General features: G+C 42.2%; 1 protein-coding gene across 1 annotated transcript; it reads right to left on the reverse strand.

The window, feature by feature from the left end:
* Positions 1-455: 455 nt before the first annotated feature.
* Positions 456-78,361, reverse strand: SMS (spermine synthase). The gene is made up of 11 exons (XM_065402689.1): positions 78,207-78,361; positions 51,663-51,783; positions 36,321-36,414; positions 33,888-33,952; positions 31,718-31,893; positions 30,006-30,160; positions 29,116-29,205; positions 27,889-28,003; positions 24,487-24,566; positions 4,175-4,290; positions 456-3,382 (listed from the first exon to the last, which is right to left on the reverse strand). Exons 1-11 carry the CDS (start codon positions 78,256-78,258, stop codon positions 3,340-3,342), a joined length of 1,107 nt encoding a protein of 368 aa, XP_065258761.1. The 5' UTR covers positions 78,259-78,361; the 3' UTR covers positions 456-3,339.
* Between the last annotated feature and the right edge of the window lie 36,294 nt (positions 78,362-114,655).

The raw sequence follows: 114,655 nt of genomic DNA on the forward strand, positions 1-114,655 counted from the left end.
TCCTTCTAAAGCCATTTTGCCAACCCAGCATACATACAAACCATCAACTTCCATTTAAATCCTTTCTGAATAGTCACTTCTACAATTTCTCCTACGAGTTAACATTACATATGTATAAATAAATGCAGTTTTGCACTTGCCATTGTCAATACCAAGTAACCATACGATTATACTGTTGGAACCCATGTCCTCCCACAGTCCTGTTGTTTTGTTTCCCCATCACAGGGCAGGCCGGAAATTTTACTGTAAGCTGTTCATGGCAGGGACCTCTTCTTTTATAGGTCACAATAAAGTTCCTAGCACATTCTTGCGTGATGGTAAAAAAAACAAAAAAACTTAAATTACTGATCATGAGAGGCAGGAAAAACTCCTTTAATGTCTCAATAAAAGGACACAAACTCAACAATATTGTGCATATATATTGGGTGGGGATTGGAAAAGAATGGAGACACATTGATGGTCACCACATTAGACCATTGCATGGTCTTTAATACTGAATACGGGAATCCACAAGTGAATTTAACAATTCAGTCATACAGATAATAAGAGTGTACCTTTATTTTAACATGTGCACTGCACTTGTGCAGTAGATACAATGCCAGCAGTCTTCTTTCAGCACAGTCAAATTACTACCAATCAAGTTTTTAAATATTTAATCACATTTCTTGGTGGAAGCAGCATTTAGTGCAAAGAATAAAAACCATTTTTTCAGTCTCTGTTTCCATGTGTAGTGAGGCACTCGTAACTATGTCCCAACTGGCTTTAAATGTAAGGTGTTGTTCAACTATAGCAAGTTTCATCTGACATTCACATGAAGCTGATTTTGTTTCAAGTTTACACTACAGAAATAACAAATAAATAATGAACGACAGTGCTTTAAACAAGGTAGTAATGTAAAGAGAAAAACAGCAGTGTTCAGTGTTTGCCAGTCTGTTTTCTACTACATCTATCACTTTAAGAAAGTCTACATAAAAACATTCCAAAACAAAATAGTTACACTCCCCACCCTCTTTTCACAATATCAATATAAGAGGAAAAATTGTCATATGTACTGATCAGCTTTCAAAACAATGCTTCCTCTCACCTCCCCATCGCCCACCAATTTAAGACTCCTCTCCCTCACTGAACATTCCAGGGACTGATTTCACAGCATCTTTCCACGTTCAAACAGCTCTACTTCCATGTAGCTATGCAAAACAAAGCAATAGTCTTGGTGCTACAAACCTATCAAGTGTATTAGATCATGTTCTAATCCACAAGCTTGGGGGGGGGGGGGGGGGGGGGGTGGTAGAATCACTCCAAACATCAAGACATGGGCTATCTTAAGCCTCAATCCTGCATGCATCCATGCATGCACACTTAACATTACATACATGAGTCATCACAACCAAGGCAACGGTACACGTGAAGTTAAGCACGTGTTTTGGCAGGATCAGGGCCTTAGTTTTCACCCCATATATAATCCCACTGACTTCAACCTTCAGCCACAAATGCACAATTACAACTGTTCAGGGTCTAGCAGTATGATCACTACGATGTTCTGTGCTCTGGATGTGACACTGCCACGAATGCCTAGGGACCAGGAGAAGGCTCTTTCCACTTTCCTACAAGGAGACTATTCTTGAAGAGTTGATAGGACTGCACAGGCTGTAAATCAAGGAGTGATTTGGCCCCAGGTGTATGAAATAAGTAATGCTGCTTGCAATCACTTAAAGCGGTAAATTAAAACAGGGAATACAAAGAACTTCACTTAGCTTCCGAAGTTAAAGTGGTCTCTCGAATAGCATAACCATACATACAAAAATATACACCAAGTGAAGAGCAAAGGAGATTTTTTGCAAGGGTTCTAACTAATATCATTTTGGATTTCTTCAGAGGCTACTTACATTCATTAGTAGTTTTGACACATATGATAGAACACACCAGTTGTACTGTTTCTTCAGAGTGTAATAATTGGAAATCTAGTTTTTTGACAATCTGAATTCATTATTAATGGGGGGGAGAGGAGGGGAGGGGAGGGAAACCACTTTGCCTCAAACTATAGTACATAGGAAACCTGGTGTTTAAAGATAGTCTCATTTTGGTCCACGATGTTGGATACTCAGGGAGGGACAGTGAATTTTTTTATTCTCTCAGACATACCAAAGGGTTAGACTTCTTACCTCCTCTGAGGTGGAATCTTTTTAATGTTCTGCTTACAATAAAGTTGGCAATCGGTAAATAGCAAGCTTTTACAAAAATATAATTTCAGATAATGTGCAGAAATATTGAAGGGCAGAAATTTTTTTCTTTAAAAAATCCCACAAAAAATAATGCAATCTTCCTTCCATTGGAATTTTGACTTACCAGTGAATACTATGTCTGGGCCTAATCCTGAATTAGTGTCACTGTGGACACCTGAATCCATATGATCAGAGTTTAACCTAGTGAAGTGAATACATCTAAACACACACAAAATATGAATGCACAAGGACCTAAATCACTTTCTCTCGTCTTCCCTTTTTACGCGACTTTCATTCTCTATGGACATAATGTTCTGCCATAAAGCTAAGTAAGGAGTGTCTGCCTACTAGAAGCCTCATTACACATTTCAACATCCCACATTCTGGTGGGAATGAAAATAGGCTTTAATTTTCAAAGTTATGGTGCTGAAAATGCCTCTATAACCTACTTTTAATCCATATTAAAATCAAACTAATAAATGTGACAGGGCTAAGTAATTCTAAATGGTGACACGTCAGAGCTTTGTCTGCTGAAGAGACTACAGTAGCATGATGAATGAAACTAAGGCGTAAACAAATGAAACCTCAAATTAGCTCCTTCCCTTTATAACTAAGGGCATAGGGTATTCTTTAAAAATGGTATGCCCTTCACATTTTCTGTAATGGAAGCACTGTGGTATTCACTTAAGAGAAACCCGCCATCCTTTAAAAGCACCATAATCTATAAGGGAATTAATATCTGGAGAAAAAAAATACATGGACCACCCTCAGGAATGAAATGCTAAAGATGTCTTTTTTTAATCAGTTTGTGAAGATCTACAAAAAAATAAAAAGGATCACATTCTAAAGGTTCAGTGCATTCAGCAGCTATAGTTTTGCTGCTAATTCATCTTTAAGTTGACTTTCAAAAATAACACCCTACCTCATCAAAATATACATTTTCCATTTGCTTTTAAATTAAAATAATAATAAAAAACATTTAAAGAATTCACAATCAATAGCATGACTAAGTTTCAGGATCATCTACAGCATATAATTTAAAGGTTCAAGATGCCAATATGCAGCACGCGGCAAGCCTATATGCTCCATGCAGCACACAATTAGAATATCTTGATCTTCACACTTCAGTTCTTGTCTTCCAAATAGCGTAGAACACCCATCTGAAGAAAAAAAAAGTCAAGGAACAAAGCAAACTGTGTAGTATATTGTCAAAGAAGCACTTTTAGAACTAAAGTGAAATAAATCTCCAAGTAACCCATTTATTATAGCTCAGAAAGATAGGATGGGTAATATCCCCACCATTCCTTCTTTATCCCTCCCTCTATGGAGCTGAAAACTTGGGCAGCCTTTTCATGCCTCAAACCTCTTCCCTTGATGGGGGAGAGGGGGAAAAAACATACAAGAAGCTCAGAGGAAACATTTCCTGACCCTCCTTCCTCTGTTTCTCCACAGGAAGTGGCTATTTAGACCAAGGAGGGGAAATAATCATCAAAGTGAAGGGACAGAGACAAAGACAAGTTGAAGGGATGAGACTTGAGGGGAGGGAGGAGCAGCTTGCCCTGGGCCTTGAAAATCCTGCTGAGTCCCTGCCTCCTTGATTTTTCATTCTCACAGGTTTATGAGTTTATCCTGTGGAGGTATGCCCCACAACTGACAACTTTATAGGAGAGTTTAGGAACAAGTGGCCCAATTTTGAAAGGTGCCGGGCCCCTCTCATAGGGACATCAAATGGGAGCTGTGCTTTTAAGCCGTTCCCTCCCTCCCACCCAACCACTACTACAGTAGTTCACTTCCTGTTTAGTAATTACAAAACGTGTTTAGATTAGGGCATTTAAAAGTGTTGTCTTGTTCATTTAAAGAAAAGAACTATTTAGTTCACTCCAACCCGACGAACTGGGGTTGTTTGGTTTATTAATCATACAGGCTCAACCTTTTATATTTGTCAAGGATACAATTCCATGTATGAGGGTACACATACAGTTTCCTTTGAGAACTCCACAGGGCAATAAAGCCTGCCGAGCTGTTCTTCATAGAGGGTCAAGGCTTCAGTCAGATTGATACAGTTTCCCTGAGAGGAGGACAAAAACAAAAAAAATATATCAAGTCCTAGTTACAATGAAGTAAAGAAAAAATATAGGTGCACAGGCACAAACACATGTATACATTAATTCTAGGCTGCTCTACACTACCGAGATATGTTTGAGCTCTTCTTAATACACAGTGCTTCCAATGTTAAATGCAAGATGAAGTCTGAATAACTTGTTTTTCCATCTCACTTACCCTTTCATGGAAAGACACCTATCCAATCACAATTTGTAAGTACCAGAGGAATGTCTGACTCCCTTCTCATTAGCAGGAGCATTCACTGCATCAGTGCTTCCAATTACAGCAGACATTAATGATATTTACATGAACAGCATCTACTCCATAATCATTTTCTTTATGATTGCTTCCATACATTAGTAAAAAGCATTATAAGTCAGGTTTTTCTTAATTAAAATCTTAACCAGACTATGTTGTATGAGTCAATCTACGTTTAACAATTTAATCTACTCATCCATAAAACAATGTTGAAACAACAGAGATTCAGCAGAGGGATTTCTGCCTTACCTTCAGTTCCTTTGTGTCATGCTACTGAAATGCACGTGCTTCCCAAAGAATACTTTTTTTGGTATCTAAGCAACCAACAGTGGTTTTCTCCCCTCCAAAGATATTAGCAATTATTTGCTTATCAAAAGAAAGTAAAATCTAAATGACCTGCTATTATTTCCCCTCATAAGACTATTGCCAAGACACCACCACCTCCACAGAAGGACAAACTAAAAATTATATTCTTCCATTCCAAGTAACAAACTCCACAACAACCACCCACCCCCAACCAGCCAGGCAGTTCTTGGGGTATACACCCTTTTATGAGACTAACTTGAAAAACTGAAAAGCCATGGTTTAAGAATCATACTCTTCAACAGGCAATTGAGAAAGTGAGATATGAGGTCACCATGTAAAGAGGGTGGTAAGTGGAAGGCATGTAGCCACTTCTCTGTACCTGGTTTGGAAAAAATTAGGGATAAGTCAATCCCTTCTGAACATCTCAGGAAAAGAAGGTAAGTCCATAGTGTAGGCTATTATTTTAGGTAGTAACTGAAAGTCTAAGGGTATGTCTACACTACGAGAGTAGTTCGATTTTAGTTAAATCGAATATGTGGAATCGATATTACAAAGTCGAACGTGTGTGTCCACACTAAGGACAGTAATTCGACTTTGTGAATCCACACTAACGGGGCAAGCGTCGACATTGGAAGCGGTGCACTGTGGGCAGCTATCCCACAGTTCCCGCAGTCCCCGCTGCCCATTGGAATTCTGGGTCGAGCCCCAAATGCCTTCTGGGTAAAAAAATGTGTCGAGGGTGCTTTTGGGTGCCTGTCGTCATCCGTCCGTCACTCCCGCCCTCCCTCCCTGAAAGCGCCGGCGGGAAATCAGTTCGCGCACTTTTCTGATCAGTGACAGCGCGGACGCCACAGCAGTGCGAGCATGGATCCCGCTGCGACCATCGCTGCAGTTGTGGCAGTTCTCAACGCCTCGCAGCTTCTCATCCACCTTTACCAGAGGCAGCTGCAGAGAAATCAGGAGAGGAGGCTACGGCACCACCGTGAGGGCATGAATTCGGAGAGTAGCTCAGAGCTCTCAGAAACCACGAGACCCTGCGCCCAGGACATCTCGGTGTCACTGGGTCTTGTGGATACTGTGGAACGGCGATTCTGGGCCCTGGAAACAAGCACGGACTGGTGGGACCGCATAGTGCTGCAGGTCTGGGATGAATCCCAGTGGCTGCGAAACTTTCGCATGCGGAAGGGGACTTTCCTCGAACTGTGTGAGTTGCTGTCCCCTGCCCTGAAGCGAAAGGACACCCGGATGCGAGCAGCCCTGACTGTCCAGAAGCGAGTGGCCATAGCCCTCTGGAAGCTTGCAACGCCAGACAGCTACCGGTCAGTCGCGAACCACTTTGGTGTGGGCAAGTCTACCGTGGGGGTTGCTGTCATGCAAGTAGCCAAGGCAATCGTCAAGGTACTGCTATCAAAGGTAGTGACCCTGGGAAACGTGGAGCTCATCATAGATGGCTTTGCCGAGATGGGATTCCCAAACTGCGGTGGGGCTATAGATGGGACTCACATCCCTATCCTGGGACCGGACCACCAGGCCAGCCAGTAGATTAACAGAAAGGGCTACTTTTCTATGGTGCTGCAAGCACTGGTGGACCACAGGGGACGTTTTACGAACATCAACGTCGGATGGCCGGGCAAGGTTCATGACGCTCGTGTTTTCAGGAACTCTGGTCTGTTTAGACGGCTGCAGGAAGGTCTTTACTTCCCGGAGCACAAAATAAGTCTTGGGGATGTGGAGATGCCTACAGTGATCCTCGGGGACCCTGCATACCCGCTAATGCCCTGGCTCATGAAGCCCTACACTGGCGCCCTGGACTCAGAAAAAGAACTTTTCAATTACCGTTTGAGCAAGTGCAGAATGGTGGTGGAGTGTGCCTTTGGCCGTCTCAAGGGGAGATGGAGAAGCTTACTCACTCGCTGTGATCTCAGCGAAACCAATATCCCCATTGTGATAGCTGCTTGCTGTGTGCTCCACAATCTGTGTGAGAGCAAGGGGAAGACCTTTATGGCGGGGTGGGAGGTTGAGGCAAGTAGCCTGGCTGCTGATTACGCCCAGCCAGACAGCCGGGCGATTAGAAGATCCCAGCGGGACGCGCTGTGCATCAGGGAGGCTTTGAAAGCTAGGTTCCTGACTGAGCAGGGTCTCCAGTGACTGTTTAGTTTGTGGACACAGATGCTGAACCTGCCCCCGTTTCTTTACCCAGTTACTGTTGACTATCCTTCCAAGTTACATACCCCCTTCACCACCTTCCCAACAAATAAAATCTGTTCCGTTTTGTTAATGAACAACGTTCTCTTTCTTACTGTTTTCGCGGGAATGTTTTAAACCGGGGACGCAGACTGTGGCGGGGGGCGGGTTTAGTGTTCTGATGCAAATGATGCTTCTAAACTCCGGGAATGACAGGCTCCGCAGTGGTGGATTGGTTGTTTCAACGGAGCCTGCCAGCAGTCCTGGGCGGGACTGCGTGTATGTGTCGGCCAAGTGACTTTCTGGCAGGGGGCGGAGGGTTACAGACCCCCTGCTGCGTGGCTCTGTGATCCAGGATAAGGACCGCGGCATAAGTTCTCTAACTGCCCTCCCCCGCCACAAAGTCACAGATCAACCCCCCCGCCCCCCAGAACATGAAAACCACCTCCCAGACTCACCAGGGTAACTGGTGACTGCACTGTGTATGTGTCCTGATGCTGGACCTGCCCCCGCCTCTGTAGCCTCCTTAAGGTGACTGTCCTGTCCAATTACCAAACCCCTTCCCCCCCTTCAGACAGAATCTCCTCTAAAAGAAAATCTTGGAAACAGTACTTAACAGAAACAAATATTTTATTATGAACCGCACATGAAAAGGGGGGGGAGGAAACTTGGACGGGGGCTTGTGTGAGATGGGTAGGAAAGGACTTTTCAAACTTTGTGGAACGAGAGCCTTCTAGTGCAACAGCAGTCTGCAGGGGTTGACTGAAAGTTTTAACGGCCCTTGCCGCCCCTCCTTCTTTGGACTTTTGGTGAGGGGGGTGTGGGACTTTGTGGCGGGGGAGGGCGGTTAGAGATAGACTGCAGCGGGGCTCTGTCCTCCTGCCTCCGGTCTTGCAGAACATCCACAAGGCGCCGGAGCGTCTCCGTTTGCTCCCTCATTAGTCCAAGCAGGGTTTGAGTAGCCTGCTGGTCTTCCTGGCGCCACCTCTCCTCCCGTTCCATGACTGCTCGGTGCATTTGTGACAAGTTCTCCCTCCACTGTGTCGTCTGGGCTGCCTGCGCTCGTGAGCAGTCCATAAGTTCATAGAACATGTCCTCACGCGTCTTCTTCTTCCTCCTCCTAATCTGCGCTAGCCTCTGGGAGTGTGAAGCCAGGCTGGGTTGGGAGACAGTCACAGATGTGTCTGTGGGAATGGGAAAAAGGGAGTGAATTCCTGAGACAGATAAATGAAGTTGCTAACAAAGAACATAGTCTTTCTCTGTGAACAACACCATGCACTGCACCTTTCACATGCGCACTCAGGACAAGGTCGAATTTTCGGCCCTCGCCTTCAGTGCCTGGGGTCTTGCAGTTGCGATCTGAGAAGCGTGGCAGGACACCTCTACTTTTGTAGCATGAAAACATGGTAAGCCGTAGACTTGTGGCAGCTTAAAACTTTAATAGTAGCACTGGGCTCCTTTCGCACTGAAAGCAATGCCACTCTCTGCTGGCAGCAATCAGGGAAGCATGAGCTCTGCCCCTGTCCCACCACCTCGCGGCTGTCCCAGGGAAAGGTCCCTGTATGCTGCCCCTCTGCCGCCTCCACCGCGTGGCTGTAAAGCAGTCCCAATACTAACATTCCCCTCCCTAATTCAAAGCAGGGCGTCATGTGCGACATCACGCTGATGAGGATCTCGGAGAGCGACAGGGGACGGATGCTTCGGGAGAGCATGCAGAAGCCCGGGCCGTATGCCGCCATGCTGTGCCGTGCTATGATCCCGGACTACTTGATAGAGTCATGGCGTGGGAACGTGTCGTACCACGGTGGACCTAACAAGATCGCCCTGCCAAGGAACCTGATGCGCAGGCTTGAGCAGTACCTCCAGGAGAGCTATGCTGAGCTCTCCCAGGAGGACTTTGTGTCAATTCCCGGACATATAGACCGTATTTTGGTGTAACTGCACTGGAAGGGACTACAGAGTGGAGCGTCCTGTGGTTGCCTAATCATGAAAATCCGGACATTATTTGATTTTTTTTACATAGTTGGGACTAAATAGTTGCCTAAGGCAAAGAAATCATGAACACCCAATTGCTGATATTATTAATATTCCTGTTGTCTTATAAATAAAAGTTTCTATGTTTAAATGAGTGAATGAAAACCCCATTGTTAACAATATAAATATTCCAGTTATGTTAAAAATAAATGTTTAGATGTTTAAAGCACTCACTGCTTGATCCTTCCCCTGATTCGGTGTCCGGGGTAACGGATGGGGACGGTTGGTAGGGGATCTCGGTAAGGGTGATGAAGAGCTCCTGGCTGTCGGGGAAATCAGCGGTGCAAGCGCTGTCGACTGCCTCGTCCTCCTCATCTCCTTCCTCATCTTCCCCGTCCGCTAACATTTCCGACGAGGAACCGGCCGTGGACAATATCCCATCCTCAGAGTCCACGGTCAGTGGTGGGGTAGTGGTGGCGGCCGCACCTAGGATGGAATGCAGTGCCTCGTAGAAACGGGATGTGTGGGGTTGGGATCCGGAGCGTCCGTTTGCCTCTTTGGTTTTTTGGTAGCCTTGTCTCAGCTCCTTGATTTTCACGCGGCACTGCGTTGCATCCCGGCTGTATCCTCTCTCTGCCATGGCTTTAGAGATCTTCTCGTAGATCTTTGCATTCCTTCTTTTGGAGCGCAGCTCTGAAAGCACGGACTCATCGCCCCACACAGCGATGAGATCCAAGACTTCCCGATCAGTCCATGCTGGGGCCCTATTTCTATTAGATTGCACGGCCATCTCTGCTGGAGAGCTCTGCATCGTTGCCAGTGCTGCTGAGCTCGCCACGCTGTCCAAACAGAAAATGAGATTCAAACTGCCCAGACAGGAAAAGGAATTCAAATTTTCCCGGGGCTTTTCCTGTGTGGCTGGTCAGAGCATCCGAGCTCGAACTGCTGTCCAGAGCGTCAGAGTGGTGCACTGTGGGATAGCTCCCGGAGCTATTACCGTCCATTTCCATCCACACCTAGCCTAATTCGATATTGCCATTTCGAATTTAGCGCTACTCCTCTCGTTTTCGAGGAGTACAGAAGTCGAATTTAAGAGAGCTCTATGTCGAACTAAATAGCTTCGTGGTGTGGATGGGTGCAGGGTTAATTCGATGTAACGGCGCTAAATTCGACATAAACTCCTAGTGTAGACCTGGCCTAAGAAAGAGTTCCATATCAAAAATGTTTGTCATTTGTTCCATGGTAGCAGTTCATTTGTTTTCCCAGCTAAACAAAAACATGCTCTCTCATCACTTTAACTAGGAAAAGCTGTAATGTTGCTAGATAAACAAATTTATTCCGTGATTTTTGCTGGAAATGTTTATATTTTATTCCTGAAAGATATATTGAGCATATTAACAGTCCAACCCAGGCTTGTACCCATTGAAGGGACATGGGATGAAGATTCAGCAGAGGCATTTCCTCCTTCAAGAGACAGATACAAACACACCATACATTTGGTGCAATCTGCTCATTCTAAAGTTCTAGGGTTTTTTCCTTTTGTTTATTTTTAAAGGGTTCTTCAGAAGTATTTTTATGACTCCCAGAGATAAGTCATCTGACAGGGATAGTTTAGCAGCCCCCTAGACTCCATCAGAAACAAGAAAGTCTTCATTTAAATTTGGTTGTGCTGGAGATTTACCAAAAGGTTTCTAGGAGTCCCATTCAGCACATCCCTGTTAGAGAAAAGTCAACTGGGGAACTAATTCAGGATCTCTACTGTCTCAAACAATCAACAATTTCCTCCACAACACGCATATATTCTATTTTAAAGGAACATCTAAGAAAATGGTCTATAACAAAAAGTCTATTGGTTCTTTACAAGTAGAATGTTTAGTTATTCCACACTAGTAAACACTCCCTTTATTTTTCAAATCAATCTTATGTCTGGACTCTTATGTTAGCATTCAGCAGAGTATCTGAGTGCATCTTATACTTCAAAAATACTCTTAATTGGAAGACACCAAACATTGCTTTAGATGTCATCTGTTGACACGCTAAGAATACTAAACCAAAAAAAAAAAGGAAGTTAGTCTTGGCTGGTCTGCTGAGGTCTCTCAGCATTACAGCCCTTGGTTAAGGAAATTCCCTTTTGTTATGAGTTACATAGAGGGTAAATGCAAGGTTTTTGTTTTATTCAGTTTTCTCCTCAACAGATTAATACAAGAAATCTTTATTGGCACATTCTTGCTAAAGGTAAATTTGAGATCTCTAATCTTTGGGGTCAGCTTAGTAAGATTTTACCCCTCCTGCAATAAACTAAACCTGTAAAACAAATATTAGCACAGTGTGTGTGTGTGTGTGTGTGTGTGTGTGTGTGTGTGTGTGTGTGTGTGTGTGTGTGTGTGTGTGTGTGTGTGTGTGTTTGGGGGGGAGGAGGGGAGGGGAACATGGGAGGGCACTTGAAAAGGTGTTTCTTCTTCAAGGAACAAACATAGCTACATCGGACTTAGACTTGTATGAAATACAAAAAATCCAGAGGGTCCAAGTGAGAAAAAAAAATGAACAATAAAACCTGAGCTGGCCTTATATATATATGTATACATATACACACGCACACTATGGGAGGGGGGAGGAGTGGTGTGGCTGAGGATGCAGTAGTGATTCCGGTGCAGGCCTGAAACTCTGGAGAAAGGATCCATCCCCTTCTTCTGATCCTTTTTGGAAATCTCCAGTAGGGAGAGGGAGAGAGAGTGTGATGTTATTTATATATAATTAAATAACATATAATATAAATAAATATATATAAATCAATAACATCACACACACACTCTGAGCCTGTACTGGAGATCTCCAAGAAGGGTCAGAAGAAGGGAATGGATCCTTTCTCCAGATTTGCAGACCTGCACAAGGAATCACTACTGCATTCCTTCCCCCCCGCCCCCAATCATAATGGCAGGTGATCTATACAGTTGCAGACTCAGCTCCCTTATTTGCTCCTCGTCTGGATTCTGCCGACTCTGCAGTGCGGCACAGGGAGCCCAGGACCACACAGGTAAGTAGATATGGTTATCAGCTATCTAGATGAGGACTGGAACAGAAAACCTTCCATCTAAGAGAGAAAAGCTACTTACCTCTGTCACTTAAACAAAAGGCAATGCTACCTAACTTTGTGGCAGGAAAAGAGATTATATTTTGCAGACCTCCAGTCACTAGAAGCACGAACTAACAGATCTTCAAGTCTACTTTCAGTAGCAACAATAGCTTTTTAACTCTTTTATAATTTCCAATGGATATGTCACATTTATCATAGAAGACAAAAAAAAAAAGGAACTTATATGTAACAGTATAATCAAATCTTACTGACATATGGTCTGAGCAAAAGTCCCTAAAAACATGTTCCTAAGAACTAAGCCTCAACATTGTCACTATTTACTGTAGAGCTCATAATAATAGACCATTAGTCTTAATTAAACAGACACTAAGCTGTATTCTAATCTTTCAAACATTTTAAAGAATTGGATAATTCAACCATCAGCACCAGCTTCACAGTTTCTAGAATGACCTTCTCCTTACATGCCCCAAAACCTACCCATCATAACCCTAGAAGACCTTTAAATCTTAAATTTGCATGGAAAAGAGACAAAGGCAGAAAAGCCTAAAGTAACAAACTCTGCCTAAGCAAAAGCATTTTTTTTCACCTGTTTTGAGAAACTTTTGGAGTAGTCTGAGATTTAAAGAGATTTAAAAAAAATTAAGGTATCTTCTTTTTTTCCTTCCAGACTACTTGCATGATTTGTACCTGACTGGAAAGACATGAAATACTACCACTGCTATATATCTGGTTCTCATTCTAAAGACTTAAATGTCACCCTTTATTGGGTATTCTCAAAGTCCTCTCATCTGAAGCGGATCAAGCTCTTTTAATGACTTTGATGATAAAAACACAGAATTAATTAACACAGCACTTTCAAATGATCTTTCACATAACAGTATTCATATGTTTTGCTAAAGCATTACAGAGTTTTGTTTTCTGAGAATAGACTTTACTTAAGACACCAATGAGAATTTTACTATTGTGTTTCTTCTTCCAAGACAACTTCTAATTTGTTAAAAAATAGCCCTAACTTAATATAAGCTTATTTTTGGACACAGACACAAAAGTCAGCCCGAACAACAGACATACATAATGAGAACAGACTGAACCAAGCAGATCTTATATTTAATCTAGTATAGTTGAGCAGTTTCTTTCAAAACTGTTTCTGCTATGTGGCAGCCCCAGATAATAACTAGAAAGTAAGCTCAACCTGTCTGTTTTGACTTTGGGAATGAAAAGGTATGAAACAGTTTCTTTGCTTCCTACTATTACAAGGATCCTCTCCACTATGGTGTATTTGAAACAAATCTGAAAGTGTTCAGAGAAGTTTGGAAGGGAGATAGGGAGAGATGCCATCCCATTTTTATTTTATTGTACCTTGACTTTTTGCATTATACTGTAAGTTCCATGGATGGAATAAAGAAAGTTTTCTGTCTTACAAAGTATTTTTTTAATCATCATCTTTTACCCTCACTTTCAATTTGCTGGAATGCCAAAGAGAGTTGGGTAAAACAGTGATCATTAAAACTGATATGATATTTCATTTACAAACACACTCTTGATTACATGGCCCAAGACTGCACACGTCACATTGCAATATTTCAAACTTATTTCTGAACAGGTTTACGAATACTATAGGTATCAAGAAATGGAAAAGAAGAAATTTATAAAAGGTAAGAGTTGGGCACTTTAACTTAGCACAACTGTATAAAGCAATACACTGAAGAGACTACTGTAGTACTCGTTTAGTAACCTATTATTATCCAGAGGACTGCAGTGGTTATTTGGTTCAGCTGTCCTTTACCAACCATATAATTTTGTTTTGACATCAAATTCAATGAGTGTACCAAAACAGCTTGTGTGTGTAATTTAAGATTCACAAATAGAAAATAGCTCTTGGTAATTTATGGAACATACCACCATTACGGAGGAAGTTTAATGGTGAGACCAATAAGGCACACAATGACACACAAAAAATATATATATCGCTATAGACTAGTTTCCCAGACTGTCATCTTAGTATCCAATCTCTTCTCCTGTCTTCATATACGACAGAGGAATCACTATAGCCAATGTGGCAAACAAATTACAGGAAAGAACAAAACACTTCAGTGTGTAATTTCTACATTTTGTCAAACCCACAAACTCCCACTCCTCAAATCAAGACTTGCCCTAAGAGTGGTCAGACACATTCCATTTTACAGTATTTTTAACACCCTCTTTGAATTGACATATAGAAATGTAGGTTTTATATTGCTTTTGTTTCAAAGTAGTTGTCTACTTTTATTTAACAAGCCAAAAACAATTAAAAAAACACTGCCTAGAAAATTTAGATATGGTTATGCCAATTATCAAACAAATTATCCAAAAACATCCCCCCTCGCTAACAGTTGACAGGCAACCAGAGTTGACAGGCAAACAGAATAGTTTAACGAATTGTAGCAAAAAGTTTCACTTAGATTACTTCTAGGTTGCAGTTATTATGCCAAGTTAGAGCAAATTTAGGAGACGTTCCTGCACCACGGAAATTATTCAGACAGGGATCAAGACTAACACACAAATGACCATCTTCAGTCAGATAGGGGAAATAGTTAAAAAATGAGTGTAGGTTTAAGGAACACAATTCAAGGGTGTAGCAGTACACTTTTTCTTCCATCATTTTGTATCCAGTAATGGGCAATATTAGACAAAGCGAGAGGCTTCATTCCATCTCACTTATACTGAGTTTAATGCAGTTTAAACAGGTTGACTAATGGAAATACTCCTGTTTTATACAGTAATATGTGAGATCAGAATCAGGCCCTTAATTTTTCCCCTTTTTGTTCAGCAAAAGCTTTCAGCACACCACAGAGTTGGAGAAGTCTTTTCTATTTTGTACTGTAACCGTCTTGAGGGAAGTTTTCCCAATTTATTTTGGTTTTGGCTTTTTCTTTATAGGTGCCACGATGAGATAGCTCTGCAGCTTTCTGAACAGGAGAGTACCTACCATGATTTGTAACTCTCAAGCCTATTAGACATGGGGAATTTTAAGTAAGCTTACTTGCATTATAAAAAGACTACATATTTCTATACAGTAAGATTTAAACACCCCATACATTCTTACATGGATTAGAATACTTACACCTTTCACTGTCCATGCCTTTCCCCAAATGTAAATTGTCTCACCTTTTAGAGACTGTAAGCTCTTTGGGACAGAGGCTATCATTTATTATACGCACAGTGAAGAACCAGCCAGGCTGACCTCAAAGCACTATTGCAATATGAATAGCGAATACAGAGAGGGTCAAAACTTTTCATGAAAAGTTTGTCCCTTTCTTATGCACCATACCCTACCTCACCCTGCCTCCAGGAAGCTCCTCAAAAACCTTCAACCAGCTCCAGTTAAATCCCCACCACATACACAATATTAGTGTCAACAATTCCCCACCTCATATTTTAAGATAAACCTATCCCTTGCAACATTTTTTCTTTCCTCTGCCACATGACTGCACACACTACCACCATGCTTTGTGTGGTAGCAGCCAGCTTTCCTATTAGAAGGAAAAAGGAAGGGTAATATCAATAGCTCTTTTCTTACATGGGACTAGGACAAAGGAAGCAGTTGAATTCGGCCAATATTCCCTTTCCCTTTTATTTCAGCGTGACTAAGGGCCAGAAGATATCTATTCTACAGCAAGACAGAAAATCATTTTGGCTAAGTAAGTGTTTGTGTGTGGTGGGAGATTCCATATATGGGTGTGCATGGTGCACATGCATACCCATGTGTGGACCACACACACACACACACACACACAGGAACCATGCCTCAAAAGTAGTAGTGTTGGTCAGAAGAATTTTGAAAGAACAAACTGACAAGAAATTACACACACACAGATGAGAGCAGGTATGAGGCAATGGCCCAACGGGTCTGAAGAATCTACAAGGGCAGCCTTCTATTATATTGCAGAGTGGTTGGGAAGGAGCAGCATGACAGATGGCGACGGGGGGAAGAAATCTGATCCTCACAACAGTAGTTAGTGGAATGCACAAAAACCCACCATAAACATTCTGAGAACATTTTTATCTGGACGGGAAAGATGACCCAGACAAGGAAGTGCAGTTCCCGTACAAAAATATTTTTGAAGTTTTCATTTCATAAACAGGCTCAAGATTACAGCTATTGGCTGAGAAGGTTAGATTGGCAGGGCAAGTATCTGGCATCAAGAATAGTGGCTATCAGTTAAAATGGTTGGGTTATACAAAACAGCCGATGACTGATAATAAAACAACCATCATACATCAGCTGTTAGAGAACCTTCCAACAGGTTTGGACAGCATGCAAAAAGGTAGTTTTGAGGCAGTTAGGACAACTCTGAGTGGGATTTTCAAAAGCACTTCAAAAGCACATAAGTGATTTAGGAGTGGGACTTATGCTCCTATGTCACTTAGGCCAGTGGTTTTTAACCTTTTTTTTATTTGCAGACCCCTAAAAATTTTCAAATAGAGGTGCAGACCCCTTTGGAAATCTTACACATAGTTTGTGGACCCCCAGGGATCCACAGATCACAGGTTAAAACGGACTGACTTAGGCAATTTTGAAAATCCAATCCTATTCCTTTAAGAAAAGGATATTTTACCCTGCATGAAACAGAAACATGGCCCAAACAGCATTGTAAGTACTGAGGTCTGGAAAGAATGACCATATGGGACTCAGTCAGGAGGTCCCAAGTTCTAAGATTGGTCAATGACTCAGGGCTCTATCCTTCAAGATCCTGAGCACCCTCAACTCCCACTATCTCCAATAAGAGAGGAGGGTACTCAGCCCCTCATAGGATCAAGCCCTCACCATGTAGCCTTTGGCAAATCACTTCACTTCTCTGCTTCACAGGGAGAGGAAACGATGAAAGAAACAGTAATTACACCATGGGCCAACCCTTTAAACCCTTAGTACTGCATGCATTCCTATTCAAATCAATGGGACTGTGTTCAGTAGTATGTCTTCAGGACCTTTTTGCTTCTTTATGATATATAAAGGACTGAAAGGGTCTCTCCCCACCTCACAACATGCTGGGGGAAGTTGCTGGCTTGATTTTTTGCATTGGAGATTCAGGTCTCGTGTATGGCTGGAGAACTATGATGCCTGAGGAACTACTGAAAGAGTGAGGTTATAAGAGCCAAGAGTGCAAGCTGAACAACTGAGAGGAAACTGAATAGTTTTCATGTGCTGTACGCATGTGTCAAGCATATTTGGAGATAAAAAGTCACATGGTTACTACTATACTACCACAACTATTAGCCATGTTAAAAATCTAATCCTCTCTTTTCAAACTGTCTTCCATAACTATCTACAATATAAAAACAAATCCTACAACTAGCCAAGTCTGTCCTAGCACTCTTGTTAATGCAAATAAATCCTCAAAATTCTCTCACACAAAACTTTTCCATGGACTCTGGTGTGCTGAGAAGTTGCTAGCCAATATTAGTCTTTTGTCTCCACCTAGTGGTACAAGATCATACTGCACAATACTCAGATTCTCTAAGTCAGTGGTTCTCAACCAGGGGTACATGTACTCCTGGGGGTACTCAGAGGTCTTCCAGAGGTCACTAGATATTTGCCTAGTTTTACAACAAGATACATAAAAAGCACTAATGAAGTCAGTGCAAACTAATATTTCATACAGACAATGACTTGTTTATACTGCTCTATACACTGAAATGTAAGTACAATATTTACATTCCAATTAATTTATTTTATAATTATATGGTAAAAATGAGAACGTAAGCAATTTTTCAGTGACAATGTGCTGTGATACTTGTATTTTTATGTCTGATTTTGTAAGCAAGTAATTTTTAAGTGAGGTGAAACTTGGGGTTCGCAAGACAAATCAGACTCCTGAAAGGGGTCTGGAAAGGTTGAGCGCCACTGCTGTATTCAGTCTCTGAATGTCTAAGGAATGATCAAGCTGTGGAATGGAATGCATGCGAAGAAAAATTTGGAAAGAACAAGTATACTTTGAGAATCTTGAGAGGGCAGTATAACTATGTAAATCACAGTTGTAAAAAGAATGTAAGATGCAATCTAATTTCTACCCCTTTTCATGATGTATTCCTGGTACAACAGAGCCTCCTGCCAAACCTAGAAAAATACCAAACCTGCCTTGTTTAAAAGCATAATGAACAAATCTTACATCACAGACCCTGGCTAAATGTTCCCCCAAATCCTCTCTATTATGCAATTTCTGTTGAGAATAACGTGCAAATTTTGCAGGAGAGGAAAAAAAGACAAACAAATGAAGCCTCACTCCATTTTACTACCTTCATTGCGCCCACCCTCCAAGAGACATACATCTTGTCTGGATAATTCTTCTCTGCAAGAACCTGATCCAAAGCCCACTGAAATCAACAGAAAGCCTCTCATTGATTTCAGTGGGCTTTGGATCTGGCCCCGGATGTAGCTCCCTTTGGAGTCTTTCAACTCCAGTTGGCAATGAAGACCTGAGAGATAAACAATAGACTGCCTCTGCATATATTTCACAACTTTCCTGAAGAACACTGATGGACAAACCCCTAGCCAGTTACACCTACAGTTCCATTTATTTCATGCCCTCTTGCTCATGAGAAGTATACAGATGTATTATCTGCTCAACACAGTCATGCAGAAACAAGGATGTTGGTGTGCCAGTGAAGCTTTCATGAATTTGGAACTTAAGTTATTTAATTAGAAATAGTAGCACGTGACCAGTTTCCCTTAATGCATGTTATACTCTCAAAAAAAAAAAAAAAAAAAAAAAAAAAAAAAAAAAAAAAAAACCCTAAGAAATCAGGGGAAAAACAGCAAGTTCTGATTTCAGAACAAACCAAAGCATTACATATGTACCGCACATAAACAAATTCATAAAAGACTGAATTAACCTGGGAACAGTAATTAGAATATTGGAAAAGGAGGATATTATACAGCTAGATGTGGAGGATAAAAATCATTAAGCAATATCAAGGTACACTCAATTACTACTCTTTCAGACTTTCATCCTGCGGCCTACAGTTATTACCACCTCCCTCCCGCTAGCACTTCTGTATTTATTTACCTGCTAGTAACTGCGGATATTTCTTGAACTTCCCTAGCTCCTGTCAGGGAGCTATCTATCGGATACCCTTGGGCTCTACATCATGTGCATTTGCACTACATACAACTGTATCTGCAGGTGCAGTCTGCTGAGCCTAAAGTAGTGCAATACATGTAATGGTACTGTTAGCTTCTAGTGACACAGTTGTGGTATAGTATAATCAGTGTGTCTACACTTTTTTCTTCTATATCCATCACATGTAAGGTAGTTTTTATTTAACTAATCAAAACAAAAATGTTAAATGCTGTTTTTGTGCCTTTTTAATTGAATGCAAATTTCCATCCAAATTCAGCTTAAACACAAATCACAAGTAAAAAATGAATCTAGTTAATAAGAAATATATCATTCACCATTTTCTAACACAAAAAATATAAGAGTTCAGAACCTTCCTAAACACGTTAAGCTATATAATTGCTTAAATTAACATGTACAGATATAGTGTACCCACCTGGTTAGCATAAAGTTCCTAATTTAGTGTAAAAGACTATATTTGTTTGCAAATCAACATGTTTTAATTATTATTATCCCATGAGAATCAACCTTTCTTTAGGAGAATAACTAAAAAGGTACATATGCAAAACAAAATTAAGAACCAGTGATTATTTAAATTAAGGTTTCCAGCTTGCTGAAAAAAAAAATCAATCCACCCCCAAGTATATTTGCTTTAAAAAGCATTAAGATACTAAAAAGGTAAGCTTTAGCACAGTGAAATATGTACAAATCATTGCTAACAAGTAATCTGAGTCTGTAACACAAGCTAGTCATTGAGAAAGTCATACCCCAAAGTAGATGGAAGGTTTGGGTTTGTAAATGAAGCTATGTTGTTGCAGAAAGTTTGCCCAGACGCTGGGAAGAAACAATATTCTAAACTGACAGCCCTTCATCTGACAGCTTTCCAACTTGAAAGGCTGACTGTACGGAAAGCTTGGCGACCCCTACAGCCAGTGTTCAAACACCAGCACTACAGCACAAAGCACAGCAGATTCCAGCTGGAGCCCTGTAGAGTCAGCTACTGTGAGGCAGCTGGCCAGTAATAAGTAGGAGGTCTACTCCATTATTACACCTTGGTTTCTACTGCGAAGTGTCTGCTCATCACGGAAAAAGCCAAGATGTAACACAGGGAGACGCGACAAGCCAGAATGAATAGATGGGCAAATAAACCATTACTTTTTCTGGTGCCACTTAATACATTATTTTTAGGCTTACCCATAGTTTTTAGCTCCCTGGGGAAGGCAATCTCAGTTTTTACAAATGCCTTCTTTGAGAAAATGAAGATATTTTGCTAAGTAAATACAAGCTACACCATACAGACCCAGACTGCAGTCTAAGACATAGCAAATTGGAGTAACACTATGTAACAGAATCTATAAACTAAACAACTCTCCACTACCAAACCACACAGATTGGCAAACTGCAATACAGAGATGAATTAAAGAGTCAGCATTTATCAACACATCATAGCATTCAACACGCTGCAGTTTTCAACATATGCTTAAACTAGGCTCCAATACCACAGTGGTTACTGTTGGTAATGTTAACTTTTACTAAAATAATTAAAATTGGCAGATTCCTCATGAATACCTAAAACCATGGATACAATTTAAAGTTTACAGTTATAGAAGGCTGATTTTACTATATTATACAAGTGAAATGAGTTAAACTCTGATGACATTAAAGTGGGCAATAATGAAAACCAACACAAAATAAGTGGTGGTAGTGGTGGTGGTGGGTGGGGATTTTGTAGGCCAACCTTATTTTTTTGTGCATTTATGCACTGCAATCTAGCATAAAAGCCATTTCCTTTACAAACACCTAGCTTAGACAGACATTAAGTTCACAGATAGACCAACAAATGGCTTGTTCGCCATTCAAGAATTATTGTAGAGTACTACGTGAAAACAAATATTTCAACATACTACACCTGCATGATAGATATATTAAAAGACAAGTTATGCTGAGTTCATAGGGAGGAAAAAATACCTTAAGAGTTACAGTTCAGATATGTGCTGGAGAACAGAAAATAGCAGCAAACATTTTATGTTTAAAACAATGATACAAAACTGTATGTGCAGTTATGACTACATATTTGTGATAATCAGAGTCCAGACATCCCAGAGGAAGAACAGGGGCCTGAAACCTCCCAAATAAACAACTGAATGCTGTATACAATACTATTTTACTACAGTAACTCCTCGCTTAACGTTGTAGTTATGTTCCTGAAAAATGCAACTTTAAGCAAAATGACGTTAAGCAAATCCAATTTCCCCATAAGAATTAATGTAAATTGGGGGGGGGGGGGGGGGGTTAGGTTAGGTTCCAGGGACATTTTTTTCACCAGACAAAAGACTGTATTATATATGTATAAAAACAGTATAAGTTTTAAGCAAACAATTTAATACTGTACACAACAATGATGATTATGAAGCTTGGTTGAGGAGGTGAAGTCAAAAGGTAGAAGAGGGTGGGATATTTCCCAGGAAATGCCTTACTGCTAAATGATGAACTAGCACTCGGCTGAGCCCTCAAGGGTTAACACCTTGTTGTTAATGTAGCCTCACACTCTACAAGGCAGCACGAATGCAGGGAGGGGAGACAGCATGGCAGACAGAAACACACACCCTGTGAGAGAGACGTGCATTGCCCCTTTATGTACGCTGACCCCACTCTAAGTACATTGCCTTTTTAGATCAGGAAGTTGAGACAGCAGCTGCTGCCTGCAAGCTCCCTCCCTTGTCCTGAGCCCTGTCTTGTTGTCCCTCCGCCCCCTGCTCTATGGAGATAGGATAAGCAGGTGGCAGGGGGAGGGGGACACCCTGATATTAGTGCCCCCCTCCATCCCGCCACAGCAAGCAGGAGGCTCCCGGGAGCAGCTCCAAGGCAGTGGGGGGAGGGACAGATGAACTGCCGGCAATTGATAGCTTGTTGGGCGGCTGCTGCACAGGGAACTTAAGGGAGCAGGAAGCTGATAGGAGGGCTGCCGGTCCACCCTGGTTCCAAGCCCCCACCAGCTAGCTCCAACAGGCTGCTCTTTCTGCAAGCAGTAGACAAAGCAGGCAGCTGCCAAACGTTATAAGGTAACATTGCGCAACTTTAAACGAGCATGTTCCCTAATTGATCAGCAACGTAACAACGAAACAACGTTAACCGGGACAACTTTAAGTGAGGAGTTACTGTATAAATGTGTATTAAGTAAGGTCTTTTATGAAAGCCAGCAACACACTGGTCATGAATATCATTGTGAAATGTATGTATTAACACTGTGAGGAAGCATGGATACTCATTGATATTGTGCATTCAAGTCTGATCAGACAAAGGGAGAAACAGGGTTTCTCTCAGACCGGAGAGAAGGTAGCTATCTCCCTCTCCCTAATGTAAATTAGGCAATATGGAACCAAAACAATGGAAGCTCCATTTACATATGAGTCAACAGGGGGATGGGATGAACAGCAGGGGCTCATCCTGCTTCTGGAGACAAAACAATGAGTTTGGAGAAGTATAAAGAGAAGCAAGAAGCCATCACTTAATGGAAACAGAAATCTGTGAAAGGTGGATCCCTCAGCCACGTGGGTTAAAGACACTGATCTGACTGTAACAGTGAAATTGCCTGAGACCAAGATTGTAATCTGTTAAATTTTAGACATTGGAAAATGTGTTTTGTCACCATTTTCTGTTTCTATTATCCTTGCTTACTCTCACTTACATCACTATTCTTATTAATAGACTTACTTTTGGTTTTATCATAAAATCATCCCAGTGCTGTGCATTAAAGTGTGGATCCTCAGCTAAATTAACAGGCTGGTGCACGCACTGTCTCTTTAGAGGCAGTAAACTTGGTGATTTCTGTGAACGTCCAGTGATAGGAGCTGGATACTGCAGAGGAACGCTCTCCTGGGGGTTCAGGAACTGGGGTTCACTGAATGTTACCTGCAAAGCTAGGTTAAGACTGAGAGAATCTCAAGGAGTTTGTTGGTGAGGTGGACACACTGGTGTGCCAGGGAGCTGACACACAGTTTAAGCTCCAGCAAAACTCTGGCCTGGTCTACACTACGACTTTAATTCGGATTTAGCTGCTTTAATTCAAATTAACGCTTGACCCGTCCACACAACGAAGCCATTTAATTCGAATTAAAGAGCCCTTTAATTCGATTTCTGTACTCCTCCTCGACGAGAGGAGTAGCGTCAAAATCGGTATTGTTAATCTGAATTAAGGTTAGTGTGGCCGCAATTCGATGTTATTGGCAATTAGATGTTATTGGCTACCCACAATGCAACGCTCTGGAAATCGATGCTACTACAGTAGCTTGGACGCACACCACCGAATTAATAGTGCCTAGTGTGGCCGAATACATTCGAATTTATAAAATCGGTTTCCTAAATTCGAATTATATAAATTCGGATTAATCCTGTAGTGTAGACATACCCTCTCTCTTGCTGAGGCAGAGGGGTAACAGTGGCTTACGGTTTGGGGCACCCCAAGAAAGCATCACAATATTTAAAAAGTCTCTTCCAGTGAAAGTTTGATTAGAATTACACTTGAAGTGGTTTTACATCAGTTAATATATTAAAGGGCTTTTATATTTTTTAAAAACTTTAAGTTAATAAATATTAGGCCAGAGGTTTCAACATTAATGGGCCCTTGGAAATCAGAGTTTTGCCACTGTCTTCACCTGAAGTGTTTTTACAAGTGCCAAAATTAGACCAGGTTTTCAAAAGTTGCCTCTAATTTTGTGGATGGAAAAATGCAGGCAAAAATTTATATTTGCAAATCTGGTCCTTGAAGTTGGAGCTAGCAATCTAAACATACTATGGGGAGGTGTTCTTTATTAACAACTCTCCATTTATTGCTGGTTCAGCATCCAGTAAGTCAGTTTTCAACTCACTCATGCCTTATGGACAACATAAGTTTTCATCTTTTGTTTATATTACTAGAGCCACTGGCATGAAAACTGGTTCTTTGTTTAACAATTCACCAGTTCTTGCTTTTTTAAACACCACTTGAAGCCATAATCCTCTGTGACAAGCCAACTAGTTCCTGAAGAAGTGTTTATAAATGTCAAGACAAATACACTATGACCTCAGCTGAGAACATGCACCACCAGAAACAAATGAGTCAGCAGCAGCAAAGACCATGTTTCATACAAATATCCCTAGCAATATATTAAAGAAAAAGTCAGCCAGTATTTTTTCAGGATCTGAAAATGTAAGTCACTATATAGAGAGAAGGAATGTAGAATTATTTCTTTTAATCACAGTGTCATACCTGCGTGAAATATTTTCCATCATGTTTCAGGACTTTCATTGAAAGGTCAAGAATCAATCGTAGAAACTCCCACGTAGAATCTGGATATAAAGAATGAATTAGAATCTTCAAGTACTAGTGGCTTGTTAAGCATTACATAACTAATATTTAAGCACTGCTGCTGAGTATTTCAGCAGGATGATTATTTTTCTCTATCATTAGTTTAAATAAAGTGTTGATTACCAGCACTTGGGCTCCTGGGATTTTTGTCAGGTTTTTTTAGAATTTCTGAGAGACTTTGCATAGCTTGTAGTGTGAATTCCCACACTTATTTTCATGAGTTTCCACTATTCAGCTGACTGTGCTTAAAGTCAAACTAAAGTGGTAAACAAAGAAAATTTCAGGAAAAAAAAAATCAAGTCTTCAATGCCAGTAACTGGACTTTTTAAGCCCAGAATGCAAATAGAAAAGTATTTCATTACCAATAAGGTAATGCAGTTTCCACCCAGCCAAGGTCACAGAGGAAGCAAGCATGCAATCCTGAACTATGGAGGTTAGATGCGTAAGTGACATTCCCCCCTCAGCTCTAATTTTTCACACTGCAAGGTGCATATTGGTAAGCAGTTCAGGATGAAAAGCTCCAGAGTCCTGAAAATAAGAAAAATAGGCAGGAGAAAGAATGTAATGGTGATTCTTTAAGTCATTGGATGCATGCATTAAACTAACCCTCGTGAAGATTTAACTTGTTTCGCAAGCATAACTGCAATCGGCAACTCAAGCTAACAGTTATCTGTCATCTTGAAGGCATTACTGGAGAGAAATCTAAAATAGCGCCCCCTAATGAAAATATTGAGATCTTGCTGTCCTTCAACATACAGCACAATAAGACTTCAGCTTCTTCTAGCCATTCCATCCACACCGTGTCTTCTGCCAGGAAAATTCTATTCTCCATAGTTAAGGTATCTTATGTTCCCTAAAGTGTTCCATATCCATATTTTAATAGAATAGTGATATAGCACATAATAATTCTGAAGTCCTCAACTGTTTTGAAAAATGACCTCAACTTTCAGACTTGCTCAGCAACCTTCCATATTTTCTTTTTGTCTGTCTTGCTTGGGGGCTGCTATTGGATTTCTCCGCCCCCCCAAAAATGTCAATCAAGGAATAAGCAACAGCATGGGAGTTTAAAAAAAAACAACAGTAGAATTAGGACCAGGAGCCATTATAGAATGTTTGGAGACAGTTTTTTCATGCTGTGCTATGAAATCAACCCATCTTTCTCTAATATGCACTGAAAGGCAGGGTCTTTTGCAGTTATTCCATATTACTGACAAAAGGGTATTTCCCTAGTCTGCCTGCATACTGTATCCCTACTCAGTGTAATGAGTCATCTGGACTGTAATCCAAATATAGCCGAAAAATGCCCTGAGTTGGTACTATTAACACTGAATCTAAACATATCCAACGTTTGCATTCTCAAAAAAATGCTTTTTAAACAATCTATAAAAATCCTCTTTCGCACAATTTTCTCTAAGTGATATCTGGCCTGATATGAAACAAAAGCAGTATTTTAAAAATAAAAATCAGAAGCTTAAACATTGACCTTTTAGAAATGTATTCTAATATACAAAAGCCAAAAAATTATTACTCCAAAGCAGGGGTAGGCAACCTATGGCACGCGTGCCGAAGTCGGCACACGAGCTGATTTTCAGTGTCACTCACACTGGAATGAGGAAGGACATTGCTGTAATCATTCACTGCATCATAGCTAAATATAGGCCCCGATCATGCAGTTCACTGTGCATGAGTTCAGGGATGTGCCTGATGGGGTAAACTACAAGATCAAGGTCTGAGTCTTGGTGCTATTTAAGGCAGTGGCTGTCTTCAAGCAGAGCTCAGCATACTTCTGGGTTCTGTATAAAATAATTGCCAAAACTTACAGTATGACTACAGTAGTTTATATTGTACCGTCACCCAGAGAGGAAGTAAATTCCTGGGGGGCGGGAGGGAGGAGAGGGAAGAAATGCTCCAAAGAGAAAAGAAATCTGGGCAAAAAATGCTCCAAAAACGTACATGCTAGAGCAGCAACTCAAATATAGTGCGACACTATTATATTTATTTTCAAAAACATAAAACATATCTCCCTTCCTGAGAACATAAAATAGTGTGTCCCCCAATTTCATAAGACCCAATTAAAGAAAATGTACATTCAAGTTCTGTAGGTCACAAATCTATGGCAAGCTGTAAAAAACAGATTTGTGTTTCCAAAGTCTTCCATAGTTTATAAATTAGCTGTACTGTTTAAATTCAACTCGAGAAGTGGAGGTGGGGGAAAATAAAGATCCTGCTATGACATTTACTTCAAAATTTGCAAGGAAAGTACTCCTCACTTCCTCCTTCTCCCAATTCAGGAACTGAATGCTAAAATTTAGAAGTCCTGATCGTCACAATTCTTCTCTCCACTTGCATGCATGTGCACTCCTTTCCCCCCACCCCTTACTTTTCTTCCTAGTGCTCCTAATTATGAGAACATCTCTGGTCTCAAAAGAGCATGTTACTTATAGAAACTGCTGTGAATACCACCCCCCACACCCCTGAATGAGACTCTGACATGGCTGAAATAAACTCTTAGTAAGTGTACAGTTGGCTTCACTGCTGTGCAGTGACTAGGTCCCTGTCACCACCAACATCCAGAAAGGGGGGGGGGAGGGGGAGGGAAGAACGACGTACTTGTGGATATATGTCTACACTACTGCAGGGAAAAAAAGCCATGGCAGAGTCTTAGAGCCCACATCAACTGACTCAGACTCACACTACAGGGGTAAAAATAGCAGTGCAGATGTTCCCACTTGGGCTGGAGCTCAGGCTCTGAAACCCACAGTGGGGGTGGGGGGGGGGGGGTGGTCCTGAGAGCCTGAGCTCCAGCCCAAGTGGGAACATCAACACTATTTTTAGCCCTGCATCAAATGACGCAGGCTGAGATTCACTGCCACAGGTTTTGTTTTTTTGCAGTGTAGATGTACCCCATCGCTGCACTCTGCTATTTAGCTTTTGATAGAACTAGTTGTGACCCAAGAGCCTCACGGAGCTAGGCAATCCAGACAGATGCTCCGGAGTTGGAGTGTGCCTTTCACTAACCTGCAGAATGTCAGCAGGGCTGAGTAGGCCTAGAGGAGTGTGCTTGTGTTGCCCGTGGAGTTGGGGAGCTGACCCATGGCAGGTACAGACAAGGTTTCCTCAAGGTGAAGCCAGGAGTGGGGGGGGGGGGGGGGGGGGCAGAAGGGGTAGCAAGGTTCCTCACAGCCCAGAAGCATCACATAAGGTAAAAAAATCCCCCTCATTTTAACCCCCAAAATAATATTTTGCTGCAAACTGTCAAGAAAGCAAAGTGTTAAAAACAGTTAGTATAAACAAAGAATTAACCTTCTTCGGGAGATGTGGAGATTGGAACAGCTGTCAGATCATTAATTACATAATCAAACATCCTTCCTTCTTTGGCATACCTCTTCAGTACTGGAACACAGTCTTCTATTAGAACCTAAAAAATTATTGTTTTAATAAGTGATCAAAATCCTCTTAAACTGACTAGACTAATATGATGTATAGGAATTAAAATAGGGAAAGGGGTCAGAATTAAGCCTGACTTTAACATAAGGTTCTAATCTTAGCTTTTTATATCTCCATATAGAAGGCAATGCTGGGGGGATGGGGCAGCAGAGTGATGCAGCAGTGAACCAGAATTTCCATTCCCAGCTCTGTCACCGACTGCTGGGTGACCACTTAGATCATTTGTGCCTCTGTTATTCCCCATTTTGTAGATGGGGAAGTAGTTAATAGCCTCACAAGATAATTGCAAGTTTTGAGATCCTTGGATGAACGGCACTTGACACATGCAAAATATCATGCAATTTTTGCTAGTTTTTCTCCAAGAAAACTAGCTAGTGTTCAAGGATATGTCATTAGGAAGAATAACCTTGCAGTTAAGATACCGAACTATGATCCAGTAGATCTGGGCTAGTTTACCTGCTCTGACAGACATGATATGTTACATACCCTTCTCAGTAACCCTGTTTCTTCTTTTTTCCAATGGGGAGGGGGTGTAGAATATTTACTCATATGAATAGAATTTGCCAACAGATTTCAAGCAAATAATGGCACAGATAAAACCAAATTAACCCCCCAATCATGTGAACTATACCTGAGATTCTGAATGATGCACTAGCATTGATTTAAGTTTACGATTTGCATTACTTCTCAGCCAGTTTATACTGGGAGATATTAGATACCATACTCTATTTTTATATTAATATTACCTATTTTCACTCAGCTACTAACAAGGTTTGGTGATGGCAATATGCATTATTATGCTTCAAGTTTCTTTATTATTCCAAGTGTGAGTTGTAAATATTAAAAAAGCAGAGTGGGTTTGGAGATGGAGAGTTAAATATTTCAAAATTAATGGATCAGTGTTTTTAATCTAAACCCTGGTGCAAAATATACTATGATTTAGAAATGCAGATATGGATTAAACCTAAAATAGTAGGAAAGAAAATGTTAAGAAGCCAGATGGCATACAAAAAACTTCCCAAAACAATACATGCCAGATCTAAATCTAGATGTTACTTGCAATGAAGGTAACAGATAAATTACCTGATAGCATTCTCCTTTAAGATTGTCTAAGACATCTCCACATGTTTTACGCATGTATTTTTTACACCCGTCGATCACCATTTGGTCAATGTTTGATGTTAGTTAAGGAGCATTAAATTCTGTTCACCTTTTATTAACCAAAGTTTTGGGTTTTTATTCCCTTTTATCAAAGAGATACAGTCAAACTTATGGAGGAATAGTAATAGTAATATAATTTCCTGCAACATCTAGGTTTAGGAATTAATTCCCAACCTCAATTAGAGGTTTAAGATATTATTTATATTAAAAAAAAAATTCTTTCCAACCAGCACTGTTGGCACCATAATTTACCATACATTTTAAAAGCGTAATGTTTTAGTACAATGATGATAATTATTTTGGTTTATAGCTAATGAAATTTCCTATGTACAGTGACTAACAGCAAATCATATCTGGAAAATGGAACTTTGAAATCTTATTTATGAAGCCACCTTTGGATCATTTTCTTTAACTGATATCTGAGAAAGAGGATACGGTAGACACATGTGCCATCATCATTAAGAACCAAATCCTGAAGTCTTTAATCAGGTGACATTCCCATTGACATCAATGGCTTTAAGTTACCTAAATAAGAAAATCGGGATTCAGCTCAAAGTGCAGAAAATGGTGTCCCAGAGCTACGGTTTGGATTAGGAACTTGGAACTATATATTCCATGGCCAGGATCAGATCTCATAGTCAGTGCCTGCATGCTGCAGTGATTGGGTCTAAAACCATTCCTATTTTTTGGCTTAGAGAGAGCCAGTCTCCCAACATAAGTTCATATACGAGACATTTAATTTGAGGTCCCAAGATACAAAAGGAAGAGTATGCTGTATTGTTAACGTGAATGGTCATTTGTTGAAAGGATATCTCCACCATGGTGACCATCTTTGGTTTCAGTTTGACTATTTCATATAGTATACCCCCATCACCACCTCCTAGGATCAGCACTTCTTTCCCAGTGTAGTCTTCTTTCCCACTGCCCATTATGGCTTGCGTATACGCCAGGTCACTCTCTGCCAGATCTGGAAGGAACAAAGAGAAAGTTGGTCAGAAGCTTTGCATTTTTAAGTCGTTAATCACTAAATACAGTAGACCAGATGCATCTTAAAGCAATGCTGTGTATTGTCTGTGAGAAAACCAGCATGGATTTTATATTCTTCCAGAACAAAAAAAACAACATGCTTACAAATGTTAATGTTATAAAATCCTGCTCTCCAAAGTGAGGACATGCCAGAACTAAGGGCTTTCCCGGCATGGAATTTTTATGGCTACTTCCGCCCCCATACCATCATTTACTCTGCATGGGTAGATCTGCATGATGACCCCTATCAGAGTCAATGAACTCTGTGCAGATGTGACCGCAAGCAGCCAATTGCAGGTGGGGGTATTACTGCATACCCTCTGCTAATTCACTGACTTTTTCTTACACCTCAGTTAATTGAGCAGTTCCCTGGGCTATCATTTTATTAGATATATATCTATATATATCTATATATAGATAGATAGATAGATAGATAGATAGATAGATAGATAGATTATCTACACGATGCCTGCAAAGCACACCAGAGGGGTTTGAAATCACGGCAGATCTGGCAGTGTTCTTTCCTGTGGCCCTCCTCCAGACACTTGAGACAACTCAAGTGAGGGTCGCTGGTAGGCCTAGGCTTGCCACAGGAAGCACACTGTTTAAGCCCCAGTGACCGAGGCATGCCCCCGGTACTGGGGGAGGAACGGACAGCCTCTCCGGGCATGGAGAGGAACCCTACTCCTACTACACTAAAACAACTAAAAACTAGACTAAGAAACTATGTACAGGAAAACTATAGCGAGAACCACTAAAGGCACTTTGCAAAGGCAAAGAGGGCAGTCCCAACAGCCGTCACGGGCAGTAAGAAGGAACTGAAGAGCACAGGCTCAGCGGGGCCCCTTATATCGGTTCTATGTTCACGCAGCACCAGGAGGCGCCAGAGCCGAGCCAACTAGGGGAAAATTTCCGACAGCTGTGCTCAGGGCATGCACACACCTAAATCGGAATGGACATGTACAAGCACTCGAAGAAGTAGTAGTATTGATGGGGAGGTTGAGACCGCTAATTGGCTGCCCCTAGCTGGCCTCAACCAAAGAAAATCAGTTAAAGAGAAAGCAAGTGGCCAAAGGCCCAAATATTTTAAAGGGGAAAATAAGCCATCTAACAAGGTTATGAAACCCTAAGGCAGACTAGGGAAAATCATTTCATTTGTCCTTTAAAATAATGGGCAGTTGTTTAGAAGATGGATGGCTGAGTTTGCTTTCCTGTCCCTTAAAGTAACTGTCAGAGGTTGCATAGCCTGGGAAAGGGTTAAATAAATATAAGAGAGATCTCTTCACTATTCTCTGAAACTTTCTGTTTGATACTTTGAAAAAAATGCCTTTAAAACACACACACACACACACACACACACACACACTCTCTCACTCACTCCCTCCAAAAACTCCACACAACATCCATGGGAAACTAACAAAGGTGTGTTCTGATAAGATAGAATCCAAATAACCTACAGCTTCAGACCAACAGCACATTGTAACGAGACCATACTTACTAACATCCCCACTGAGGATAAGAATATTCCCAAACTGTTTCGAATGTAGAATTTTAATATTCTGATAAGGCGACTCTTCATCATAAACAACCTCATCTATGTCATACTCTACCAAACGCCCATCAGCCGTGGGCCAGTATCTATCAATGGCTTCTCCTCTCACAATTGCTGGCAATCTAAAGAAGGGAAAAACAAAAACTATTCACAATTCAATCTGAAAGTTAACAAACATTCCTCATTCTCCTTTAATTTAGCATAAATGCAGTACATGAGAGATACTCTCCCATCCCCATAGTACTTAACATTTTCTTATCATCATTAGGAACGCAGTACTACATAACTGAATGTAGTGGACACCTACTCAAATACATGTTTAATCTACGATTTTGCAAGAAAATACTATCCAAATAGTATTCATACAAAAAAATAAAAATCTGCTAATGTGATTTTTACATTTTTCTTGTATTCAGTAAGATTGCACTGTCTACAAAGTTATTCCAATTTGTGTGTAATGCTCAAGAAGGTTATTTTAAATATTTTAGCTAGCAGTCAAATATACAAGGATTGCTAGTGTCTACAGGAGAATCTGGGTGTTGGTACTTTAATTTAGCACTATTTTAGCAACCTGTGTGTGAATCAGTCTTTTATAGAGGGGAAGAGGATTTGTGTAACACTAGACACTTAATTTGAAACTAGAAACTGAAATTAATGACACAAATGCAGAGCATGGGCAAAAAGACACCAAACAAGTTTAAGCACTGTCTGCCTTTATTCTTAACGTAGATGTGAAACACATTTGGATGTTTTCACCAGAATTTGCATTCATTTCTGAAAGTCTGGCTCAGATATGTAACCTCAAAGTTGGATGAATCTAATAAGTAATTTTACAATTTCTTAATCGAGTATAAATTCAGTTTTAAAAAATGAGTTAGCTTTAAAAAGACAAATTCACATTCAATGTTCATGTTAAGGTGACACCAAGAGATCACAATGCTTTTGTTAAGCTTCTGTGCAAAAACACTGATTTAATTTGTTTCCTATTGAGGAGAATTAAGCTTTTTGAAAAAATAAATGAATTCATCTTTTGAATTTCCAGTGATTCTAAAGGACAAAAATCAAAATTATACCTTCTGAGAGACACTAGATGGCAATACACGGTGGGAGAAAGTAAAAAAATAAAAAAATATATATATTACACACACATACACACGCACAAATATGAGAAGGCAAAAAAAAAAAATCAGGAACTGCAATTTCTGGCTGTTCTGCGTCCAGAGTGAAAGACCTTTGCTGTCCTTATAAAATTAACACACATGGACAAGATAGCCTCACCATTTGAGCACATCAAAATATCAAACAAATTAAAATACTATTTTCTCCACTTTTTTATTTATTCAACTCAATTGTTATGAAAATATTTCAGACTACTTTTTCTTTATTTTGGATTCCCTTTCTCTCTTCATGCACCATAATTATTACATAGTATACAAAGGATTAGTATTACAGAATGGCTTAAGCTATACACAATTTAACAAGCCTAGTGGCGATATTTATCAATTCTGAAATAAAACCACCACATTTGTAGGAATTGAAAAAGCAGACATGCTCCCACTAATAAATATATATATTACATACACACACTGACTATTTATAGTTTTTTATAAAGGCAATAATTTATTATTGGTGATTTTAATAGCCTCTTAGAAACTTAAAACTGAGTTTCCTTACAAACTCCACCACAGCACTATAGAATGGGTCTGGGAACCAAAAATCTCTCATTTAAAAAAAAGTCGTGGAATTTGCTAGATACAAAAAAGTCAATTTTGCACCTACCAATCTTGACAGTGTTTCTTTGAACAGGTATTTATTGTAGAAATTAACTGCCATATGAAATTTTCAAATGAGTATACAAAAATATATTTACATATACGCATCTGTTTGAATAAATCTGAGGATTAGAAACAAAAATTAACAGTAAATCAAAAGGTACGTCCACAGACCTGTCCACTACACTACAGGATCAAAACCAAATTGCGTCAATCCAGAGTGATTCCCTGACTTCAGAAGAATTGGGCCCTACTTACACCTGTGTAACAAAGCAGGATTTGACTCACTTTCAATGTTAATATAAATCAAGTTAAAAGGTGATGATACATTAAAAATAACATACCGCTTTACCCTTTTGATACTGCTGTGAAACAACTCTTTCATTTTTTCTTCTATCTTATTTAGTAACTGTAAGAAACATGAAAGATGTTAAGTTTACAAAAGGTCAGAAATACACTTCCCCACCCCAATACAGTAATTTGAAATAGTGTTAAATAAGGTGTAAAAAGAGTCTCCCTGTGGTGCCTATACAGCTGGGATGGGGCCACTGGCCACGCCCAATTATCACCCCGAGGTCAGGTCAGCCCAGCCCAGCCCAGCCCCCAGCCTTTTAGGGTATGTCTACACTGCAATTAGACACCCGCGGCTGGCCCGTGCCAGCTGACTTGGGCTCACCAGGCTCAGGCTGTGGGGCTGTTCAACAGTAGTGCAGACTTCCAGCTCAGGCTGGCTGTGGGACTCTAGGACCCTGTGAGGTGGGAGGGTCCCAGGACTCAAGCTGCAGCCCGAGCTAGAACACCTCCTACACCACAATTTATCAGCCCCGCAACCCGAGCCCCACAAGCCCGAGTCAGATGGCCTGAGTCAGCCTTGCAGGGCTGAAAACTTGCAGTACAGATGTTCAGGCTTGGGCCTGAACGTCTGCACAGAAATTTTACAGCCCCACAAATCCAAGTCAGCTGACCTAGCCAGCCACAGATGTTTAATCACTGAGTAGATATATCCGACAGGTAAAAGCCCAGAGCCAGCAGAACTCCAGTTAGCAGTCCATGAGTTTCTTAACTTACGGCTTGAGTATCTACACTCATTTGTAACCCCAGGTTAGGAATTGTTGAACCCTGGGTCCCAACCTGCATCTACACTGCATTATGTGGGCCTGAGTCCAGCCACCCAATTTTCCTAGTACCCTCCCAACACATGGCCTCTCTAACCCTTGGTTCATGGTGTAGTGTGGGAAACCTTGAGTGACCACCATACGACTGGCAAGAGGACAAAGAAAGTCAGCACATGGGAGCGTGGAATGCCTTTGGTGGACAAGTTCAGTGGGGCTATGTCTACCCTGTAAAGAAACGGGTCTCAAACCCTGGATCCTGGCTTGACTCAGGCTCGTGGAGTCCTGAGAGCCTGGGTCCAAGCCCTAGGTTAACACAATTTGTGTTTAGATGGAAGGAAGGGGTTAGGCTTGAGGCTGAGTTTGAAAGAGGTCAGTAGCACCACCTTACTTTGGGGGTGCCTGGGTAGCAGCTTTATGGACTCTTGGCCAGGTGGCCAAGCCAGTCTCTCCCTCCTCGGGGAGTGAGGGAGGAGCAAGAGAGGTGTAGGACCTCTGGCATTGGGAGGTTCCTCCTAATGCTTCAGCAGCCACTTCCTTCTCAGGGCTTCCTCCTTGCTGATGACAGCTTCCTTTTTACCATGCATGACTGGCATAGCTACCTTAGCACACAGAGCCCACACTGGCCCTGGCCCTTTCAGTGCGGTGTTTACACACCCTGTTACACTGGGTATCTCAAGAGGAAAGTAATGACACAGCCTTTCACTTGTAAGTTACCAATACAGATCTGGTCAACGTTATGACAATATGAAGCCAATGTGAAGTTAGCAGTCTCAGCCCAATTCCTAGTGAACAGCATCCACATTACAGCAGCTACAATCACAATTGGCACATTTATTGACAATATCAGCCTACGGGCCAAGGATCAAATGGGCATACAGAGGCTCTCTAAGTAAAAAGGTAGTTGATTCTCCAACTTGGCATTCAGACACAGCAGCATGTGGAGGTTGCACTACCACTAAGCAGTGTCACCTCCGGATGGTGGGAATAAGGCGTTTCAGTTGAACAGCAGTTGCAGTACAGCTCTCCCAAACTGGGCATCTGACCTGGCTGCTAACTTAAGGGCATGAAGCTTGACAAAAGTCAGTGGGTTACTCCACACTGCTGCCTTGCAGATATTCCTGAAACTGGCAGAAGACACAGTTTGTGCCCTGGTGGAGTAGGCCTTCATATCTGGAGGGAGAGGTACATCAGCCATCTGGTGACCTATCTAGATAAAATGTCCTAAGCAGCCTCATATGGCCACAAAAAGACATCCTGAAAGATTTAGTTCTATTAATATACTAGAGCAAGTATGTGTATATATACAGAGAGAGAGAGAGAGAGAGAGAGAGAGAGAGAGAGAGAGAGAGAGAGAGAGAGTGAGTTCTTGAGTCTAAATCAGGTAGACAGAGTTAGGCAGACGATTTAGCCAACACTAAGAGGTAGTGGATTGGACGCCACGGTACGGGTGGTAAGAGGTGAGGGGAGGGTGGCAGCCACTTTTACTCTTGCATGAGAGCACAAGGAGGTAACAGGATGCATGGCCAGCCCCAACAGACACTGCTATTCAAAAGACTCAGATCTTGTGGACACATGAACTTATAGTGGGATCCACACTGACATATTCAAAGAAGCTGTTAGGATTTCTTTTATGTGCTTTGAGACGGCTAATGGTATACTTACATGATCAATTTCATCTCTTCCTTTCATATCATCCCTGTGGCTCTGCAGATCCACCAATACTAATCCATGAGGGTAAATTCTCAGATTGGAAAAACTACAAAGCAAAGTTACAGTGATTAGGATTTCATTTATTAACAACATTGTGGTTTACCAAGAGGAAAAACTGTTTCTTAATACAATGCAATTCAGAAGTCTGGTAATTTTCCAGCTCCACTGTCAACAAATGATTTTCTCTCTCTGTTTCTTTCAAAAAGTAACTGAACAACAAAGAGAGTTGACAGAGGCATGCCAGCCACCCTATAAGGATCATACAACTAATCTTAAAACAAACAAACAAACCGCAGCAGTGCATAAAAACCAACACAGACATAACAAGAAGGAAAATGCACTGCACATTATCATATTCAAAGAATAGAGACTGATTTGTTGAGAGAGTTAGAGTTAGATATTTAAAAACAAAACAAGTTTCAGAAAACAATTAGCTATTCCCTTCCCTTTCACTTCAAGAGAACTTAAAGTATTAGAGCCACTTCATGCAGACAGCTTTCATGTTAACAGATTAATGACTATTCATAAGAAATAAAAAGCGTATTGTGGGAGGCGGGGGGGAGAAGATGACCACACACAATTAAGTGACAAAACGAGTACTAAATAAAGAGCGGGTAACTAGTTTCTACAAGTTTAATTACTGGAAACTTTTAAAGTGATTAAAAGTTTCCAGTAATTTTAGCTTTAAAGCGATTACCCTAAAAACTAAAAAGGGAGAGGCCATGGATGACATGAACTGAACCAACAACAACAAAACCATTTGCTCTATTCTAGAGGCCATTTGCTTTGGATATCAGTGGGGTTTGGTTTGTTGGGGTTTTTTAAGCAAAGAAGAGAAGGCCTTTAAGATGGAACTCCAGTCCCTTTAAGAGAGAGCCTACAATGTCTCAGTTCACCAAAGTCTCTATTACAGGACCTGACTTAGGAGAAGGATATGCAGCATAATCCCTTTGGAGTAATTTTTTTTTTAAATCTACAGTAACGTCTATAACAGGGGTAGGCAACCTATGGCACGTGTACCAAAGGCGGCACGCGAACTGATTTTCAGTGGCACTCACACTGCCCGGGTCCTGGCCACCGGTCAGGGGGGCTCTGCATTTTAATTTAATTTTAAATGAAGCTTCTTAAACATTTTAAAAACCTTATTTACTTTACATACATCAATAGTTTAGTTATATATTATAGACTTATAGAAAGAGACCTTCTAAAAACGTTAAAATGTATTACTGGCATGCGAAACCTTAAATTAGAGTGAATAAATGAAGACTCAGCACACCACTTCTGAAAGGTTGCCGACCCCTGGTCTATAAAGTACTTTTAAAAATATGCAGATTTGTAGTTTTCCCTCTGAACCAGGTGGTATCAGAAACAGTCCACCCAAGGCCTTTCCCACTAATATTTAAGACTAACACCATTAAAACCATGGTTCACCAAAGCCACTGGACCAGTCTTTTTCCTCCTACTATCTAGTAAATAACTTCTGCATAATAAGCAACCTGATAGTTCAGTTTGATGGAGGAAAGTAGACGAACAGTGATGTGATAGATCAGCCGTGGCCAAACTGTGGCTTGTGAGCCACATGCAGCCCTTTTACAGTTAAAGTGCGGCTCATGGACCCCGCACGCACCCTCCATTCTCTGCCTACCAGATGGGGGGAGGGAAGAGGAGGGGAGGGAGGGGAGCTCGGAGCATCTGCCCTGCAGCAAGGTGGGAGGATTAGGGGCTTCTGCCCTGCAGGGAGGGGAATCTAAGGCCTGGTCTACACTAGGAGTTTATGTCGAATTTAGCACCGTTACATCGAATTAACTCTGCACCCGTCCACACCACGAAGCTATTTAGTTCGACATAGAGGTCTCTTAAATTCGACTTCTGTACTCCTCCCCAACGAGGGGAGTAGCGCTAAATTCGACATGGCCATGTCGAATTAGGCTAGGTGTGGATGGAAATCGACGGTAATAGCTCCGGGAGCTATCCCACAGTGCACCACTCTGTTGACGCTCTGGACAGCAGTCCGAGCTCGGATGCTCTGACCAGCCACACAGGAAAAGCCCCGGGAAAATTTGAATTCCTTTTCCTGTCTGGGCATTTTGAATCTCATTTCCTGTTTGGACATCGTGGCGAGCTCAGCAGCACTGGCAACGATGCAGAGCTCTCCAGCAGAGATGGCCGTGCAATCTCAGAATAGAAAGAGGGCCCCAGCATGGACTGATCGGGAAGTCTTGGATCTGATCGCTGTGTGGGGCGATGAGTCCGTGCTTTCCGAGCTGCGCTCCAAGAAACAGAATGCGAAGATCTATGAGAAGATCTCAAAAGCCATGGCAGAGAGAGGATACAGCCGGGATGCAACGCAGTGCCGCGTGAAAATCAAGGAGCTGAGACAAGGCTACCAGAAGACCAAAGAGGCAAACAGACGCTCCGGATCCCAGCCCCAGACATCCCGTTTTTACGAGGCACTGCATTCCATCCTAGATGCGGCCGCCACCACTACCCCACCACTGACCGTGGACTCCGAGGATGGGATATTGTCGACGGCCGGTTCCTCTGACATGTTAGCGGACGGGGAAGATGAGGAAGGAGATGAGGAGGACGAGGCAGTCGACAGCGCTTACAACGCTGATTTCCCCGACAGCCAGGATCTCTTCATCACCCTTACAGAGATCCCCTACCAACCGTCCCCAGGCGTTAACCCGGACACAGAATCAGGGGAAGGATCAGTCGGTAAGTGTTTTAAACATGTAAACATTTATTTTTAACAGAACAGGAATATTAACAATATTAACAATGGGTTTTGCATGATTACTTTGCCCTAGGCGCTTAACGTTTCAGTCCTTGGCAGTGCAACTACTGAAAAAAAATCTAACAATGTCCGCTTTAGCATGATTGGTTTGCCCTAGGCGCTCTACTGTTTAGTCCCTGCCAGTGCAGCTACAGTAAAATCCGGTCTATATGTCCGGGGATAGAGCAGAAATCCTCCTGGGACATCTCCACGAAGCTCTCCTGGAGGTAATTGGAAAGCCTTTGCATCAGGTTCCTGGGGAGAGCGGCCTTATTGGGTCCTCCGTGGTACGAAACGTTTCCGCGCCAGGAGACAAGCAAGTACTCCGGGATCATTGCCTTGCAGAGCATGGCGGCATACGGCCCTGGTCTTTGCATGCTTTCCCAAAGCATCCTTTCTTTCTCCGTCTCTGAAATCCTCATCAGAGTGATGTCGCTCATGGTGACCTGCTTTGAATTAGGTAGGGGAATGTTAGTATTGGGACTGCTTGCCTGTTCCTTTACAGAACTGTAACCGGCGGTTTACAGCCACGCGGTGGAGGCGGGAGAGGGGCAGCATACAGGGATCTTTCCCTGGGACAGCTGCGAGGGGGTGGGACAGGGGCAGAGTTCATGCTTGCCGGATTGCTGGCAGCAGGGACTGGCATTGCTTTGAACGTGAAAGGAGGCCAGTGCTATTATTAAAGTTTTAAGCAGCCACAAGTCTACAGCTTACCATGTCGGCCTGCTACACAAATTCCGCTGTCCTGCCCCGCTTGTCTGATCTGCACTGCAAGACCCCAGGCACTGAATGCGAAGGCCAAAAATTCGACCTTGTCCTGAGTGCGCATGTGATAGGTGCTGTGCATGGTCTTGTTCACAGAGAAAGACTATGTTCTTTGTTCACAAAAAAATTTATCTTTCTGAGGAATTCACTCCCTTTTTCCCATCCCACAGCTGCGACTGTCTCCCGACCTAGCCTGGCATCACACTCCCAGAGGCTAGCGCAGATTAGGCGTAGGAAGAAGAGGACACGGGAGGACATGTTCTCGGAACTTATGGTCTGCTCTCGACCCCAGGCAGCCCAGCAGACCCAGTGGAGGGAGAACTTGTCCCAAATCCACCGATCACACATTGAACGGGAGGAGAGGTGGTGGCAGGAAGACCAGCAGGCGACTCAAACGCTGCTTGGACTAATGAGGGAGCAAACGGACACGCTCCGGCGCCTTGTGGATGTTCTGCAGGACCGGAGGCAGGAGGACAGAGCCCCGCTGCAGTCTATCTCTAACCGCCCTCCCCCGCCACAAAGTCCCATACCCCCCCCTCAACCAAAGTCCCAAGAAGGAGGGGCGGCAGAGTCCGTGAAAACTCTCACTCCACCCCTGCAGACTGCTCAAGTAGCAGAAGGCTGTCATTCCCCAAAATTTGATAACTCCTTTCCTTCCCGCCTCACCCAAGCCCCCGTCCCAGTTTCATCCCCCAGTTTCATGTGTAGTTGCTAATAAAAAATACGTTTCTGTTAATTACTGTTTCCATCGTGTTCTTTTAGAGGAGAGTCTGTTTGAAGGGGGGAAGGGGATTGGTAATTGGACAGGACAGTCACCTTTACCAGGGTACAGACGCGGGGGCAGGTTCAGCAGCAGGTCACACACACATTGCAGTCACTAGTTACCCTGGTCAGTCTGGGAGGTGGTTTTCATGTTCTGTGGGGGGGAGGAGGGGGTATGTGACTTTGTGGCGGGGGAGGGCGGTTAGAGATCTTATGCAGCGGTCCTTATCCTGGATCACAGAGCCACGCAGCAGGGGATCTGTAACCGTCCTCCCCCTGCCACAAAGTCACATAGCCCCCACACACAGAGTCCCGAACAGGAGGGGTGGCAGGCTCCGTTGAAACTCCTCGAGTTTAGAAGCGTCCTTTGCATCACTACACTACACCCGCTCCCCACCACAGTCTGCGTCCCAGGTTCAACACTTTACCGCGAAAACAGTAATAAAGAAAACGGTGTTCATTAACAAATTTCAAGTGATTTTATTTTTAAACGTGTGTTGGAAGGGGGGGGAACGGGGTGAACGGGGTATGTGACTGGAGAGGATAGTGAACATTAACCAGGTAAAGAAACGGGGGCAGGTTCAGCTTCTCTGTAAACAAACTTAATAGTCACAGGTTACCCTGCTCACTCAGGAACCTAGCTTTCAAAGCCTCCCGGATGCACAGCACGTCCCGCTGGGCTCTTCTAATCGCACGGCTGTCTGGCTGGGCGTAATCAGCAGCCAGGCTATTTGCCTCAACCTCCCACCCCGCCATAAAGGTCTCCTCCTTGCTCTCACAGAGATTGTGGAGCACACAGCAAGCTGCAATAACAATGGGGATATTGGTTTCGCTGAGATCAGAGCGAGTCAGTAAGCTTCTCCATCTCCCCTTGAGACGGCCAAAAGCACACTCCACCACCATTCTGCATTTGCTCAGCCGGTAGTTGAAGAGTTCTTTTTCACTGTCCAGGGCGCCTGTATAGGGCTTCATGAGCCAGGGCATTAGCGGGTAGGCTGGGTCCCCGAGGATCACTATAGGCATCTCCACATCCCCAACAGTTATTTTGTGGTCCGGGAAGTAAATACCTTCCTGCAGCTGTCTAAACAGACCAGAGTTCCTGAAAACACGAGCGTCATGAACCTTGCCCGGCCATCCGACGTTGATGTTTGTAAAACGTCCCCTATGGTCCACCAGTGCTTGCAGCACCATTGAAAAGTAGCCCTTTCTGTTAATGTACTGGCTGGCCTGGTGGTCCGGTCCCAGGATAGGAAGTGAGTTCCATCTATAGCCCCACCGCAGTTTGGGAATCCCATCGCGGCGAAGCCATCTATGATGACCTCCACGTTTCCCAGGGTCACTACCTTTGACAGCAGTACCTCAACGATTGCGTTGGCTACTTGCATCACAACAACCCCCACGGTAGATTTGCCCACGCCAAAGTGGTTCGCGACTGACCGGTAGCTGTCTGGCGTTGCAAGCTTCCAGAGGGCTATGGCCACTCGCTTCTGGACAGTCAGGGCTGCTCGCATCCGCGTGTCCTTGCGCTTCAGGGCAGGGGACAGCAACTCAAAGTTCCAGGAAAGTCCCTTTCCGCATGCGAAAGTTTCGCAGCCACTGTGATTCATCCCAGACCTGCAGCACTATGCGGTCCCACCAGTCCGTGCTTGTTTCCCGGGCCCAGAATCGCCGTTCCACAACATCAACATGACCCATTGCCACCATGATGTCCTCGGCGCGGGGTCCCGTGCTTTGTGACAGGTCTGTGCCACTCTCAGACTTCAGGTCCTCACCGCGCTGCCGTAGCTTCCTCGCCCGATTTCTCAGGATCTGCCTCTGGGAAAGGTGGATGATAAGGTGCGAGGTGTTGACAACGGCCATAACTGCAGCGATGGTCGCAGCGGGCTCCATGCTCGCAGTGCTGTGGCGTCCGTGCTGTCACTGACCAGAAAAGTGCGCGAACTGATTTCCCGCCGGCGCTTTCAGGGAGGGAGGGCGGGAGTGACGGTTGGATGACGACAGTTACCCAAAACCACCCTCAACACATTTTTTTCCCCAGAAGGCATTGGGGGCTTGACCCAGAATTCCAATGGGCAGCGGGGACTGCGGGAACTGTGGGATAGCTGCCCACAGTGCACCGCTTCCAATGTCGACGCTTGCCCCGTTAGTGTGGACTCACAAAGTTGAATTACTGTCCTTAGTGTGGATACACACGTTCGACTTTGAAATATCGATTCCACATATTTGATTTAAGTAAAATCGAACTACTCTCGTAGTGTAGACATACCCTAAGGGCTTCAGCCCCACAAGGGGGCGGTGGGCCAGAAGCACTGCACCTTAGCAGGAGCCGTCCCACAGGGCAGGTTGTGCACGTCTTGCAGCTCCGAAACTTCTGAAGATTATTGTATGCGGCTCGGAAGGTCAGAAAGTTTGGCCACTCCTGTGATAGATTCATGTTTGTCCTGTAATTCTAAGATCAGCTTAGTCACTAGGATGCTGCTCCATCACTTTAGAAACACTGTGACATTACCACTCTCTCAGGAGAAAGCACTCTCAGGTACTTTGTTCTAATAATAATGGTTTGGTTCTTTCTTCCATATCAACACTATAGTAAAAAGTTAGTGACAATCCTCAATAGAGCAACTTAGTTATAAGCACGTTCAGTGCATTGATGGACATGAGCAATAGCAATACATGCACAGTGAGACTTTCTTCAGCTTTTCAGAAATATATACAACAGTAAAAACCAACCAAGTTAGGCCATTTATTTTTAAAGCAATCATGGGGACTGCAGTCTTCAGATTCACCATCTTTCCCCCCATCCATTCTTATACGGCAGAGCCACCCCGTCAGAATGTTCCCCAATTTTACTTTGACCGCCCTGAACACTCCACCAGCATCAATGCTTGGGTGTAAGAGCTGGTGTTTTTGAAAGATTCTACACACGATAGCATTGCCGTGTACACAAATGCTACAGAAGCAACATCAAAGCCAGGAAACTCTGGAGTAGTTTTTGTTTCGTGAGTGGGATGGCTAGGGTCTGGTAAAAGTTAGCAGGAGATTGGCTTCAGCAAAGCAAGATTTGCTATAGTATAAGCAAGTCTTCGGCTACCAGAAAAGGATAACTCCTCAGTCATATATAGAAGTTATTAAGTTAAGAACCTAGAGATGGTCAAAAAAATTTGACATTCAAGATTTCAGGCCACCTATCGGGGAGAAACATAAAAGACTGAAAACATTTGTGATCTTTTCCTCTTTTTCCCAAAAAACAGTTCTATAAAGAGCTGCCATTACTGTTCTCTAGCCTTTATGCATGTGTGTCCCTAAAAGCATTTTTAGCCCTTTCTCTTGGTCTGTTTCTTAAGGCACTCTGGGCACATTACAAAAGAAACCCTGGCTGGCAACAATGCTGCTGGAAAGAAGTAGTCAAGCATGGATGCAGAAGACTGCATGACAACTTTTTCCAACAGCTGGACACCCTCCACTACAGAAAGGGATTTTAATAAAGTGTGCTTGCCCAAGCAGGGCCGGAGCAACCCATTAGGCGACCTAGGCAGTCGCCTAGGGCGCTACAACTTGGGGGGCGGCGACCGCGGCGGTATTTCGGCGCCTCTGTGGGGGGCGGCACCTTCCGCCGCCTAGGGCGTCAGAAAAGCTGGCGGCGCTCCTGTGCCCAAGCATGCTATAGACTAGCCCTATAGGTATGTACAATGCCTTCAGTCCAGGAGACTACATGGTTTTTGATCAAATACTTAAATGGAAGTACTCCTGTTGACTTTTTAAGTCAATTGATTCAGACCAATCCCTAACCACGACCCGTAGTGCTAGAGCATGTAGCTAGGTGGCACTCTTACTATTCTGTACTAAACCCATGCTCTGACATGGTGCCAGAGAATGCTGCACTATCAAATGTGCCATTTCAGACATTTATCCCCATACTGTAACAATTGGAGGTATTTCACCTCCCGTTGGCCAGTTATTAATTTGGGTAGTCATCTCCTCTACCCAAATTCCCCCCTGCAATTTCAATTTCCTGTCCTAAAGTGAGGCATTGCTATTACGGTTTAACAACTGCCATGTTTCACCTCCAATGTGGCTCATTTCAGAGCTGCAGGAGGTGCTTCCTCAATACATACATATTTTGTACAAATTTTAAAATAAAGACACAATATAAAGGCAAGGTTATTTTATAGCAGGTATTCGAATATAAAGCAGAGGCTTTTCTAGACCTACATGGATTTTATCTATTTGTTATTTTAACTGTTGCCACAGGACCTTTTAGGCTTTACATGAGTGAAAGATTGCTGTCATGCCTCCTTTCTTCCCCAAAACTGGCATCTGAGTGGTTCATAGGGTCCCCCTAATTCAAATTGTAAATCTAACCCATACTTCCTGCCTCTAAACAGAAGACATTCTTAGCCTTTTTCTAAAGGCAAGTTGCACCAGTTTAACTAAAGTTAGTTTTTAAATCTGCTTAGCTAAACTGATGGAAACCCCTGCTGGTTACTGATTTACTTGTTTACCAAGTTAAGCTAAAACTGATTTAAGTGTGTCCACTAACTAAGCAGGTTTAAAAACAGATATAGTCAAATCACTGCAATCATAGGTTTAGAAAAACACCCATTAACAACAGTAGGGCAGTCCAAGGGTGCGGGCAGGAGACTTGCTAGCTTCCTCAGTAAATAAGACTCAGCAAAATCAAAAACGGTTACTATGCATTTCTGTTTAAAGTTCATCCTCTTTCCTAAGGTAAGTGTTCTCTTACTACCGGTCACACTGTGAGAGATCACACTGTAAGTAACCATAGGGTGGCTGCCATCAAAAGCTGTTCAATTTTCTTGAATTGCTAGCATTGCCTCAGTATTTCTTATATATATATATAACAAAAGACTATAGAGAAGGAAACAAATGTTTGTCATTATTAAGTTAGATCTAACTTTGAGTTGGTTAGGCAACCAGAAGGGGATAATTGACTCAATGGGCTAGAGTCCTCTCACTTGTAGGTAGGTAGGGAGGGAGGGGGTGTGTGTGTGTGTGTGTGTTTGTTTTTGTTTCAAAAAGACACACTCACTAGTTCACTAGTTTAACCCCACTGAAGTCACAAAATTATCGGGAAGCAAATGAGAGCAGAATCTAACCCAGTATCTTGTTACCACATCCCACCAACTCAGTCCTCGTTTGGAGCCAGATCTAAAGCTCACTGAAATCAAAGGGAGACATTTCAGCAACTTGAAATGGTATTGCATTAGACCTGTGGTTACTTACATCATTAGAGAATTTTCAAGGTGTCACTTCTAAGATCAGCAATTTTTAAGATTGAAAAGTAGATTAATACTGGAGTTTAAATGTTGTAAGTTCTAAAACAAGACTAATTTTTACATTAATAACGAGACTAGTTGAAAATAGTCAATGTAGTCTGTAAAATAGAAATATTCAAACATTTATTATTATGGTAGCACTTAGAGGTCTATCAGGTTGAGGCTCCTGAAGTGACACTCCCTGCGTACAGGAATATATATACAAAGATTTTGTTTTCCAGTAATTCCAGATGCAAGCAGTTGTTGGCCTGTTTAGATGGTACTTCAACTATTTAATATGCTAGAAGAGTCCACTTGGCAGAATGCTGCATATATAAAATAGTCTGGCCTGTTTAAATGCCAAATTATACTGTTCATATTTTAACAGAGGCAACACATTTTTCATCTACAAGATTATGAAGAAAACTGCTTTATTCTCCTTTCCTACACCTTACTTCTGTAATTAAAATTCAGTTTCAGTGGTGGGGGGTGGCAGTGTAGAGGGAAAGTGAAAAGAGATGAGAAGCAGCCCAAGTCAAGCAAGTCTTTCCCTCCTATAAGGGGTAGTGGAGGTAGAGTCTGAACAGAAATCATCAGGCTCAGCTATGGGGCCTTGGTGCTGCTGCAGCTGTGGGCCTGGATGCTGCCAGCCACCCTTCTCTCTACACAGGTTGAAGGAATCACAGAGTTGCTTGGGGGGGGGGGGGGGGTGAGAGCATGCATACGTCATGGGAGCAGGGTTTGCTTGTTTTATTTATTTCTAACATTTGACATTCAGGTCTCGCCTACGCTGGTTGATTTGTCCAGCCTTCTGCTAGGGGTGGTTGGAGATCTATTAGAGGACATCAGTTCATCAGGTTTCATTTCCTTTACACTTGTGAACTAGGAAGTGACTTATTTATACCGCTTGACGCTGTGGGACAGAGATTTGGGGTCAAGAGTTTAGTTAAGTCCTGTTAAATTAAAAAAAAAAAACTGAAAGAGAAGTCCGCCTTGCGAAGGATTCAGCACCCTCACCCATTCAATTAAGGGTTGAGAGAGGACTATGGGGGAGAGAGGAGGGAGACAACACATCACACCTCCATTTCAGGCCTTCTTTGCATCTCATACAGCAGCCTAAATATTTTCCTAGACAGGTCACTTTTAAAATGTCTTCTGTCACTTAGGTATTCCTCATAATAGGGGAGGGAACAGAAGCCAATCCTGATTGAGACATTTCAATGGTATTATTTTAATAAATCAAACTTTGCACATCTATTAGCATTTCCCACCGAATCTCAGAGCGTTTAACAAACATGAATGAAACCCATCGCTACATCACTCCTGCATAGTAGTTATTTTAGTTATACAGATGGGAAAATGAAGGCATTTAAGAAATACCCAATGTTACAAGAGACAGTGACAGGGCTAGCAAGTGACTACAGATCTGATTATGCCTTCTGACCTTAGGATGATTCCGAGGGTAAACCACACAATTTATAGCCTGAGGCCAGGTCTTCACTACAGACCTATCGTGGTATAAACTAAATTGCTCAGGGGTGTGAAAAATCCACACTCCTGAGGGCCAAAGTTAAACCCACCTAACCCCCAGTGTAGACAGTGCTTTGTCAATGGGAGGGCTTCTTCCCACGACATAGCTACTGCCTCTCACGGAGGTGGATTAACTATACGGACAGGAGACGCTCTCCCGTCAGAGTAGGAGCGTCTCCACTAAAGCGCTGTATGTGAAGACAAGCCCTGAAACAAAGGGTTGGAGAGTGTCCAGACTAGCTTTTTTTAAAGAGATGTTAACATGAGATAAAAAAATATTTCACCATCCTGCTGTAGGACAACAAGGAATCATAATCTACAGAACCACCAGCGTGGTTGACACAAATGCCAATAAATCACAGTGCTCTACTCTGTTCCAAGGCTGAACAGAGGTTTAAAAAACAGTGAAGGTCACTGCTACTCAGAGAAGTATCTCATCTATTTATTTTTTTTTAAATGAGAAAGAGGGATTTTGCTTTTAAAGCAGTTGTGCAGGCAGACCATGAGTGTGGATTTGAAGCAAGTCCTCCCCCTCTCCCCTGCCTGCCCAGACACCACATGCAACTTTCAAGTTTACCCACACACACTATCAAAGCTGCCACTAGAACACAGTAAGATACAGCATTCGTTTACATGGCACCATCAATTAAAAAAAATAAAACTCAAACAGTTACAGATACTATCTTTAGTGCCCCCTTCACCCTGAATTCCGTTGCCAATTTTTGAAGTTTTACATTTTCTTTTCATCATTATTTTCTTGTTCATTTGCTGTATGGAAGGTGCCAGCACATATGCACAAAGTAAAAATACACTGAAAGTGCAGTAATGATTTTCCCTACAATGTCATGTACTACCTGTAATGAGAGTCAGTAACAACATTTCAGGTAGAAATGTGCTGCTTAACACAAGGCACCCTTTTCAAAGTTAATGCAATTTACATAAGTGACTTTAAAGGTATTGATCAGAAACAAAAATTGCTGAGGTCCCACAATGCACTTGTGAGAGCTTTGGTGTATTTGCCGGCTCAGTGTTTGGTCAATGAGGCTGGTACAGCAAAGAAAATATTCATTCACACCACTACTGGCAATGATTTGATTGGTTAAAGTGGGCAGTGTCTTGCCTCTGTGTGGGGTGTGAATGGCTATTTCCCCTACAGTTTGTGTTGACAAAATTATTAGTGAATGTTTTTCAAGTGAGCCTTCTTCAATTAGGTTCTTTGTCAGAGTAAATCATGAATTAAATGGACCAGGTAGAGTTGCCAAATGTGACTTTTGCTAGCTTAACTTCAGACAAAGAAGAACGGGGCTCTGTTATTTTGGCAATGACAACAGGAAAGTGTGGCTTAATCCGCAAATCAGCTCTGATTCATTTAACAGCTGCAGCTTTCCAAAGGGCCGTTCAGATAATGTCTTTGTCAGACAAATTTTTGTCGACAGCAACGGTAATACTCTGAATCTCTAATATACTACAACTAAAGAGTAGCATGCTCATTTTAGAGTTTGTATTGCGTACACAGTGTTTAACAATATTTTTGTGAGTTGTTCAAAACATTTTCGTTTTTCTAGGTTTAGCACTTTTGCATGTGGCCCTGCATTGGCCCAGCTTTCTTTGCCTAGTTCAGGGCATAGATAAGTACTGAAACTACCCAAAGAAATTACTTTGATATTAAGGCTGGCTATTCTCCCTCCTGGGCTTCACCTCCCACTCAGCGTGGAGTGTTTGTGCCTGACAAGACCCAGCAATCCAGTATGAAAGCTCCTTGTTCAGGCCCACAAAGAAGAGACATTGTTCAGCAAGATGGGTCCGATTACAGCACCCTCCACTGAGGCCTTAATATCAGAGTTACAAGGTTTCCTGCCAAAGCCAAAATAGTTTTGTTAGGTAACTAACTCCAGCCACTGCCTATGGAATAATATGAAGGTCTTTTGACAAAGGCCAAACTACAGCTGCATGATAGAACAATGTACGAAGTTACTAACTGTAAATCTCAAGACATCGTCTTACTAACATACAAATTCTACATGTATAATTAAAACAGTACATTCTAGTATATACAAGGCCTTAGGGTTTTCTTAAGTCCAGCTAACATTTGACTAAATGTATAACTATGTCCACGAATGTTTTAATGGGCTGTAACAAAAGTTACAAAATTTGGAGTTTCCTTTTAACCTTTTTAGTAAAGAGGGTTCAGCTTAAAAAAAAAAAAAGAGAGAGAGCGGGAGAGAGAGAGAGAGAGAGAGAGAGAGAGAGAGAGAGAGAGCGCGCGCTGCAGTCTTGCAAGCCTCTAGATAGCAGAAGATTCAAGAAGCATCTTTTTTAGTGGAAGATATAAGGCCTTTTCTGCACTGAGTATTTTTGTACCTGTGTAGCTAAACTGATATAACAGTGTGTGTAAGTTCCTATCACAAACTCCCTGCCATAGTGTAAACCATGATTTTGCACTGGTACAGCTCAAAATTGGGTAAGAAAGAGAGAAAGAAAAGAAGTCCCACAAGAAAACCCCATACAGCCATGGTAACACTTCTCACTTTGCAAACTAGGATAAACTGCAACATCTCCATACTCTGAGCTTGCACCACTGCATTTAGATTAGCATTGCTATGCCAGCGCAAACAAACAAAAATGAAAAAGTCAACAAAACCCACAAAGCATAAAACCCATGTCAAGCTGCACAGCTTTTGGTTTCTGCCCTCAAGGATGAGCCAAAGTTACAAAATGGTCAGGCATGAATGCAGTAAAGCTAATCTAATTGGTGATGTGAAGCGTCAAATAGGCCAATTATACTTAAATATGCAGTCCTTCACAAAAAAAAAATCTATTTCTGCATGGTAAAACAGCTAAGGGGAATAAACTGAGCCTGGTTTTATTAGTTTGTCTCAATTAGATCTGCTTATATGAAAGTGTGTCCCACTCATACCATAACCATTTTTTTTTTTGGGGGGAAATTAATAATGGGTTTGTAAAATAGCCAAAAGCAATGGCAATAAAGGGGCAAAAATACCAAGTTAATACATCTAGAGACACCAGGGGGGTGACCTTATTGGACCAACTTCTATTGGTGAGAGAGACAAGCTTTCCAACTACACAGAACTCTTCTTCAGATCTGGGAAAAACAGAAGCCCTGGGGACTTCATTTTTCTTCTCTCCAGAGAATGCACTTCAGTTAGTACATGTATCATTCACATGCTGTAATTTTCTAAAGCTAAAACATGGTTAAACATATAACAATCTTATCGCTGGAAAATTGAGAATCCTGAGGCTAAAGCAGCAGTGATAAATGATGGCAGGGCTTCAAACACAGTAATCCATGGCAAGTAGGAAGTTCTCTCAAAGGGAGTTGGAAGGAGTGTAACTTTGGATTTCTGCAGAATTTATGATCTCATTACAAAAAAAAACTAGCCATTTTGACTGCAAAGATGGAATTCAGTTCACATTGGGAATGTTAAGTGATTTAATGCAGGTTGTCCTAAGTCTGAAGAGAAACAGTTCCTGGCTGTCTGTTTCTGAGATGTTTCCTATGCTGCAACAGAGGGTAAACTGATTAGAGTGGTCAGTTTTCACTGCTACTGTTCAGAGTTTTGGGCAGCAAAGGAACTGGACAAAGTTTGGGTTAATTTCATTCTGCTACAACAGGAGGACCCCCCTACACCCACCCACACCCACACACAGGACCGGTGGATCAGCTCAGCCGAGGAGATTCCACGTCCCTTTTGGGAGCCACAAGGGAGAAATAAAGTAAGAGAAAAAATATATAGCAAAGGAAGTAAAGCAAGTACTGCATGGACAGGGGAGAAAAATAAGGTTGAAAAACAGGAAGAGACACCCCATGATCTAGAATAAGGAAAAAAACAAATAAAGATAGGGAAGAAGGTAAAATGAAAACAACAAGGACACAGCAAGACACCTTTTAAATTTAATATGTTCAAAAAAGTTTTAGTTAGGTACGGTATTTAAACTACGTCTCAGCCAGTACCCAACTGTTTTGTTCCTTTGGGGGGGGGGGGTGGTTTTGTTAGGGGATGAAGGGTTGGGCAGAGGTTTTCAGATATACAGTTCCTTTTATAGATTGCTTTCAGAAGCTCAGATGGTGTTAATGCTGCTTTTCTTACACAGTTATAACTATGCTCATAGATGCCTTCACTCATCTGGTCAGAATATGAACCCAGGGTCCAATATCCAACTCACCTGCCATTTTTGTTGATGTAAGTTGCTAAGTAACCATGATCCTCCCAGTTATGAATTGTTTCTGTCATTCCCTGCTCTTGAAAAACAGGCTGTAGACCTTTAAGAATGGCATTGCAATCAGCTGCAAGATGAAGGGAAGGGAGGGAAAATACAGTCAGTTAAGACATTCTCAGACAAAGGTAAAGTTTACTACACACGCCTGCTGCTTTATTTATATTTTAAAAAGGTTCTATAGTTCTTGGCTGCAGTCTGGCAGCTATACTCTGGACCGCCCTTGTTCCCCCACTGAGGCAGTGGCTTTTGAGTCTGCAACCTTACCCTATGGGGGTCCTTGTCCCCTCCTTTATGACATCTTTCTGGTCAAGGAAGTTCCATCAGACATTTTTTTTTTTTTAAGATTTGGGTGATCATAGGGCAAAGTGTAGTTTAATAGGATTAATATTACTCAACCACTTCTACCGCCATGAAAGCAAGACTCCAGACTTGTACTATTTTAATTATGATGAGACCTGATAATAGAAAAGCTACTGTACTGGATGACCTCGCAATCTCGGCCTTTTGGCTGAGGAGTGAAAACATTTCTCCCCAGGTTAGGACTTTTAACATTCTCTCCAATAACAATGACTGACTGGGCAAGATGGGCCAACCAATTCCACTCAAGACACAAGTCAAGCTTTTCCTGATTCCTTTTTGGAGCAATAAGACCATTTTCCTCAGGTGAAGAGGGAAGCTCTACGGTGAAAGTTTGTAGCTAAGGGATACAAAGCAATAGTAAGTGCTAATGCACGTTTCTCACCACCACCACCAATACCAACAGTGTTATATTTTTTAATTGACTGTCAAGAAGCCCTCCAACAGAGACTTCAATCTGCAGGTGCTCTCTGTTGGTCATCGCTTTTCTATCAAGAAAATACTGATTTATGCACTGATCCCTGTCTGTGGTACAGAGAGGTCTGTTTGCACAGAACTCAATAAAGGCTCAGGGCCTTAGTCATCAAACTAAAGATGTTCCAGGGTTTAGTGCTTTCATAGGCCAAATCTAAACTAAAATGAAATTACTTAGAGCCTGTTCCCTCAGTTATTTACTTACATTAATTAGACAATCCCAAAAGATGGAGAAGCAGAATTGTCATTCCCTTATTTAAGAGGAGGCCATTATAACCTGCCAACTATAATCCAGTTATTCTGCTAGAGTTCATATCCAATATACATAAACATTTGTCCAAAGTCAACCCTAGTTTGATCGCATTGAGTTTAATGCAAGTAACATCTGAGACTCGTTTGCTCTGTTATCTCCAAAAAAAGAGATAAATCTACTTTTGTAAATCAGTAATCATCCCTTTATAGCTAAAACAATCAAGTTACAGCACAAAAGTCTGGTGTGCATAAAATAAAGAGATTGCATCTTTTGCTTCCTCATTACGGTATTTTAGAAGCTGCATCAGAGTGAAATGCTAAAACTAAATTGTGACTTAAGTTAGTTGACCTTGGAATTAGTTTTCCATGCTAAAATAGTGACTCTGGTAAAATTACATGGGACTCAGTGCAAAACTAGTAGAAAAGCGTCATGCAACTCAGGTTTTGATGTACATTGCATTAAACCTGAGACGAGTTTAAAAAAAATAAATAAATAAATAAGACACCAAGCCCCAATTAAACCTCGGTTGCCCTAAGACCATCCAGCAAGACAGGCATAGCAAAACAAGTAGCTAGTCTACACAGGGAAATGTATTGTTTAGCTATAGTGGAATAATTATAACTATAGCTATGCCAATATAGCTATATGCAGACACGATTCCAGTGTTAAAATGACTTTATTCAACAATTACTCTGCTTTAGATGATCAGTTTCCCCAGGTAGACAAGCCCTAAAATTTAGGAACCTCTATCTTCCACCATGTACAAAGACTACTAGACTAAACTGCCAACCTGATTATTGATTGACATTATGTAAACGCTGTACTCAGACATGTCGGCTATCATCCATATAATTTTACCAAACCAACTGAAATACTAGAGAGGAACAAAAAAATATTTCCCTTATTTTTCTCTGTCAACCAGGTCACAAGAATGATGTGATTCATCTCTCTTGCCAAATGTATTAATCTGGGAAGGCACTGCCTTTTAGATAAAGATCAAATAATGTTAGAGCTAACAAAGCAAGAGCTCACATTTACCTTTTATCTTCTCCATCTCATTCATTACACTCCCCACGGTTTCAATTTATGCTTAATTAGAATTAAGACAAAACAAGTTCTACTGAAAAGCACTGAAGAATTTGTGTGCTGACATGGCTACTAATTTTACTCATGTGTAGTGTTCACATGTGCACAAGTGAAAGTGGACTCTCCTTCCAAACCTCCACAATATGCATGCAGTGTTAAGCGGCAGTGTAAATTCAAACACTTTACTGGGGAGATTTTATTTAAGAGTTTCTTTGGCAAATTAGCTCAATTAACTATTCCCATTATAATGATAGCTGAAACAATCAAATGCAATCTCTACCCTCTCTCCTCAAAAAAACACAACTTTTTTTTTTTGCCTTCTTTCATACTCCACATTTTCTAGGAAGTTTTAGACCCTCTCCCTGGCTCCATATCCACTAGCAATTTGTATACTTCCTATCCAGCAGCAGTACAGATACACCATTGGTGTAAGCACTAGCACAGACTAGACTCAGGAGTTTTTCATGACTGGGTGTTGAACACCCTCCCCTGCTCCTGTTGTCTGCACTGCTAGTACTGGTACAGCCACTCCCTGGCAAGAAAACTGGTTCCACATTTTTTAATTTAGACTCTGCCGTCGGTGTTGTCTCTTGTGTTGTCCATCCCATCCCCCACACATCCTCCCCACTACTACCCCCTCCCGTCATCTTTTCCCTCCCACTTTCTTTCCTTTCTTTCTTGCTTTCTCCTACAAGATCATAAGAGTGCTACAGGAGCATGAAAATGAAACTGATGGGTGCTTGCTTAGTTTAATTATACACACAGCACTTTCCTGGCCAGCAGATTAGAGTGAAAACCACAAAGGCCTGGTCTACATTTGAAAATTAGGTCGGCATAACTACATCGCTCAGGGATGTGGAAAATCCAACCCCCTGAGAAGCATAGTTAAGCCAACCTAAGTTCCGTGTAGAGAGCACAAGGTTGATGGTAGAATTCTTCCGCTGACCTATTTATCACTCTCAGGGAAGTGGATTACTTATGCCAACTGAGCAACTCCTCCTGTCAGAGTAGGCAGTGTTTACACTGAAGCTAAGTGTAGACATGCCCTAAATAAATTCCAGACCTTCACTTGGATGCTGCTGCAGCAGCTGCATCATCATAACCACTGGGTAGCCAAGAAGTATTTGGAATATTGACACCCACCACCTCGTCCCCCCCACCCCCACTCCCCAGTTTTAAAAATAAGTGAACTTGCCCTCCTACCCCAGTTCAGGGCGGGAGGATCAATATAGTGAGCAACCCCCAGGCAAGGCAAAGTGTATCCTCTGACCATAACAGCAACTCAAGTGAAAGAAAGCCTTTCCATTCAGCTCAAATTCTGATGCACGTTCAGGCCAGAGAAATTTCTTTACAGTTCACATGGAAATTTAACAAACTGCATTTATTTAAAATGTCAAGTACAGAATTAATTATCTAAGTATTTGGCATTTATGCATTGAAAGGAAAGGAGCTGCAAGGGATTAGATATCAAAGAATACAAAACAAGAATTACTATTATGTACAATGATGTCACATCTGCGTAAGTTTTAAGCATCCAGTCTGTGCATAACAACGTGCTTCTAGAAGAGGCAGTTTGGAATAGCTACAGACATTCCTCTGAAGTTACAGTTGCCAAAAGGCTGCTCACTGATAAAAATCAATGAATTTAAATGCTGTCTTAAGGCCAAAATGGAAAAAAAGAAGAAAAAAAACCACATTATGATCTGCTAATCTGACCTCTTGCACAATACAAGCCATAGAATTTCACTCTAATTCCAGCATTCAGCCCCATAATTTGCAGCTGAACCAGACCATCTCTTTTAGAAAGACATCCAACCTTGATTTAAAGTCTCCATGTAAGCCAGAGTTTCCAACAACATCCCTTGGTAATCTGTTCCAAGTTTATTACCCTCTTGTTTATTACACATCTTTTTTCCAGTTTGAGTTGTTCCAGTTTTAATTTTGAGCCATTTGATCTTGTTATGTCTTTATCCTCTGAATTAAAAAAGCCCTCTAAATTTCTGGTTTGTTCTCTCCTTGTAGGTACTCCTGCAACACAATTAAGTTGCTTCTTAAACTTCTCTGTAAGATAAACAGACTGAGCTCCTTAAAACTCATTGCAAGGTATGAACACAATTAATGTGATGGTTCCACAAATAAAACATCAACTTCTATCTGTTTAGTTCTTGCTAGTCAGATAAAACAAATTAAATAAGACTGACAGGGTGCAACCAGGGACAGTGGGACCGCTGTGCCCCCTTAACTCACTAATTTGGGTTGTCTCTCACAATGTCTTCCTGGTAGGGGTGTCCAGATGTCCCGATTTTATAGGGACAGTCCCTATTTTGGGGTCTTTTTCTTATATAGGCTCCTATTACCCCCCACCCCCGTCCCGATTTTTCACATTTGCTGTCTGGTCACCCTACTTACTGGTGACAAGCAGCAAACTCCTCCATGTGCTGTTACCACTCAGTACAATTGCATATGGAACCCCACACCCAGCTAGATTGCATGAATGCTCCCAGAGCCACTCATGAATCACAAGAGAAAGGCACCAGCCAAATCCCCCCCGCTCCTAGCCTTGTACCCTAGGGAATATACCATCTTGAACTGCTCAAGACCCTTTCTTGAGCAATGCAAGTTTATTAATTGGTTCATTACTTCATCAAAGGAAAGTGGACATACGCAAGCCTTTGTAACCTGAGCAGATTTACCAAGCACTTCAGTCAAACTCACTGATAAGGACAAACATCAGAATAAGTTTATTGATTACAAAAGATGGATTTTAAGTGTTAAGTGATTGGTAACTACTCTGACTTTTGCCTAAGGAAAATAAAAGATAAACACGCAGTCTAAATTCTCAACTTTATTAGACTAGGCAATCTGGACTAAGCAGTTTTTCTCACCCCACTGGATACTGCAGGTTGGTTACAATCTTTCATATGCAGGCTCTTCCTGTTAGTCTGGGGACTAGTCTCCTCAGCTCCAGCGTTCTTGTTGCCTTCAGCATAGTTGGGGGAAAATACAGGACAAACCATGAGGCCTCTGTCCTCTATTTTATATCCTCATTCCATGTGCTTGGAGAACACAAGTCCAGGTATGTCTGATGGGCAAAGTTATCAGGCAAGATTGAGAAATTCCCTTGGTGTGGCCCTGTGCAGGTGAATCACTGATCTGTAACTCCCTTGCTGGACAACGGGCATTGGTTAGCTCACTTGTTGTTGTTTCTGGGGATCTAATATCTGGGCAATTCCCCAATTCACAGCATATTTTAGTGACAACCATACAACACAGATTTCATAACGTCATATGCGCTAATTATATACACATTTAGATAAAACAATGGCTTTCAGCAGATCATAGCCCTTCCCATGAGTCCTTACCTGGCATGCTTTATATGAAATATCACAATTACATAAAAATTATGAATATGGGGCTTTCAAGGCGCCTCCCCCATCCCCGAGGTATAGAGTGTCACAAAGACCCCACTGTTTAATACCTCTCCAGTTTTGAAGACTGCTTTTTTCCTAAATAAATCCATGGACTAAGTCTCAAAGCAAAATTCATAAACCTAATGTAAGATATGACACTGAATATGCATAGTTTGAAACATCGTACCTATGCAAATACTACTGTATAAGCACACATATTTATGCCAATGGGTGTTAGTATGTATTCACCCTCCACACAATGTGAAAATATATAAGTGCCTGACAACTTGTGACAGTTCAAGGCATTGGATGCATGAGTCTGAACTTGCAAATATATAAAACCAGTGCTCTGTAGTCCATAGTTACATGGCTCCAATAGCAGCAAGTCTAATCCTTTACCACACACTATCATTTGCTCTTACCTTGTATATATCCTATGATATAACAGTGTGGCCCTATGAAATTTAGATCTATAGAGACACTAGCTATGTGTATTACCAACATGTGTATTTGTCAGCACATGTACATTCAGGAATTGGGGTTGAGGGGGAAGGGCAGAGGCCCCCCACTGCACTCTTTTGATTTAGGAAGTGGCAAATAAATCTGTGGATTATGTACGGCTGTAGAAATGGCAGAAATCAAGTGCATTAGTCATATAATTAAGAGGTACATTTTCATTTAACTGATAGCATGCAATATTTCTGACCCCATCCCACAGGTAATTTAGTGCTGTGGGGGGGGGGTGGTGGAAGGAAGGGCAAATTCACCCACTTGAGCAGATTACAGGAGCGGAGCTTATAAAACTAAGAATTTATATACTCTTAGGAAGAGGTGGCAATTTTGGAGGTCAGCCACCTCCAAAGAGACTTCATCTCTAAATGTGATGGTTCTCAGAGCAGCAATACAATTTATTCATTAACTATGTTTCTCATATTTACTTATTTTGAGTAGAGTCTTAAGCTTCCAGGTTTTCTAAGGTTTAGGGAGGCTGTTCGTTCTTGTATTAATAGCTTTTAATTGTAGCTTTTGTTGAAGGGATGTTTTTAAGAAGAAACTGAAGAGCATAACAAATCCCATTCTAACATGAGCTTTCAAACAACTGAGCTACTTTTTGCTTCAAGTTGGTGAAAATATGTCCACTAAAAACAATTGGCCTTGGCAACAAACACCTCCCCCAGTACTAAGTTTAGAAGCATTCTGTTCTCTGAAAGAAAAACACCATAGGAAAATCCTTTGTTTTATGCACACTAGGTCCATGCAGACACAGAATGCAGGAAGCACAGCTCTGTACCAAGACTATCAAGACATTTGGGAACTGAATTTTTAATAATTTCCACATGTGAGCAGCCACCCAATATTTCAAGTTGATTTATATCTCTGAATAAGCAGAATATTCATGAAGCTGGGTGGAAATGACCCACCTATTATACAATTGTACATGGGAAAGTGGATCAACATTGGGTTTTCCTGTGCACCTGCTCTGTTTTATTAGGTTCCTCATGTCTAGAATATGGGAGATGGGTTCAGAGGGCTACATTTCCTTAATAGATTGTCACAGTAGTAGTGACGTTCTAAAATTACGCTACCAAAATAGGAATGTAGAAACTACACAATGTACACAGACCAAGAGTAAAAGTGAATTTCTTTAATACTCATAATGCTTAGCCCACTTGGAGCTTCTAGGAGATAGTGTAATAAAAGTAAGGTGACTGCTAGAGAAAGGGAAATTTTGCATGGAGAAGACCTAAAAGGATTTCTTCTTTGCTTTTTATGTTTGCATGTCTTGACTTCACTGTTTTTGCTGAAGTACTCCTTGGTGGACTGGAGAGGGGGAAAGTAAAAAACAAAACAAAATACCACACCCCACTAGGGAGTGATGTGATAAGACAGTGAAAACAAGAGCAACCCAGAAAGGAAGGAATTTTTATGTAGGCTGTTTGAAATTGAGTTTAAAAAAAAATGATAAAGCCATTGCAGTTGGGAGAACTGCTTTCAGAAGATTACTTTTCAAACTGAGAAATCTTCTACTCCAGTCCTACCTATCCATATCTCCAACCAAGTCACCGAAAAAGAAGTTAATTACTTTGGGGGGTTGGGAGGATTATAATTTGGGTCAGATCTTATTTACATATCATAAGCCAAGAAGAGAGAACTTTTACTTTTTGCAGGTTAACGTTGAACTGCTATTCTACTTTGAAAAGTGACTAAAGGCTTGTGTGCACTTGAAATGCTACAGCGGCACAGCTGCGCTGCTACAGTGCTTCAGTGTAGACACTACCTATGCCAATAGGAGGGATTCCCCTGTGAGCGTAGGTAATCCACCTCCCTGAGGCACAGTAGCTAGGTCAATGAAATAATTCTTTCATCAACCTAGCACTGCCTATACCGGGGGTTAGGTTGGCTTAACTACACGGCTTAGAGACATGGATTATTTTTTTTCTGCACGAGTGATGTAGCTGGGTCAACCTAATTTTTTAGTGCAAACCAGGCCTGTGTAAAAACTGCACCTTAGCTCTGAAACTTTTGCTACCCGTGGGAATTCAGAGCAACATCAGCTTTCCTAAGGGTATGTCTTCACTAGCAACGTTACAGCGCTGCCGCGGCAGTGCTTTAACTTGGCTGTGTAGTCGCGGCACCAGCGCTGGGAGAGAGCTCTCCCAGTGCTGTAAAAAAACCACCCCCATGAGGGGACTAGCTCCCAGCATTGGTGCACTGTCTACGCTACCACTTTACAGAGCTGAAACTTGCAGTGCTCATGGGGGTGCTTTTTCACACCCCTGCACGAGAAAGTTGCAGAGCTGTAAAATGGCAGTGTAGACAAGGCCTTAGTGACTAAAGTTTTTGCTAAGTTTAATTCTCACAAGCAGTGCAAACTGAATATAGTTATGAGACGCAAGCACGATTCTATTCTTTCATGTGTATTGAAACAAAAATGCTTTGATGAGTTCCAGCTACAAGGCCAATATGATACAAATGAGTAGGAGCTACAGGACTGGGACCATTGCCATCAATTCAACACAATGCACATGGACAAGATTCACCATAGTTACGGATCTAGTCTATTTGCATTCCATTATATTACAGATACTCAAGTAGTTGTCTTTTTTTCTTGAATCCTAGTAAGGAAGATGTTCACTTTTCTCTTTGTATTCACACATGAAGGGGAGTACAAGAGAAACCTTGTCTCTTTTTAAAAATGTGACTGCAAGCCACGCTAACTGTCAGGAGGAGATCTGGAGCAACTGTGTGCCTGAATTCCCTGATAATTTTTGTCAACTGAAATAACATTTAAAAACAAAAAAAAAGTCTCTCCCTCCCTTTCCCTCCCCTCCAAGATATACAAATGAGTGGACAGTTGTGAAAATTTAGACATCAGTACATGTAAAACAAAACAAAGCACGACTGTTTAGTTGCTACACTCTGCCTGTGCTCACATTGAAAATACCTTAAGGGGTTGTCAGATGCATGAAGTAAACTGTAAAGGGTCAGTTGAAAAATCCAATGTGATGTATAAATTGATGTCCCTTTAAAGCACATTTATAGTCCCAATTCTCAGATTATAGAATTAAAAAACTGTTAATAATTACTGGTATTAGAGTAGCATCCAGAAGTCCCAATCAGTATCAGAGTCCCATCGTGCTAGATACAAAAGATAGAGGACATTGCTCTAAAACATGAGTGAAAGTCTTGATAATAACTAAAAATGTGTATGTTCACAGTGGCATTAGTTTTGTGAGACATCTAATCACTTGAAGTTCTGCACCAACTGCATCTAATGACTTCGGCTCTGAGAGAATTGATAAAGTGACATGGCAGGATGTATTTACTCAGTCTTTAAAAAGGACACTAAAGGACACATTTCTGTCTGGCTTCAAAGACAAAAACTTCATTTTAAACAAGATGAATGGCAAACTTTTGCCACAAGAACAGTTATCATGGATTAAAATGTTTCAAACCTATACGAGTCATGACTGTGTACTGAGAAACTGGTAGCCAGTCCCCCACATCATAGCCTATAATTAAACACAGTAAAAGCAGAATGTGAAGTCTGTTAGAAACCATAATCCCAGTATCCTGAGGAAATTCCATTCTGCCTATCTAAAGTTTCAATTGGATAGCCCATTTTTTACTTCCCATTCTTAACAATTGCATAGCTGTATAAGCATTGGTTATATAGTACCATAGTTTGCATGGCTCTTTACAGATGAGAGATATGGTCACTGCCCCAACAAGTTTAGAAGCTAAACTGGATAACGTACGACAGAGAAAGCCAGAGTTGCAAATAAAGATGAGGAGACTTAGGCATGATCTACACTAGAAAGTTAGGTCAGCATAACCTAGGTCGCTCAGGGGTGTGAAAAATGCACGCCCGTGAGCGGTGTAGCTATGCTGACCTAAATCCCCATGTAGACAGTGCTAGGTCGACGGAATACCAAGTCAAAGCATCTAGTGTACTATTGGTGTTATTTAAAACATGGGAAATAGTAGTGCAGTGCCCAAATAATGTACCTAAATCTAGGCATTTTGTCTACGGGAGGTGGGGGTAGGGACCTATTCTTGAGACCACTGGTGCACCTCTAACAGTGGGAACACTCGCTTAGACAAGGTGCTGGTGTTTTTACTACTATGTGGCTTAGACATAATCTGCCTAAACCTTGCTTTGAGTTGGTCTATTTGGCTACAAAATGTCTCAATTTTGGCATTAAATACTAAAAAAAACAAACCTTTTCCTTTTGTATGGGGTGTATTTATTGGCCTCTGGACTCCTGCTCATCTGAAGTCCCACCCATGTTTTTATTTGCTAAGCACTGGGAGCTCAGGAGGACACAAGGAAGACATGCTCCCTGCCTTGAGGAGTTTAACCATCTAAAGCCATGATCCCGCAAGGCCGCTCTGAGTGGGCATTAGAGTTCACCATTACAGTGCTCCTTGAAGGATCAGGGCCAGCGTAGACAGACAAATCAAATCAGACCCAAGAGTCACCAGCCCACAGGATGTTTTTTGTAACTGGTCATCACTAGAAAAATCTTCATCCCAATATAAAGTCTGCCTATCCTACAGCCAGTTCAGGATCTAGCAAAGCCAGATTTAAAATACTTTCAGGGTGGTTGAGATTTAAGCTATTTGGGAAGGGAGGGCCATTTGTTTCAAAGTTTGAAACACAAACAAAGGTCACACCTTCAGTATCTGCTTTGATTTTTAGTTGCATAAACATGCATTAGCCTCACTTGTCAGAGATGATAAATTGATCTCCAAAACAGTTGCTTGACTCACAGAACCTAACTACATTTCCTCAATATGAGAAGTACTTTTCCTGGCTTGTGTACAGCACAAATAATATTCCTTGCTCATTGGAATTCAATGACCCCGCTCCATCCCTTTTCTATTTTTGACTCCTCCTACTTAACAGTTGCCCTAATGCAATTAAAAACACACACACACAAGTTGTTTCTTATTGTCTTAAGTACCCCTCTACCCCGATATAACGTGACCCGATAGAACACGAATTCGGATATAACGCGGTAAAGCAGTGCTCCAGGGAAGCGGGGTTGCGCACTCCGGCAGATCAAAGCAAGTTCCATATAACGCGGCTTCACCTATAACGCAGTAAGATTTTTTTGGCTCCCGAGGACAGCGCTATATCGGGGTAGAGGTGTATTTTATGGTTTTGCTTAGTTTAGCCAAGAGGGAAAAGACACTAATCATGCCTGTCAGAATTTGGCATGCTGATTCCATAAAAGGCATACTTCTTGCAAGATAGCAGAGAGAGAGAGAGCGTGCGCGCACTGGCACAGTGACATACCACTTCTTTCATAGACAATGCTCACAGAGACTTGCACCAAAACAAATGGGTGCAAATAAAAATAGAGATTTTCCAAAAGTTTGATATTGACAGAAATAAAGAAAGGTCTGTTTTGCCACCCAACCAGCTGTAATTAGAACAACTGATTGTTTTTTTCAGCAACAGTTTGCATGTAGACCGGTTCTTCAAGCAAGGCCTGGGTTGAACACACCACACCACTATGCAAAAACTACTCAGCAATGGTAAATGGAAAGCTTTTCCCGGCAAGCATGAGGTCTTAAGCCAGCCATTTCTACAGAATCTAATCTTTCATTAAAAAAAGTTTACTAGTCCTTCTGGCTAAAATGATAAACTATCCAAATGTAAGACAAAGCAATGTGTTTTCTGGGCTCGCAGATGGCTCCAGTCCCTTTTGCCATCCTTAAGTTTGCCAAGTAGCAGCAGAGTGAAATTAAATGAGACTGACCAGTTTCCCTGCTGCTATTCAGAACCCTACTGACACCTGAGACATTATCAAGAATCACATCAGTTTCAAGCTACTGATCCTTGGGAAAGCAACCCAGCAGCATCATAGGCAGACACTGGATATGTCCCAGTAAAAGAGAGGCAGGGGAAGAAAGAATAGCCTGGTGCAGACTTATCTCTTCACAAGGGAGGGGGGAGAAAATAATACACTAGCAGAGACCCACGATCTCTCCCTTGCAACTAACAGTTGTGAGAGAGGGATTCAATAACAGAAACCCTCCATCCATTCTTTCAGCAGCTATGAGGCAATGCAAGACAGAAAGCTGCTTTCCTCCAGCAGCTAGGGAAGGATTGAGTTTCAAACACCTATTACCCAGACGCTGAGAGATGAAGCCTCAAGCACCTCCCCCTACCCAGAATCCAAGGTAGCAGGGGTTCTGGCCTTGTTCGAATGTTATTGATCCCCCATATACGCCTGTTGAGCTTCCCTCATCTTTCATATCTACCTTTGACTATCAGATTCAGGCCTTCTGCTAGTAGGCATCCAATAACTTTTTCAAGCACTGGTAGTTGAGTATTCAAGTCATGCCACTGTGCTGTCAACCTCTGTGTCTTGGAAAATAAAATACTGCAAGATATTAACTACTTAATTCCTTTTCCAAGATACAGTGTACCTAAGGGCAAGACCAAGGACTTTACTGTACTATTATATAATTACTTAAAGACAGGATGAATTGATTAACATCGGTGATGAAAGCAAGGTTTCCTGCTTGCTGATTTTAATAATGATTTAAGGCACTTCGATTTTAATCTCACTCTGCAATCGTATTTTGTTTAGGGAAATAAGTACTGGTTCATTCTCATTGGCTGATATAACAATTAAAACTCATTGATATGCAACCAAGTACCAAAATTCGGTACTTTTTTTTTTTTTTGTTAACTAAGAGGAGGCACTATCTATACACATTTAAGTAGTTATATAGTTTAAGTATACATTTATTCAGATTTTTTTTATTACTGTTGGAATATGCATGTGACCCAAGAACCTCTTAAAGTCAACTGAAATGGGTGTAGAGAGGGGTTACACAAATCTCAAATCTGGTGTGCACATTCTAGTTCACCAAAGCATGTCATGTGAGGTTTCAAATGAAAGCCAGTATCACACTGGTCATAAATGTCATTGTGAAATGTATGTATATGTACTATGCAAAGACTTATGTATCTGTACCAGAAAATTATGTTCTTAAGCACATAAGGTAAAAAGTAGGTCATCAAAAGGTGACATGCCTCAGACGAGTTCCTCCAGACAGGAGGTAAGAAATGTGCATCTCTCTGTCGGGATATAAATTAAGCATTGTTAGCTAACACAATGGTTGCCAATTTACATACAAAGTCAAATGTTAACAAAGAATGTCAACAGGAAAGGAGCCCGCAGGAAAAAAAAAAACATTGGAGAGTTATCCTGTCTAGGAGTAAAGACAATGAAACTTTGGGGGGGTATTTCTAGAAGGCAAAGAAGATAACCTGGTATCCTGCACCTATGAAATAAACAGTCAGCATGTTTGCATTCATGAAAGTAGGGGTCTCAGCCAACCTTGGCTGCAGAAGACTTTGGGTGAGAAGCTTCTTTTGACAGGAGGTTAACCTTTTAGTTGAATTTAGTTTCTAGAAAGCATCTAATGATTTTGTTTAAGATGAAGGCATTTCTTTCCACTATTCTTACTCACTATTACTTGAATCTTCGATAATAAATTTATTCTTGTTTTCAATATACATCTATATAACTGTGATGTTAAGCAAAATGCCGATCCAGAGCTGAAACTAACAACCTGGCAAGTGCTGTTCCTTTGTGATTGGCAGATCTGGTAACTGTGTAGAGTGTCCAGTGGATACAGGACTGGACACGGCAGAGATCGCTCCAAGGATTCGGGCGTTGGTGTGTGCCTATCACTACCTGTACAGAGAGAACGAGGACTGCGGAAGCCTGGAAGGTGGTGCTTTTGCGGCCAGAGGCAAAAGATTTTCTGTCCAACAGAAATTGAAAGTACTTTTCCCCTCCTTAGCATCCAACGCATATTTATTTAAATGGTTAAAAGATTATACTAAACGTAGGCATTAATGTAAGTTGTCATAATTTCAAGTTTAATTTGACAGGTTTGTTTTTAAAAAGAAAAATGTATTTAAATACAAAATATGTTAACTGATTTATATCCACTCTGCTTAAAGCAGTCGTCACTTTTCAGAATGTAACATGTGAAAAGGCACCTCATTCAGCATATCTACTACGTGTCTACTCAAGTTTTTATTGATTTCTAATATTTCTTTGTATTGCAATGCCAACACAGCAAAAAGGGGAGCTGGATTCTAATCCTTTTTGTACTTTGAATAGAATGATTGTCATTCTGTTTGCCACCCAGCTACCTTGGTACAACCCCATTGTACACAAGAGAGTAATACAGGTATAAATAAGGAGCATAGCATGGCCTGCTGAGTTTAGCACCAGCATCTCTGTTTCACACTGAGGCAGAGGGGTTACGCTGCAACCTACAGTTCTGGATGCCTCAAGAAAACATCCTGGCGTAGTCAGGAGTTGCACGCCGATATCAGCGAGCTGAGGTTCACACGCCAAACACTTGCTAAGCAGACCATAACAGATTCAAGGTTAGAGTTTTCATTTGTTCCTGTTTATTTAGGGTAAAGGAAATAAAAGAAAGGATAAAGAAGAAGAAAGCAGCAGAAGAGGCAGGTTGAGCAAAGAAATGTGTGCTAAAAAAAAAAAAAAAAAAAAAAAAAGGAAATGCTGTTGGCCAGTATTCCTCTGAGAGCAGGAAGACCGGAGGGAGGGGCAAGACTCTGGTATAGCTAGGAGATGCTGTAGGCCAGAGCTCCACTGAGAGCAGGAAACTGAGGCACAGCTAGAAAGTGCTGTAGCCAAGATCTGCTAGGAGCAGTGAGTCACTAGTACAACTAGGAAATAGCTGGGACCCAGAACTCCACTGGGAGCGCGGAAGACTCTGGGTGATAAAGGGTATGGTTTCACGCCTTCAGGGGTGACAGAACTCTTTGCTGTTCAGGGTGCCCCAGATGGGTGCGAAGCAACGCCTAGGGAAGTATGGATATTAAGGAGGGGGACAGGTGCCCCTTAGTCTACAGCAGTGGTTCCCAAACTTGTTCCGCTGCTTGTGCAGGGAAAGCTCCTGGCGGGCCGGGCCAGTTTGTTTACCTGCCACGTCTGCAGGTTCGGCCAATCGCGGCTCCCAGTGGCCGCAGTTCGCTGCTCCAGGCCAATAGGAGCCGCGATTGGCCGAACCTGCAGACGTGGCAGGTAAACAAACCGGCCCGGCCCACCAGGGGCTTTCCCTGCACAAGCAGCGGAACAAGTTTGGGAACCACTGGTCTACAGGTTATGGGGACTTAGAACCGATGGCTACAACCAATGGCTAATCCTACTGCATCAATGGCAGGGGAGAGGTGCAACATACAGAGACCTATTGGTGGTTCACTACTCTGTGTCAGCTACTCCCATCAGGCCTGACAAACTCATTATACTTAACATATTGCTGTCACAGTTTCTATCTATAAAAGATGTTGTGTGAGATCAAATGAAAACCAGTGACAAACTGGTCATTAATAACACTGTGAAATCTATGGGGAATTACGGATACTTACTAATATTATGCTTAAAAGAGAGAGAAGTTTTATTCCAGACTGGAAGGAGGGTAGTTGCCTCTAATGCAAATTAAGCATTGTGGAACAACACAAAGGAAGTTCCATTTGCATATGAAGTCAACAGGAAAAACAGGTTGATAGAGGGATGTGAAACCAACAGGGAGGAATCTGAACCCCCGGATGTCATCCTGATTCTTGGGAAATATAAGGAGAAAGACATCTCGTTATCCATTTCACTACTGAACGCCCTTCATAGAGGGAGGTGATTCATAAAAAAAGAAGTCTGGATCCTGATTTAATTGAAAAGTCAGCAAGCTTTTCAGAAGGATTCTGAGGGTGAGAAACTGTTTGAGACAAATGATTATAGCCTGCTAAAGTTAAGTTTACTCTCTTAGAAGCATATTATACTTTTGTTTTATTTGTAACCAATTCTTTTTCCACTATCCTTACTCAGTATCACTCGAAGTTCTGCTCTTATTAATAAACTTATTCTTGGTTTCATTATAAACTCATCTCAGTAATATTAAATAAAATGTGAAGCCTCAGCTGAACCAAAGAGGCTGGTGTGTACAATGTCTCTTTGGAGACTGCAAACTTGGTAATTTCTGTGAGTGTCCAGTGACAGGGGAACACTCTTCAAGTGGGCTTGGGAGTTGGGGTGCACCTAAAGTTAACCTGGCAAAGCGGAGTACAGGAGGTTGTTTTGGTGGCTAACAGACTGGTGTGACAGGGAGCTGACACCCAGTTTAGCACCAGCAAGTCTCTCTCAGTGGCAGGGAAGTAAGCATCCTCAGAGATTCACTCTAAAAACTCAGGATGAGTTTGCAGAGCTCGTAGGGTACATCTACACTGCAAAAAAACCAAATCACAGCAGCAAGTCTCAGTGCCCGAGTCAACTGATTTGGGATAGCACTATAGGACAGGAATGTCTACACTGTTATTTTTAGCTCCATAGTGCAAGCCCGAATCAGTTGATCCAGTCTCTGAGACTGGCTACTTGAGGGGCAGAGGGGAGTTGCAGTGTAAACATACTCATAGTTAGCAAACAAAAACAAGTCAAGACAAAAACAGAGTGCCTGTAATCTGAAATCAAGTTTCACACATACTTTCAGCAACTCCTTGGAAGGCCAATCCTGGAGGAGAGCATAGAAACAGCAGACTAAAACACTAGCTCCCAAGCCTGTAGGAGAATTCACTCCCGCTCTATTGCGCCACAGGACGTTATCCCTGCAATGAGTGAAACTGAATAAAACTCAGTTTCTTTCTAGCTGCATCTACGCCAGAGAATTGCACTACTGTAGTTTACACTGGGATGACTGCAACAGTGCACCCTTCCCATCCTCCCTTCCCCCCACCCCACCAGCATTAGCCAACCTTTTGTAAGCAAGCAGTACTTATGAGTCAAGCACTCCATGCAAGTGACTGTACATTGTAACATCTTCTCCACAGTCCTGACACAGACTGCAGATGCCATGGAAAAACATCAGCAGTATCTACTCTAGGCTGTTTTGGCAAAGTTCTGCCAGTGGTTCAGCTCTGCCACTCCTAGCAGGAGCATACTTAGACCTAGGCACCCACTAGCCCTTTGTCCACTGTGTCATCCAAAACTCCTCAGAGCAGGAATACGCAACATGGTGGTTAAAATGCCAATGACCAACTGTCTACACTAGCAGTCCCACCACCGGTGCTCTGCAAATGTAGTCTTGGGGTGGGGAAGAGGAGGAGACGAACACACCCTGGTGGGGGGAATAAACACAAGTCATCCTGAGTTTTAAGACTGGAGATTATATTTTAATTTCTTTCAATTACTGTTCTAATTAGTGGTAGTACTTTAAGGAAATAACCAGTCTAGAACCTTTCAGATCAAGTTTCTTCCTCAAAGAAGTCTCTTTTTCTGCCATCAGATACATTCAAATCATTAGCTTGGCTATGGAGGGAGTAATCACCAAGTAGTACATCATTATCATAATAGGGGAAATAGGCTCTTTACATACAAACTCAAGAGATTATTATTGTCATCAATTATTTTTACAGTAGACAATACAGTAGACTATTGGGCAAGTTTGGTTTTTATTTAATTTAATTTTTTATTTTATTTAAATTAGTCTTAGACTAACAGTCTAAAAAGTATAAAAAAGAGCGTGGCTTGTAAAAGAAAAAAAATGGTTTCTCCTACAATTTGAGTGAAGCTGAAGTATACCATTTAAAAAATGGACTTCAATTTACATAGCATCCTATTACAGCTAAGCATTATTGTTTGTACAACAGCTTCATAATGCCAGCAATGCTCTGGGAAATAGCAGCTAACGGATGTTGCAGAACCAACAGAGTAGCAAGTACTGCTGATGGGCTTCCAATCATAACAGTAGGTATTTTAAAATCATTTCCCCTTCTCTATTTGCTTAGCATTAATAAGCCCACTAACACTTTAAAACTGAAGTATGAATGTTTTTATCATTTCTCCCCCACCCCAAAAGTCATGTGCACACACACACTCATTATTATAGGGTTCTCAATTCTTACTTGGTGGCCTTTTTAACTACAGAGAGAACTTTGTATAGACTTTGCAAACAGTTAAGGAAAAGATAGGTCACATTTTGGGCTAACTCAGTGAGTGACATTATCCTTTTATGCTTTACACATCTAGCCTTATAATGGGCATATCCCCATTTAGGACCATATGGATGGTGTTTGTGTTTCGTCCAATTAACATCTTGCTGTGGGAAGAAGGGAGATATTTAATGAACTCCTACTGCAAGAGACCAAACAGCAGATGGTAAGGGAAAGCCTACAAACTGAACATTTCAAGTCCACTTAGTATTTCAAGTTCTCCAATACCAACATTGGCGAAGGTACTGATGTAAACATGCCTGGGATGTTACTTACAAATCCCAATGCATGAGGAAGAGAATGCATCTTTAAGTGCCTGAAATTCACTGATTGACCAAAGACCAAAAAAAATATTCTCTCGGTATGCTTGTAAATTAATTAGTACAAATTTATAAAATAATTGTGTGCATGGTAAACTCTGCACCTGGCTTCCCCAAGAAACAGTTTCCTGGTAGTAGTGTGCTTGAATGAAGCTCCACCCCACTCCACAAGTTTAACAGATTTAATAGAAGATATTTGCTTCTTCTTGACTGCCACTTGTAACTAGAGCTGATAAAAAAGAATGAATGTTTCACACAGGTTTTCCTAAGAAGCAGAATGTTTTTCCAAACTCAACTCTATTGGTAGACAGAATAGCTCCCCTCCACTGAGTTCTTTAGATCCATGTCTATTCACAGCAGCTGAGGATCCAGCCCACTATTTTGTTATAGCTATTAGCACACCAAAATTGTTCACATTTTACATAATGTCACCTGGCCTTTTAATCAAAAAATATTAAATAGAACTAGCAGACAAAGCTGTTTGATTCAGGACTTTGATATGTCTGTTCATACAACACCAGCTCTATTACTACACCTCTACCCCGATATAACGCTGTCCTCGGGAGCCAAAAAAATCGTACTGCGTTATAGGTGAAACCGCGTTATATCGAACTTGCTTTGATCCGCCGGAATGCACAGCCCCCCCGGAGCACTGCTTTACCGCGTTATATCCGAATTCGTGTTATATCGGGTTGCGTTATATAGGGGTAGAGGTGTATTCTTGTCAGATTCTTAAACCACAGTATTCAAGAGCCTTCCAGAAGTACATTAAGGGCTTGGCTACACTGGCGCTTTACAGCGCTGCAACTTTCTCGCTCAGGGGTGTGAAAAAACACCCCCCTGAGCGCAGCAAGTTACAGCGCTGTAAAGCGCCAGTGTAAACAGTGCCCCAGCACTGGGTGCTGTAAGCTAATCCCCTAGTGGAGGTGGAGTACCTGCAGCAGCGCTTTGAAGTTTCGAGTGTAGCCACAGCCTAAGCAACATGATTAGTATTTGTCATGTCTAGTACTTCCAGTGTTGTAAATGGGCTGCTGAACCCTGGAATGAAGGCAGGCTGTTTGTTGGACTGCAGAGGAGGAATTGACCAATGACACCTGACTAGATTTCCTGAATGAGAGCAACTGGGGGCGGGGAAGATGCGCTAGGTAGGAGCATAGTTCTTCACAGCAGTTGGGGCTGAGCTCCGCTGCTAACTGCAGAAAATCTGGACTGATGAAGCAGTTTACCACTGTAGCGGGACGCATGCTAGGCCCCTCTGGTTTCGGCCCTTGTTGCCCTCTTCAATCAGTCAGGAACGCCTCAGCTTGATGCAAAACCAGTGTTCTTTATTTACAGTTGTTTTCCCACCACCACTTTCCACCTACATAGAGGTTTCACAGCCAGCTTTGCCAAGTGCAGGCCTGACCAGCAACAAACCAGAAGGCTCCCGGCTCCCACCTCCCTCTGTGCCTGGCCTCCCTCCCTGCCTTTATAGCCCTGGCTAATAAGGCTGGCAGGTGCTGCTCCTTACCAGGCAGACACAAGCAACCAGCCCCAATCCATTCCCCTTGATTGAGGCTGGAGTGGCAGGGGCTGATCAAGTGCTTATCACTCAGCACCCTGTCACAACCACCCTGAGCAGTTTATCATGGTTTCTTTAGATGCAAGAAATGTTATCTATTTCTACAATATGTAATAGAAATATCTAACAGGAGGAAGCATTAAAGGGATATCAACTTAAAAATCCACACAACACATCTAATTAAAAACCACTACCATTATTACAATAACCAAAAGAGTAGAGGGCAAAGTCCCTTTTGTTTACTGTGATAATTGACTATGTGGAGTTAGTTTCACTCTTCCTCCCACACAGACACTTACTCCTGTTTCTGTGGGTCTTTCACCCAGCAAGAAGGAAAAGAAAAACCCATTAAAAGAACAGGAAGAGGAAATTATAAAACCTCAAAGGGAATGAAGATGCTAATACAGTACCTCTTCCCTCCCCCCCAACAAAAAAAATTGTTTAAAATAACTAATACAGGTCAGTGTGGCAGAGAACAAGTCCATAAAGAGCACTCAAGAAACATAGATTTGTGTACAGAAAAGAATCCAAGATGTGCCGAATAGAGGGACAAGAAGAAAATGAAAATACTTCACCTAGCCCTCAACCTAACAAGCTTCAAACACCACCATATTTAACGTCACAGTTCTTGTATTAGTTAACCTGGTCTACAGCCAGGTTCTCTACCAAAGCTCTAAAGTACAGTATAGCTCTTGCCATCCCTTTAGCAAGGGATGTGGTTTGTTTTCTGTCACTTGGGAGCCTGGATATTTTTCTGGTCCAGGACTTACCAGACTTATATTATACGGAAGTCGGCCTAGATAACCATAAAATCTTGAATTCCTTGTTTTTCCTAGATGAGGCTCTGGAGGACTAGCTAATTGTTATGTCATGATCCCACAAGCTGGTGGGAGAAGGATGGAGACTTTGCATGTTCTTGTTGACAGGGTTTGACAGGTATTTCAACTGAACGTTCCATCCCTCCCCTCCCACTTAAGAGTTTTAAATACAAAATCATATCCTCTCCCATTTCAAATTAAGGGTGGGAAAGATGGAGATCAGATTTGTCTTTCTGCAATGCCGTGAGGTACAGGAGAAGCTAGATGGAGGAAGCACTGGTCTGCCAAATAAATGCAAGTGTTCATTCAACAGAGAGTTTGTGAACTGCTGGTCCAACAGGTAGCTAGTACTTTATATTGTTTAAATCTCTATGACCCCAATCCTATGAAGATCTATACATGTGCTTAATCATAGTGTGTAAAGTTATGCCTATGCTTACACAATCAGATTTTCATAAATGCCTTAGGGAGTTAGGTTCCGAAATATTAAGGGTGGAATTAACAGGGGGGGAATTTAGGTGCCTACAGGATTAAGCAGTAGCTGACAGGAGTTTTGTAAATGCCACCTTTTACATACCAACATTTAGATACCATTGGAATTCGTAAAAATCCTCTTGGCTACTGCTTAATCCTGTAGGCACCCAGGCACTTTAGGCACCAAAGTTTCCATAGTTAAGAGTCCCTGAGGCACCTACATTTCAGCAGCTAGGCACATGCACAGTCGCCCAAGTTCTGAGATCACCAAGCAGAGAGGGCTGACCCTGTTCAGGCACCTAACTCTATGAGAGGATTCACAACTGTGAACCTTGAGTGGAGGAAAATGTCTCCCTCTGGCCTGGAGTTAGTTGCCTAACACACTTTGAGGGGAAGAGCTTACACAATAATACCCCTCGCCTAGCCAAATGGGAAATGCTGAGTTTAGGTGGCTCCCCACTGAACATGTTGGCTTTTGTTAATCCCTTTCTTAGGTCCTCTCTCCCCATACATTGTATAGCGGGGGCCTGGCTGCCTAACTCAGGATTAGGAATTCCAGTAGGTGCTGCAATGCCTAAATCCCCCACAGGCTGCTATAAAAAAGCCCAGTCTAGCTTGTATCCAGAGGGAAGAAGCCTAAGTATACTTTTTAATCATCTGCTTTATATTGTCTAGGTAGATTTCAGCTACTGCAAGCACTAGATATAATTAGGTATCACACGGTTACTAGATATAATTAGGTATCACACCGTCTTCTTACTTTTATATAAACTGTCCATTCACAGAGAGTCATGATTTTAAAGACTGAACATTACTATACATTAACATTTCCTAAACCACAATATCATTCAATAGCCTGGAATGATATATTTGGGAGTAGGAGACACTTGAAAAGTTATATACTAAAAACAAGACTCTCCAGTTGCTGTCCGATAGCAGAGCAATGTAAGGCGTACCGATAACGCACATTACTCTAACAAACAAAAACAGTTCAAAGATACATCAACAGTTTGTTAGTAGTTTCAGGACATTCCAGAGCACTTTACCATCACCCTGCAACACTGCTAGCTGCAGCTGTTATTTTTCTGTTCAAAAATTGTATTGCCCATACAGGAGATAAAAAACAAGCTAGTTAATAACCTTTGATTCAGCCTTTATATCCAACTTATTTCTATAGATTATATGTACTGGTTTCATTACAGAAATCATACCAATATTCTGTTTTGGGCCACAACTATATTAGAAGTGAAATTCAATATAAAAAAAACCCCACAACTTGAGTTGAGGACACCGTCATCTGGGGAAAAGAGACTCACTCCTCTCCAAAGACTGTTCACCTACTGTTGTTACAGAAACACACAAGAGCAAAAGTAGTTTTCTTCATTCACGTATGTATTGGACAACTCTTCCCTGTTTAGTCAACTTCCCCTTTTGTTGTTAAGGTGAGTACTTCACACACACTAACTGGAAAGAGAAAAGTGTTGTAAAAACAATAGGAAAGTAGGATTTTAAAGACACAATAAGGCAGATGTAACACCTGAAAACATTGCCCCCGTTAACTGGGGGGGAGGCATAGAAAAGTATTAAGATCAGACTATGTTGTTAAGTACACAAACTTTTACAATTATTTTCCCTTCTGTGATATCTTTTCGGTTCTTGATGGTTCACTAAAAATGTATCATCCTGCACTGTCAAAAATGCTATGGATTGCAATGAAGCTTCTAGAATCTATGATATCTTCACTGAAACAGAATTCCCAAAAAGGATTTGTTTAACACTGTCCCCAACCCAAACAGCCTGGAAAAAGTACTCCTGGGGGCATTCTGCACCAAAAAAATAAAAACTCCGTGCAAAATTCTGCAAATTATATTTGTCAAATAAATGTAGAGACTTCAGCGTGGCATTGGGGAGCACAGGCCACTGACTGCACAGAGGTGGGAGATCACTTTGCAGCCCCCCCGACACAGACTCAGCGGTGAGGCTGCACCCAATCCACACACAGCTCAAGGACTGGGCCTGCCCCAGAAACACCCCAGGGCCCAGCCCCTCCATGCCAGGTGCACCAGGTGTGGGCAGGCAGGATCCAAGCATGGAGAGGCTTAGTGTGGGGGGATCCAAGTGTGGGTTGAGGGGGTTCTGTGTGGGGCAATCTGGGTGCGGGCGGCTCAGGGATCCGGGTGTGGGGGGATCTGGATGCACAGGCGCTTGTTGGTGGGTGGAGGGGGTTGTGGGGGCAAAGGTAATGGGACTCTGCAGGGGGGTCCAGCTGAATGTGGTTGGGGGTCGGTGTGGGGGGATATAGAGCTTGACAGGGGCGTCTGGATTGGGGGGCTCAGTGAGGAGTCCACATGCTGGGGGAGTGGGGCTCATTGGAGTGGGGATTCAGGTGCAACTGGCTGGGGCTCAGTGATGTGGGGATCTGGGTGCGGGTGGCTCGTTGGGGTGGTCCAGGTGCAGGGGGAGTGGGGCTCATTGGGGGGTTCCAAGTCAGGGAGTGAGGCTCAGCGGGAGGGTCTGGGTACGAGGGGATCTGGATGCATGGGGGTTGGGTGGATGGGGGAGCAGCTCACTGTACATGGATAGCTCCTCCCATAGCGATGAATGCAGGAAGTGGGGGGTGAGGGTAAGTGTGCAGAGCTTCCTGTAGCTGGGGGAGAAATCTGGGGGTGGGTCTTACCCAGCCCTGGATGCAGTGCAGGGGAAGAGGGAGTCCCATCCTCCCCAGCCCAGCTGGGATTAGCAGCTGAGTCCGGCGCAGGATAAGAGCCACCAGCCAGGTCTTCCCCAGCCCCACCCCTACCTCTCTGACGGCTGCCCCGCAACATACTTCTGGGGAGGGTCGCATGACCGCTCTTGTGACTTCCGTTTGCTTTCCCGTCAGAAAGTCATTTTTCTGCGGGGAAGCAAAGAAAACTGCAAGGGACATAAATTATGCGCATGCACAGTGGCGCAGAATTCCCCCAGGAGTAAAAAAGGGTGCATTCAACAACTAAAAAAAATTATTTAAAATAAATATTGTCAGAGTAATTAATAACTAGCAAGGTAATCAAGTGTTTACTTGCCTCCTTACAAAGCTATCAATTTCAATCTACAGACTTTGATTGGCACTCAAAATTTACTACAACGGTCTCCAAAAGTGAAATATATCACCCACCTAGTTTACCAAATGAAGTTAATACTTTTATTGAGTTTTGGCTCGAACCTGCCTCCCCATCCTGCAACTGACCAGTCTGTGGCTGTAGTCAGTAGTCAAAATCTGATCCCCAGCTCACTTTTATCACTACTTACTGCCAGGAATTCTGCACACCATCATCTGATAAGAAATTCAGGAATAGCTTATAAATTATAATAAATTATGTTGGATATGTGTCCCTCTACTTTGTTTTGACCCAGAAAAAAATCAGCAGGTCATTTCCTGCTACCCCATTTTAAATAAGAGAAAAATGCTACTTTTAGCATTTCACTGACAAGTCATAATAGACTACATAATGAAATGCCACAGGTCAGATTTTCAGGACATCCCATTTTACAGTAATGTCTCCTGCCCAAGGCAACCTCAGAAAGCCTAATATGGATAGGAGATTTTTAACAAAAATATAACAAAAATAAGATGTTTTTAAAAAAGTGAACGGTACAGAGTTTAAGTGTAGAAGTTTCTGGTTATCAGGGAATAACGTACAGATTATCAAGGGGTACGAAGTTCGGTTTAAGATTTGATGGCGTAAGGAATACATAATCGGCAGTATCCCCGATTGGGGGGTCAAAGGTTAACAAAGGTTAACGGGTCAAAGTACAGATATTGAGATAAGAGAGTATGTTGTTCATATAATGGCTACATTCAGGTGTGGAGTATCATGAGTGGATACAATGATGAGGATGGATTGACCCTCATTTGGTGAGATTTAATGTTCAGTGAGTTTATGGTTCCAGTTCATATGGTCCAACAGACAAGTACATACATAAGTCAACCCCACAGACTGAAGTCTTCATGCTAAATCACAGCATGTAAGCCATGAATGCACACCCCCACCAACTCCCTTCCTATAGCACCATAACAAAGGGATAAACAATTAAAAACAAAACTTGAGTCTTTTCTAGCTTAGCTACCCCTGTCATTTGCAAGAGGCCGACAATGCACATTTTCAAATCAGGTCTCCGGAAAATCCGGGCACTTCCTTGTTTCCTCTCTCTATATCATATTGTTGTATTTCCCTCCAACCCTCCCAAACACAAATACTTCATTTTGCCTCGCTTTACTTCCAGACTAGGCCAAGCATTACCTTGGCCAGATCCCATTTCCCACCAGGATAAATGCAGAAAAATAAAAATAACCTCGCCAAAAGAAAGTCACCCAGCCAAGGGACAGAAAAAGGTCATGCACGCGGCAAAGAAATGCTTCATAAAAGCAACATCCTTCCCCCAGACGCACACAATTTTAAGTGACAATCCACTTATTTGCACTAACACTTGCATTAACACTCTAGGCTGGCGAAGCAGAGCTGCACTAGGTGCGTTGCTAGGCTGGCTGCCGATGCCGAGCGGACTTTGTATTTTTTTCCCTACGGGTCGGGGAGATGAATTGTGCAGAGACGGAGAGGAAAGGGGTTGCATGGCGAGACACGAGGGGAGCTGCGCGCCCGGAGTGGCGGACGCATCTGCATGCCTGGGGAGAGGCGGGGGAGCTCCGCACGTACGGAGAGACACAAGGCAGGGGGAACCTGCACGCCTGAAGGGCGAGGGCAATTGCATATATAAAGGACAGGGAGATCTGCATGCCTGAGGAAGAGTTACCACAGGGGGCCCTACAACATGGGGGAGGAGAGCCCACAGGAGACATGCAGGCGGTGGGGAGCAACCTACACGCCGGGGGGAGGGGCAGCCGGATGCCTGCACGGGGGAATCAGCTGCGTGCCTGGAAGGAGTGGGGTGCGGGGGGGGGGGGGGAGATCTGGAAGGAAGGAGCGCAAGGATTTGGGGAGGGAAGCGCTCGCATGTGGCCGCTGGCTGATGGGCAGAGCGCGGCGGCGGCTGGAGCAGCAGGAGGGCCTGCAGCAAGGAGCGGGCCGGGGCCGGCTCCCCCTGGCCCGCTGACTGGCCAGAGGCGGAGCACCAGCCGCCGCTCGGGGCGGGAAGGTGCAAGCGGGGGGCGCTAGCAAGTGGGGAGCGCGGCGGGCGGGCGGGGGCGCTGACCTGGGGCGCTGAGCAGGAAATCCAGGGTGCTGTGTCGCGCTGCTGCTGCCATGGCGAGGCGGAGCCCTGTGCCATGCCTGGTGGCGGCGGCCGCTGCTGCTGCGCTGCGAGTGCCACTGCCAGAGCCTGTGTGCGGCGTGGGGCTGCTGCGTTGCCGCGTGTGCGGCGGGCTGGGGGAGCGCAGGGGGAGGGACCCGCCAGCGCCGCCCAGCCCACGCCGAGGGGAGCGCAACCGCGGCGGCCTCCGGGGGCGAGGCTGTGCTGCAGGCGGGCCGCGGAGGCCAAACCGGGGGGGTCCCCGCCTTCCCCCTTCACTGCCGCCCACAGGTCTGGGAGACACTGGGGAGTAATTAAACAGCAAACAAACCCTGGGGCCCTGCTGCGCTCCCAGCCCAGGCAATATCCCCTCGCCCTCCCTGGCACGCCCACGCTGTACCAGCACCGGGAGAGGGGAAGAGTGAGCGCAATACTTTGGTTCCTTAGGTTGTAAGCCCAGCAAGGAACGAAAGAACAGCCATATTGGGTCAGAGCAAAGGTCCCTCTAGCCCAGTATCCTGTCTTCCGACTGGCCAATGCCAGGTGCCCCAGAGGGAATGAACAGAACAGGTAATCATCAAGTGATCCCGTCCCTGTCCCAGCATCAGGCAGTCAGAGGTTTAGGGACACCGTAACAACCTATAACCATCTTTTTGTTGTGCTTGTTCAGTGCCCAGCCCATGACTTGGGCGCCTATGTACAACAGCACTGCAAAACAAATGATTGTAATAGTTTTATGTGCCTCCTTTGCTGCCCTGAGCCTCTCTTTGGAACATGATGGATTCTAGAGTTGGACCCTTCCCGAACCTTCAGTTGTGTTTGGAGCAGACAGATGGCACCTGTGCTGCCACAACAAAAATACACTCCCACCCCCGAGTTCTCCCAGGGACTTGTTTCACAGAAGTACCACAGAGTTCCCTATGTTCTCCCAGTCCTAACTTCATTGCCTAGCAGGAAGGCTGCTGTCACTCTCCTTCAAAACATTTAAGAAAGGCTGCTGTAAGGAAACTTTTAAAATCTTTGAATAAAATTAGAATTGCAAGATGAGATGCTGCATACCACAAACAGCAGATGAAAGAGGCACCATGTAAACAATGGGTGGTAGTAAAAAATTTAGTTCAAGCAGCTGTGGCTGATTTGACATCCAGAAATGTATCATTTTGTGGCAGCATGGTTACCAAAAACTCCACTGGAACATGCAACCAGACCATAGCGGCCAATAAGACATGTGTCATGGACTAGCTAGCCCTTTGAGGCAAGCTCTGCCCATCATTTAGCAGCTATCCCTAGCTTTACTGAGGAGCTGCCATTAGTTCATTAATGACCCCACTGGGTGTAATGGGGCTCAATTAGAAAGACTGACCCCAGCTGTGGTGGTGAAGCAGGGTGAGTACTATTCAAACAGAGCTGGGAACTCAGAAGAAAGGTGGACCCTAGAGAAAGAAACAAGGGGAGTTCCCCTCCAGGAAGAGTCTGAGGCAGTCAAGCTGAATCACCCGGAGAGGAGAGGATAGGATAGGCTAGGCTCAGGGGAGGAGGGGAAGAGCAGTGAGTTAGGGCCTAAAAGTAGCAGGGAGTTCCTCAGAGGTAAACTGCTAAGAGTCCCTATCAAAGGGAAACGGGGGTAACCCTGCTGGGGAAGAAGCTGTTCAAGAGTGTCTCTACAGGGGCCAAGAAGCAAAAGATTTCATGAGCATTTGAGATGAGCAGAAGTTTGGACACTTTGAACTTTAAATTGGACCTTTAGTTACCCTAGAAAGAGAGTGAATTATTACATGACTTGGCCGGAGGGCTGAGCCGCAGAAGAGTGGTGGTCGTACTACATGTAGGTACCAGTGACAGAGGGAAAGGTAGAAGAGAGGTCCTGGAGGTCAAATGTAGGTTACTAGGTAAGAGATTAAAGTCCAGGACCTCCATGATAGCATTCTCTGAAATGCTTTCAATTCCACATGAGGTTCTGCCTGTCTAACTGGCTCTGCAGGGTCTCATCACTGGATGAGATAATGGTGTTAGAAGGAGGGATTAAGGCTTACTGGGAACCTTTTGGGAAAGAAGGAGCCTTTGCAGCGGAGATGGGCTCCACCTAAACCAAAATGGAACCAGATTGCTGGCATGTAAAATTAAAAAGGTTGTAGAGGAGTTCTTAAACTAATGGCTGGGGGAAAGCCGACAGGTGCAGAGGAGCACACAGTTCAGACACAGACATTCTTTAGGTGAGGATTTATTAAAAGGGATACTCTATCCTAGTAAAAAAGGAGAAGATAGAAGTAGATAAAGTACAGATAGGAACTGGAGAGAAACAGTGAAATAAAAAGAGTCCCATTCAATTATATCTCATGAAAGCAGACAATTAAATGTTGACAAATTTTGTAAGTGCTTATTTATATACAAATACTAGAAGTCTAAATGCTAAGATGGATGAACTTGAGTGCCTGGTATTAAATGAGGATATTGATATAATAGGCATCACAGAAACTTGGTGGAATGATGTTAATCAATGGGACACAGTAATACTAGAGTATAAAATATATAGGAATGACAAAGTAGGTTGTGCTGGTGGGGGAGTGGCATGATATGTGACAGAAAGAACAGTCAAATATAGTAAAAAACTGAAATGAATCAAACAGTACCATGGAATCTCTGAATAGAAATTCCATGCTTGAACAATAAGAATATAGCAGTAGGAATATACTACTGATCAGGATGGTGATTGTGAAATGCTCAGGGAGATTGGAGAGGCTACAAAATCAGAAAGCCCGGTAATATTGGGTTCATGTCACCTCAGGATGGGATGCAGAGAAAATTTCTAGACACCATTAATGACCCTTGGAGCAGTTGCAACCCACAAGGGGAGAAGTAATTCCTGATTTAGGCCTTGGCTACACTGGCGCTGTACAGCGCTGCAACTTGCTGCGCTCAGGGGTGTGAAAACACCCCTCCCCAAGCGCAGTGAGTACAGCGCTGTAAAGCGTGAGTGTAATCAGAGCCTGCAGTGCTGCACGCTATTCCCCTCGGAGAGGTGGAGTACTTACAGCGCTGCGAGAGAGCTCTCGCAGCGCTGGCGGCGCGACTACACTCGTGCTTCACAGCGCTGCTGCGGCAGCGCTGGGAAGTCCTGAGTGTAGCCAAGGCCTAAGGCTTAAGTGGAACACAGGACCTGGCCCAAGAAAATGTAGTTGAACTGCTTGATACTAGTGACCATAAAGAAACTAAATTTAAACATTCTTGTAGGGAAAATACAAAAGAAACCCACCACAGTAGTATTTAACTTCCAAAAGGGGAACTACACAAAAACGAGGAAGCTAGTTAAACAGAAATTAAAAAGAACAGTCACAAGAGTGAAATGCCTTTAAGCTGCTTGGAAACTATTTTAAAAAACCATAACAGAAGCTCAAACTAAATGTATACCCCCAAATAAATAAATAAAACGGAAAAAAAAAAGCCACCATAGCTTAACAATAGTGTAAAAGAGGTGGTTGGAGGCAAAAAGGCATCCTTTTAAAACTGGAAGTCAAATCTTACTGAGGAAAATAGAAAGGAGAATAAATTCTGACAAGTTAAGTATAATTAGGCAGGCTAAAAATAATTTGAAGAGCAACTAGCAAAAGACACAAACTAACAGCAAAATTAAATAAGTAAATCAGAAGCAGGAAGCCTGCCAAACTGAGTGTGGCCACTGGACAATCAAGGTGCTAAATGAGCACTCAAGGAAAATAAGGTCATTCCAAAAAAGCTAAATGAAGTCTTTGTATCAATCTTCAGTGCAGAGAATGTGAGGATGTGAGGGAGATTCCCACACCTGAGACATTCTTTTTAGGTGACAGCCCCCGTGGAACTGCTGTGGCACAGGAGTGCCTGTGGCACGGAGCTGGCGTAACCACCATCCCAAAGAGCCCTAGGAGTAGGCTGGGGAATGAGAGTGTGACTGGAACACCGTAACTGTTTCCAGATTCCAGAAGGTAATTGGGCATAAGGTAAGGGAGCCCTCACCCCAGCACTGGAATCCAAAGTTACCTCTGGCTAGAGTTTGCCCAAGAATAAGACATGAAGATGGCATCTAAATTGTAAGAAGTGCTTTCCTAATTGTGACTTGAAATATATAGGACTTTCCAAAACAACTCTTTCCCATTTGGCATTTATATATATGCATGAAGTATACATTCATTGCCTTCCTAGGAAGATTTTTATATGATACAATTAAAAACATTTTGAATTTAATTATAGGTGGGGCTAGTGGCACCGCCTACTATGAAGGCTATTTGACACTTCCCATTATAAATCCTGTTGTTCATTGTAATTTAGCCAGACTTTAACTGAGTGGGCTGAAATTTTCCATGCCAGGTGTTTTAACAGTGTTGTGGGTTTGGTTTTGTATTTTTAGAGGGGGAGGGTTATGCAGTATACATAAACTATATTCCACTCTGAAGTTTGAAGGCTGCGTATGCATTCAGAATGCTGCAAGCTTCTCAATTTCTCTCGTTATATTACACACACAATACTACATACATTAAAAGACATTATTAAGGTTGTACGGTCAAGCACTTGAAAGCTAGCAAATGCCAGAATTAAGGTTGCCTGCCTCTTTCAGTGCACAGACTGGACCTGCTTTGGGGATGAATCAGGGCTGTGTAAGTTAAGGAGACTACTCCTGCTCCATTTGTTGCAGAAATTAAGTGTGTAGTGCAGGGATCGGCAACCTTTGGCACGCGGCCCGTCAGGGAAATCCACTGGTGGGCCGGGACGGTTTGTTTACCTGCAGCGTCCGCAGGTTCGGCCGATCGCAACTCCCACTGGCCATGGTTCGCCATTCCAGGCAAAAGGTTGCCGATCCTTGGTGTAGTGAATGAGGTAGGGGACTGCAGAAAGAGAAGGGATGGTCTATGGTTGAAGTAGTTCAGTGCTGCCCTAGAGAACTGGATTCTATTCCTGCCTGTGCCAGAGAATTCTGATGTGATGCTAGTCAAGTCACGAAATTTTCACATGCTGTGTATTCCTCATGTTCTCATGCCTGACTTTAGACCAGGGATCAGGAACCTTTGGCCCGCGGCCCACCAGGGTAAGCACCCTGGCGGGCCGGGCCGATTTGTTTACCTGCTGCGTCCGCAGGTTTGGCCAATCATGGCTCCCACTGGCCGCGGTTCGTCCCAGGCCAATGGGGGCTGCGGGAAGTGGCAGCCAGCACATCCCTCGTCCCGCGCCGCTTCCCGCAGCCCCCATTGGCCTGGGACGGCGAACCGCACTGTGAATATGCACTGTGAAGTGTGCCAACCTTTAAGATCACACTAAAATAAGTACTGGTTAGTAATAGAAAAGTGGTCATACCTAGGCTTGGAAACACATATGTCATAACTATAAAGGGAAGGGTAACAGCTCTCCTGTGTACAGTACTATAAAATCCCTCCTGGCCAGAGACTCCAAAATCCTTTTACCTGTAAAGGGTTAAGAAGCTCGGGTAACCTGGCTGACACCTGACCCAAAGGACCAATAAGGGGACAAGATACTTTCAAATCTTGGGGGGGAAAGGCTTTTGTTTGTGCTCTTTGTTTTGGTTGTTGTTCGCTCTTGGGACTGAGAGGGACCAGACATCAATCCAGGTTCTCCACATCTTTCTAAACAAGTCTCTCATATTTCAAACTTGTAAGTAAACAGCCAGGCAAGGCGTGTTAGTTTTCCTTTGTTTTCTCAACTTGTAAATGTACCTTTTACTAGAGTGTTTATCTTTGTTTGCTATACTTTGAACCTGGGCTAGAGGGAGGTCCTCTGAGCTCTTTAAGTTTGATTACCCTGTAAAGTTATTTTCCATACTGATTTTACAGAGATGATTTTTACCTTTTTCTTTAATTAAAAGCCTTCTTTTTAAGAACCTGATTGATTTTTCCTTGTTTTTAGATCCAAGGGGGTTGGATCTGTATTCACCAGGAGTTGGTGGAAGGAAGGAGGGGGGGATGGTTAATTTCTCCTTGTTTTAAGATCCAAGGGGTTTGGATCTGTATTCACCAGGGAATTGGTGAAAGGTTTCTCAAGGCTTCCCAGGGAAGGGAATTAGCTTTGGGAATGGTGGCAGCGGACCAGATCTAAGCTGGTAGTTAAGCTTAGAAGTTTTCATGCAGGCCCCCACATTTGTACCCTAAAGTTCAAAGTGGGGAAGCAGCCTTGACAACATATGACAAAATTGTGGTGCAATGCTCTGATAGAAATCCCATCCCCTTTACACTTCCCTTCAGCTGCAGACATGGGCTTGGCTTTTCACCAGTGATATACCTCTGGCTTTCCAAGTCTTTAGTATTTGCTTCTGGTTCATAGAAATCTGCTAAATTTTTCGGGTCCTGTTTTGGAAGAGAAGGATGTGGAAAAGGCAGGATCTCAGAAGGTATTTTGTGGGGAATTGAAGGTAAAGCTTACAGAGAATTTATAAGCATTTACATATATTATGTCGTGTAATGCGAGAGAGAATTTAAGTAGAATGTATTTTCTAAATGTGTCATCTGTTTAGCTCAAGCTTGTCAAAGAAGAATGGAATTCACTACTCTGACAAAGCTGGGCCTTTAATTTATTAATTACACTGCTCTACAGCCAAAATGCTTCTGAAATAAATGTAGTCAAACTTTACTAATTCTGGGTCACCGAGAATGAAAATGATGCTTAAAATTGTTGATTGGCTCTAGTTTTCAAGATGTGCTATTGGGTCAGTATATACGACCCTTGACTTGGGAATGGCTGAGGATAAGTGAGTTATAAAGGGAAGGGATCTCAATTTAAACCAGAAATGACTAAAATACATCTTTGACTGGATCTATGAATGAGATGCCTTCCCTTTATAACTCACTTATCCTCTGCCATTCCCAAGTCAAGGGTCGTATATACTGACCCAATAGCATATCTTGAAAACTAGAGCCAATCAACAATTGTAAGCATCATTTTCGTTCTCAGCGACCCAGAATTAGTAAAGTTTGACTACATTTATTTCAGAAGCATTTTGGCTGTAGAGCAGTGTTATAAGTTCTTCAGGACACTTCTTCTTGTGTACTTACAGTGCCTAGAACAATGGGTCTCAAAGCTTGTTGGGGCCTCTAGACACTACTGCAGTATAAATAATGACAATAGCAAGTCTTCCACTTCCTTCCGAAGGGAATTCAACAGTTCAGTGCATCTCTCTAGTAGGTGATTTTCCATATATTCAGCCCGAATTTTCCTTAATGCCATCTCCTTATTCTGAATTCCATCCCTTGTATATCCCAAATAATTCTTCTCTCCTCCTCCATCATCTTTCAAATACTTGTAAACTGTTATACCTTCTGAATTGTCACTTAGCCAATAGACAAATATTTCATATTTTTAGTCTTTCCTCCTAACTTTGACAGGCAAGTGCAAACTGGAGGTACTGCTGCTAAATGCAAAGTGACATATTTTTGTGTACATAGCTATCCTTAATGATTAAGCAGTGGTTCAAAAGCTGTCTTTACCCACTGACAAAGACAAGTTTTCTTCAAGGCTATAGATGCAAAATGTATGGAATATCTACTGAGTAGGAGGTTGCCAAAATATTCAAAAAATCTATCAGAGGTTATTGTTATGTTTTATGGATTCTAGGATAATATCAAGAGCCACACCAAAGAGAAATGTTTAAGATATACAAAACCCAGTGTGCAACATGCTTTACTTTCTGATAGAACCCAGGATCTGGAAGGTTTTCCTCAAAAGAAGTGAGAAGCAAGCAAGATTTTTCAAGTAGTATACAGGATTCCTGATAGAAATTGCAATAATAGTGCATTAACAGCAGTTCAGTGGAGGTTTGGGAAGCAAGACAATTAGACATTAAACGAGTAGGCTCAAAATACTGAGGAAGACGCTGTGACCCTGTGTGCCTAGAGCAGCCCTCACTGGAAATACCAAGGTCAGGGCAGGCTGCAAAAGGGAGAACAGATACTCCCAAGACTGGTGGTAACACTGAGGTTAAACTCTCCAACCAGTCACAAACTGTGCTTCTGATCCCCCCCACACTGGTTATCATAGGGTTACCATAGTTAAACATTAAAAAAAAAGAGGACACTCCACGGGGCCTTGGCCCCGCCCCTTCCCCGCCCCAACTCCGCCCCCTCCCCTGAGCGCCCCGCATTCCCCCTCCTCCCTCCCAGCCACGCGAAACAGCTGCCCGAGCGCTACCGGCTTCACGGTTTGCCAGGCAGCCCCCAGACCTCCAGATCCTGCGCCCCGGGCCGGGCGCTTCCCCAGCGCAGCCGGAGCCCGGGAGGGGAAGCGCCCGGCCGGGGGCACAGGGTCTGGAGGTCTGGGGGCTGCCCGGCAAACCGTGAAGCCGGTAGCACTCGGGCAGTTCGGCTCTTCAGCTGCACAGAGCTGAGGTGTCTGGGGGAGCAGCAGCAGCCGCCGCCGCGGGGGAATCCGCCTGCAGCTTGCAGCCTGCCGGAGCCGCTCTAAGGTAAGCAGGGGACGGGGCAGGGATGCCGGCAAAACAAAGCTGGGAGTATTTTCCCGGACATGTTCGGCTTTTTGGCAATTCCCCCCGGACGGGGATTTGAGGACCAAAAAGCCGGACATGTCCGGGAAAATCCGGATGTATGGTAACCCTAGTTATCAAGAAGCAAAGAACAAACCACTGCAGCATTGCTTAGGCCATAAACTGACTATCTAACCTCATCTTGACTTCTACTACATATGTTTCATCTGATAGCATGCTTTGCCAGTGCTTCTTAGATTTCTAAAACTGCATAGTATCCCAGCAAAGTATGGTGAAAAAAGATTACAGACCACTAAAGATAATTTCTTTCTAGTATCTACCATTTACTTTAGATTACAAAAAACTGCCATATGAAATATAATTGAAAAGTTAAGATTTGTGTACACAATTAACTCCCAAGAGAATTTTCCATGTACAGATATTTGTAACCTTTGGTTTCATTTTGGTAATGAGGGAAACCCATGAACTTATTTTCTTATTGGAAGGAAAATATCCGTGAAATATACTCACAATGTTGCCATGCAGAATTAGCAAACTTTAAAAGAAAAAAAAAATTTCTGCATCATATAGTGTTAAGTTAACAAGGGTCTTCAGTTACAGTGCACTTTATAAACAAATATTTATTTATTAGTGCAACTGCATAGATTTATTAAAACAACTGCATGCTATGTGGGGTTTCTCCAGCATGAAATTAATGATGGAAACATTTTTCTTTTGAGTAAGGAAGATTATTACTCTAGCATGGACAACTGCAATAAAAACCAAAACAGTTTTGGATGGCTGGGTTTTGGACAAGTCACTCTGTACTGCTATCTGCTTTTCAGATGTCTGCATGTGTGACACTGTATGGAATCTGGGGGATACTTTAGGATATTATTAATATTGTAAAATTGCAATGAGTTATGCCAGATACGCTGTGTAAGGTATCTGCAAAAATACCTTTTTTTGCAGACTGGACTTCTACATAGATTGCTTCCGTCAACGTGCAAAGGCTGAAATAGTGGAAAAACAACATCACTTGCCCCATAACCTCAGCCATGCTGAACACAACACCATCTACAGCCTCAGAAACAACTCTGACATCATAATCAAAAAGTCTGACAAAGGAGGTGCTGTCATCATCATGAATAAATTGGAAAATGACCAAGAGGCTGCTAGACAGCTCTCTAACACCACATTCTACACAGGGCCGGCTCTAGGCACCAGCAAAACAAGCTGGTGCTTGGGGCGGCACATTTTTAGGGGCGGCATGGCCGGCACCAGAATGCCGCCCCTAAAAATGTGCCCCAGCCGCCCTAGCTCACCACCGCTGCTGCCGCTTGAGAGCCTGGGAGGGAGGGGGAGACCCCGAGTGGCCGCGGCGCGTGCGCTGCTTCTCCCCCTCCCTCCCTCCTAGGCTTGAGAGCCTGGGGGGAGGAGGCAGGGCTGGGGATTTGGGGAAGGGGCGGAGTTGAGGCAGGGGTGGGGTAAGAAAAAAACAGGGGGAGGGGCAAAATTGTTTTTGCTTGGGGCGGCAAAAATCCTAGAGCCGGCCCTGATTCTACAGGCCATTATCCTCTGATCCCACTGAGGATTACCTAAAGAAACTACACCATCTGCTAAAAAAACTCCCTGACAAAGCACAGAAACAAATCTGTACAGACACATGCCTAGAACCCCGACCAGGGGTATTCTGTTTGCTACCCAAGATCCATAAAACTGGAAATCCTGGACACCCCATCATCTCAGGCATTGGCACCCTAACATCAGGATTGTCTGGTTATGTGGACTCTCTCCTCAGGCCCTACGCTACCAGCACTCCCAGCTATCTTCGAGACACCACTGACTTCCTGAGGAAACTACAATCCATCGGTGATCTTCCAGAAAACACCATCCTGGCCACTATGGATGTAGAAGCCCTCTACACCAATATTCCACACAAAGATGGACTACAAGCTATCAGGAACAGTATCCCTGATACTGTCACAGCTAACCTGGTGGCTGAACTTTGTGACTTTGTCCTCACCCACAACTATTTCACATTTGGGGACAATATATACCTTTAAGTCAGCGGCACTGCTAGGCCCCACAGTATGCCAACATTTTTATGGCTGACTTAGAACAACGCTTCCTTAGCTCTCGTCCCCTAACGCCTCTACTCTACTTGCGCTACATTGATGACATCTTCATCATCAGGACCCAGGGAAAAGAAGCCCTTGAGGAATTCCACCATAATTTCAATAATTTCCATCCCACCATCAACATCAGCCTAGATCAATCCACACAAGCGGTCCATTTCCTGGACACTACTGTGCTAATAAGCGATGGTCACGTAAATACCACCCTATACCGGAAACCTACTGACTGCTATACTTACCTACATGCCTCCAGCTTCCATCTAGGACACACCACACGATCCATTGTCTACAGCCAAGCTCTAAGATACAACCGCATTTGCTCCAATCCCTCAGACAGAGACAAGCACCTACAAGATCTGTATCAAGCATTCTTAAAACTACAATACCCACCTTCTGAAGTGAAAAAACAGATTGACAGAGCCAGACGAGTACCCAGAAGTCACCTCCTACAAGACAGGCCCAACAAAGAAAATAACAGAACACCACTAGCTGTCACCTTCAGCCCCCAACTAAAACCTCTCCAGCGCATCATCAAAGATCTACAACCTATCCTGAAAGATGATCCCTCACTCTCACAGATCTTGGGAGACAGACCTGTCCTCGCTTACAGACAACCCCCCAACCTGAAGCAAATACTCACCAGCAACCACACATCACTGAACAAAAACACTGACCCAGGAACCTATCCTTGCAACAAAGCCCAATGCCGACTCTGTCCGCATATCTATTCAAGTGACATCATCATAGGATCTAATCACATCAGCCATACCATCAGGGCCTCATTCACCTGCACATCTACCAATGTGATATATGCCATCATGTGCCAGCAATGCCCCTCTGCCATGTACATTGGCCAAACCGGACAGTCTCTACGCAAAAGAATTAATGGACACAAATCTGACATCAGGAATCATAATACTCAAAAACCAGTGGGAGAACATTTTAACCTGTCTGGTCATTCAATGACAGACCTTCTGGTGGCTATTTTACAACAGAAAAGCTTCAAAAACAGACTCCAACGAGAGACTGCTGAGCTGGAATTGATATGCAAACTAGATACAATCAATTTAGGATTAAATAAAGACTGGGAATGGCTGAGCCATTACAAACATTGAATCTATCTCCCCTTGTAAGTATTTTCACACTTGCTTCTTATCAAACTGTCTGTACTGAGCTATCTTGATTATCACTTCAAAAGTTTTTTTTCTCTTACTGAGTTATGTCCATAGGCATGCCCCTGCATGCCTTGCTGAGTCAAGGTGTATCCCTGGCCTTCTCTCAATGGGTCAATTGTATAGCTGATGTCCCTTGATGGGCCATCAAGCAGGCTAGTCAGTGCTGATGCCAAATTGTCTGGGGATAATCACCCAGATGCAAAGCACAAGTGTGGAACTACAGACATACCATACATATAATTTACAATACAAACACATAAACGAGATTATTACACCTGGAAAATTATAACATTTTTGCAAAAAGAACAGGAGTACTTGTGGCACCTTAGAGACTAACAAATTTATTAGAGCATAAGCTTTCGTGGGCTACAGCCCACTTCTTCGGATGCATATAGAATGGAACATATGTTGAGGAGATATATATACACACATACAGAGAGCATGAACAGGTGGGAGTTGTCTTACCAACTCTGAGAGGCCAATTAAGTAAGAGGAAAAAAAACTTTTGAAGTGATAATCAAGATATCAAACTGTCTGTACTGGGCTAAGAAGTGTGAGAATAGTTACAAGGGGAGATAGATTCAATGTTTGTAATGGCTCAGCCATTCCCAGTCTTTATTTAATCCTAAATTGATTGTATCTAGTTTGCATATCAATTCCAGCTCAGCAGTCTCTCGTTGGAGTCTGTTTTTGAAGCTTTTCTGTTGTAAAATAGCCACCCGAAGGTCTGTCATTGAATGACCAGACAGGTTAAAGTGTTCTCCCACTGGTTTTTGAGTATTATGATTCCTGATGTCAGATTTGTGTCCATTAATTATTTTGCGTAGAGACTGTCCGGTTTGGCCAATGTACATGGCAGAGGGGCATTGCTGGCACATGATGGCATATATCACATTGGTAGATGTGCAGGTGAATGAGGCCCTGATGGTATGGCTGATGTGATTAGATCCTATGATGATGTCACTTGAATAGATATGCGGACAGAGTCGGCATCGGGCTTTGTTGCAAGGATAGGTTCCTGGGTCAGTGTTTTTGTTCAGTGATGTGTGGTTGCTGGTGAGTCTGTTTTTGAAGTTTTTCTGTTTTAAGATAGCCACCCGCAGGTCTGTCATAGAATGGCCAGACAGGTTAAAGTGTTCTCCCACTGGTTTTTGAGTATTATGATTCCTGATGTCAGATTTGTGTCCATTAATTCTTTTGCGTAGAGACTGTCCGGTTTGGCCAATGTACATGGCAGAGGGGCATTGCTGGCACATGATGGCATATATCACATTGGTAGATGTGCAGGTGAACGAGCCCCTGATGGTATGGCTGATGTGATTAGGCCCTATGATGATGTCACTTGAATAGATATGTGGACAGAGTTGGCATCGGGCTTTGTTACAAGGATAGGTTCCTGGGTCAGTGTTTTTGTTCAGTGATGTGTGGTTGCTGGTGAGTATTTGCTTCTGGTTGGGGGGCTGTCTGTAAGCGAGGACAGGTCTGTCTCCCAAGATCTGTGAGAGTAAAGGATCATCTTTCAGGATAGGTTGTAGATCTCTGATGATGCGCTGGAGAGGTTTTAGTTGGGGGCTGAAGGTGACAGCTAGTGGTGTTCTGTTATTTTCTTTGTTGGCCCTGTCTTGTAGGAGGTGACTTCTGGGTACTCATCTGGCTCTGTCAATCTGTTTTTTCACTTCAGCAGGTGGGTATTGTAGTTTTAAGAATGCTTGATAGAGATCTTGTAGGTGCTTGTCTCTATCTGAGGGATTGGAGCAAATGCGGTTATATCTTAGAGCTTGACTGTAGACAATGGATCGTGTGGTGTGTCCTGGATGGAAGCTGGAGGCATGTAGGTAAGTGTAGCGGTCAGTAGGTTTCCGGTATAGGGTGGTATTTATGTGACCATCGCTTATTAGTACAGTAGTGTCCAGGAAATGGACCGCTTGTGTGGATTGATCTAGGCTGAGGTTGATGGTGGGATGGAAATTATTGAAATCATGGTGGAATTCCTCAAGGGCTTCTTTTCCATGGGTCCAGATGATGAAGATGTCATCAATGTAGCGCAAGTAGAGTAGGGGCGTTAGGGGACAAGAGCTAAGGAAGCGTTGTTCTAAGTCAGCCATACCATCAGGGGCTCGTTCACCTGCACATCTACCAATGTGATATATGCCATCATGTGCCAGCAATGCCCCTCTGCCATGTACGTTGGCCAAACCGGACAGTCTCTACGCAAAAGAATTAATGGACACAAATCTGACATCAGGAATCATAATACTCAAAAACCAGTGGGAGAACACTTTAGCCTGTCTGGCCATTCTATGACAGACCTGCGGGTGGCTATCTTAAAACAGAAAAACTTCAAAAACAGACTCAAACAAGAGACTGCTGAGCTGGAATTGATATGCAAACTAGACACAATCAACTCAGGATTAAATAAAGACTGGGAATGGCTGAGCCATTACAAACATTGAATCTATCTCCCCTTGTAAGTATTTTCACACTTGCTTCTTATCAAACTGTCTGTACTGAGCTATCTTGATTATCACTTCAAAAGTTTTTTTTCTCTTACTTAATTGGCCTCTCAGAGTTGGTAAGACAACTCCCACCTGTTCATGCTCTCTGTATGTGTGTATATATATCTCCTCAATATATGTTTCACTCTATATGCATCCGAAGAAGTGGGTTGTAGCCCACGAAAGCTTATGCTCTAATAAATTTGTTAGTCTCTAAGGTGCCACAAGTACTCCTGTTCTTTTTGCGGATACAGACTAACACGGCTGCTACTCTGAAACCTAAAAGAATAAAGGGAAAGCAGCATTTTTTTTCTTCATAGTAAAGTTTCAAAGCTGTATTAAGTCAATGTTCAGTTGTAAATTTAGAAAAGAACAACCACAATGTTACCAACAGAGTTACCAACATTTCAGAGTTATGAACAACCTACATTTCCGAGGTGTTTGTAACTCTGAGGTTCTACTGTAATAGGGGGGATTCAGAGAGTCAACAATCTTTCTCTGCTCTTCAATAAAACATTGGGTCTTCGCTTGTTGATTTTTCTGGACAAATTACAAGTATTAGAAGTCCTGCCACTTTACATTTATTTCCTCATCATTTACAATAAACTGTACCAACAATTATGTTCTTCAATGATTTTAGAAAACTGTCTTCCTTAAAAATATGTAACCGTGAATCCTTTTTAATGTTGCCTGAAATATATAGATTGTGTGATGCCATCTAAACAAGCTAACGTATGTACTGATAATCTAAAAAGAAAGATACATCAACCTTACACACCTCATCCAGTGTTCATATTGGATGCACTAACAAAAGTAAAGTAATTAATTAAGACACAGTTTACACATAAGCACAATGCTATTCACACGACTGGTGTTTAACTGTTAGCAACACTAATTCTTTGTGTCTAACCTCTACAATTTTCCTGAATATGTAAAAGTTTATTTTTGAATGATGAAGATATAAAGTTGTTGTTAGTTGGCGTGTGTGTGTGTGTTCTCTATGTGCTGTCCCAGCTCTGCACAGATAGCTGGCTCAGCAGACCTCCACCCACAGACTTGGTTCAGTGGTGGTGGCACTCGGCCAGGTTTATTGTTGACAAAACATGGTACTAGCTCCCTGGTTCATCTTTAGATACATTAACACATGTATGGCCATCACAATGGTACTAACTGTTGGCCCCTCCGCTGGACAAAGGTGCCCCTCCTCTCATTTCTCTTTTATACATTGTTACAAACACTCCGTATAACACTCCTGACAGTTACCAACCCTAGCCCTTGTATCTGTTGGTTCAAACAAAACATCTCTATCCATTGTCCTGTCCTTGTCTTGCTCGGGGTTGGTGTGTTCCTGTGCCATCTCCCACAATTGTGCTTATGCCATAAATCTGTGTTGGGCTACACCTGTACTAGCCTTCTGGAATGTGTTTGTGAATACCTAGTACTTCTTAGGAGTGCTCGTGTTTTTGCCACACTAGCTGTGTTTTTGCCAAGTTCGTGTACCGGATAGTGAACTTGTAAGCAAGTGTCTGCTTTATGACAGGCCCTGATTTTGGTGACTGTGGTTCAGGCTTCAGGACTTGCACCAGGCCCCATGCTCTCTCTACTACATAAGTGAAATAAAGAAAGTGATAACTGGGTTTTATGCAGTATTTTTAAGCACACTGAGCATCATCTATGAAAGTCTGAGCACAGTTGTAATCATATGTTCAATGGCATCCATAATAAGCAGTGTGCATAGGCTATGTCTTTAATAGTCACCTTTCACTAGTAATCTATTCACATAGTCCTAACTGACTTCACTGTATTTTTGTTTTGTTTATTGTTAGCTTCTTTACAGGGCAAATAAATTACTTCTCTCCAAAATTTAGGATTATTATCTATTTACATATTTTTAAAGGAGATAATTTTGTCAATGTGAGCATAAAGACTACTCATGTAAATAAGGGATTCCGAAAGTATGTTAAGCCTCTGGGGCTAGGAATCCTGTACATGTAGCCTTCTGTCTGGTAAACTAGTTAATCTGAACACAGGACATACCGAAAGCACTGTAGATCAACCACCCTGGTGCTGTAGGGGACAAGGAATCATAAAGTGTTAACATGTGGGGAAAACAAGTTCAGGCCACGAGCTCCCAAAGCTGGTAAGGGAAGGGAGTATTGCAAAAGCAAAGTTTTCAACAGTGTCTGTGTACCGAGGAAGTGCTTCCTATTGCTTTCAGGTGGCCCATTCTAGCCAACTACAGGAATGGCGCTCACTGGGGCCAAAGGGAATTGCATGCAGCCCTTCTGGAAGGATGGGGGAAGGCAAATGGCTCCCAGATGCATCCCTCACCTGCTGCCCCTTCAAAAAGACCAGCAACATAAACCACAATGCCGTTTGTTGCAGAAATGCAGAATTTTTACCTGGGGGGGGGTGGGGGGGCAGACTTTCAGCTGATATAAAGCACTGTAGCTGTATCATAGCCAGGGGAACGATGCTGATTTACACCAGCTGAGGATCTAACCCAGTATTTCTGCTTGGGTCTACTTGAGTGACAGGCACAAGCATCAAATTGCAGCAAACATTTCACAGACTTCTAAGTCCAGACTAGATTATTCCTGATACCTCAAACTAAACTTTCATAGCACTCAAAAATAAAAATAAATGTTAAAGTGGGAGTCACAATAAAAGCCAACAAATTAATTAGTTGTGGCTCCTACTTCTAAGTGTCTAAAAAGTGCAAAAATACTAGTGTCTAGAGTTTCAACCCTGCTATGGTTATTTCTTTCCAGTGGCACAAAACAGCCAGTGGATTCAGACCCCTGCGGATTCTCTCTTCTCTGTGGAAGCTTTGGGTGGCACAAAGCCACTGTAGCAACTTCTTTGCCACTGATATTCCTAACTCCAGGGCAGAGTGTGCCCAGGGGAAAAGGCCCGAATTGCCCTTGAGTGGTGGACAGCCAGGAATAGCCTAACTTGCACACGGGATGGGACTGGCAAATCTCTTAAAACTTTGCCTCCCCGCCTACAAGCTTGTGCAGAGCTTGTGCCAGGCCAGTATGTATCAGATGTATAGAAACATTATTTACAGGAACAATTTGTAATTTCATAGCAACAAGCTGCAAAAAACCACCCTCAGAGGGTGTGAACCAAGAGGGCAGTAAAGGGAACGCAAGAAGACAACATTACTCTTGTAATTCTGCGTCTCTAAAAATGTCATTCTGACAGGATTCCTACACTTGGGTCCTTACTTCATGTAGTGAGACCATATGAATATAATTTTTCCAGACAGACTTTTTCCCCCTCACTCTCAATTTTTCTTAACAATAGAATGATTAAGTGTTCAGAAGACTGGTGGCAACTCTGAAAGCTAAGGGAATTTGCCAGTGAGAGTGTGGTTTGTGTATGTTGGTGTGTTTTTGTAATTCAAGGGAAAATGTTAGATTTTTTTAACTATGTTTCTACATGTTCTTATATAGATTGTTAAAACAAAGAACTGTTAAAATATACATTTATTTATTGACAGTGAAAATAGATTAGCCAGTTTCATTTCATTGCTTATAGACAGTAAAGCTAATCAAATTATCTGTTGCAACTAATAGTAGTTGTAATTTTAGCCCTTTTTAGTTTATGAATCATTCATGAACTGAATCAGATTTCTGATACTTTAATAATTTGGATATTCTGGTTTCCAAAGTATCCACTGAATAGTTTGTGGCAATAAGTGTCAATTTGTAAGTTATTTGAAAACTAATTCTCTTTGACCTTCACTTCTGCTTGTTGGTATTTATATGCACTGGGTCACCTGAGTCATATGGTATTTTCTTCTGTTCTCTGATTGCCAATCTGTTTAAACATATGAATGGTGGTTAGCAAATAAATTTCTAGAAAAATCATCAGGCTAAAATTTCATAACATGTACAAGAGTCACAAATATCCTCAGAAATGTCTCCTGTCAGCAGAATGCTCAGGAGCCCCTCAAAAGTAACCGTAAAGTGAAATATCCACATTTATTCAGAAATCACTTTCTATACTATTTTACCAGCTCTAATATGAGCTGATCTAAAACACAATTAAATCAATGAAAGAAAGACTTCCATCAACTTCAGTGGGCTTTGGATCAGGCCCATCATCCCTTTCCTTTTGACTCTCATGCAGGAACACAAGGGTGGAGTGTTTGTTTGCAAACACTGCAGGAAATGTTTATGTTTAACTACAAACAAAAATCTGTTGCTATAGGCACTTTACAAATATCATGGGGAAATTCCCATTGATATTTAATTATGCAAAACCTGTTTCACAAAACTAACATTGTAGGCTTAAACTGACTTTTAAAATGTGAGGAGAAGAATCTAAAAACGTACATATTTGGTTTGTGCTCTGGCCTGCTCCTGCAGGACGTATAAAGATGTTATCACTCAGCATTTCAGTCATGAGAGAAATGAGCTGGAAAGCCTGTGTTAGGGAGGCATCCAAGCAGAGGTGGAATTTTGTGGCAGGAATGGTGAAAGGTTGCTGTAAAACCAGTCCTTTCCATGGGCTACGTTTGAGGTTGCAGAAGTAACATGGCACGTTAAAAGCAGATTGTACAACATTGGTGTAAATTCAAAAATGCTACGTTTACCTCATAGAACTGAGAGAAAAAAACAAAGATGCACGAAAATGAAAGGAAAGTAGTGGTTAGTTATAAATCCTTTAGTACACCTCTACCCCGATAGAACACGACCCGATAGAACACGAATTCGGATACAACGCGGTAAAGCAGTGCTCCGGGGAGGGGGGGCGGCTGCGCACTCTGGCGGATCAAAGCAAGTTCGATATAATGCGGTTTCACCTATAACGCGGTAAGATTTTTTTGGCTCCCGAGGACAGCGTTATATCGGGGTAGAGGTGTATATGTTTACTAGCAGCATGGTTCTTATTTATCTCCCTTCTGCAGCATCTAGCCCTTGTCATCCCTCTTCCCTCCCACTTCTCTGAGCTCCACACATTGCAGTTCATCTTTCCTCTCTTCCTCCACAGGACCTTCATTTACCATCTCCTCCAACTCAAGACCTCTGTCTTTGGTGCTATGACTTTCTGGGATGCTATGACTTTCTGGGGTCTCCTAACCAGTGAGGTGCTGTGTAACAATGCTTTGCCCTGCTCTGCAACAATGCTTTGCTGATGTAGCTCCCAACCTGGGCCCCTCACAAACAGCACGCAGGCCACACCCTGAGTTTCTGTGTATAGCTGCAGCCTGCCAGCACACTCTAGTCTCACACTGGTTTCCACCAGTCTTGTTACCACTTGCAGGGTGACCCAACACACTCCCAGTCCCAAATTTCCCCCCCAAACTTGTGTTCTGCACTGTCCAGCCCCCTCCTGGAAATTCAGATATTTTAGGTTTGTTGTCCTTTAAGGGGATCAATGTCCAAGAGTTTGCTACTTTAATTGGAGTTACCCACACAATTCAGTTTAAACACAACACTGGATTAGTTCTGATTAAAGAATAAAACAAATTTACTTAACTACAAGAAGAGATTTTTAGTGAGAACAAATATAAGGCATTATAGTCAGAAATGGTTACAAGAGAAATAAAAATAAAACGCTTCCTAATACTAAAATTTAACAGACTAGACTTGGTTCAAGATGAAATCCCCTACCACATGTTCCCAGTAACACTACTGACCAAATTCTCAGGCCAAAATTTTCTCCCAAAGGCTGTTTCTATTGTCTTCTTAGGTGAAAGAGAGATGGATAGGGAGAGAGAAGTTGGTGTGCTTTTGCCCTTCACTTTTGCAGTTCAGTCACCCTTTGAAATGCATTTTCCGGAAGGTTACCTCTAGATAAAATTCATTCTCACTGTGAGGAGAGAGACAAGGAGTCTGGTGGTCAAAGAAGTTCTATGCTGTTGTTTGCTAAGATGCAGAACTGTTTGTTTCTGCCCCCCTTCCTTGCCCAAGAATGACCACTTGACAGAGATTGCCCATCAACTTTGATGGCACCTGGGTAGAGGAGTCAGCTTGTCCTTTCTCTTTGAGAAACTGGCTTACCCAGACTGGTTTGGTAAACACATTTCAAACCTAATTTCAGCTTATAACTTAACATATAATGTTGCTATACACATTTCATCATGGTATTATTGACCAGTGAGTTAGTAGTTTTCAAATGATACCTCACAAGGCACATCTTATACAACGATTATTACAGTAGCGTGTAGGGTGCGAATGCCTGGGGTGCATTCGGTCACAGATGCCCCTGACTTCTCTCACCTCTCCATCCACACAGCCACCATTTACTGTCTCCCCTCCCCCCAAAAAATTGGGAAATTCCTCCTAAAAAGCTTTGTTAACTGCCAGTTAAGATAAGACGGTTTTAAGGGAGGCAGAAGGAAGGTAATTGGGATGTTGAATGTCTTACCTGCTTATTTCCTTGCTTTGTATGGTTTGCATTCGTGAGTCTGATTTACAGAGAGATTTGCATTCTGCAGCTAATTGAAGACCAAATTACTCATGAGCATTTTTAAACATTATAATAGTAATAAACATTTAACTTTTGAGTGAAATTGATTAAAAACATGTATAGGTTAATAGTGCCAGCCATCACCATGCCAACTCATTGGCATAGACTCCATTTATTATACCATTCCTTGATAATGTTTCAATGAACATTATCACACAAAAAAGTGATCTTCTGGTTTGATGTCATTAGACTAAAATATTTTCAATACAAGAATGGTTCAGGTTCACTCAACAATCTTTATAACTAGAGACAGTACTCCTTATAGAAATGCAATCAATGTGAACCCTCCATCAGATGTAAGTGTACCTTTTGAGTAAGGCAATCAGTTAGAATCCAACATTGAAATAGCCCTATGGTAAGCCAAACTATGTATTTATTCATGTGTGATATGTACAGAAAGAAGGAATAAGGCAGTCTAAAACTTTAAAATTATTATATTTTAATTCTCAGTCACAAACTGTTCAATGTAATATTTATAAGTTGTGCTTTTAATTCCTTCCTTTGGTTTCATTTATCAACTATAAAATAGCTATTTATTGAGGTGCTATGAGCACCTCAAATCACTAATGGATTTTATCCTCACAACATCCCTTGGAAGTAGGAAAGTATTATTCCCATTTTACAGATAGCACATGGTAGATTAGGTGTGTTGCCCAAGATCATACCAGGAATTAAATGCAGGTCTCCTGCTGTCCTAACCATTAGATGAGTGTTTTCAAACTGTTGCTCATGACTTCTGGAGGTGGATGTGTCACAAAAGGTAATCAGAGGGATGGCAAGGTCTTGAAAAAATGATTACAATCAAAAGAAAAGAAAAAATTTGCTTCCCCACATATCTTTACTTTTCAGGTCAAGTATTCTCTGTCAACGTCTTGAAACACACAGTAAATTGTAAAAATATTTAACTTTGAGAGGTACGTTATCAATTTGAAAAGGATGAGACACACACACGCTGGTTCAGACCTACACTGCAGGCCCAGTTCTGCCACTTTTACTTCTGCTGTTACTTCACTCCAAGAGCAGTCTCAATGAGTTCAGTTGGACTACTTGTAGACTAAGGAACTAAAGGCTTGATCCCATACTCATTGGCATCAATGGCATAACACTCATTGTCTTTAATGGTGCAGGATTCAAGCCTGTAGTGAATAAGGGTGGCAGAATCGGGCCCCCTGTGTTCACAGATTAATAGCCAAAAAAATGCACGAATATTAGGAATGGTATGTCTTCAGTTTGGACATTTTCCTGTTTATTTCATCAGCTTCATTTATGGTTGACCTATGATTTTCTGATAGCTGGTATAGTTACCTCAGTATTAACACAAAAATACCATGTTTAATGGTAGATTTAAGAACACTGTGTTCTAATGCCTGAAATATAGGTTACTAATGTGCAGAAATCAAAACCTATTATTCAAATGCCTAATTCAACTGGTTAATTATTGAAGTTCTTGGTAGAAATAGTTGACTGCTCTAGGGCAGGAGAATAGCTATCTTTTATCAGCAGCCGGGTAGGCACAGTTTCTTTTGTGAGATACAACAAGGTCAAACATCTGGAGTACTGTAGGAGTTGGAGAGAGAATTTCAAAGTTCCTTTGTTTGTAAGCTCTTATCTCCAAAAAGAGTCATGTGAAAATCATGAAGTTGAGTTAATTGTTTTGTGGGAAGAAGGTGGTGATTTCCATCAATTGTTACTGATGAAGAAAACACTCATAAAAAATTAAAGTACTATTTTTAAATTAAGATTTTAGCTCTTAAAAAAAACTGATTAGATTTCAAACTTATGTCTCTTAAAACACATTTCACAAACAAGAAATACCATATTCTTATTTTGTAATATATGCAGAGAGAGAGAGAGAGAGAGAGCGCATGCACTAACGCTTGTGAATATTATTGGATTGAGAGCCCTGGAGACGGAAGCTCTCTATATTCCAAAACAGACACAGCAGAGATGAGAACACAAGTTAAGGGTCCCTAACAGTATGCCTCTAATCTGACCTGGAGACTATTGCACATTCTAAGGCTTCAATTTCACTTAGAATATTGTCTAAGCAATCTGGACACCCATTCCCCTGGATTGTTTCCAAAAGGCATTTCCCCACCGCTACTATTACAGTATCTGTCTTTAGGGTAAACTGATAGTGGAAATGCAAAAAATATACTGATTTATCCACCCAAGTACCTATGTGACTCCTTCAGTAACTGAGTGTGCCTCAAAATATTAAATGCATTGATCCTCACAAAATCTCTGTGAGATAGGGGAAGAGCTGTTATTCCTGTTTTTACAGATGAGGAATGAGGCCCAGTGAGACTAAGGGACTTGCCAAAGGTCACCCAAGAAGTCTATGGCAGAGCAGGTTTCAGAGTAGCAGCCGTGTTAGTCTGTATCCGCAAAAAGAACAGGAGTACTTGTGGCACCTTAGAGACTAACAAATTTATTAGAGCATAAGCTTTCGTGGGCTACAACCCACTTCTTCGGATGCATATATATGTTTCACTCTATATGCATCCGAAGAAGTGGGTTGTAGCCCACGAAAGCTTATGCTCTAATAAATTTGTTAGTCTCTAAGGTGCCACAAGTACTCCTGTTCTTATGGCAGAGCAGTGAATTGAACCCAGGTCTCCCAAGTTCTAGGTTAGTTCCCCCCGGACCATCCTTCCTCTGATAACTCATAGCTGTACCAGTATAACCCTATGGTGCCATGTCAACATCTCTTACAGCAGACACAGAAGGTTTTTTTTTTAAGACTAGAAGGGGTCATTATAACCAACTGCATAAAACAGGTCATATTTGATGGTAGCTAATCAAATGCACAGTGGATTCAAGTGTAATATATACTTCCTGTGTTTTATTTGGACTTCTAAATATGTTTTTGATCTAGAATGGGAACTTTCATGATGGAGTAAACTTAAATGAGAACATTTTTCTAATAACCTGATATATTTAATAAAATTTGACACAATTAAATATTAATGTTGAAAATAATATTTCTACAATAAAGAAATGTCCTGGCCACTTGTTTTCTGAATTGTGTGTGTGTGTGACATGTAATTATATATTATGTCACAAACTCAGCACGATGACTTCACTTCATTAACAACTAGGGAGTGAACACAGATTGGGGGGGAAAAGTTTTGGCTAGGATTCTGCATGGATTCCTGTACCTGAGGAGACCCCCTGTGACTTCAGTGATACTCTGCACTGGTACCAGAGTCACACTAGCACTAGAGGATCCCAGTGCAGATCAGGCCCATGGTTGATTTTCAATACTTAGCAAGTGTGCAAAAGAAGGCACAAGAACTAAGGAAAATAATCATCCTCCCCAGAGGAAAATATCAACACTTTCGCAAAGGACTAGCTATTCATTTTAAAATAGTTACATTTGTAAATGCTATATTGTAAGAGTATAGGTAGCCATTTGCACACAATACCATCACTAAGAACCTGTCATAATACTTTAAGAAAGCTCATCAGACATTTCCCCCTTAATTCTCTTTTTAAATTCATGAATGTAAGGTGGATACATCAGAGGGGATGATACAAGAAAAATAAGCAAACACCAATTATGCAGAACTTCATCTTGACAACAGGATCCAACTCAAATGTGTGATAAAAAACAGAGCTATAGCACTTGAAAGTGTTATCACTACTGTTTCAGTAGATTTATTTTTGGCTGTGAGAAAATGCTGTTTTAATGTATTTATATGCACTTAAAGTGCTATGCAGAGGCCAGTTAGGTTACTTACTAAAGAGTATTCCCTTGAAATAACTCAGAAGACATATGCAGGGCCTTGAGCCCTTTGTAAAGCTAATATGTGATCAAACACTCTCAGCTATGTACGAAACCTGGCACAATTAGCCTAACATAACAAATTTGGCCTAGTCCTAGAAAAGAACATGCTATATAAAGCAACAGAGGGTCCTGTGGCACCTTTAAGACTAACAGAAGTATTGGGAGCATAAGCTTTCGTGGGTAAGAACCTCACTTCTTGCATCTGAAGAAGTGAGGTTCTTACCCACGAAAGCTTATGCTCCCAATACTTCTGTTAGTCTTAAAGGTGCCACAGGACCCTCTGTTGCTTTTTACAGATTCAGACTAACACGGCTACCCCTCTGATACTCGACAACATGCTATATGTTTTCTTTTGTTTTGCCTATTTTTTTTCTCATCAGTACGTAGCACACAAAACATGCTTGATGCTTTGAAAGCAGTTAAGGCAAATAAATTCCCTGCTCCGATGAACAGACAATATAGATAGAGTCATACCATATGTGAAGACAATGGGTACGTCTATACTTACCTCCGGGTCCGGCGGTAAGCAATCGATCTTCTGGGATCGATTTATCGCGTCTTGTCTAGACGCGATAAATCGATCCCGGAAGTGCTCACCGTCGACGCCGGTACTCCTGCTCCGCAAGAGGAGTATGCGGAGTCGATGGGGGAGCCTGCCTGCCGCGTCTGGACCCGCGGTAAGTTCGAACTAAGGTACTTCGACTTCAGCTACTTAACGTAGCTGAAGTTGCGTATCTTAGTTCGAAGTGGGGGGTTAGTGTGGACCAGGCCAATGATAAAAGGCATGGGGAGAAGAGAGTGGAGGACACAGGTTACAATCACAAGATCATGAGTTGGCTTTAATGCTGGTTCATTGTGAAAATACTGCTGTGTTTTTAGTTTGTTTAAAACAATTGTGGTTATTTTTCAAATAGCCGCGGGGTGGAAATTGGTAAAATGGGGCTGAATAAATAGGAGAAAAGGCTAGTCTATATATTAACATGCACCAAAATGACTATATTGGTTTCAATTCACACCTTTTGTTATTTCATGCAAGTCTCTGTCAGCGTTTTGTGGATTTAAAATCAAAATAGGACACTTTTATTCCAAACTAGGAATGTCTACCCAAGGACTTGCACCAGAACAAGAGGTGTGAATTAAAAAGGATTTAGTTATGTCATTGAAAGTTTGCATGTAAACTATTCCTAAGACTGAGGAAAATGAAGAAGGGCAGACGAAGGATGAAATGGAAAAGAACAGAAGATGGAGCAGGGGGAGAATACAAAGGGGAAGAGTGGTTCAGGTAAAGAGCCTCGTTTGTTTATACTTTGTATAGCAGAAAACTTTTAAAACACATTACTAAAGAAATTATAATTAACAATATCCTAGGCAGCAGCAGCCATAGACTAAGTGAAATTGAGTTCAGGCCCCTGAAATAGTGCCATCAACTCCAAGGACTTCCGGGGGATTTAAGGGCACTCAGCACCTAATAGGATTGGCTTTTACTGTCCCTGATTTATTACATGGGGTATTAAGCACATGCTACTAAAGGTGATGGAACTTTGTTAATCTCATTTGCAGGTCACCTTTACAAGGACAAAAGTCAAAATACTAATCACTAGATCTAATCTAGATATTAAATGGCACTTACATTCCCAGTGTTAAAACATATACCCCAAGCTTCTCTCTTAGAGCCCTAAGGACATGGATACCCTTCTTAGGGTATGTCTACACTGCGAAGTTGTCAACAAAACATTTGTCTTTCACGGGTACTTAAAAAAGTCCCCTTGCGAAAGACAAAAGTTTTGCCGATGCAAGTGGCAGTGTGAAGACAGCTTTGTCAGCAGGAGCACAAAGCTAATGCCGCTTGCGGGGCTGGAAGTATTTTGTCAGCAAAAGTGCCAACCAAGTACCAACAAAGAGCGTTTACACACACTGACTTTTAGCGACAAGGCTGCAACACAGTCTTGTCGCTAAAAGCTGCGTGGTGTAGACAAGCTCTTAGAATAGCTGAGTAAATCATCCCCCTCTACAGACCCCCTCTCCCTAAACTTCTCCCATTTCCATTCCCCTCCTCTCTCTTGAGCAGGGGTGGCTAACCTGAGCCTGAGAAGGAGCGTGAATTTACCAATGTCCATTGTCAAAGAGCTACAGTAATATGTCAGCAGTCCCCCATCAGCTCCCCTACCCCCGCTCCCAGCGCCTCCTGCCCACCGGCAGCCCTGCCGATCAGGGCCTCCCGATCAGCTATTTTGTGGCCTGCAGAAGGCTCTGGGGGGGGAGGGGGAAGGAGCGAGGGCACGGCAATCTCAGGGGAGGGGGCGGGAAGGGGTGGAGTGGGGGCAGGGCCTGCGGCAGAGCCAGGGGCTGAGCAGTGAGCACCCCCCCAGCACAGTGGAAAGTTGCTGCCTGTAGCGCCAGCCCCAGAGTCGGTGCCTATACAAGGAGCCGCATATTAACTTCTGAAGAGCCGCATGTGGCTCCGGAGCCACAGGTTGGCCACCCCTGCTCTTGAGCAAGAGCCTTCCAACTTTCTCTCCTCAACAAAAGATCAAAGTCCCTGAACCCCACCAGAGGTGGCAGAGATCCTCATGCTCACCCAGTACATCTCCCACCACTGTCTCTTCCTCGTGGAGCACTTCTGGAATCCATGCCTGGAAGTTTCTGTGCCTAGTCAGTACTGCACTCTTAGTAATACCCACAAGGTAGTTTACATCCAGTGTAGCCAGCACATTGTGAAGGGAATACTTAGGTTGACGGCCCATCAATGAACACAATAGGCCAGGGCTTCTCAAAGTGGGCCGCAGCTTGTTCAGGGAAAGCCCCTGGCGGTCCGGGTCGGTTTGTTTACCTGCCGCGTCTACAGCTTCGCCAATGGGGGCTGCGGGAAGCGGCGCGGGCCGAGGGACGTACTGGCCACCGTTTCCCGCAGCCCCCATTGGCCCGGAGCTGCGAACCGCGGCCAGTGGGAGCCGCGATCGACCGAACCTGCAGACGTGGCAGGTAAACAAACCAGCCCGGACTGCATGGGGCTTTCCCTGAACAAGTGGCGGACCGGCTTTGAGAAGCACTGCAATAGGCCATGAAAGAAGCTTATCCCCATCTAATGGACTTTCATGTGGACATTCTAACTAGAATATGGGTAATAGCTCCTGCTCTGACTCATCGAAGCATGCAAGGGCATGCGACTAGATCATGTGACACTAAACTCCATCTTATGCCTGTATTTTCTCACAAAGTGTGTGCTGAGGGCTTAGCTTGAAACGATGAGTTTCCCTCCACGCGGCAGAAGCTATAAAAGGCCCTGGAAACATCTTCATTTTGCCTCTTTCCTGCTCTGATCTCTGGACTATGGACTTCTAACCAAGGAACTAAGGACCCTCCAATGATTTGGAAGCAACCAGAGACTTGACTTAAGCCAGCGGTTTATTCCATCACTGCTTCAAGCCTGATCCAAGAACTTGGCATTTATTGTATGTATTTGATTCCTTTAACCAATCTTAACTCTCGCCTCTTTCTTTCTTTTTTATAAATAAATCTTTAGATATTAGATACTAAAGGATTGGCAAGAGCGTGATTACTGAGTAAGATATGCGTTATATATTGACCTATGTGGCTGGTTTTGGGATGAGAAGAACCCTTTGTTTGACGAAATTGGTTTTCAGTAACCACTCATCATTAAGTCTAGTGTCTGGGTGTTGAATCCAGGACTGGAATGCCTAAGGAGGCTGCATTTCTGACTTCTTGTTAGCCAGTGTGGTGAGACAGAAGTTTACTTTTGTTTCTAGTTTGGTATATCTTATGGAAGAATAACCACCAGTTTTGGGGTGTGTCTGCCCTATTTCTCAGCAGTTTGTCTTTAATTTGTTATTCTCAGTTGTGACCCACTGAGGCACGGTGACACCATTATAAAATACCCCGCATCTTCCTAATTTAGGCAGGGCCTGCGAGGTCATTCTCTGCTACTTACAGACCTGGGTGTAGATAGTTGGGAGGTCAAGTCTCCTGTTGGTGCAACTTGAATAGACCGACCTGCAATACTTCCATCATGTGCTAAAAGAAAGTCAAAGCTTAGCTTAAAAAAAAAAATTTGCAAAGACATTAGGCCCAAATCCTCCCGGTCCACCTTTTTAAATCGTCATCAGAAAAAGGAAACAAGACAGTGGGTGCCTAGATGAACTAGCACTTTAAATGATACCTGGTACTGCAGTTCATGCTTCTAATATGGAACCTTCCGGCAGAGGTCTGTGAGTTATGGTCAGAGTACATATGTATACAATCAAGCAACATATATAAATACAAAAGAAGGTGAGAGGGACTAAGTCACACCAAAACCAATGCAAACAATTTCAGATGATAAAGATATCAGTAAACCCAAAGGAAAAGATTAAGGACAAACGGAAAGGATATTGTAGCCATCTGTTCTCAGCACTGTCCAAATGACACAGAAACATTGATGACTGAACCAGCAATTAAGATTAAATTTTGGAAAAAGCAATTGCAGAGGATCAAATTTCACAAAGCAAGACACCAGAAGCATTTAGTCAGAATTCTAGGCAAATGAATGCCTAATTGTTAAGGTCATGCATTATAATTTCAGGAATGCTCTAGGCCCCCCCTCCAAAAAAGTCCCTCAAAGCAAAGCACCACAATACATAACTGATTGGAGATGACAACAACCACCACCTCTCCCCACCACCCTTCCTGGGCCTGGCTGATTGTGTTGTTGCTTATATCAGTTTCTCTCAACTGAATGCAGTGGAGTTACTCCGGATTTATACCATGGCAAGATCAGAAGCAGACTTAAAGAGCTCCTTTCCCTGTGGGGGTAACAAAACCACACAACATTCTCCTGGGGCATTTTTATGCAAAACTTTGACCTTCACACACTATTGTATTTTAAATCACTTTTTGGAAACTAGCATGCTATGCTGTATATAACAGTTCCCATATAAACCAAGACAAGGATTTTCCAAGAAGCTTAAAGCAGTTGGGCATCCAAGTCCCACTGACTTTCAGTCAGAATCAGGAATCTAACTCTTTGGAACCATTTGGAAATCTCAGCTCAAATAAAGATGTGTGAGGATTAAAAATTAAAATGTGCAGATTATACATGGATATTTATGTATAACTAATGGGTTAAATAGGAATGTGAGTACAAATAGACACAAAAATCTAATACAGATGCTGGGGAACACTTATTTTTGGTGGTGCAGACACGGTTGCATGGTCGGGATAGAATTAACATAACCCCTATTACATAAACTAATGGCTAACATGGCTGCATTGACACATCACTCGTTTCAGGATTGATTACATTCAGAAAGAACATGTATTTATTTGTGACTATAACGTTTGGAAAAAGCACCAATCGTCAGGACATGTGGGTTTTATAGCATTGGTTTTACATTAGATTACAGAACACACAGAATATAGAACTCTATATGTCAGTGACAATACAGGGTAAAATCGTCAAAAGCACTGGAGCCTTAGGAATAGGATAAGTCTACACTGCAGGCACAAAGTCTCAGAGCCGGGGTCAGCTGACTCAGGTTTGTAGGGCTTGAGCTGCAAGGCTAAAAATTGTGATGTAGATGTTCGGGTCTGGGCTCCGAGACCCTGTGAGGGGGGAGGTCTCAGAGCTCAGGCTCCAGACCTAGTTGGAAGGTCTACTCTGCAATTTTTAGCTCCACAGTCCCAAGTCCCGCAAGCCTGAGTCAATTGACCCAGGCTCTGAGACTAGGGGCCACGGGATTATTACTGCAGCGAAGAAATGCCTTAAGTCCCACTGACTGCCGATGATATTTAGGCTTGTAAGCACCTGTCACTTTTGAAAATGGCATTCAGCGCCTAAGTCTTTTAGGTGCTTATCTACGATCTTGAGTGTAACACAGGAATATCACAGATGCCATCTCCATATGCTACTGGCCAGAAGATTGTGCCCCCATCCTATCACGCACAATCCAGGGCGATCTGTACATTATGGGCTCTAGGCTGGATTTCTACAACTTGTATGTGGGAATGAGGTCACACCCCCTGAAAAATCTGACTGGTATGAAAAGGAGCTTAGCAACAAAGGTTGCGGTCAGCACATCACCCAGTCCTCAGAGTACAGTTCATCGTTCTAGTGTTCAAAGCCCTTCACATAATTGGCTCAAACTATGCAAGTTCACCTCTCCCTCCATGACTATATATCCCATGTCAGGTTCACTCCATTAGAGCAAGAGAATGGTCAACCAATTTAGAGACGCTCATGAGTCCAGGAGACAAGAACTTTCACAGGAACTGAACCCAGACTATGGAACTGACTCCTACAAGAGATGAGAATAACCACCGGACTTATCACTTTCAGAAATAAATGCAAAACTCATTTGCAATTTAGCTTTCCCCCAGTAAATGCCTCTCTCTCTCACACACACACTCTCCTATGCGCAGACATACAACATCCTGCTTGCACCATGAATCAAGGTACTTCTGCTAAAGATGAGAGAGAGGGGGATTGTTGTTATGATAGATGTGAGTCCTTGGAAGTATGGAAACTCCAAAAGACTATTATACTGAGATGTGCCAAGTATGTATGTTACATGTATCTTTGTGAGTTAGGGATTGTATTCTGCCTCCATGGATGAGAGTTACAGGCCTTCCTGCAGGAACTAAAATCAGTAGTGGGTAATTACTGCAAATCCCAGGATTAGTAAACAGCTCTGGAAAAGTACTATCCCCTGGGAAAATTGCATATACTGGTTCACAGTGGGGTCAAGAAACACAGCAGACAAAGAATGGCCTTTTTTATAAAATGGGGAGGCTGAACTGTCTCCGGGACCCTCACTGGATCCTCAAATTGACATGAGACTGTGACCAAGAGGGCAAACCTTGCTGGAAAGGTTTGAAGGACTGAAAATCTGCCAGGGTCTCTGTGTGGAAGATGGGTGGCACCCAATAAATTTAGCATGCACGTATAATACTTTTGTCCTAAATAAATGTAATGTGTTTTGTAAAAGCTGGCTGGTCACTGGTAACTCTGTCAGAGCCCCTGGGATACAGAACAGCAAACACTGAACTAAGGTCACATCTGATGGGATAAACACAGTGAACTTCAGGGAGACTGCAAGCCTAAATTCCTGGTCTAAAGAGAGAGGTACAAATCCATAAAAAGATGAGGGATGAAGACCTGAGACTTAAAGGGGCGACCACAGAGGAGGCAAAAGGTAGTTTACCCTGGAACTGTGACAACTATTAGGAGATGCTCGAATACTATGTTGATGGTGGGAGCCACGTAAATACCTAGGTAGCTAATAGCAAATCACTTTAAGAATATGGAAAACTACTTTTAATCTGATTTGAACAGTTAATACATTAAAATTTTCTAACTTTAGAAAACATATACCCATAACAAATTTGCGACAAATAAGGCATTACACACTTTCAGTCTGCTTTCAAATATAAAATGTGTTAACCATTAAACAATACATTTATTTGCAATTAACATTCATTTATCACAAGTAGAAAACAGTACTTATTGTTTGGTTGATGAAGTAGTGGGGAAAAACATACACAATACATAATTCAAATACAAAAATACCCCATACATTTGTTAGTCTGCTTGATTTGAACATCTTCAGAGTGTATCATTTTCCTAAACACGATGATGGTGGGAACAACTGATCTAGAAATCTGACATTCCACTACTGTCAGTATAAAAAAAAAACAGAATATGTAAAGAGAAAACTAACATTTTAAAAACAGTACAAATTCTACTTATGGGCTTCAGGTAAGGACATTTTGTGCATCTTGAAACCTTAACAGAAGCCATACAAAAATCAGAGGGGAATAAAACAACAGCTTTGTAAAGAAACCATTGGATTTCTGATGTGATTATTTGGAAATCTCTTCTATACCGTCACCAAACTGCTGCCCAAAATTTCTCCAAGTGCTTGTGAAAGTTAGTCATAGTACATTGCTGGGGGGAAAAAATAGTGAACATCTAGAACTAGGCAATATCCAAATGAATCCCACCAAATAAATTGTGGCTTCCCAAATCATTTTTTAGTATTTGATCTATGACAATATATCAAGGAAACAATGTTTTAAAAGTGTCTGATTTGACAAAGGACAGAAAACAGGAGCATTCTCTGAAGTGTTAGTTACAAAACTGTTTTAAATTCCATGCCAGCGTAAACGGCACGGGTGGAACTGTATATCCAGATCCTGGCTATTGTCCCAGCCCTGTAAAAGGCCCAGAAAACTCCCACTAACTAGGCAGTGAAGGGAAAACCTGGGAATAGCCAAGTCTATGCCACCCATTCTCTATCCAATGTTATGGGTGTGGCCAGTGCACTGGTAATTCCTGACTGGAGTAATGGTTCCCATACTGTCTTAGGCTTTGGCTACACTGGCGCTGTACAGCGCTGCAACTTGCTGCGCTCAGAGGTGTGAAAACGACCCCCTCCCCCGAGTGCAGCGAGTGCAGCGCTGTAAAGCGCCAGTGTAATCAGCGCCTGCAGCGCTGCACGCTCGCTCGCAGCGCTGTAAGCTACTCCCCTCGGAGAGGGGAATTGCCAAGTGTAGCCAAGGCCACAGTTTTATATTTTTTCTAGTCTTTATTAGCATATGGTGTATGCCACAACGTGGTCCAAATGATTTTGTTTAAGTAATGTGAGTTTATGTATCGTCATACGGGAAGTATAGGACACAGGATGTAAAATAACTGCGAGTATTAGATCTACCTGAGTGAAACCCAACTGTATTACTCACAAGGGGCAGAAAAAAGCTGAGGCAATTAGTTTGAATTCACGTAAATAACACTTTACACATATTTCATTCTGTATTTGATTTATATACCAACTTATAAATTTAGAATTTTAAAAGATATAATTTTAGAATTCCAAAGAAAGCCAGTCATTTCATACACATGTGAGATTACAGATTTAAGTTACCTGTAAACAAGCGAGTGTGTGCATGGGGTGCTCACGTACACACAAACACAGAATAAACATTAGCATTGCCAAATACTATTGCTTGGGTGAATTTTTTTTTTTTTTTGACAGTGAGTGAAACATAATTAGTTGTTTCATTATTATTTAAAAGGGTGAGTAAGTAGATTTTGTGCCTGAGCTGGTAAATTTTAATGACCTTTTTGCAAGGCTGATATACAACTTTCCTAGAGAAACCCATCTCCATTAACTCAAAAGGAAGTGTGCCAGTTTTATTTTCTAACATGCTGTAAAGCATTTAAGACTTTGCAATTAAGAAATTACCAGTAGAGATGAAATACCAAAGAATTATATCAGAATATACTACAGATATGATTAATTGATATAAAAATGTGATACTCCATATTAAAAAAAACCAAATACACTAAACCCAAATTGCAGTAACGATCAGTAACAAGTATACAGTTATGCCAGTTTTCAATTAAGAGCTACCTACAACGTTTCTGAACATTAGACAGTACTTCTTCCATCTGATACAGATTTTTAAACAGAAGAATATAAGTTAATAGTGGTACCCAGCCAAACCAACTTATTTTGTCTTTTACACTCCTCGGTTCAATATATCCTGTAAATATATTGCTGCAATCTATTTTAGAGGAGCAACTGCCTTTTAATCAGTCCACTGAAATATAGAGAAAACACAAAAAGATTTCATTTTCATTTTAGCTTTTCATGTCAGTGAAACATTAAAGGAAGAATCAATGTGAAATTCCTTTATGCAATACAAATTACCTAAAAGTTTAAAAAAACCCACACAGCTGTCAGTTATCCCAGTCCATTTTCTTTGAACTGCATTCTTTCCCAGGAAACAAACAAAACACAAAAAACAGAAATCCAATAATGAGAGCAACATGTACAGTCAAAATAGCACTTTTCCTTTATAGTAATTTACTTGCCAGGAGAGAATTACATGACAATGAGGCTGAACCAGTCTGAGTAGCTATTTGTTTAGGGGCCAGTTCAAGCTGGGTACTACTGTAGTGCACAAATAGTCCCACTCTATTTTAGCTTTTAAGCAAAGCTCCCCATTGATTTCAGTATCAATGGCTGTAGGCCCTACTTCAAAGCACATAAACTCATACTTAAATCTATCCCTATTCAGCAAAACTTAGACTTCAGTGAAATTAAGTATGTGCAAAGTTAAGTAAATGTTTAAGTCCTTTCCTAAACAGAGATGGGCTTGAGCATGTACTTAAGTGCTTTGTTGAACTGGGGATTTAAAAGATTATGGCACAATCTGTCTGGCCCACTGAAAGTAATGGGGCTTTTTACAGAATAACGTATTACTCCATGTGAGTTAGGGCTTGTCTACTCGGCACTGCAAAGCACGCCAGAGGGCTGTGATTTGTAAGCGCACTAACAGGTTGCACTCCCCCTGCCCCATGTAAACCCTGCCGGCGCACTCTAAAAGGTCTCAAGAAGACTAAGTTAACGTGAACTAGGTATCTTTTGGAGAGCACCAGTAGGGTCTATCCGGGACAATAAGATTGCAACATGTTAGAGCACTTCACAAATCACACCCTTTGCCACGCTGTACACAGACAAGCCTAAAGGGTGGCAGAATTGATCCTTTCATAAACACTAACCACAACAAAATTAATTTAATGTATTTTCTTTTAAAGTAAATGTAAAGGTGACACATTAAGTGACCAATTAATTTTAGAGCAGTGGGACTCAATTCATCAGCATATTAGCAGAACAGTTATAGTAGACTTGCAGCTGGTTACTGAAGAGCACTTTTTTTCTCTCTCTCCTTTTTCCACACACTCAGACGAGTACTGTGCCTGCACAGACTGTCACACAAATATCTGCAGTGAGGATAAATATTAATGTACAAAATATTATATTTAAAACTTTACCCAAAGAATATTTTTGAAGCTGCCATAATGGCATTAATGATTATATGTGAGAAGAAAACAGTACTGCAACTCGAATACATACAAAGTGATCATCTGATTTTAAACTACTGAAGATGGTTCTATTAAATAAGAAATTTGATCAGTTCTACTGAGTTAGGGTTAATGCCAAACAATATGCGTCAGAAGACAGACCAGAGAAAAATGCAAGAGGTAAATTCAAAATATATGTGCCTAAGACATGTCAAGCAAGCTAACAAAAAGCCAAGTAAATGAACATGTTCTTTCAACCTGTGCATTATTGCTCACATTATCTAAGGAGAATATATTTTTCATAGCAATCCATTTGTGTTCCACATTTCTACACTGAGAAAATAGAGTAACATATCAATGGTCAAATACAGGATACCACAGTTATCAGGGCATGCATGCAGCACTGGGAATAGGACTCAATCTTCAATTAAAATTCCAGAGGCTTCGATCACTTGGCCCTTGTCCATTTTGGAAGACAAAGCTACATGCCAACATAGTTCACCATATTCTTTTTTCTGCTCAGTTATGACCCAAGACCAAGATCAACTAAACATCTTTGATTAAAATGAATACTGATAAAGGAAAGTAACTCTTTTAGGAAGAGACAAACAACAATGAGGTACTGTATATCAATCCTACTGCATACATGGCTACAGAGGATGTACATTCAGAAACAAGTTTGGTTGTTAAATACAAACAGGTATAACATTTAACTTTCTGAATCACACACACCACACACACACACACACACACACACACACACACACACTTAACCTTACCACTCACTTCTGAATAAATCTGCATAGTATTATTCCAGAAATCACGATTCTTATTGGGAGACCAGAACTTCAAATTATTTTCAAGCTATTGCTGATGCACAAAATAGTATCTTCAAAAATATTCTCAGTGGTGCACAATATTACACACTTAACGTTTTAAGGAACACAGACAACATATGGGTGGGTTTTGTCATTCTTCCACATACCCATTTCTCAACTGACATTGGCATAATTGAA

This window comes from Emys orbicularis, chromosome 1, assembly GCF_028017835.1.
Source record: "Emys orbicularis isolate rEmyOrb1 chromosome 1, rEmyOrb1.hap1, whole genome shotgun sequence".
In the NCBI taxonomy this organism is placed as follows: Eukaryota; Metazoa; Chordata; order Testudines; family Emydidae; genus Emys; species Emys orbicularis.

Coding starts and splice junctions, on each gene's coding strand:
- SMS (XM_065402689.1), bottom strand. CDS start 78,258: ATGGCAGCAGCAGCGCGACACAGCACCCTGGATTTCCTGCTCAGCGCC. Junction 29,206..30,005: donor AGATGGTCACCATGGTGGAG/ATATCCTTTCAA, acceptor CTAACATCAAAC/ATTGACCAAATGGTGATCGA. Junction 24,567..27,888: donor CTCCACATCTCCCGAAGAAG/GTTAATTCTTTG, acceptor CTTTATATCCAG/ATTCTACGTGGGAGTTTCTA.